This window comes from Bufo bufo, chromosome 5 (genome assembly GCF_905171765.1).
Source record: "Bufo bufo chromosome 5, aBufBuf1.1, whole genome shotgun sequence".
Lineage (NCBI taxonomy): Eukaryota > Metazoa > Chordata > Amphibia > Anura > Bufonidae > Bufo > Bufo bufo.
In genome coordinates this window covers 166,197,415-166,330,515 of record NC_053393.1, presented here as the reverse complement: position 1 = coordinate 166,330,515, position 133,101 = coordinate 166,197,415, and the positions used below count along the sequence as shown (strand labels likewise).

The 133,101-nt window shown below is 45.0% G+C and overlaps 1 protein-coding gene across 2 annotated transcripts; it reads left to right on the top strand.

Moving 5' to 3' along the window:
* The first annotated feature begins 21,136 nt into the window (after positions 1-21,136).
* On the top strand, positions 21,137-126,197 carry LPIN2 (lipin 2). Of its 2 annotated transcripts, none has more exons than XM_040434302.1 (20): positions 21,137-21,306; positions 71,824-72,024; positions 72,120-72,215; positions 82,118-82,398; positions 83,162-83,269; positions 84,318-84,441; positions 91,208-91,529; positions 94,566-94,665; positions 96,394-96,581; positions 97,051-97,144; positions 99,229-99,298; positions 101,477-101,566; positions 101,661-101,740; positions 110,546-110,684; positions 115,327-115,475; positions 117,559-117,645; positions 117,997-118,149; positions 118,453-118,567; positions 122,108-122,211; positions 123,683-126,197. In XM_040434302.1, exons 2-20 carry the CDS (start codon positions 71,833-71,835, stop codon positions 123,825-123,827), a joined length of 2,637 nt encoding a protein of 878 aa, XP_040290236.1. In that variant the 5' UTR covers positions 21,137-21,306; positions 71,824-71,832; the 3' UTR covers positions 123,828-126,197. The 2 variants fall into 2 exon arrangements, with proteins under 2 accessions (XP_040290236.1, XP_040290235.1); XM_040434301.1 differs by lacking the exon at positions 21,137-21,306 and adding an exon at positions 50,112-50,327.
* The last annotated feature ends 6,904 nt before the right edge of the window (positions 126,198-133,101 follow it).

Here is a 133,101-nt window from a genome sequence, read left to right as displayed (position 1 = left end):
TTTCCCGGAAGCGGCGATCCAGGTGGGTTACTGAGTCCATCAGGCCCCCCAAGGAGCCCGACACCCCAATGCAGGCGAGCTCATCCTTGAGCTGCTCGGACAAACCGATGCGGAACTGGTCAATCAAGGCCACCTCGTTCAAGCCCGTATCCGGGGCTACCTCACGGAATTCCATGATGTAATCCTCCACTGGACGTCTGCCCTGGCGGAGGGTGCGCAAGGTACCCCTGGTGGTTAAAGAACGCAGGGGGTCATCATAAAATCTTTGCATAGCTGCGGCAAAGGACTTCCAGGATGCCAGCACTGGGTCATCGGCTAGTAGGAGTTGGTGCGCCCAGGTCTGGGGAGGCCCTGAGAGCAAGGAAATTGCCGTGCGTACCTTGACGAAGTCCGTGGCATATGTACGTGGCTTCAGGGAAAACAACAGCTCGCAGGAGATGATGAAGGAGCGGTACTTCCTCCGATCTCCTGAAAACCGCTCAGGGAGGCTGACTGACGGCTCGCTAGAGACCACTTCCAGGGTGCGCGCCGGCGGGGGAGGCGAGGGTGGTAGCGCGGTGCGCTCTGCGATGCTCCTGTGTGGCAACCCTCTGCAGCAGGTGCTCATGACTCGCTTGCATCTCCTGGAAGGCCTGCGTCATGAGGTTAAGTTGCTGGGCCATGGCCGTCATGGGATCCACTGCTTTTGCGGGTTCCATGGTGAAGGCTGAGTTATTCTGTCAGAACCTCCCAGGGAGCCAGTAGTGGGATGCGGAACCCACTGGCAGTAAGCAGCTGACAGCCCAGAACGCGGTACAAGTTTAGGGATAATCCAAGAGGGGTAGTCAATGTCCAATCCGGGTCGAGGCAGGCAGCGAAGGTTCAAGGCGGAAGACAGTCCAGGGGTCAGTAGCAGGGAAGGATACAAAGAAACAACAGGCAATAGAAGGATCTGCAGGGAGGCTAGGTGTTCACCATAAGGTGGAATAACTCAGCAATGAACCAGAGCTCAGGCCAGGTCTTTATAGCCAGGGAAGGTAGGAACCACCCTCCCCAGGAACCAATGGCAGGCGAGGAAGGTGGAAGGTGTGTACTGGGAATCTCCCTCAGCAAGGCTCACACCTGACAGCCGGATAATGCAGGAACTCTATGCACCCGGAAATGTGCGAGCAGCCTGTGTAGTGCGCACACGCCATGCACCCACACCTTGGGCACCAGGTGTTCTACCGAGCTGAAGGGGAACCCATGCCCTGCGCCGTGCCCGTGGTCCCAGAGTAGGGGTAACACCCCCTGCTTCCTGACAGGGTGTTCACACGGCTAAGGCTATTTTCACATTAGCGTTTTCAATTCCGCTATTGAGATCCAATCCATGGGCGTAGTTTGTGCTGTTAAACAGAAAGGCGCACCATAGGGTAATACCATATAAATCAGGTAAGTATTGATTCCAGAATAATGCTTACCTTGAGAAGTTGTGCTACCTGTAGGTAAAACTCTAGATAAAGCTCATCAAGATGTATACCGGAATCCCAGATGGCGGTTGGTCCGCAGCCACGGATGGAGGTCTTCCTATCGGAGATGACTGAAGTGCCCAAGAAGATGCAAAACTTTCCAAAACACCAGATTCTCCCACAGCGCAAGAAACCAACCACGGTCCAGATAGTTGAAGGTTGAGGTCTTTATTGCAGATATATAACGCGTTTCGGGGAATCTCTCCCCTTCATCAGGTAAAACACTGCATATATACACTATCATACACCAAACATACAGTACAGACCAAAAGTTTGGACACACCTTCTCATTCAAAGAGTTTTCTTTATTTTCATGACTATGAAGGCATCAAAACTATGAATTAACACATGTGGAATTATATACATAACAAACAAGTGTGAAACAACTGAAAATATGTCATATTCTAGGTTCTTCAAAATAGCCACCTTTTGCTTTGATTACTGCTTTGCACACTCTTGGCATTCTCTTGATGAGCTTCAAGAGGTAGTCCCCTGAAATGGTCTTCCAACAGTCTTGAAGGAGTTCCCAGAGATGCTTAGCACTTGTTGGCCCTTTTGCCTTCACTCTGCGGTCCAGCTCACCCCAAACCATCTCGATTGGGTTTAGGTCCGGTGACTGTGGAGGCCAGGTCATCTGGCGCAGCACCCCATCACTCTCATTCATGGTTAAATAGCCCTTACTTTCGAAGTTTTCCCAATTTTTCGGCTGACTGACTGACCTTCATTTCTTAAAGTAATGATGGCCACTCGTTTTTCTTTACTTAGCTGCTTTTTTCTTGCCATAATACAAATTCTAACAGTCTATTCAGTAGGACTATTAGCTGTGTATCCACCTGACTTCTCCTCAACGCCACTGATGGTCCCAACCCCATTTATAAGGCAAGAAATCCCACTTATTAAACCTGACAGGGCACACCTGTGAAGTGAAAACCATTTCAGGGGACTACCTCTTGAAGCTCATCAAGAGAATGCCAAGTGTGTGCAAAGCAGTAATCAAAGCAAAAGGTGGCTACTTTGAAGAACCTAGAATATGACATATTTTCAGTTGTTTCACACTTGTTTGTTATGTATATAATTCCACGTGTTAATTTATAGTTTTGATGCCTTCAGTGTGAATCTACAATTTTCATAGTCATGAAAATAAAGAAAACTCTTTGAATGAGAAGGTGTGTCCAAACTTTTGGTCTGTACTGTATATATATATATATATATATATATATATTGTGACACAGTGAGGGGTTGTGTCTGGCAAGGCAGGTATTTTCCTCCCAGCATGTGTGGCTGGGCTGGTTCCCAGCCAGGTGTGGTCAAATACCGGACCAGAGTTTAAGTGCCGGTCCGGGTTTTGGCAGCACCTGGCTGTCCTTAAAGGGTTTCTATCACTTCGTTTCACCTATTTAGCTTTCAGACACTAGCGATCCGCTAGTGTCTGCTTTATCTAACCATCCTAATATAAGAGCTTATTGTCCTGCCGTTTAGCTAAAAAAATAACTTATATAGATATGCAAATGAGCCTCTAGGTGCTATGGGGGCGTGATTAGCACCTAGAGGCTCCGTCTACCTTAACAAACTGCCGCCGCCCAGCGCGTCCCTCCAGCCCGCCCATCTCCTCCGGAATGCGATGCTCCTCGTATTCGGCGCATGCGCAGTGAATGTCTGATCGCTTCCCTGCTCAGACATCTCCACTGCGCCTGCGCCGATGACGTCATAGTGCTCCGAGGAACAGGCGCAGTGGAGATGTCTGAGCAGGGAAGCGATCAGACATTCACTGCGCATGCGCAGAACAGAGACGCGCACGGAGAGGATCGCTTCAGCTGGAGATGGGCGGGCTGGAGGGACGCGCTGGGCGGCGGCAGTTTGTTAAGGTAGACGGAGCCTCTAGGTGCTAATCACGCCCCCATAGCACCTAGAGGCTCATTTGCATATCTATATAAGTTATTTTTTTAGCTAAACGGCAGGACAATAAGCTCTTATATTAGGATGGTTAGATAAAGCAGACACTAGCGGATCGCTAGTGTCTGAAAGCTAAATAGGTGAAACAAAGTGATAGAAACCCTTTAAATAGGCAACTGGGCTCAACAGGGATGTCTCTGTTTTTGGGATCTGAGGCTTTGTGCCGTGCTGGAGGGCTGAGAGCTGCATGCTGGGGAAACAGGCCCCCTAAAGCCTGCTGTGGACTACTGGAGGCAGAACTGCCAGCAAGGTGACTTGTGTTATATGAACTTTCCATTTTGTTTGAATTAACACCAAGACTGCAAAGTTACGTGCTGTTTTGTGCAATTGCCTCAAGTGTGAATAAACACTGACGTTTTGAGTTAAGAACTTGTATTTTGCCTCTATACTGCGCCCGCTTACTCTATCTACCAGAGCGAAAGCGGGGGTCACGTGACCAGAGTTGCAATCATGTGACCACACTAGGCACCACGTGGTGCTCTGTAACTAAGTTACACGATGCTCAGGGCTGGGCTTGTAGCAAGAATGTATGCAGAGTGGAGGGAAGGAGGAGGGGAGGCCCTGGGATCACGTGAAGTGATTCAAAATAATAGCAGTCAGACATTACTATCACTGTTTTTGGTAAAAAATGATTCCTACATGGCAAATAATTTACTAGCAGGTGTAGTAGAGTAATAGAAACCCAACAGACCTAACAGTCATGACATGCATGCTGCTGATTCTCTGTAATTAAATCACTTATTGAAAGGGGCATGTTCAAAATAATAGCAGTGTGGAGTTCAATGAGTGAGAGCATTCATTCTTTAACAAACAGGTGGCAATTATTGTCCTTATTTAAGGAAGGAAGGCAGAAAATGTTGTTCATGCTGGTTACAGTGCATTTCTCTCAGAAATTTTGCGGACAATGGGTCGTTCCAGACATGGTTCAGAAGAACAGAGTTCCTTGATTAAAAAGTTGATTGGAGAGGGGAAAACATAAAGAAGTGCAGAAAATGATAGGCTGCTCAGCGAAAATGATCGCAAATGCTTTGAAATGGCAACCAAAACCTGAAAGACTTGGAAGAAAGCGAAAAACTACCATTCGAATTGATAGAAGAATAGCGCAAATAGCAAGGACTCAGCCAACAATCAGCTCCAGGAAGATCAAAGAAGGTCTAAAGTTACCTGTGAGTACTGTTACAATTAGAAGAAGCCTATGTGAAGCCAATCTATCTGCAAGAAGCCCCTGCAAAGCCCCACTGTTGAAAAAAACACATGTGCTGAAGCGGTTACAATTTGCCAAAGAGCACATTGACTGGCCTAAAGAGACATTTTGTGGACTGATGAAAGTAAGATTGTTCTTTTTGGGTCTAGTGGCCGGAGACAGTTTGTCAGATGACCCCCAAACACTAAATTCAAGCCACAGTACACTGTGAAGACAGTGAAGCATGGTGGCGCAAGCATCATGATATGGGGGTTTTTCATACTACGGTGTTGGGCCAATTTATCTCATACCAGGGATCATGGATCAGTTTGAATACATCAGAATACTTGAAGAGGTCATGCTGCCTTATGCTGAAGAAATGCCCTTGAAATGGGTGTTCCAACAAGGCAACGACCCCAAACACACCAGTAAACGTGCAACATCTTGGTTCCAGACCAACAAAGTTGACGTTATGGAGTGGTCAGCCCAATCCCCGGATCTTAATCCAATAGAAAACTTGTGGGGTGACATCAAAAATGCCGTTTCTGAGGCAAAACCAAGAAATAGAGAAGAACTGTGAATGTAGTCCAATCATCCTGGGCTAGAATGCCTGTTCACATGTGCCAGAAGTTGGTTGACTCCATACAACACAGATGTACAGCAGTTCTCAGAAACAGTGGTTATACAACTAAATATTAGTAAAGTGATTCAAAGGAAAGCAAATTCTTCAAACATTTTTCAGTTTATATAGTGAATGTTTGAGTTTGTAAAGAAGAATACAAACACTGCTATTTTTTTGAACAGTCTAATATTCACTTTTCTTCAAATTTTTTTTAGAGGAACACAAATTTGATATATTTTTCTTCATGTTTTGATTTGGAATAGAATGTGTAGTGTTCCCAATGCATTTGTGTGTATGGAAATAAAAGCTATTAGAAGGATTTTGAGCTTTATTCACTTTTTTAACCACCTCAGCCCCCAGTGCTTAAACACCCTGAAAGACCAGGCCACTTTTTACACTTCTGACCTACACTACTTTCACCGTTTATTGCTCGGTCATGCAACTTACCACCCAAATGAATTTTACCTCCTTTTCTTCTCACTAATAGAGCTTTCATTTGGTGGTATTTCTTTGCTGCTGACATTTTTACTTTTTTTGTTATTAATCGAAATTTAACGATTTTTTTGCAAAAAAATGACATTTTTCACTTTCAGGTGTAAAATTTTGCAAAAAAAAACGACATCCATATAGAAATTTTGCTCTAAATTTATAGTTCTACATGTCTTTGATAAAAAAAAAATGTTTGGGTAAAAAAAAAATGGTTTGGGTAAAAGTTATAGCGTTTACAAACTATGGTACAAAAATGTGAATTTCCGCTTTTTGAAGCAGCTCTGACTTTCTGAGCACCTGTCATGTTTCCTGTGGTTCTACAATGCCCAGACAGTACAAACACCCCACAAATGACCCCATTTCTGAAAGTAGACACCCTAAGGTATTCACTGATGGGCATAGTGAGTTCATAGAACTTTTTATTTTTTGTCACAAGTTAGCGGAAAATGATGATTTTTTTTATTTATTTTTTTTTCTTACAAAGTCTCATATTCCACTAACTTGTGACAAAAAATAAAAAGTTCTATGAACTCACTATGCCCATCAGCGAATACCTTGGGGTCTCTTCTTTCCAAAATGGGGTCACTTGTGGGGTAGTTATACTGCCCTGGCATTCTAGGGGCCCAAATGTGTGGTAAGGAGTTTGAAATCAAATTCTGTAAAAATTGACCTGTGAAATCCGAAAGGTGCTCTTTGGAATATGGGCCCCTTTGCCCACCTAGGCTGCAAAAAAGTGTCACACATCTGGTATCTCCGTACTCAGGAGAAGGTGGGGAATGTGTTTTGGGGTGTCATTTTATATATACCCATGCTGGGTGAGAGAAATATCTTGGCAAAAGACAACTTTTCCCATTTTTTTATACAAAGTTGGCATTTGACCAAGATATTTATCTCACCCAGCATGGGTATATGTAAAAAGACACCCCAAAACACATTCCTCAACTTCTCCTGAGTACGGAGATACCAGATGTGTGACACTTTTTTGCAGCCTAGGTGGGCAAAGGGGCCCATATTCCAAAGAGCACCTTTCGGATTTCACAGGTCAATTTTTACAGAATTTGATTTCAAACTCCTTACCACACATTTGGGCCCCTAGAATGCCAGGGCAGTATAACTACCCCACAAGTGACCCCATTTTGGAAAGAAGAGACCCCAAGGTATTCGCTGATGGGCATAGTGAGTTCATGGAAGTTTTTATTTTTTGTCACAAGTTAGTGGAATATGAGACTTTGTATGAAAAAAAAAAAAAAAAAAATAATCATCATTTTCCACTAACTTGTGACAAAAAATAAAAAATTCTAGGAACTAACCATGCCCCTCACGGAATACCTTGGGGTGTCTTCTTTCCAAAATGGGGTCACTTGTGGGGTAGTTATACTGCCCTGGCATTCTAGGGGCCCAAATGTGTGGTAAGGAGTTTGAAATCAAATTCAGTAAAAAATGACCTGTGAAATCCGAAAGGTGCTCTTTGGAATGTGGGCCCCTTTGCCCACCTAGGCTGCAAAAAAGTGTCACACATCTGGTATCTCCGTACTCAGGAGAAGTTGAGGAATGTGTTTTGGGGTGTCTTTTTACATATACCCATGCTGGGTGAGATAAATATCTTGGTCAAATGCCAACTTTGTATAAAAAAATGGGAAAAGTTGTCTTTTGCCAAGATATTTCTCTCACCCAGCATGGGTATATATAAAATGACACCCCAAAACACATTCCCCACCTTCTCCTGAGTACGGAGATACCAGATGTGTGACACTTTTTTGCAGCCTAGGTGGGCAAAGGGGCCCATATTCCAAAGAGCACCTTTCGGATTTCACAGGTCAATTTTTACAGAATTTGATTTCAAACTCCTTACCACACATTTGGGCCCCTAGAATGCCAGGGCAGTATAACTACCCCACAAGTGACCCCATTTTGGAAATAAGAGACCCCAAGGTATTCGCTGATGGGCATAGTGAGTTCATGGAAGTTTTTATTTTTTGTCACAAGTTAGTGGAATATGAGACTTTGTATGAAAAAAAAAAAAAAAAAAATCATCATTTTCCACTAACTTGTGACAAAAAATAAAAAATTCTAGGAACTCGCCATGCCCCTCACGGAATACCTTGGGGTGTCTTCTTTCCAAAATGGGGTCACTTGTGGGGTAGTTATACTGCCCTGGCATTCTAGGGGCCCAAATGTGTGGTAAGGAGTTTGAAATCAAATTCTGTAAAAATTGACCTGTGAAATCCGAAAGGTGCTCTTTGGAATATGGGCCCCTTTGCCCACCTAGGCTGCAAAAAAGTGTCACACATCTGGTATCTCCGTACTCAGGAGAAGGTGGGGAATGTGTTTTGGGGTGTCATTTTATATATACCCATGCTGGGTGAGAGAAATATCTTGGCAAAAGACAACTTTTCCCATTTTTTTATACAAAGTTGGCATTTGACCAAGATATTTATCTCACCCAGCATGGGTATATGTAAAAAGACACCCCAAAACACATTCCTCAACTTCTCCTGAGTACGGAGATACCAGATGTGTGACACTTTTTTGCAGCCTAGGTGGGCAAAGGGGCCCACATTCCAAAGAGCACCTTTCGGATTTCACAGGTCATTTTTTACTGAATTTGATTTCAAACTCCTTACCACACATTTGGGCCCCTAGAATGCCAGGGCAGTATAACTACCCCACAAGTGACCCCATTTTGGAAAGAAGAGACCCCAAGGTATTCGCTGATGGGCATAGTGAGTTCATGGAAGTTTTTATTTTTTGTCACAAGTTAGTGGAATATGAGACTTTGTATGAAAAAAAAAAAAAAAAAAAAAATCATCATTTTCCACTAACTTGTGACTAAAAATTAAAAATTCTAGGAACTTGCCATGCCCCTCACGGAATACCTTGGGGTGTCTTCTTTCCAAAATGGGGTCACTTGTGGGGTAGTTATACTGCCCTGGCATTTTACAGGGGCCCTAATGTGTGGTAAGTAGGTAAATGACCTGTGAAATCCGAAAGGTGCTCTTTGGAATGTGGGCCCCTTTGCCCACCTAGGCTGCAAAAAAGTGTCACACATCTGGTATCTCCGTACTCAGGAGAAGGTAGGGAATGTGTTTTGGGGTGTCATTTTACATATACCCATGCTGGGTGAGAGAAATATCTTGGCAAAGACAACTTTTCCCATTTTTTTTATACAAAGTTTGCATTTGACCAAGATATTTATCTCACCCAGCATGGGTATATGTAAAAAGACACCCCAAAACACATTCCTCAACTTCTCCTGAGTACGGAGATACCAGATGTGTGACACTTTTTTGCAGCCTAGGTGGGCAAAGGGGCCCAAATTCCTTTTAGCAGGGCATTTTTAGACATTTGGATACCAGACTTCTTCTCACGCTTTGGGGCCCCTAAAATGCCAGGGCAGTATAAATACCCCACATGTGACCCCATTTTGGAAAGAAGACACCCCAAGGTATTCAATGAGGGGCATGGCGAGTTCATTGAAAAAAAAAAATTTTGGCACAAGTTAGCGGAAATTGATTTTTTTGATTTTGTTCTCACAAAGTCTCCCTTTCCGCTAACTTGGGACAAAAATTTCAATCTTTCATGGACTCAATATGCCCCTCAGCGAATACCTTGGGGTGTCTTCTTTCCAAAATGGTGTTATTTGTGGGGTGTTTGTACTGCCCTGGCATTTGAGGGTCTCCGCAATCATTACATGTATGCCCAGCATTAGGAGTTTCTGCTATTCTCCTTATATTGAGCATACGGGTAATGAGATTTTTTTTTTCCGTTCAGCCTCTGGGCTGAAAGAAAAAAATGAACGGCACAGATTTCTTCATTCGCATCGATCAATGTGGATGAAAAAATCTCGGCCAAAAAAAGAAAAAAGGAGGGGAAAGGCGTCTGCCAGGACATAGGAGCTCCGCCCAACATCCATACCCACTTCAGCTCGTATGCCCTGGCAAACCAGATTTCTCCATTCACATCAATCGATGTGGATGAATAAATCATTGCCGGGATTTTTTTTTTTATATATACAAAGTGTTTGCCAAAGTATATGAACACCGCCACCTCCTCAGCTCATATGCCTTGGCAAACATATCTTTTACTGCAGAGGAGAAATCTCGTCTTGCAGCGCCGCATACACCGACTTGCGTGTAATCTGACAGCAGCGCAATGCTTCTGTCCGAATGCACATCAGTGCTGCAGCTGGTCGATCGGATGGTCCACCTGGAAGGTAAAAAAAACAAAACAAAAAAGAAAAAACCAGGCCGCAAAGCAATAACTTTATTAACTTTAGAACAGAACATATTAACTTTTTTAAACTTTTTAAACTTTTTTACTTACCGGTAATTTTTTTTTTGTTTTGTTTTTTTTACCTTTATAGAACAAACCTCTCCTTCCCCATGGGACAATGTGCAAAGCGCAAATCGCCCAAAGATGTGGCGAAGTACGTTATGCACTTTATCCCAGGTGAAAGGAGAGGTTTGCAGCAGCTGTGAGAGAAAGGGCCCTAATAGCTCTGTGTGCCTGTCCTGGTGAGATGTGATCCCTATGCTAGGTGTACCTGTGTGTGGTACTTCCGGAAACACTCTCCTAAGCATAGGGCAGGGTGGTCCGGACAGTCAGGACAGAAATAGCGGGTGTCACGCCTTATTCCACTCCTGCTACAGACACGACATTTTTTTCGGGGTGGCGGTTGGGTTGAGGTACCAGCAACGACACTGGGGAAATGTCGCTCGTGTAGACGGCTAACTACACTGGTGGATGGGGCCACGGAACCTCCTGGGTAAAGGAGGTTCTCGATGATCTCTTCCTGGAATTTGAGGAAGGATCGTGTTCTCCCAGCCTTACTGTAGAGAACAAAACTATTGTAGAGCGCCAATTGAATTAAATATACAGACACCTTCTTATACCAGCGTCTGGTTCTGCGGGAAACTAAATAGGGAGCCAACATCTGGTCATTGAAGTCCACCCCTCCCATGAGCGCATTATAGTCGTGGACTGAGAGGGGCTTTTCAATGACACGGGTTGCCCTTTGAATTTGTATTGTCGTGTCTGCGTGAATGGAGGAGAGCATGTAAACGTCACGCTTGTCTCTCCATTTCACCGCGAGCAGTTCTTCGTTACACAAGGCAGCCCTCTCCCCCCTTGCAAGACGGGTGGTTACAAGCCGTTGGGGGAAGCCCACGCGACTAGTTCGCGCGGTGCCACAGGCGCAAATCCGTTCTAGAAACAAATGCCTAAAGAGGGCCACACTTGTGTAAAAATTGTCCACATAAAGATGGTACCCCTTGCCGAATAAGGGTGACACCAAGTCCCAGACTGTCTTCCCACTGCTCCCCAGGTAGTCAGGGCAACCGACCGGCTCCAGGGTCTGATCTTTTCCCTCATAGATCCGAAATTTGTGGGTATAGCCTGTGGCCCTTTCACAGAGCTTATACAATTTGACCCCATACCGGGCACGCTTGCTTGGGATGTACTGTTTGAAGCCAAGGCGCCCGGTAAAATGTATTAGGGACTCGTCTACGCAGATGTTTTGCTCAGGGGTATACAAATCTGCAAATTTCTGGTTGAAATGGTCTATGAGGGGCCGAATTTTGTGGAGCCGGTCAAAAGCTGGGTGGCCTCTGGGACGGGAGGTGGTGTTGTCGCTAAAGTGCAGGAAACGCAGGATGGCCTCAAATCGTGTCCTGGACATAGCAGCAGAGAACATGGGCATGTGATGAATTGGGTGCGTTGACCAATATGACCGCAATTCATGCTTTTTTGTCAGGCCCATGTTGAGGAGAAGGCCCAGAAAAATTTTAAGTTCGGAAACTTGGACTGGTTTCCACCGGAAAGGCTGGGCATAAAAGCTTCCCGGGTTTGCGGTTATAAATTGTGTGGCATATTGGTTGGTCTCTGCCACGACTAAGTCCAAGAGCTCCGCAGTCAAGAACAGCTCAAAAAATCCCAGGGCCGTACTGATCTGAGCCGTCTCAACCCGAACTCCAGACTGGGCGGTGAAAGGGGGAACTACTGGTGCGGCTGAAGTTGGTGACTGCCAATCAGGGTTTGCCAGCACCTCAGGGATTCTAGGGGCTCTACGGGCCTGTCTGTGCGGTGGCTGCGACGGGGTAACTAGTGCACGTGCCACCGTACCAGCTTCAACTGCCCTTCTGGTGCTCGCTACTTCACCATGTTGTACGGCAGTGCTGGTACTAGGTCCAGGAAGGGCTGCGCTGCTGGTGTATGCCTCACCACGTGATCCGGCAGCGACAGCCCCACTCTGCTGCTCTTGAAGCGGATCCTGCATAACCTGTGGTCTAGCGACACGGGGCCGGGTACGCCTGGTGCTGCCAGGGACCTCAACCTCCTCGTCCGAACTTTGGGTCAGAGAGCCACTGCTTTCTACAGGTTCATATTCTGACCCGCTAGATTCATCAGATGAGGGTTCCCACTCCTCATCCGACTGGGTCAGAATCCTGTAGGCCTCTTCAGAAGAATACCCCCTGTTTGACATTTGGACTACTAAATTTAGGGGTATTCCCTGAGACTACCCAAGAAAAAAAGCAAGCCTGTCTTACAAAGGGGAGGCTAGCGAAGTACCGGAGGCCGCTGCGGTTGATAAAAAATATCAAAACTGATTTTTTTATCGCCGCAGAGCGTGTAAAGTGAATGTGCAGTGATCAAAAAAAAAAATTTTTTTGTCACTGCGGTGGGGCGGGCGTGGGTGAACGCACGTGTGGGCGACCGATCAGGCCTGATCGGGCAAACACTGCGTTTTGGGTGGAGGGCGAACTAAAGTGACACTAATACTATTATAGATCTGACCATGATCAGTTTTGATCACTTACAGATACTATAAAAGTACAAATGCTGATTAGCGATACGCTAAACAGCGAATAAAAGTGACTGCGGTGCGGTGGGGTGGGCGCTAACTGACGCTAACTACCTAACCAAGGGGCCTAAACTATCCCTAAAACCTAACAGCCAATACTAGTGAAAAAAAAAAGTGTCAGTTTACACTGATCACTTTTTGTCTTTCACTAAGTGATTGACAGGGGGCGATCAAGGGGTTAATTTGGATGATGGGGGTGATGGATGGTGATCAGGGGCTAAGGGCAGTGTTTGGTGTGTACTCACAGTGATGTCTGCTTCTCTGCTGGATCCAACCGACGAAAAGGACCAGCAGAGAAGCAGAGAAGCCATATAACAGATCATATTTACTAATATGATCTGTTATCTGGCTTGTGATTCGATTTTTTAAAAATCAGCAACCTGCCAGCGACGATCATTGGCTGGCAGGTTGCTGATGAAATACTCCTCTAACTTTTGCCGGCCCGCGATGCGCATGCGCGGGTCGGCTGTGACCGAAATCTCGCGTCTCGCGAGATGACGCGCCGGCGCGTCCAGGAGGAATGAATCAACCACCTCCAGGACGCGTCTGTGCGTACAGCGGTCCGGAGGTGGTTAAACATACTGCTATTATTTTGAACACAACTGTACGTTGTGTGGGCTGGCTCGATGAATGCTATTGATGGCTGTGCAAAAGGGAGGGATGAGACAAATGGGGAATGTATTTTAGAAACGTGTATTGTACTGAATGAATAAAAAATTAGATGTACATCTGTGCATAAAGGGTATATATGGGGTATATATGGACTGATGTACATAAAAAGGCATAAAAATGGAGATGGAAGTAAAATATTGATGATGTAAATAAAAGTGAGGAAATGAAAGAATGGAATCACATGGATAAAAAAAGGGGGGGCTGTTGTGTACATTAAAGGGAGTCTGTCACCAGCATTTCACTTTTTTAACCCTTCCCACAGCTCCCTAGCATGCTTACAGTTAATAAAAACGTTACCTCTGGCATCAATCCTGGACTTATAGAACCCTCAAAAACGAAAATCGGCGTCGTTAGCCGGCGCAAGCGCAATAGTTACTGCGATGCCGTACAAGGAATGGGCATTGCAGTGCGCATGCGCCGGCCAAAGGAATGAGTGTGCCGGCGCGGGATATCGGCAGCATAACAAGTTAGTACAAAGGCGGTCAGAGGGAAAGGATGGGCGGGCGGGCAGAGGGTAGGAAGGGGTGGGGGGACGCAATGAGAAGGCTGAGCAAGCAGGGCACCTAAGAGAGTAACGCCGCCCTGGGCACTTGCGAGCCCTCATTTGCATATCTTATAAAGATCGTTTTTGAGGGTTCTATAAGTCCAGGATTGATGCCAGAGGTAACGTTTTTATTAACTGTAAGCATGCTAGGGAGCTGTGGGAAGGGTTAAAAAAGTGAAATGCTGGTGACAGACTCCCTTTAATAAGTTCTTCGCATAAAAGGAAACATAAAAGGAACACATTGAGATAAATAGTAGGTAAAATGGAAAAAATGGGAGAATTGTAACATAAGATAATAGTAATAATAGTGATAATGATAAAAAAACATAATAATAATTATAGTAATAATAATGATAATATATAAATAATTTTAAAAAAAAATAAGTAAAAAATGATACATATACAAATTATAAATATAAATTCTAAATGAGAGATAATATTGCACCAATTTAAATAGATTCAAGTAGATTCCCCCATACGGATACATTTTTATAGGGACTGAATCTGTGTTAGGAGGCTAGTTTTAAGGTACGTTATTGGTATCCCTTAATAATGATGTAATAATAATAATAATACCAAGGCCGTCACAGTTCTTAATAGGTTGATTTCAAACGCCTCATTTAGACCATGGGGATTCAGACAATTGAGTTTGAACATCCAGAACATTTCACGTCTCCTTAATGTCTGGATAGTATTGCGACAATTTTTCGTGGATTCGTTCGATGGGCATGATTGAAAAACCTGAAAAGAGTCCCTGATGGTGGTCTGTAGCATGTCTGGAGATGCTATGCTGTAAAAACATGATTGGTGCTTGTTTAGCATATTACGTAAAGTTTGTGTCACGGTGGGGAGTGGGGGAAACCCCCCAACGTACAATGTGGGGAAGAAGGGGTAGCAACTAGGCCTGGATGCCTGGAAAAGGGAGCTGATGACCTCCTTGTGCAACCCTCATCCTAGCCTTGACCTCCTAACCGCATGAGCGAACCCAGTTGGTAGGAGGGCTCATGCACCGGAACCTCAGACCCTAACTGGCCCTGATAATCCCTGGGATAAAGGTCTGGAAAAGGAGACGACCAGTTTATCCAAAACACGGATAAACCGGAGTCTCCAGCAGGCCTAGGTGCAAGGAAAGGCAGAAAACAGCAACTGGATAGGAAGGTAAGAGTCCACAACAATAAGCACTCACCTGCCGAGGCAACAACGATTGGAACCCGTGCCTCCATACTGGAACCCGATCACCTACCAGGACACAGCACAAAGACAACAAACACGGAGTCCAGCGATCTAGAAACTGCCTGGACCCCGGACAGGATGCATGGCGGCCCCAGACAGAGCTGCTAACTGACTGGTAGTTTCCCCTCCGGGGAACCCAGGGACACCCTACTGGAGGACACAACAGACAGGGGAAATGTCTAGCAACCATGTTGGAGTACAACACCAAACATACCAGACATGGAACACCAAACTAGACATTACAACACACCCAAAACATAAACCCACACCAAACATGTAAGGAAGGGTACAGAACGGAGGAAACAAAGGGAATATACCAAGGTGACATTGATGTCTAACTAGGTGGCCCTCAAACTGGATCGATGACATATCCAGGACAGAAGCAACTCCAGCACACACCAAGGCTGAAGGACAACTGACTCCAGCCTGGAAGCCACAGGCAATATTAACCCAGTGGCCACACCCAGCCAGATAGTTAACCCCAAAGACACCAAACAGGGGAGGAACCAGGAGAAGGGGAGAAAAGCACATACATGCTGAGACAACAACGCATTGCCGCTGGCAACCAGCATGCATGGCAAAAGTGTCATGGCGCACAACACTGAGGCCGTGACAGTTTGGATGGTCCGCCCTAAGTATTGTAACCCACATGGGCATTCCAATAGGTAAATGACATTACTTGATCCACAGTCTAGATGCTGCTTGATTGAGAAAACTTCTCAATTAAATTTACTGCTGAATGAGGTAGATATGCGAATAGAGATACAGCATAGATACTTAGGTTGAGTACACTTGTAACTTCCTGGTAGTCCAGAAGGGTATATCCTATTGGGGGTACCTGTCATTTTTTTGTGTATGAGTTTGCAGTTTACTTGGGGCTAGTAAATGTCTTAGGGTTAAGGCTCCCCTGAATGTAAGTGGGGGATGAATGGGTAACATTTTACCTATATAAGGATCTCTTTTGAGGATGTACCAATGTTTAGAAAGGATATTCCTGATATCATTGTGATTGCTACTATACGTGTGTAACAGCGTCCTCTGTGCGACGCTGTCCCCCTGCTTACCTCCGCGGTTCCGGGCACTGTGCTCATCTGTGATCGTGGTCTGTGCTTTCCTGTCTCTGCTGCAGCTTTGGGTTCTGCCTGTGTGGTTAGTATTACCTTTGAAGATTCCGCTCCACAACTTCCATTCAACCTGAACATTGCTTGAACTTGGCTTTGGTTGTGGCAGTACGCATCACTCCCTGGGCGGGGCTGAGTTGTGTCAGGTGATCTCGTTAACCTATCCTGGCTCTCTTGTAGGTACTTAGTAGCTCAGTCCTCTAGACAGACGCCTCAGTGTCAAGGTCCTAATCTTGTGCTAAAGAGCTTGCTTACCACTCGTGTTCCTGACTTCGTGCTTCATTCCTGGACTTCGTTTATCTCCTATCCCAGCCTGCTTGCATCGCCTCTCCTGTTGCCGACATTGGATTGTCTGACCTTGCTCCTGTGCCGTCTGCCTTGACCCTTTGCTCATCCTGACTACGTCTCTGCATCATCCGGTTCCTGTCTTGTTGCTCCTGGTCACGACCCTGCCTGGTTTACTACGTCTGTACTGTCGGTACCTTCATAGGCACCTCCTGGTCTGCTTAGAACAGCTGTCACTGACTGGTTTACGCTCCAGTGTAGCCCCTGGCAACTACCGACGGTCAAGCCTATCCTCACCATCTGAGGCTCTAGTGAAATCCGGGTAGTTGCTTAGTCACGCCCCTCTGGAGCATTGCTAGTCAGGGGCACAGTGGGTTCACAACAGCTGTTCCGTGATAACGTGGTAATAAAGTTTGTGCCCCACACTTTTTTTGCTTTCAAGTTGTTTTTGTTTTGCTCGATTTTCACGTATAGACAATCGTCCTGTGAAAGGGCCTTAGCTCTATTGAAGGCTGCTTCTACAATTGTGGAGGAATATCCTTTCTGAAGAAACTTTGTGCGGATGACCTCACTCTGGGAAATAAAGTCCGTGTCTGTGGAGCAGTTACGTCTTATCCTCTTGAACTGACTAAAGGGAATATTAATTTTCCACGTCTTATAGTGTGAGCTAGTGAAATCCACCTTTTTAAAAAAGGTGCGAGTCTCTATTTTGTTATTAATGATATTTAATTCAAGATCCAAGTATTCAATCCTAGAATGGTCATGTGTACCGGATAAGGTGATACCCCAGTCTGTACAGTTGATGCACTTAATGAAATTTTCGATAGAAAAGATGTCCCCATTCCATATGAATATTAGATCATCGATATAACGTCGATAGAGTAGAGTATAATGTTTTCTTTCCAAAAGGTAGAGCCATATATGAACTTATCTTCAAACAAACTTTATGAACTTACTTTCATAAAAAGTGTCATAAACGAACTTTATGACCTTACTTCCATAAAAAGTGTCAATGAAATTGCTCTTATGGTGGGTGGGTTAGAAATTGGATGGAGGTCTTAGTTCGATTAAAATGTATTTGGATTCTTCTGAGGCAAGGGGGGGGGGGAGCCTCGGGGGTATGTTTAGTTGTCGCCTTATTAGAGTTCTCCAAAATACTAAAATATCTTTTAAGAGTTAGTTTCCTAATAAAGTTATGAAGGTCAAGAAAGAGATCAAATTCTTTATTAGACGAGGGGCAGAAAGAGAGGCCTTTTGACAGGACGGAGGTTTCCTCACCAATGAGCTTATGTGTTGATAGGTTGAAGATCTTCACTTCTTCATTATCTGAGTCTCTGGATGTTATATTTTTCGCTTTGCTTTGGCCTCCTCTACATCCCCTTCTGCATTTTTTCTTTTTGCCGGTCTTTTGCCCAGTGGATGAAAATAATTGGTGATGGTTACTGTGTTGGGGCTTTTCAATATGGGGTACACTGTGGTGGGTGGGAGAATTGGAGGTAAGGATAAAAAAGAGGTCGGAGCCAGGTTAGAAAGGGAGGTGGTGTTAAACATTTTGGATTGTCTTGAATTGATGCCAATGTCATTTTATGTGTGTATTGTGGGGATTCGCTCTGGTAGGCAGGTTGGCGGATGCAGTATAGAGGCAAAGGACCAGGTTGTCAATCACTTTTCAGTGTTTATTCACACTTATAACACAACAGTCACAGTGAACGCATAGCACCCGCACTGAATCCTGACCCATTCATTTTAATGTGTCTGTGAACTAGCATTTTTTTCATGCATCAGTTCTGCGTTGTATGAGAATGGCAGCATGTTCTACAGGGAGTGCAGAATTATTAGGCAAGTTGTATTTTTGAGGATTAATTTTACTATTGAACAACAACCATGTTCTCAATGAACCCAAAAAACTCATTAATATCAAAGCTGAATATTTTTGGAAGTAGTTTTTAGTTTGTTTTTAGTTTTAGCTATTTTATGGGGATATCTGTGTGTGCAGGTGACTATTACTGTGCATAATTATTAGGCAACTTAACAAAAAACAAATATATACCCATTTCAATTATTTATTTTTACCAGTGAAACCAATATAACATCTCAACATTCACAAATATACATTTCTGACATTCAAAAACAAAACAAAAACAAATCAGTGACCAATATAGCCACCTTTCTTTGCAAGGACACTCAAAAGCCTGCCATCCATGGATTCTGTCAGTGTTTTGATCTGTTCACCATCAACATTGCGTGCAGCAGCAACCACGGCCTCCCAGACACTGTTCAGAGAGGTGTACTGTTTTTCCTCCTTGTAAATCTCACATTTGATGATGGACCACAGGTTCTCAATGGGGTCATTAGATTTTCTTCTTTTATACCCTTTCTTGCCAGCCACGCTGTGGAGTACTTGGACGCGTGTGATGGAGCATTGTCCTGCATGAAAATCATGTTTTTCTTGAAGGATGCAGACTTCTTCCTGTACCACTGCTTGAAGAAGGTGTCTTCCAGAAACTGGCAGTAGGACTGGGAGTTGAGCTTGACTCCATCCTCAACCCGAAAAGGCCCCACAAGCTCATCTTTGATGATACCAGCCCAAACCAGTACTCCACCTCCACCTTGCTGGCGTCTGAGTCGGACTGGAGCTCTCTGCCCTTTACCAATCCAGCCACGGGCCCATCCATCTGGCCCATCAAGACTCCCTCTCATTTCATCAGTCCATAAAACCTTAGAAAAATCAGTCTTGAGATATTTCTTGGCCCAGTGTTGACGTTTCAGCTTGTGTGTCTTGTTCAGTGGTGGTCGTCTTTCAGCCTTTCTTACCTTGGCCATGTCTCTGAGTATTGCACACCTTGTGCTTTTGGGCACTCCAGTGATGTTGCAGCTCTGAAATATGGCCAAACTGGTGGCAAGTGGCATCTTGGCAGCTGCACGCTTGACTTTTCTCAGTTCATGGGCAGTTATTTTTGCGCCTTGGTTTTTCCACACGCTTCTTGCGACCCTGTTGACTATTTTGAATGAAACGCTTGATTGTTCGATGATCACGCTTCAGAAGCTTTGCAATTTTAAGAGTGCTGCATCCCTCTGCAAGATATCTCACTATTTTTGACTTTTCTGAGCCTGTCAAGTCCTTCTTTTGACCCATTTTGCCAAAGGAAAGGAAGTTGCCTAATAATTATGCACACCTGATATAGGGTGTTGATGTCATTAGACCACACCCTTCTCATTACAGAGATGCACATCACCTAATATGCTTAATTGGTAGTAGGCTTTCGAGCCTATACAGCTTGGAGTAAGACAAAATGCATAAAGAGGATGATGTGGTCAAAATACTCATTTGCCTAATAATTCTGCACGCAGTGTATATTCTGCGTTTTTCACGCAGCCCTGGCCCCATAGAAGTGAAAAACGCATTGCATCTGGATGTAATGCGTTTTCACTGATGGCTGCTAGGAGATGTTGTTTGTAAACCTTCAGTTTTTTATCACACACATAAAAAAAACGCATGAAAACTGATTGCACCTACGCGTAATAAACTGAAACATTGAACGCAAATGCAGACAAAACTGACTGAACTTGCTTGCGGAATGGTGGAACATATTCTGGGAGAATCCGTATTGTTTGCGTGAAAGAGGCCTAAAACTACAAAGGGAATTTGCGGCCGAATCTGCGACTTCTTCCCCATCCATGCCATGTACGCCAGTTCCAAAAAAGGGTGTGGGCGGGGAAGGGGAGGGCCAGCCGTCTCGTCTCATTTATCATTTGTTACACCTGTTTTAGGCGTAGAAAACTATCTAAATCTACGCTAGCAAGGGAGCTGGCATGGATTTAGGCCGCCAATGGATGTGCCTAAGATATGTAGAGGTCGGCGCCGGTCTTAATAAATGACCCCAATAGTTTCTATCTGCCTCACCTAAAGGGTTGCCAACTGTTTAGGAATTTCTGGACAGTCCGTAAAAATAGGCGACTTTTTTCCAGTGTCCGTGATTATCTTGAGGCCGTTGGTACTTGAGTAGATACTTTTGGTGGTGATTATCATCATTTTACAGCTCTCAGTGAATGCTGGTAATGAGTTCTTATCGGTATATTGAGCTATAAACATGTATTACTTATCATCTTTACCATTCATTATGGTTATCCAATTTGTCCGTAGAAAATGTTGGCAGTCTGTGAGTTTGGGACAAGTTGTCCAGAAAAAAAGAAAACATCTGGTTGGCAACCCTGTTCACCTCTACTTACTGTAAGTGAAGAACAAAACCACAAACCGCATGCGTGGTTCACAACCGCTATAGGCTATCTTACAGCAGGGCTGCCACTAATAAGCTTACACACAGAGACAATGAGGACCTGGGGAGAAGGAAGCCAGCACATGGTAACAGCAGACAACCAGGCTCCATCACTTTAAGCAGTCTCTGCTAGGATGAGTACCACCACTGATAAGTGAAGCTACTGCTCACAGCAACCAATCAGCGCAAGTGTAACATTTCACAACCGACCGTAGAAAGATTTCAGCTAAACTCTGATTGGTTGCCATGGGCACCTGCTCCACTTACTACCACACAGCAGCCTCCAGCACCTGACGTGTGACGTCCCTGCTCCCCCTCGCTTCTGAGTGAGAATGCTGAGAGGGGGCGGGCTATTCCTTCACTGCTGGGAGGGGCGGGGCCCTGACGTCTTCCAGAGACTGCTCCGCCCCCTCCAGCCCTGGAGAACACAGCTTCTCCAGGTCTCCGGCATTCAGGCAGCTCCGCGGTAAGACACTGGGGGCTGGGGAGGAAGCACGGAGACCGGGCACCTTCCATTCATTCACACAGAGCGGCGGCCGGCACCGCGGAAGCCTGTTTATGCTGTACCGTCGTCTGACTAGGTGAGAGGTCACCGGCTGCTGGTACCGGCAGGGTCCTGTACGTGACATAGTGGGGGTGGTGACGGCGCCTGCTTACATGTCTGTGAGCTGTCTGCTCTGTACACTGATGGGGGCAAAGACGTGGCTGTGCTTCCTGCCAGTGAGCTGCCATGCAGGGCACAGCAGACCGGCCAAGCTGCACGCTGCCATCTGTGTCCAGCAGAGAAGTAGGAAGAGCACAGAGCAAAGTCCATCACCGCCCAATGCTGGATGTAAACCCACTTACCCTCACTGCCCTGTGCCCAATGCTGGATGTAAACCCACTTACCCTCACCCCCTTCCGCCCAATGCTGCATGTGAACCCACTTCCATCACCACCCTGTGCCCTATGCTGGATGTGAACCCACTTCCATCACCGCCCTGTGCCCAATGCTGGATGTGAACCCACTTCCCATCACCGCCCTGTGCCCAATGCTGGATGTGAACCCACTTCCCCTCACCGCCCTGTGCCCAATGCTGGATGTGAACCCACTTCCCCTCACCGCCCTGTGCCCAATGCTGGATGTGAACCCACTTCCCCTCACCGCCCTGTGCCCAATGCTGGATGTGAACCCACTTCCCCTCACCGCCCTGTGCCCAATGCTGGATGTGAACCCACTTCCCCTCACCGCCCTGTGCCCAATGCTGGATGTGAACCCACTTCCCCTCACTGCCCTGTGCCCAATGCTGGATGTGAACCCACTTCCCCTCACCGCCCTGTGCCCAATGCTGGATGTGAACCCACTTCCCCTCACCGCCCTGTGCCCAATGCTGGATGTGAACCCACTTCCCCTCACCGCCCTGTGCCCAATGCTGGATGTGAACCCACTTCCCCTCACCGCCCTGTGCCCAATGCTGGATGTGAACCCACTTCCCCTCACCGCCCTGTGCCCAATGCTGGATGTGAACCCACTTACCCTCACCGCCCTGTGCCCAATGCTGGATGTGAACCCACTTACCCTCACCCCCTTCTGCCCAATGCTGGATGTGAACCCCCCTTCCTTTGGCATTTGATAGCCTCTCCTGATGTTATTTGGGTGGCAGTTTTGGATCAGTTGCTGTACCTTGTGTTAGTCATGGCCCGGTGACATCCCGAGCATGTGACTGCTCCGTCAGTAATTATGTTGTTTGAACTGGCGGTACTGGATGTTTGGGAAATATCTCCTAGGGGTTGTAGTCCTGTGTAATTTGGCTGCTGACTTCTCCACAATCCACAGGGTTCTGTGATGGTAGCGAGGTCTAAGTTTCTGTGTGGGTCTGTGAGCCATGTAGGCCTGTCTGTATTCTGCCCATAGAGCAGCAGTCAGAACTGTGCTACCACTGAGAAGAATGTACACTTGGGGTGGACAGGCTTGTAGTATGCCAGTCTCGGGCTCCTGTGACCTGACCCTTGTAAGGTGGCAAGCAAAAAGTTGCACGTTTTTGGGTAAAAAGGACTTGTACAGAAATGTGCAACGGTTCTATTGTAGAAAGCCTAGAAGCATTGCCAAATTACCCCCGTGGTGTTAACATTTCTGACAATTTTCACAGTGTTTGCTGTCAGTGAATAAACAAGATTCTTCTCATTCATTGACACTAAACACACTTTGTAAATGGTGGGAAATTGAAACAGAAAGTAAATTGCAAAGTTGTAGAAAGGGTTTTTCCAGGAGGTAAAAATTGCTGACCTATCCTCAGGATAGGTCAATAATATCAGATGGTTGAGGGTTCAACACCTGGTGCCCCTGCTAACCAGCTGTTAGAAGGGGCAATGACACGTGGCCGTGCATTTGGCATGTAACGTCTTATCTGTCAGTTACATGGCCTTCCTACTGCTCAATGAGCTGCAATACCAGGCACAGCCACTGTACAATGGACGGCGCTGTGCTTTATATTCGCTTCATCAGTAGGACTTCTTCACTGTGGGGCGCTGAAGTGTGGCGGTGCCTGTGCAATCGCTGCTCTGAAGCTTCTGCCCCTGCTCGGCTACTTGGAGCAGTGGCGCAGGCAGGAAGTTGTCAGGTCCGGGCTAGAAGTCTGACCCTGTCATTGTAGCGGCAGGGGGGACAGCCCCCCGCATGTGACATATCGCTTCTGTCATCTCTACTTAGTATGCTATGTAAGCAGAGTGCCCGTGCCTCTTCAATCGCCTGATCGGCAGGGGGTCAAGCACCCACCAATCTGATATTGATGACCTATTCAAAGGGATTTTCTGGCAGTTCAGTATTAATCGCCTATCCTCAGGATAGATGATCAATATCTCATTGTCAGAGGTCTGACTCCCAGAACCTGTTTGAAGAGGTCGTGGTGCTCCGGGGGGCGCTGCGCCCCCTTCTAGGCCATTGATGTCACGTTTATTGGTCACTATGTGCAGCGCAATTCCATTCATGTGAATGGGGCTGCTGTACAATGTATGGCGCTGTGCTTTGTAAGGGTACTTTCACACTTGCGGCAGAGGATTCCGGCAGGCAGTTCCGTCGCAATCCGGACGCAAATGGATGGTATTTTTCAGACGGATCCGGATGCATTGAAATACCAGATCTGATCACCCCCCTGTAAGGCTCCATTCAGACGTCCGTATGTGTTTTGCGGATCCGATCCATGTATCAGTGGATCCGTAAAAATCATACGGACATCTGAATGCAGCCTGACAGGCGGGTGATCAATGACAGGGGGGTGATCAGGGAGTCTATATGGGGTGATCACCCCCCTGTAAGGCTCCATTCAGACGCCTGTATGTGTTTTGCGGGTCCGATCCATGTATCAGTGGATCCGTAAAAATCATACGGACGTCTGAATGGAGCCTTACAGGGGGGTGATCAATGACAGGGGGGTGATCAGGAAGTCTATATGGGGTGATCACCCCCGTCATTGATCACCCCCCTGTAAGGCTGCATTCAGATGTCCGTATGCGTTTTGCGGATCCGATCCATGTATCAGTGGATCCGTAAAAATCATACGGACATCTGAATGCAGCCTTACAGGGGGGTGATCAATGACAGGGGGGTGATCAGGGAGTCTATATGGGGTGATCAGGGGTTCATAAGGGGTTAATAAGTGACGGGGGGGGGGGGTGTAGTGTAGTGGTGCTTGGTGCTACTTTACTGAGCTACCTGTGTCCTCTGGTGGTCGATCCAAACAAAAGGGACCACCAGAGGACCAGGTAGCAGGTATATTAGACGCTGTTATCAAAACAGCGTCTAATATACCTGTTAGGGGTTAAAAAAATCGCATCTCCAGCCTGCCAGCGAACGATCGCCGCTGGCAGGCTGGAGATCCACTCGCTTACCTTCCGATCCTGTGTGCGCGCGTTCACAGTAAATCTCGCGTCTCGCGAGATGACGCACGGATGCGTCCAGGAGGAATGAATCAACCACCTTCCGGACGCATCCGTGCGTTAGGCGGTCGGGAGGTGGTTAAATAGGCTCATGATAGATGCTTGTACCGTTATGTTATAAAACCCGCACACGTGCCAAGCTGGATTGTACTCTAAGGCCCCTTGCAGACGAGTGTGTCCGGATGCGTTCGGTGAAAACTGCGCAATTTCGCAAACAAAGGCATTCAGTTTTGTATGCGATCACGTTAAATTTTTATCGCGCGGGTGCAATGTGATTTTTACTGCGTTTTGCCCGCGCGTGATAAAAAACTGAATGTTTACAAACAACATCTCTTAGCAGCCATCCGTGAAAATTGCATCGCATCCACACTTGCTTGCGGATGCGATGCGATTTTCACGCAACCCCATTCACTTCTATGGGATATACGGAATATAGAACATGCTGCGATTTTCACGGATTGCGAAAGTGATGAGTGAAAACCACCACTCATGTACACAGCCCCATTGAAATGAATGGGTCCGTTCGCATCACGCATTGCCCCCCTGTGGAATTCTCGCTCGTGTGAAAGGGGCCTAAGGCTTTATTCACATTTGCATTATTCTGTCTTTCATTGCTCCAGGACCTTTATTAGGTCCTTTGCAGATGAGCGTGTGCGGATTAGGTCCGATTACGGATGCGTTCAGTGAAAAATGTGCGATTTTGCAAGGAAGTTCATTCAGTTTTGTATGCGATCTCGTTCAGTTTTTATTGTGCAGGAGCAATGTGTTTTTCACGCGCATGATAAAAAAACTGTAGGTTTACAAACAACATCTCCTAGCAACCATCCGTGAAAAACGTATCGCATCCGCCCTTGCTTGCGGATGCAATGCGATTTTCCTGCAGCCCTATTCACTTCTATGGGGCCTGCGTTGTGTGAAAAACTCAGAATATAGAACATGCTGCGATTTTCATGCAACGCAGAACCGATGCGTGAATACCAACGCTCAGTGCTTGAAGTGGGCCGGAACGCGGCGGTACTCAGTACCGCCACTTCCAAAAATTGCCCTGGAGAGTACCAGCACCTCTCCGTGCGCCCAGTACGTGGGTTTCCGGTACCGGAGCGCAGGGCCGGCCTTTGGGGTGTGCGGGCTGTGCGGCCGCACAGGGCGCCATAGTAACAGGGGCGCTGGGCGGCCGACAGCTCGCAATGTAATATGCGGCAGGCGAGGCTGAACTTGTGTTCTCCCTCGGGGCGCCCCCTCCATCTAGCCCTCCCCTGTCTGACCTGATTCGTTCCTCCTCCCCTGTCTGACCTGCCTGCTGCCCCCGCCGCTGCCAATAAGAAGAGAGACGGGAGGAGGAGGGGAGGGGCTGTGGCCACTGCGCCACCAATGAAGATAACTGACCTGAATACAAAAACAGGAGGCGGGTGCTGGAATCAAATAGCCGACAGCCAACCTCTGTGACAGGGAGCTGCGATCAGCTGCAGTTGAGTTAACCCTTCAGGTGCGGTACTGGAGGGGTTAATTGTAGCTGATCGCAGCTCCCTGTCACAGAGGTCGGGTGCCGGCTATTTGATTCCAGCACCCGCCTCCTGTTTTTGTATAAGAAACGTTTGTGGCACAGTGCGCCCCCCCCCCCCAACACCCCAGTATAAGAAACGTTGGTAGGCAGTGCGCCCCCACCCCCCCCTCAGTATAAGAAACGTTTGTGGCACAGTGCGCCCCCCCCCCCCCCCCAACACCCCAGTATAAGAAACGTTGGTAGGCAGTGCGCTTTCCCCCCCAAACACCCCAGTATAAGAAACATTGGTGGCTCAGTGGGAAGTGCCAGTGAGGGTTAAAAAATAATAAAATTTTTTTAACTCACCTCCTCCAGATGATCGCGTAGCTGCCGTTCTCCTGTTTTCTTCAAGACCTGTGGTGACGTCACTGAGCTCATCACATGACCCATTACCATGGTGATGGATCATGTGATGCTAACAGTGATGTCACCACAGGTCCTTTGACAGGTCATGAAGAAAGAACAGAAGACGATCAATTGGAGGAGGTGAGTTAATTATTATTTTTATTTTTTAACCCTCATTGGCACTGCCCACTGCGCCACCAATGATTATTATATTGAGGGGGGGCCCACTGCGCCACCAATGATTATTATATTGAGGGGGGGCGCACTGCGCCACCAATGTTTATTATATTGAGGGGGGGCCCACTGCGCCACCAATGTTTATTATACTGGGGTGATGGGGGGGGCGCACTGCGCCACCAATGTTTATTATACTGGGGTGTTGGGGGGGCGCACTGCGCCACCAATGTTTATTATACTGGGGTGATGGGGGGGCGCACTGCGCCACCAATGTTTATTATACTGGGGTGTTGGGGGGGCGCACTGCGCCACCAATGTTTATTATACTGGGGTGTTCGGGGGGCGCACTGCGCCACCAATGTTTATTATATTGGGGGGGCGCACTGCGCCAATGTTTATTATATTGGGGGGGGGCGCACTGCGCCACCAATGTTTATTATACTGGGGTGTTGGGGGGGCGCACTGCGCCACCAATGTTTATTATACTGGAGTGTTGGGGGGGCGCACTGCGCCACCAATGTTTATTATACTGGAGTGTTGGGGGGGCGCACTGCGCCACCAATGTTTATTATACTGGAGTGTTGGGAGGGGCGCACTGCGCCACCAATGTTTATTATACTGGAGTGTTGGGAGGGGCGCACTGCGCCACCAATGTTTATTATACTGGAGTGTTGGGGGGGCGCACTGCGCCACCAATGTTTATTATACTGGGGTGTTGGGGGGGCGCACTGCGCCACCAATGTTTATTATACTGGGGTGTTGGGGGGGCGCACTGCGCCACCAATGTTTATTATACTGGAGTGTTGGGAGGGGCGCACTGCGCCACCAATGTTTATTATATTGGGGGGGCGCACTGCGCACAATGACGGGTTAGGGAAATTTCACAGCAGAGTGCGCATGCGCTGGGAGCCTCGCCGGCGGTTAGGGTAGGGAAAAATTATGGGCCAGTGCACAGGTGCGGTGATCGGATGGATGTTCTCAGCAGGACACCGGCCGACACTGCGCATGCGCTGGGAGCCTCACCAGCGGTTAGGGTAGGGAAAAAGCACTGACCCGTACATAATTTTTCCCTTCCCTAACCGCTGGTGAGGCTCCCGGTGCATGCGCAGTGTCGGCCGGTGTCCAGCTGAGAACATCCATCCGATCACTGCGCCTGCGCACTGGCCCATAGTTTTTCCCTACCCTAACCGCCGGCGAGACTCCTGGCGCATGCGCACTCTGCTGTGAAACTTCCCTAACCTGTCATTGTGCGCCTGCGCGGCGCTGCACACCTCCTCACGTCATGTCCGGTGCGACCGGAAGTGACGAAGGTAGGGAAATCTCACGAAGTAGGGAAGTATAACATTACACCGGCCTTTGGGGTGTGCGGGCTGGTAACTACTTGGTTGGATAGTCAGCCAGCCTATGCCATGATGCCAGCAACAAGCAGTGTTTTTTTGTTTTTTTTTGGGGTGGGGGGGGGCGCCACAAGGTTAGCTCGCACAGGGCGCCTGGACACCTAAGGCCGGCCCTGCCGGAGCGCAGCGGAGAGCTGGCAGTATCTCCTCCCTAATGTCGTTGGCTGGGCAGCTAGTGGAGGGGGGCGGGTCGTTGCAGAGTACGGCTCAGGCTGGCGCAGGCAGGGAGTTGACCTCACGTTAGGTGACGTCAACTCCTTCCCGCGCGCCTGTGTGGAGCGATCAGTGCGGCGACCAGTGACTGGTCCTCCTTGGAGTCAGGAGTCGGACGGTGCAGCAAAGAACATCGACTTTGCTTTGGAATCCAACTTCTGAAGAGTACTGGTGAGTGACAGGCACCCCCCCTCCCCCCACACACATAGTTCCTCTCTGTACCAGTGTGATGAGGGGGGGGGGGGGGGTCTGATGTGCAGGGGGGTACTGGTACAGAGAGGAACGAATGTGCGGTGGTGGGGGGGGGGGGGTACTGGTACATAGAGGAACTAATATATATGTGTCTGATGGGTGGGTCTGATGTGTAGGGGGCCCCTGCACATCAGACCCCCCCATCACACACATATATATTAGTTCCTCTATGTACCAGGACCCCCCCCCCACCACCGCACATTCGTTCCTCTCTGTACCAGTACCCCCCTGCACATCAGACCCCCCCCCCTCATCACACACATTAGTTCCTCTCTTTACCAGTACCCCCCCCCCCCACACCACCACCACACATTAGTGCCTCTCTGTACCAGTACCCCTCTGCACATCAGACCCCCCATCACACACATATATATTAGTTCCTCTATGTACCAGTACCCCCACCACCGCACATTCGTTCCTCTCTGAACCAGTACCCCCCTGCACATCAGACCCCCCCCTCATCACACACACACACACATTAATTCCTCTCTGTACCAGTACCCCCCTGGCAGGGGGGTACTGGTACAGAGAGGAATTAATGTGTGTGTGTGTGATGAGTGGGGGGGGGGGCCTGATGTGCAGGGGGGTACTGGTACAGAGAGGAACGAATGTGCGGTGGTGGGGGGGGTACTGTACTGGTACATAGAGGAACTAATATATATGTGTGTGATGGGGGGGTCTGATGTGCAGGGGGGGGAGCACCGGCGCCTAATAGAGTACCGGCACCTCTTTTGGCCCACTTAAAGCACTGCCAACGCTCATGTACACAGACCCATTTAAAAATGAATGGGTCCGGATTCTGTGCGGGCGCAATGAGTGATGCGAACGCATTGCACCCGCGCAGAATACTCGCTTGTCTACAAGGGGTTTTAGGCGAGAATAGCACAACCTGCCGTACATTTGTGGCCCCAAAAATCCTGTAACCATGTCAGTGAGGCTATCGTAGGATCCGTTCAGAAATGAATCCATCCTAGGTTTCTGCCTCTGTCATGAACAGAAGCTGTGGTACAAGTGTGAACAAAGCCTGAGACCAAGGCGTGCCAAGACACTGGTAAATGCACTCTGACCTCGTAGTGTCTTGGGTCACACATCAGATTGCACTAGGATTGGTGCAATATTTTTGGAGGTAACTTGACAGTTTGCTGTCAGGAGAAAGAAGGATTGAGCATGTAGAGTTTCAGCATGCCTGATCCTTCCCTCTCTTGGAAATAACTGTCAGAGAGGCCTAATGGCGACTTGCGGTGAAGGGCTTCTTCAGATCCCACTCACTATCCCTGCCGTGCTGTATATAGTTGCTTCTAGGGCAGAAGAGGTTGTGTGTGTGTGTGTGTGTGTATATATATTACACATCTCGGTGATTGTATTTTTCCATTGAAGGCACAGCAGCGGTCTCATGCACCTCTCTGAACGCCCTATTACATCTCCATATAAAACAGATGTAATACATGCATGCACATGGGGCCTTAGGTAGGTTTCACACAAACCCAGACCTACTTTGTATTTTTGTATTTGACAGGCAGGTCATCTGATAAATAGTGGGGTTTCAGACATCATATAGTACATATAAACCAGCCCTGCACCTCACATGGGTCCAGAGATCACATTTACTTCAGGCTGGCAGCTTAAAGGGGTTATCCAACCTCTCCAACAGCCCCCCATGTGCTGGGCCCCTCGCACTGAATCTACTTACCCCGCTCCCTGTGCTGCTCTTGGTTCTCGCACCGCTGTTGCTGCCTCTCCCTGTGCACCGATGAAAATATACGGTGTCGGTGGGGGAGCAGCCAATGGCAGACGGGGACGAGCCTCCCCAGCATTGCAGGTGACACTAGGGAAGCTCGTCCCCGCCTGCCATTGGCCTGATAGATTCCTTTTATACCAGATATGATTAAGGCCTCTTGCCCGCGCCCATGCTGTGGACCGCAAATTGCGATCCGCAATGCACGGGCACCGACCGTGGGGCAGCCGCATAGGGATCGCAGACCCATTCACTTGAATTGGGTCTGCGATCCGTCCGTTCCGCAAAAAGATAGAACTTGTTTTATCTTTTTGCGGAACGGAACACCACAGAAGCACTCCGTTCCGTGCTTCCGTTTCGCACCGCAGCTCCGGATCTGCGGACCCATTCAAGTGAATGGGTCCGCATCTGTATTGCGGAACCGCCGTATGCGGCCCGCAGCATGGGCACAGAGCCCTTACGTTTGTGTGAAAGAGGCCTAAAGGGGCCATCAATACCCGATCAGTTGGGGGGGGGGGGGCAACCCCTGCCAATCAACTGTTTGAAGAGGAGGTGGTGCTCGAGATTATACTGCGCAGTGTAATTACAAGCGCTTGTGCCATTCCAGTGAATGTAAACCAATAGCTGTAATTACACTGCACCGCCGAGACTTCCGAGAAGTTGTGGAATCTTGATGAGGAAGTAGCACTTGTACAGAGCACCACTTCCTCTTCAAACAGCTGATCGGCGGGGGTGCCAGGAGTCGGATGCCGAAAGCAGCACTGGGGTTTGCATTGGTTGCACCTGTGTCCATATCAAAGCAGAAAGTTATCACTTTTTACTCTTTTCTTTTTTTTTTTTTTTCCTGGCTCTGTGGTATGAAACAAATCTTAAGGGGATAAGTGGGATTTATAAGAATCCTGATCCCACACACTGGCGCAGAGCTGAGTATTTTCCAGGGCATTCTACTTTTTTTTCCAGCTACTTTTTGCTAACTCTCTTCTATAGCCAACATTAATGGGTACGTGGCTGGTCATTTCTGCTGCTGGGCAGTCTGTAGAAAGAAACAGAGCTATTTTATATATAGGTTTCCATGTTTTGAAGCATAGTAGGGTACGGCCGCAGGGCAACCACTGGTTGAGCGACAGCTGTAGCGGCCAGGATCGCAGAGTAGCAGTGGTCCCATAGAAATGAATGGGGTCGCAAGAAATCCAGCAGTGTTGCTTGACCAGTGGGGTTATGTACCCTAAATCCTGACAGGACTCCTAGGCACTCCTGTCAGTGCCTGACAACCTCCCGCGTATAGACACTGATGCCGGGTATTTGCTGCAGAACTCGTCCTATGTTTTGCAATGGGTGAGATTGGCAGCATTAATTGACGTGCCCCTAATTTCCTATCTATGCTCCAGGTTAGCGCCACCGTGGATTCTGCAAGGACTCTTTATGCAGCGAGTCGAGGAGCTTCAGTAAGATTTCTTTGCCGCTACTGTAAATGCTGCAGGTTTTCAGCTTCTCACCCTTGTGGGGCTGTTTCTTTGGATTCTTTTGCTCCTCAAGAGCAGCCCTCATTGACCTCATTTACAGGCACAGCGCTGTTTGCTCAGTCCAAGGATGAGATGTATAAAGAGCTTGCATACATGGGTGACCGGCTTATCCAGGTCATCAGGAATTATGAGAATCACCCTGTCTACCTCCCTGAACACACAACCTGACGTGTATAGCGCATAATTGATGTCCATAGAGGAAGGGTTTTACAAATCAATCATTTCCTAGACTGTTGCTGGCTGAAGGACCCCCTCTTATACCTGTGCAGCACCTGTAGCTATGGTCTCGGCTGACATACTGAGGACAGCAGTAGAAGACATCAGGTATGCCTTTTTCAGGTGGATCATCATGTCTTTGTTGCAGAAAGTGTCAAGCACGTAGTCTTTCTCAGAAATGGAAGGAAATGTCCCAGAAATAGGAAGTGGCGCTCATGTCTGCGGTACAGAAGGTTAAGAGGAAGTTGTGTGTTGTTTTTGTACATCATTTTGCACAGCACAGTTGTGGTCTTTTAGAATATATATATATATATATATATATATATATATATATATATCTATATATATCTATATCTATATCTCTCCTATCACGCCAATGATCTCTGATCGAAGATAGATTGTTGGGGCCTGACCAGTAAGGTAGTCAGTGCTTCAATGCTTAAAGAGCCTCTGTCAGCAAGATCAACCCTATGAAACCAGGTATACTGCCTGGTAGGGCTCATCATGCTAAGTAAAACAATACCTTTCTTTTGTCTGTGTGTTACACAGCTGCGGAGATATCTGTGGTTAGCACTGGTGCCTTGCAGCTCTGTGGTCCTGAGTTCAAAACTGACCAATGACAACATCTACATGGAGATTGTATGTTCTCCCTGTGTTTCCGTGTGTTTCCTCCAGGTTCTTCGGTTTCCTCCCACACGCCAAAGACATACTGATAGAGAACTAATGTATGTAAAGCACTGCAGAATATGTCAGTAAATAAATCTGCACATTAGGATGTTGGAGCACCAGGGGGGTGGGGTGAGTCCTTGGAGCACTTTTATAACACCAGCTGTGCTCTGCGTTTTGGGGATTTACTGTGTTGCTGAGCAACATGGCCCCTGTTAGCCTCAACATCAGTGGATGTCTTTTTGACTTCTCCTGCTTCATGGTGTGTGGTCTGGTTTCTCAGCGGGCATTAGGGGTCATGTTCACTAGTGACAGGAAGACAATAATAACCTCATATAACAGGTGATGCCTTGCAGCCATGACTGCCCTTACTGCAAACATTCTCCTCATTAACGGTGCATTGCTTTTTATTTTTTAAGTTGTCTGGAGTCTCATGATTTACAGCTAGGCATTTGTGCTGTGAGGAAAGACCTTCTGCCAAAGCTGGAGACCTCATTTCTTGTAGTAGTTTCTTACTATAGTAACAATGACTTGCTTGTTCTAGCATGAATGTTCAGTGTGTGTAGTCCAGTGTTCAGCGGCAGTGGGAAATGTAAACTGAGAAATCCCACCATACCAAGAAGGTTCCCAGACAAAAAGCCCTTTAAGTTCATTTGTCCTGCAAAATGTCACAACAGATCCTAGTAAATGAGGAAACAGTTGTGGTTTCCAGAGATCGGAACAATAGATGACATATGGTTTTCTATGTGACCATGCAGTGAAGGGCAATTCTCTATTTACTTACAACAGGGATGCTCAACCTGCGGCCCTCCAGCTGTTGTGAAACTACAACTCCCACCATGCCCTGATGTAGGCTGATAGCTGGAGGCTGTCCTGGCATGCTGGGAGTTGTAGTTTTGCAGCTGCTCTAAGGCTGCAGGTTGGGCATCCCTGACTTACATTAATACCCAAAAACTAGAACATTTTTGAAAATGATATGATGCAATATTGTAGTGGGGAGCTGTCACTAGGAAAGGCTTCCTTTATAAAGATGAACTTGGTATTTTAAAGCCACACACTGGGTGGGGGAGCAAAGTGTAACTGATTCCCCTGTCACCCAGTTAATCACAACCCACACTTCCAACCAGTAATTTTTTTAGGCTAGTTTGACACTAGTGTTATAGGTCCTCAGCAGGCTGTTCCCACAGAGAACGGCTTTCTGGAGCTCTCTGGGTTCGGCATAACCGGATGTTACCACAATGCCTGACGGCTCCATTAACTGTAATGGGATCCGACCCCTACCCAGCAAAATATGACAAGATTCAGCTGGACAAAAAAAGTTACGTGCATTCAGCCAGACAAAAAAACATTTGCTGCAGCTTTTATGCATTTTCCCTAATATTATCAGCTGCAGTGAGCAATGCTGGAGTAGATTGATAGAGAAATGTATAAAATAACTTGAATAGTTTATCTAAATAGAGATGATAGACTTTGTATGAACTTGCTAGCTAATAAAGTCATGTGATTACAGCAGCATCAGCATCCATGAGATATGTTCTGCTTGTGACAGGAGTGTACTAACAGAAGAGAATAAGAGGGAGCAGTGGATAGCGTAATGCAATCTAGCAGGTATGTAGAGATGACAGTGTCCAAGCTGCTACTCCAGTATGACTATTTTACCATGACAGACCAAAATACCAACTTCCTGTTGTGAATTAGTAAGTTTTTATTTTTCATTGGAGGTAAGCGTTAACATGAATTGTTTTTGATCCATTTCATTCAGCAAAATGCAAGTACGTGGCAAGCAATAAAGGTGTTGGAGCATGTGTTTTTCCACACTTTTTGCACCGATCTCAGTTTTGAATAGTGCGGAGGAAAACAGGCATGGCTCAACAGAGTAGTAAAATGCAGCTTTCTGTGCTCAGCATCTTATGATGCTTTTGAAGAATCATCCCATATCCCTATTATTACAGTGGCCCTAACGGCGATAAGATCAGTTGTCTTGATCTCGCCAGAGTACAGCATGTACAATCTTCAATCTTGAAGACACTCATCAGAAGAAAGCTTGTAGAAAATAAAAAAATCTTCACGGTTTGTCCTGAACATGAAGGCTTTTTGTGTACCAAGGGTTCTAGGCAGGACCAGGGAGCTGAAGGTGGGACAGTGGTGATAAATGATTGTTTAGCATGTGTGACCGGTCATTAAACCTGACTCTCCCATTTCTACTTGTCTTTTCTGGAATACAATACTAGAGCAATGTAGAAGCTCTTGTCTAGACCTGTTTGCAGCCTACATTTTCTATTATTCCTGTGTCTTTTCAGAGGGAGCGGAGTCTCATCACACTCCACTAAGTGCATCAAGTGACATGAGTGGTAATCGCTATAGTCCTTTATTACAAAACTCCCCTAGGTCACGTTGCAGTGTTCAGTTTATTCTGTGAGGAGTTGCTTCATTCTTTCTCCTGCTTGTGATAAGTTTTTCCCTGGCAGCTTTCAGGCAGGGGAGAGAGGACAGCAGTGTGAAACTGTAGGATACACAGGAGATTCTGCACACAGATAAGTCACTGTAAATCAAAGGAGTTTTATAACTCTCTAGTGTACTAGGTCACTGCACTCCTGGTCTCGTAGATAGTGCTGAAATTATATCTATACATGGAAGAGATACCGAGGGCCAAGGAGGGTGAAGCTTAATGAGGAGGGGAAGGGTCAGGAGGGATTTGATAGGTGCTTATGTAATAATGTAGTTCACAGAAAATGTGACATAAACGATAATCAAAAATCAGTGGACAACACTCCTACAGAAATGGCAATTACAATAGTAAAAACTAATGAATCAGTCCCTTCTGATGTATGAGGGGCAGCCCATTAACAGACCTCCACTGATTACACCCAAGAGCCTAAAGCAGGGGTCAGCAACCTCCGGCACTCCAGGTGTTGTGAAACTACATCTCCCATCATGCACACTTGCTTGGCTGTTCCCTGAACTCCCACAGAAATGAAAGGAGCATGCTGGGATTTGTAGTTTCACAACCGATGGAGTGCTGGAGGTTGCTGATCCCTGGCCTAAAGTATCTTCAGATATTTCCACACAGCGGTTGTGAATCTGTGTCTGCTCCATACTCCTTGTAGAAACTCGGATCAGCGTATCCGTTGTTTCATGACGTTACTGTAGCCAACCAATCAAAACACCCTGCTTTAATTGATGATCATGTTTTGGTTGGTTACAGTAACGTTATCCCACAGAGGGCATGTCAATCTCCGTTACTACAGTAAGCATGGAGCAGGTACAGATTTATGCACATCTTGGTTGGATTTGTCTTCTACTAGGGTTGGGTGATATACCGGTATCACGATATACCGCGGTATTAAAAAAATGGCGATATCGCTGTTTCCTAATTACCGCTGTATTTTGTGATGTCATCAAAGCGGTCATGTGCGCTGACCGCTTCTAAATCTGTATCCGCCCGCCCCTGCACCTTGCATAGTGCTTAGTACAAACACATTACTTCCACTGGCTCTTGGCTCCTTCTTGCTCCGCCTCCCTTAGTCAAGTCTCCAGACTCCACCCACCATCTGACATCACCGTCCGTCACCCACCCGTGTCGGTTCTATGTGGCGAACTCTGTGTGAGTACTGGGTGTCTCTGGAGAGACTTTTCCTGCGGCTGCCTCGCTCGTGTGCTCTGATGACGAAATTACAAACGTATTACTTCCCGCAGCGGGCCGCCCCGGACTCTCCCTCCTCCTTGCTCCCATATTCAAATCTCCGCCCACCGACATATGATGTCAGAATCAGAGGACACAAGCGAGGAAAAGTATATCGTAAAGTATTATTGTATGTATGGTGGCCACAAGACTTTATTATAACATCTCCTTGTGGCCCCCGCCCCCTACAGTGTAACGTCTCCTTGTGGTTCCCCCCATACAGTAGAACATCTCCTTGTGGCCCCTGCCCCCTACAGTGTAACGTCTCCTTGTGGTTCCCCCCATACAGTAGAACGTCTCCTTGTGGTTGCCCCCCATACAGTAGAACGTCTCCTTGTGGTTGCCCCGCATACAGTAGAACGTCTCCTTGTGGTTGCCCCGCATACAGTAGAACGTCTCCTTGTGGTTGCCCCCCATACAGTAGAACGTCTCCTTGTGGTTGCCCCCCATACAGTAGAACGTCTCCTTGTGGTTGCCCCCCATACAGTAGAACGTCTCCTTGTGGTTGCCCCCCATACAGTAGAACGTCTCCTTGTGGTTGCCCCCCATACAGTAGAACGTCTCCTTGTGGTTGCCCCCCATACAGTAGAACGTCTCCTTGTGGTTGCCCCCCATACAGTAGAACGTCTCCTTGTGGTTGCCCCCCATACAGTAGAACGTCTCCTTGTGGTTGCCCCCCATACAGTAGAACGTCTCCTTGTGGTTGCCCCCCATACAGTAGAACGTCTCCTTGTGGTTGCCCCCCATACAGTAGAACGTCTCCTTGTGGTTGCCCCCCATACAGTAGAACGTCTCCTTGTGGTTGCCCCCCATACAGTAGAACGTCTCCTTGTGGTTGCCCCCCATACAGTAGAACGTCTCCTTGTGGTTGCCCCCCATACAGTAGAACGTCTCCTTGTGGTTGCCCCCCATACAGTAGAACGTCTCCTTGTGGTTGCCCCCCATACAGTAGAACGTCTCCTTGTGGTTGCCCCCCATACAGTAGAACGTCTCCTTGTGGTTGCCCCCCATACAGTAGAACGTCTCCTTGTGGTTGCCCCCCATACAGTAGAACGTCTCCTTGTGGTTGCCCCCCATACAGTAGAACGTCTCCTTGTGGTTGCCCCCCATACAGTAGAACGTCTCCTTGTGGTTGCCCCCCATACAGTAGAACGTCTCCTTGTGGTTGCCCCCCATACAGTAGAACGTCTCCTTGTGGTTGCCCCCCATACAGTAGAACGTCTCCTTGTGGTTGCCCCCCATACAGTAGAACGTCTCCTTGTGGTTGCCCCCCATACAGTAGAACGTCTCCTTGTGGTTGCCCCCCATACAGTAGAACGTCTCCTTGTGGTTGCCCCCCATACAGTAGAACGTCTCCTTGTGGTTGCCCCCCATACAGTAGAACGTCTCCTTGTGGTTGCCCCCCATACAGTAGAACGTCTCCTTGTGGTTGCCCCCCATACAGTAGAACGTCTCCTTGTGGTTGCCCCCCATACAGTAGAACGTCTCCTTGTGGTTGCCCCCCATACAGTAGAACGTCTCCTTGTGGTTGCCCCCCATACAGTAGAACGTCTCCTTGTGGTTGCCCCCCATACAGTAGAACGTCTCCTTGTGGTTGCCCCCCATACAGTAGAACGTCTCCTTGTGGTTGCCCCCCATACAGTAGAACGTCTCCTTGTGGTTGCCCCCCATACAGTAGAACGTCTCCTTGTGGTTGCCCCCCATACAGTAGAACGTCTCCTTGTGGTTGCCCCCCATACAGTAGAACGTCTCCTTGTGGTTGCCCCCCATACAGTAGAACGTCTCCTTGTGGTTGCCCCCCATACAGTAGAACGTCTCCTTGTGGTTGCCCCCCATACAGTAGAACGTCTCCTTGTGGTTGCCCCCCATACAGTAGAACGTCTCCTTGTGGTTGCCCCCCATACAGTAGAACGTCTCCTTGTGGTTGCCCCCCATACAGTAGAACGTCTCCTTGTGGTTGCCCCCCATACAGTAGAACGTCTCCTTGTGGTTGCCCCCCATACAGTAGAACGTCTCCTTGTGGTTGCCCCCCATACAGTAGAACGTCTCCTTGTGGTTGCCCCCCATACAGTAGAACGTCTCCTTGTGGTTGCCCCCCATACAGTAGAACGTCTCCTTGTGGTTGCCCCCCATACAGTAGAACGTCTCCTTGTGGTTGCCCCCCATACAGTAGAACGTCTCCTTGTGGTTGCCCCCCATACAGTAGAACGTCTCCTTGTGGTTGCCCCCCATACAGTAGAACGTCTCCTTGTGGTTGCCCCCCATACAGTAGAACGTCTCCTTGTGGTTGCCCCCCATACAGTAGAACGTCTCCTTGTGGTTGCCCCCCATACAGTAGAACGTCTCCTTGTGGTTGCCCCCCATACAGTAGAACGTCTCCTTGTGGTTGCCCCCCATACAGTAGAACGTCTCCTTGTGGTTGCCCCCCATACAGTAGAACGTCTCCTTGTGGTTGCCCCCCATACAGTAGAACGTCTCCTTGTGGTTGCCCCCCATACAGTAGAACGTCTCCTTGTGGTTGCCCCCCATACAGTAGAACGTCTCCTTGTGGTTGCCCCCCATACAGTAGAACGTCTCCTTGTGGTTGCCCCCCATACAGTAGAACGTCTCCTTGTGGTTGCCCCCCATACAGTAGAACGTCTCCTTGTGGTTGCCCCCCATACAGTAGAACGTCTCCTTGTGGTTGCCCCCCATACAGTAGAACGTCTCCTTGTGGTTGCCCCCCATACAGTAGAACGTCTCCTTGTGGTTGCCCCCCATACAGTAGAACGTCTCCTTGTGGTTGCCCCCCATACAGTAGAACGTCTCCTTGTGGTTGCCCCCCATACAGTAGAACGTCTCCTTGTGGTTGCCCCCCATACAGTAGAACGTCTCCTTGTGGTTGCCCCCCATACAGTAGAACGTCTCCTTGTGGTTGCCCCCCATACAGTAGAACGTCTCCTTGTGGTTGCCCCCCATACAGTAGAACGTCTCCTTGTGGTTGCCCCCCATACAGTAGAACGTCTCCTTGTGGTTGCCCCCCATACAGTAGAACGTCTCCTTGTGGTTGCCCCCCATACAGTAGAACGTCTCCTTGTGGTTGCCCCCCATACAGTAGAACGTCTCCTTGTGGTTGCCCCCCATACAGTAGAACGTCTCCTTGTGGTTGCCCCCCATACAGTAGAACGTCTCCTTGTGTTTTTTTTTTTTTAAACGGGTATTTATAGCGATATATATCGTTATCGCGATAATTTTTTTTTATATCGTTATTGTCTGAATATTTTTGATATCGCCCAACCCTATCTTCTACTCTGTTATCATACACTGGCTATCCAAAAAAAAGTCGCCACCTGGATTTAACTAAGCAAAGCAAGTTATGAGCCTCCTATTGGATAATTACTACATGGGCGATTATCTTTCAGCTGGCAACAAGTTATTTAACCCCAACTGGTGCAATGAGTTGCTTCTCATTTCTTAAACAACCATGTCGAAAGATCTCGTGGTCGTGGAAAAGATGTTAGTCTGTTTGAGAAGGGTCACATCATTGGCATGCATCAAGAAGAGAAAACATCTAAGGAGATTGCAGAAACTACTAAAATTGGGTTAAGAACTGTCCAACGCATTATTAAAAACTGGAAGGATAGTGGGGACCCATCGTATTCGAAGAAGAAATGTGGCGGGAAAAAAATCCTGAATGATCGTGATCGGCGATCACTTAAACGTTTGGTGAAATCAAATCGAATAAAAACAGTAGAACTCAGGGCTATGTTTAATAGTGAAAGTAAGAGCATGTCCACACGCACAATGCGCAGAGAACTCAAGGGATTGGGACTGAACAGCTATAGCCGTAAGAAAACCACTAATAAGTGAGGCAAACCAGAAAAAAAAGGCTTCAATTTGCTAGGGCGCATAAAGATTGGACTCTGGAGCAATGGAAGAAGGTCATGTGGTCTGATGAGTCTAGATCTACCCTGTTTCAGAGTGATGGGCGCATCAGGGTAAGAAGAGAGGCAGATGAAATGATGCACCCATCATGCCTAATGCCTACTGTACAAGCCTGTGGGGGCAGTGCTATGATCTGGGGTTGCTGCAGTTGGTAAGGTCAAGGTTCAGCAACTGTATGTGCTCCAAGAATGAGGTCAGCTGACTACCTGAACATACTGAATGACCAGGTTATTCCATCAATGGATTTTTTCTTCCCTGATGGCACGGGCATATTCCAAGATGACAATGCCAGGATTCATCGGGCTCAAATTGTGAAAGAGTGGTTCAGGGAGATTGAGACATCATTTTCACACATGGATTGGCCACCACAGAGTCCAGACCTTAACCCCATTGAGAATCTTTGGGATGTGCTGGAGAAGGCTTTGCGCAGCAGTCAGACTCTACCATCATCAATGCAAGATATTGGTGAAAAATTTATGCAACACTGGATGGAAATAAATCTTGTGACATTGCAGAATCTTATCGAAACAATGCCACAGTGAATGCATGCCGTAATCAAAGCTAAAGGCAGTCCAACAAAATATTAATGTGTGATACATTTTTTATTTATTTTTTGTAGTGACTTTTTTTTCGGACAGGCAGTGTAGTTTCTATCAGCTTTTTTAGAGGGGGTACCGGGCTCCTGACACTACCGCTATCCTCTCCTGTGACGTTAGTGATGTTTTGTACGTGTACCAAGTTACTGCTATGATATCGGGTGGTGATGCTTTTTTCTATTTTTCCTGTGTTTGATGGTTGTCCACAAGGAATCCAACACACAGGAGAGAATAATCTTCTGTCTACACAGAAGAGCAAGCTCTGAACTAGCGGTCAGACTGGGACGTCACATCTGCACAACTGCCCATAAAAAGGGGTAAAGCAAGGAGTGTACAGGCTCCCGGCAGGGCTTGATCATATGAGGTCATTTGATTGAGAGACAGATGGTGGTGAAGAGTAGTGTTTAGGAAAGTGCTGGGAGGGAAGGGGGGGGGGGGGGGGGGGCGGTGGGATTAATTTTTACTAGGTATTCTATGTGGTCTCATGTGTTAGGATCAAGTTTTGTTGGATTTTGGTGGTCAACATTCAATAGGTTCTGAGGATCATTGGGAGGGCTCCTAGGAGCCCATACATTCTAGAGACAACTGTAATGTAAGGACTCGAAATGTAATTTACAACAGGGCATGGATGAATTGAGTGACACTGCTAGTATGTTACTAATTTAATATTATAAGTAGGTTATGAGTTTCGCCTAAACCCTTTTCTTAGAATGACAATGATTGCTAGTGTTTGGCTGTGGTTATGAATAGGGATGAGCGAACCCGAACTGTATAGTTCGGGTTCGTACCGAATTTTGGCGTGTCCGTGACACGAACCCGAACATTTTCGTAAAAGTTCGGGTTCGGTGTTCGGCGCTTTCTTGGCGCTTTTTGAAAGGCTGCAAAGCAGCCAATCAACAAGCGTCATACTACTTGGCCCAAGAGGCCATCACAGCCATGCCTACTATTGGCATGGCTGTGATTGGCCAGTGCACCATGTGACCCAGCCTCTATTTAAGCTGGAGTCACGTAGCGCCGCACGTCACTCTGCTATGATCAGTATAGGGAGAGGTTGCAGCTGCGACGTTAGGGCGAGATTAGGCAGATTAACTCCTCCAAAAGACTTCATTCTGTGATCGATCTGCAGCTGTGGATCATTGAAGTGCTATTATTGACTTGCTCACTTTTTTGAGGCTGCCCAGAGCGTTTTTAGATCACTTTTTTTCTGGGGTGATCGGCGGCCATTTTGTGACTTGTGGTGCGCCAGCACGAGCTATCACCAAGTGTATTTAACCATCGATAGTGTGGTTATTTTTTGGCCATATACTACATCTGGTGCAGGCTGAGCCTGTGTCACCCAAGTGCATTTAACCATCAACAGTCTGATTATTTTTTGGCCATATACTACATCTGGTGCAGGCTGAGCCTGTGTCACCCAAGTGCATTTAACCATCAACAGTCTGATTATTTTTTGGCCATATACTACATCTGGTGCAGGCTGAGCCTGTGTCACCCAAGTGCATTTAACCATCAACAGTGTGGTTATTTTTTGGCCATATATTACATCAGGGGCAAGTTGAGCCTGTCACCCAGCGCCTAAAAAATAGACCTGACATTTCTATTCAACCAAATCTGTACTGTTTTAGCTGGTCAAGTTATTTGTATTGACCGTAAAAGCACACTTTTTTTTCTGGGTTGAAAAAGCATTCCCAAATTTGCCATTCTCAAAATAACTAGTTTCTGGTATTTGAGGCCTACTTGAAATCTATCCCAAAAAGAAAATCTTACATTGAAGGTATTGATAGTGTCATTCAGAAAAACCTAAGACACACGCTAGCGTGCTGATAGAAGTGTGATTCTGTGATTAAACCTATACCTGTCACACAGCGCAAAAAAAAACAGGTCTCACATCTCTATTCAACCAAATCTGCACTGTTTTAGCTGGTCAAGTTATTTGTAGTGACCGTAAAAGCAGACTTTTTGTTCTGGGTTGAAAAAGCATTCCCAAATTTGCCATTCTCAAAATTGTGGTGAACGGGAACAATGAGGAAAACATCTAATAAGGGACGCGGACGTGGACATGGTCGTGGTGGTGTTAGTGGACCCTCTGGTGCTGGGAGAGGACGTGGCCGTTCTGCCACAGCCACACGTCCTAGTGAACCAACTACCTCAGGTCCCAGTAGCCAGCAGAATTTACAGCGATATTTGGTGGGGCCCAATGCCGTTCTAAGGATGGTAAGGCCTGAGCAGGTACAGGCATTAGTCAATGTGGCCGACAGTGGATCCAGCACGTTCACATTATCTCCCACCCAGTCTTCTGCAGAAAGCGCACAGATGGCGCATGAAAACCAAGCCCATCGGTCTGTCACATCACCCCCATGCATATCAGGGAAACTGTCTGAGCCTCAAGTTATGCAGCAGTCTCTTATGCTGTTTGAAGACTCTGCTGCCAGGGTTTCCCAAGGGCATCCACCTAGCCCTTCCCCAGGGGTGGAAGAGATAGAATGCGTTAGTGCATTCTATCTCTGATGATGAGGACATGGGAATACCACCTCAGCACGTCTCTGATGACGAAACACAGGTGCCAACTGCTGCGTCTTTCTGCAGTGTGCAGACTGAACAGGAGGTCAGGGATCAAGACTGGGTGGAAGACGATGCAGGGGACGATGAGGTCCTAGACCCCACATGGAATGAAGGTCATGCCACTGACTTTCACAGTTCGGAGGAAGAGGCAGTGGTGAGACCGAGCCAACAGCGTAGCAAAAGAGGGAGCAGTGGGCAAAATCAGAACACCCGCCGCCAAGAGACTCCGCCTGCTACTGACCGCCGCCATCTGGGACCGAGCACCCCAAAGGCAGCTTCAAGGAGTTCCCTGGCATGGCACTTCTTCAAACAATGTGCTGACGACAAGACCCGAGTGGTTTGCAAGCTGTGCCATCAGAGCCTGAAGCGAGGCATTAACGTTCTGAACCTTAGCACAACCTGCATGACCAGGCACCTGCATGCAAAGCATGAACTGCAGTGGAGTAAACACCTTAAAAACAAGGAAGTCACTCAGGCTCCCCCTGCTACCTCTTCTGCTGCTGCCGCCGCCTCGGCCTCTTCTGCTGCTGCCGCCGCCTCGGCCTCTTCTGCTGCTGCCGCCGCCTCGGCCTCTTCCTCCGCCTCTGGAGGAACATTGGCACCTGCCGCCCAGCAAACATGGGATGTACCACCAACACCACCACCTGCGTCACCAAGCATCTCAACCATGTCACACGGCAGCGTTCAGCTCTCCATCTCACAAACATTTGAGAGAAAGCGTAAATTCCCACCTAGCCACCCTCGATCCCTGGCCCTGAATGCCAGCATTTCTAAACTACTGGCCTATGAAATGCTGTCATTTAGGCTGGTGGACACACACAGCTTCAAACAGCTCATGTCACTTGCTGTCCCACAGTATGTTGTTCCCAGCCGCCACTACTTCTCCAAGAGAGCCGTGCCTTCCCTGCACAAACAAGTGTCCGATAAAATCAAGTGTGCACTGCGCAACGCCATCTGTGGCAAGGTCCACCTAACCACAGATACGTGGACCAGTAAGCACGGCCAGGGACGCTATATCTCCCTAACTGCACACTGGGTAAATGTAGTGGCGGCTGGGCCCCAGGCGGAGAGCTGTTTGGCGCACGTCCCGCCGCCGCCAAGGATCGCAGGGCAACATTCTTTGCCTCCTGTCTCCTCCTACTCAGCTTCCTCCTCCTCCTCCTCCTCTTCTTCCACCTGCTCATCCAGTCAGCCACACACCTTCACCACCAACTTCAGCACAGCACGGGGTAAACGTCAGCAGGCCATTCTGAAACTCATATGTTTGGGGGACAGGCCCCACACCGCACAGGAGTTGTGGCGGGGTATAGAACAACAGACCGATGAGTGGTTGCAGCCGGTGAGCCTCAAGCCCGGCCTGGTGGTGTGCGATAATGGGCGAAATCTCGTTGCAGCTCTGGGACTAGCCGGTTTGACGCACATCCCTTGCCTGGCGCATGTGCTGAATTTGGTGGTGCAGAAGTTCATTCGCAACTACCCCGACATGTCAGAGCTGCTGCATAAAGTGCGGGCCGTCTGTTCGCACTTCCGGCGTTCACACCCTGCCGCTGCTCGCCTGTCTGCGCTACAGCGTAACTTCGGCCTTCCCGCTCACCGCCTCATATGCGACGTGCCCACCAGGTGGAACTCCACCTTGCATATGCTGGACAGACAGTGCGAGCAGCAGCAGGCCATAGTGGAGTTTCAGCTGCAGCACGCACGGGTCAGTCGCACTGTGGATCAGACCCACTTCACCACCAATGACTGGGCCTCCATGCGAGACCTGTGTGCCCTGTTGCGCTGTTTCGAGTACTCCACCAACATGGCCAGTGGCGATGACGCCGTTATCAGCGTTACAATACCACTTCTATGTCTCCTTGAGAAAACGCTTAGGGCGATGATGGAAGAGGAGGTGGCCGAGGAGGAAGAGGGGTCATTATTAGCACTTTCAGGCCAGTCTCTTCGAAGTGACCCAGAGGGAGGTTTTTTGCAACACCAGAGGCCAGGTACAAATGTGGCCAGACAGGGCCCACTACTGGAGGACGAGGAGGATGAGGAGGAGGAGGAGGTGGAGGAGGATGAGGATGAAGCATGTTCACAGCGGGGTGGCACCCAAAGCAGCTCGGGCCCATCACTGGTGCGTGGCTGGGGGGAAACACAGGACGGTGACGATACGCCTCCCACAGAGGACAGCTTGTCCTTACCTCTGGGCAGCCTGGCACACATGAGCGACTACATGCTGCAGTGCCTGCGCAACGACAGCAGAGTTGCCCACATTTTAACGTGTGCGGACTACTGGGTTGCCACCCTGCTGGATCCCCGGTACAAAGACAATGTGCCCACCTTACTTCCTACACTGGAGCGTGATAGGAAGATGCGCGAGTACAAGCGCACGTTGGTAGACGCGCTACTGAGAGCATTCCCAAATGTCACAGGGGAACCAGTGGAAGCCCAAGGCGAAGGCAGAGGAGGAGCAAGAGGTCGCCAACGCGGCTTTGTCACGCCCAGCTCCTCTGAGGGCAGGGTTAGCATGGCAGAGATGTGGAAAAGTTTTGTCAACACGCCACAGCTAAGTGCACCACCACCTGATACGGAACGTGTTAGCAGGAGGCAACATTTCACTAACATGGTGGAACAGTACCTGTGCACACCCCTCCACGTACTGACTGATGGTTCGGCCCCATTCAACTTCTGGGTCTCCAAATTGTCCACGTGGCCAGAGCTAGCCTTTTATGCCTTGGAGGTGCTGGCCTGCCCGGCGGCCAGCGTTTTGTCTGAACGTGTATTCAGCACGGCAGGGGGCGTCATTACAGACAAACGCAGCTGCCTGTCTACAGCCAATGTGGACAAGCTGACGTTCATAAAAATGAACCAGGCATGGATCCCACAGGACCTGTCCATCCCTTGTGCAGATTAGATATTAACTACCTCCCCTTAACAATATATTATTCTACTCCAGGGCACTTCCTCATTCAATACTATTTTTAATTTCATTTTACCATTATATTGCGGGGCAACCCAAAGTTGAATGAACCTCTCCTCTGTCTGGGTGCCGGGGCCTAAATGTGTGACAGTGGCCTGTTCCAGTGGTGGGTGACGTGAAGCCTGATTCTCTGCTATGACATGAAGACTTATTCTGTGCTGACATGAAGACTTATTCTGTGCTGACATGAAGCCAGATTCTCTGTTACGCGACCTCTCTCCTCTGCCTGGGCCTAAATATGTGACAGTGGCCTGTTCCAGTGGTGGATGACGTGAAGCCTGATTCTCTGCTATGACATGAAGACAGATTCTGGGCTGACATAAGGCCAGATTCTTTGTTACGGGACCTCTCTCCTCTGCCTGGGTGCCTGGGCCTAAATGTGTGACAGTGGCCTGTTCCAGTGGTGGGTGACGTGAAGCCTGATTCTCTGCTATGACATGAAGACAGATTCTGCGCTGACATCAGGCCAGATTCTCTGTTACGGGACCTCTCTCCTCTGCCTGGGTGCCTGGGCCTAAATGTGTGACAGTGGCCTGTTCCAGTGGTGGGTGACGTGAAGCCTGATTCTCTGCTATGACATGAAGACTGATTCTGCGCTGACATAAAGCCAGATTCTCTGCTATGGCATGAAGAGACTGATTCTCTGCTGACATGAAGGCAGATTCTTTGTTATGGCATGAAGAGACTGATTCTCTGCTGACGTGAAGCCAGATTCTCTGCTATCGGACCTCTGTCCAATTGATATTGGTTCATTTTTTTTTTTTTTTTTTTTTTTTTTTTTTTATTTTAATTCATTTCCCTATCCACATTTGTTTGCAGGGGATTTACCTACATGTTGCTGCCTTTTGCAGCCCTCTAGCTCTTTCCTGGGCTGTTTTACAGCCTTTTTAGTGCCCAAAAGTTCGGGTCCCCATTGACTTCAATGGGGTTCGGGTTCGGGTCGAAGTTCGAATCGGGTTCAGATCCCGAACCCGAACATTTCCGGGAAGTTCGGCCGAACTTCTCGAACCCGAACATCCAGGTGTTCGCTCAACTCTAGTTATGAACAGACGTTTTAGACTTTCTTTTGCAGAGAGTAAAGGACGTTGTCACATACATGTACATATGTCCTATTGGCTGTGAGTTCTTACAACTTTTGGTTATAGCTGCAAGCTCCCACATTTCCATGGTGGTATTTCAGACTACGCAACTTATTTCCACGCGCTGCATTTCTTCTATGTGCCCTCAGGCTTTGTCTCGTCCATCTCCATTCTCAATAGATCTGTTTGGAATTCCCTGAGTTTCCTATTACTGCCCAGAAATTCCAAGTGTCTTCATTAATCTGGTTTCACAGGGGAAAACATAGCAGTCCATAAATCCTGTGGGAAATGGTGTTTTTGTGTAGGTACATGTTGATATTACACAGGAGATACCTACAGATGAGCGAACAATGCAGATCATTTTAGACTTGCAGGGATTTGCCGAAGGGTTGGAAGTAATGAGCTCAATGTCGCCTCCTATAGGAGGGCCTGCCCTCTCATAAAACTGTAGTTTTGCCAATAAATTTGTTTTTCTCCGATATGTATGTATGTATGTATGTATGAATAAAACACCAGGGATTGTCGGGGGCTGGGAGATCAGTGGTTACAAAATTCTTACGCCCGTGTGAGCCCTATGCGTCACTGACGCTGATGGAACTGAATTTATCAGTGGTCGATGGGTTGTTGGACCCAGGAATACCCAAGTGTGGAATATTAAGATGCATCTCTTCTCTACCGTAGCATAATATGAGTGTAATGTCTTGTATATAGCAGAAGTTTTTAGAAACGTGATCACCTGTGAAATGACAGAATGTCTCCCCCTTGTAAGATCTCCATCGTACGTTCCACTGGTGGTTGGTTGATGGATGTGAGATGCTGTCACTGTTTTAGTACCGTTCCTGCATGACTCCTGCATGTGCTGTGAATCAGCCGGAGTGCCCACAGTCGGGTAGCTTCCTGCTTGTGTCCTTTCACATTCATGTTTTTCTGTAGGCAAATGGCATCTTCACGTAGCACTAACTGTCCCAGAAGAGTGTCACAAGTCCTATATTACATCACTCGATGGAGGACACTGTATACGGTAGATTATACCTCAGTGTGTCTCCACGGACGAAATAGTATACAGTGTGGGCAGAGAGAAAGTAGCAGTCTCCTTAAAAGGGTTTTCTGGTTGGCTTTAACACCCTTTAAAATAATAATTTATGAAGGAAGGTGTAATTTTGTAATGTATTTCTTTTACCTTTATTGCTGCTATCTTCTCTTCTGGGCTGTGCTCACAAGACCATGTCCATGCGTTTTCCATATTATGTCCAGGGAAGGTGATAGGGGAGTGTCTATGTAACTAGCTGGGTGTTTTTAGGGGCGGTGCTGGAGCTGTGGCAAAGAAAGAAGTGCATCATGGGTTTGGTTGGATACAGCAACAGGAAGTGCTACTTACAGGGTATTGGTTTACATGGTGAAGACAGGTCTGGGGAGTCCAAATTGACACCCCATTGGCTATACCAATTCCATCTGGTTTCCATCATGCCATCTGTCATTTTCCCAGACAAAATAGTGAAGCATCTGTGATGGAAGCCCCTTATACAACTTCCAATACAGACTTGATATGAACAGTAGGTCATTTTATGTGTTAAAGTGGTTATCCCACATCCATTAAAATGGGGATGACTGGATAGTGTTTTACAAGAACCCCCCCCCCCCAAACAGCACTCTCCACTTAAGGGCTCATTCAGACGGCCGTATGCTGTCCGCAAAAATACTGAATGCTATCCGTTTTTTTGCGGATCCGCAAAAAAACGGATAGCATTCAGTATTTTTGCGGACCCATAGACTTCAATGGGGCCATGTCCTGATTTTCACGGACAAGTATAGGACATGTTTCATTTTTTTTGCGGATCCGCAAAAAAACGGATAGCTATCAGTATTTTTGCGGACAGCATACGGCCGTCTGAATGAGCCCTAAGACTCCCGCTGTACCTGTGCTGTGCCTCCTGTGAGTGTGCATGGAACTTCACTTCTGGTTTGTAGCAGATGGGAGCCGCGACGGTGGAATACCAGGACTGTTGAGCGGTGTTGTTTTTTTTTTTTTTAATACTCCCCAGCTGACTTCTCATGTTTAGTGTACTTTCCATGTCCTGATCTATATTATTATTTTTTAAATCCTGCAGTTTTCCTGCTTGCCACTAAGCCTAATAATACCTGACACTTCCTCTTCTATGGAGGTCCCTCTCAGCAGTCATAAGATTGACATTCAAGATGGGTCATGGTCACAGCTCACCTCCTCCTCTATATGTATTCAAGCAGGTTTTCAGATACAACACTGGTGTGAACTGACCCATAACGTGCCTTGTAGTGGATAACACACAAACGGCCATACTAGACAGAAGCGCAGCGACTTTATCATCTCATTGTATTAATGGGGAAACAAATAGTGCCAAGAAGTAGGAAAGAATCATTAACTTAATATGCGGCTTTCGTAGAAATGCAAGCGCACAGCATGTGCCTGAGTACAAGGCCATGCCCTGTACCTAAGAGTGCATGCTCAGGTTGTTGTCTCCACATACATGAAGGAGGTTCTGGTGTAAAGTGAAACTATTGGTCTCTCAGATGATATGCCTCAATACGAAAGCGATTTCCTTCACAAGCCACAGCTAGAGCTAAGAGGGTTGTAACAGTCTGTTTCTCACGAGCCAGGCAGACCTAAGCAAGTGTACGGGGGTAGTGAGAGGACTATATACTTATATGGTGGTATTATACCGCAGTGTAGTGTTGGATAGAATGTGCAATGTTCCAGTTAGATAGCAATCATGAATCTGAATTTACAGAAGATTCTGATTACGAAGGTGACCAAGCGGGGACCTCCGGTAGTCTGCTGGTAAGTTCTCCATATCTTGTACCTTTTAGCACTGGGTTGGGAAATCTCAATGGGCAGGTAGCCTCTGTTCCTAGAAGTTTACTATTGAGGAAGTATTGGGATAATCTCTATGGATATCATGTCCCCACTGCAGACCAAAAGCTTGGCTGGGCACATGTTCCACCTGATTTTTCTGGGTGAGTACCAGGATTAGGATCCAAGGTAATCCGCTGATCACCCAGGGATCTCATTCTGAAAAAGGGATGTGTGAGAAGACTAATGCTACGTTCACATTTTCTTTTTGCGGCTCCATTCGGGGCCCTTCTTCCCAGAATTCATTAAAAATAGTGGACAAGAAACGCCTTGCATGTAGAACTTTTTTCTCCATTAGAAAAAAGCATTCGCCCAAATGGATCCCGTTATAGTCAGTGGAGTCTGTTTGGCTCTGTTTACTTCAATTATGTGCCGAATCCAGCACTTCTGTTATTTCTGTTGGCCTGCTCCTATAACGGAGCAGAATAATGGAAATAAGAAACGCTGATATGAAAGAGGGTAAACTTTGTGAGGTGCCTACACGCATCTGAAAGGTTGGATATACTGTAGTGGTCAAAATGCCATCATACACATTTGATTTTCTCCAAATGGCATGTGCTGGTGGGGGCTACAAGGATCTGGCATGTCAAATTGCAGCATGCCTGAACCCAGAGGTCGCACTACATTTTCTTTTTCCGGAACAGTAAAAATACGCCTCTTACCATTTTTGAGGAGTATTTTTAGCCGAGGAGGAGTCCGAAAATTGCAGTTATTAAAATATATATATAATACGTAGTGCTACATAACAAGGGGTTGCTATTCATGCAGGGAAACCATTACCAGTCTCCTTTATAATGTCTTCCATGCAGAAATAGCAAATTTTGACCATTTTAACTGTATCTTTTAGAAGACTAAATTCCTACCTTTCTTGAAGCACAAAATCTGTCGGAGCAGTAGATTGTGCAAAACTCAATGGAATAAGAATTCAACAGGGACGTCTGATGGTTGTGGCATTGGGTGGGATGTGGGATGAATGCACAGGAGGCAGTTATAGGACCGTCTTATACACGATATATTGGACTCTTGCACAATATAGTGTACCGTATAGTCCTCTCTGTTATCTCTGGACACTAACGCTCCATACTTAAACCATACAGAAAATAGACCTCTCAGTGGTCCAGGGTACTTACATAGAAAAACTAATAGCCAAGAGGCTAAACAAAAGCCTGTTTCTGACCCTTATGTTAAAACAACTTTCATTTGATTGCTCTAATACCTAAACACCTAAAGGAAAAAAAAGAATTAAAAAAACCTGCTGTTTCTCTAGATGACCTTATGTTAATAGTAGTGTTAAGAGTCTCAAAGGTCTATCAAAGTAGGGCACGCTGGGACTTCTGGTGTCACATCACCTGGGCATGGTCTTTGCTCAGCAGAGGCTCCGTTCCTACCATGCTGTCCCTGGCACTTCATGAGCAGTTGGCAGTGGCGCGTGCTTCCCGTTTTTATAATAACTGAAAAGGAAGCTGATGCTGCTGTGTGTTCAGCGCGCGGTAGAAGGGGGGCGTGAAAGGAGCAGCCAATGGCACGGCAGCCCACTGATACTAGCAAATCAGCAGCCTCCTCCCTAAAAACAAAGCTCTGTACTGTACGGAGCTCTGTTATTGGAGCTTTCAGGCACCAGCGGTATTGCTGTACCGCCTGTACCGTTCACAGCACTCAGTGCGCTCCTCAATGGCCGTGATATCATTGTGCGTATTCATACACATTAGACATTTTTTAGGGAGTAAAACTGCAACCTCTGCTTGAACCTTTGTGTGTCAGTTCCCCATGGTGGATCATGATTGGACTGAGTTTGCATGTTCATATAGAAGCTGGTAAGGGAGTGGGAACTAAAACCCAGTCCTGAGCTCGTCCTGCTGACGCAACTGCTGGTTTTGTTACACTATTATCCGTATCTTTGTTGAAGAGCTGGTTTTTCATTGGAGCTGGGTCCCAATAGAAATCCTGGTTTCAGACACCATTGTGCTGTATAGTTATTTCCTACAGAAGTCCTGCAGTAAGAAATCCATGTACAGCTGAATACGGAAGTAGTCCTAGCCATTATTCTTCATAGTGGCAGGAGCAGAGATAACTAATCTGGTGTGGTGAACGATGAGTCCATCTCTCCCCCGTTGGGGTACGACCATACGGTCAGGTTTTAGAAGCCAACATCAGCAGTGGATCAGCAGTGGATCTTCTTCTTCCTTCTTCTTCTTTCTTCCAAAACTGCATCAGGAAACCTGACCGTGTGGTCACACCCTTAAGCCTCATTCACACGTCAGTGTTTCACGGATGTGTGCTGTATGTGTTCTCCACAGACAGCACACGTCCCCATTCATTTTAGGCTACATGCACATGACCGTAGTGTGTTTTTGTGGTCTGCAATTCGCGGATCCGCAAAACACGGATGGCGTCCGTGTGCGTTCCGAAATTTGCAGAACGGCACGGACAGCCTTTAATATAACTGCCTATTCTTGTCCGCAAAGTGCGGACAAGAATACGACAGGTTATATTTTTTTTGCGGACCATGGAACGGAGTAACGGATGCGGACAGCACACGGAGTGTTGTCCGCATCTTTTGCAGCCCCATTGAAGTGAATGGGTCCGCATCCGAGCCGCCAAAACTGCGGCTCGGATGCAGACCAAAACAATGGCCGTGTGCATGAGGCCTTAATGTGTGTATTTACACATCAGTGTTTTAGCACTGTCCGTGGGTCCGTGTTTTTAGCACGGATGCATGCTTTATTTTGGTCATGTTCACGGATCAATCACGTCCATTATAGTCTATGGGTCCGTGAAAACCCCGGATGCCATCCGTATTTCACCAATCATTAAGAAGAGATGCTTTGAAAATTATTTTTCAGCTGCTCAGTGTCAGTGAAACACTGATGCAACACAGACAGGAAAAAAAACGGACACACGGACCCAACACAGATCCTTCACGGATGCATCACTGACCACCTGCTCACAGATTTGAACACTGACGTGTGAAAATGAGACTTTAAAGTGGTTTTCTGAGTGAAATAAAAACTTGGGGAACAGCTGTAAATGTGATAAAATAATAAGTCATAGTCATAATTGGCAGTTTTCTTTCCTGGGGAAAAAATGGTAAGTATTGCTTCTTTTGCTGATGCCTGCATTTTTTCCATTTCATCCACCATGACGGCCCACCTTGAGAGATTGACCCTTGACCTCTGTAGGGGCAGGAACACATAGAGAGTTTAAGAACCCCCCACCCCTCCACCTCCTCAGTGCTTCCTGCCCCTACAGGGGCCAACACGTGGAGAGGATCCTCCTCAGGGAGGATTACATCGTTAGTTTTTACTTTGCAGGTTCTCCAGCTGGCCTCCCGCGGCATGGGCTAAGGCTGGCCAGCTTGGAACATCGAGGACCCTCGTCTCGGCCTATGCTGAGGCCTGTGGCCCTCCCCCATACCTCTCGTACTTCCTTCCCTCCTTAGGGAAGCAGTCGGGGGTGCCGGATTCACGGGCGCGCGGTGTGCGGTATGCGACGTTCTTCCTCTGCATGCTGTGCGCTTGTGACCGGCTGGGGGAGCAGGTACGGCGAGGAGGCAGGCCGGACGCCGCACGCATCCTCTCATAGGCTCGTGTGGCACCGGCTCTTGCCGTCACTAGAGGCGCAGCTTGATGACGTCAGACGCCGGGAAATTTGAAAAGGAAAGTAGACCGCGGTTCCCTCCAGCTCTTGCCTGCAGCACCGCGATGTCTGAGACACCTGCTCCCCGCCAGGAAGGCCCTGATCCCACTACTGCCAGTACCGTGAGTCCCCTTCTGGGGGGTATATATTTCAGTCTTTTGACATTGAAATTCTAATTGGCATATCTGGTTGTTTCCTCTCCAGGGCAGCAAGGAGTCAAAGCCAAAGTCCAAACTCCTAAAATGCTGCGCTTGTTCTAAGCGTCTCCCTGAGAACTACAAAAAAAGGTTGTGCAAATCTTGCACATCGGAAATTTGGAAAGAAGAACAACCAGATATTCTGTCTGAAATGAAATCTTTTATTGCAGACGAAATTAAGTCCTCTTTAGCCACCCTGACAACCCCCGCTAGTACTCCTATCCCCTCCAAGAAACGCAAGTTGTCCGCTATCTCCTCCTCTGAGGGCGAGGAGGTGGAAGTGGCTTCCATCTCATCCAGACAATTTCCTAATGAGGAACCCTTGTCTGACGGGGAAATTCCGGACGAGGATAAAAAATATTTCTTCTCTGCTGATGAAATGGAGGAGCTGCTGAGAGCAGTTAGATCCACAATGGGTATCGAGGATACCCCTAAACCTCGTACGGTACAAGACGAAATGTTTGGGGGCCTTAGATCTAAATCCCCTATAGTTTTTCCCATTAATGAAAATATAAAGGAGATGATAATGGAAGAATGGTCAGACCCGGAGAAGAGGTTAGGCGTTCCTAAGGAGTTCAGAAACAGGCTCTGCTTTGATCCGACTGAATGCAAACTTTACAATCAGACCCCTAAAGTGGATCTACAAGTGGCTAAGGTAGTAAAGAAGACCGCTCTACCCTTTGAAGACTCCTCACAGTTGAACGATCCTATGGATAGAAAGGCGGACGGGCTCCTAAAAAAATCCTGGGAATCAGCCATGTTTGGGGTCAAGACTAATATCGCTGCTACTTCTGTTGCTAGAGCAATGTATATATGGCTAGGGGAGTTGGACGTACACCTGAAAAATAAAACCCCAAGAGAAGAGATCAGAGACTCGCTCCCTCTTCTACGCTCCGCCACTGCATTTCTGGCCGATGCTTCTCAGCCAAGGATGCGGCTCTTTCTAATGCAGCCCGGCGGGCGTTATGGATGAAGGCCTGGTCCGGGGACAAGGCTTCCAAGGCTAAACTCTGCTCCATCCCCTTCTCAGGGGAATTTGTCTTCGGTCCCACTTTGGATAAAATCCTAGAGGGGGCAGCAGACAAGAAAAAGGGGTTCCCAGAGGAGAAAGATTCTAAAAAGAAGCCCTTTCGTCAATTCCAGCCTCAGCAGAGATCCTACAGGGGGAAAGGGAAAACTGGCCGATGGAGCTATCCCAAAGGAGGGAGAGGAAGAGGCTTCATACTCAACCCCCAAAATAGACCAAACAAACAGCAGTGACGCCAGAGTAGGGGGGCGACTGATGGGTTTTCTATCTTCCTGGAAACAGGTAACTTCAAATCCCTGGGTTCTAAATGTAATCTCTCAGGGCTACAAGATAGAATTCGCATCAGTCCCCCCAGGAAGATTCTGCATCTCACACCAGCGCAGATCAGAACTTCCAAAAATTTGGCAGGGCGTCCAAGACCTCTTGGACCTAGGGGTGATTCAAAGGGTCCCTATCCCAGAGGAAAGGAGAGGGTTTTATTCCAGCCTTTTTTTAATAAAAAAGCCAGACCAATCCTTTCGCACCATTATAAACTTAAAACCCCTAAACAAGTCCATTCTATACAGGAGGTTCAGGATGGAAACAATCCCATCCATAATTCCCCTGATCCTGAAGGGGGCGTTCATGACATCGATCGATTTAAAGGACGCCTACTACCACGTCCCCATTCATCATCTCTCTCAGAGGTATCTAAGATTTGCTATAAAGGGTCAAGACGGATCAATCCATCACTTTCAATATGTGGCCCTTCCCTTCGGTATCTCCTCGGCCCCCAGGGTCTTCACAAAAGTAGTAGTAGAGATGGTGGCCTATCTTCGTCAAGAGGGAATTACAATCATCCCATATCTCGACGACTTCCTGATTCTGGGCAAAACACAGTCCGAGAACCTCCGAGCTACGCAAAGATTCTCGGAATTCCTAAACAATCTCGGCTGGATCATAAATCTAAAGAAATCCACCCTAATCCCATCCAGGAGAATAAGGTTCCTGGGTGTGGAGCTGGACTCATCCCTGTTAAGAACCTTCCTCCCTCGGGACAAGGCCACGACTCTAGTGGAAAAGATCCGAGCATTTCAGAGGTCTCGCAGTTGCTCCATCCGGAAGGCCATGAGTCTCCTGGGAAGCCTAACAGCCTGCATCCCTTCGGTTGCCTGGTGCCAAGGCCACACAAGGGTGATCCAGAGTTGGATCCTAGGCATCTGGGACGGGAAGCAGGTAAGTCTGGACAAGACTTTCCGGATCCCGCAGGCCGTAAAAACAGACCTAGACTGGTGGAAAGAAAGAGGAAGACTGCTTGGAGGCCTACAGTGGCAGAACCATCCGGCAGTTCAGGTTATCACGGACGCAAGCCTCGGAGGCTGGGGTGCAAAGATTGGAGATCATCTTCTACAGGGCTCCTGGCCAGCCGAGATACGAGTCAAATCCTCAAACTACAGAGAGCTGTATGCAGTCCTGGAGGCGTTAGTAAGGGGAGAGAGTTTTTTAAAAGGGCAACACCTAAGAGTAATGTCCGACAACACCACAACGGTGGCCTATCTGCGACATCAAGGAGGGACAAGGTCACGGCCTTTGGGTGTGTTAGCAAGAAGAATCTTCTCCTGGGCAGAAGAGAACGTCTTATCTCTCTCCGCCATCCACCTAAAGGGCTGCGAAAATACGATAGCAGATTTCCTGAGCAGGAGGACGATAGATCCAGGAGAATGGTCTCTGAACAGGGACATCTTCCGGAAGATCTCGGAAAGATGGGGCCGTCCGGAGGTAGACTTGTTCGCCTCCAGAAAGAATGCGCAGGTGGAATGCTTCTGCTCCCTAAACCGGGAAGACAGACCCTGGGCAATCGATGCCCTATCGATACACTGGAATTGGAACCTGGCCTACGCCTTCCCCCCAATACCTCTTCTTCCCAGGGTCATCCAGAAACTCCTAGGGGAACCAACTACTCTGATCTTAATAGCCCCTTTGTGGCCGAAGAGGAGTTGGTTCTCCACTCTAAAACAGCTATCGCTGGAAGATCCATGGGAAATCCCTTTCCAGAAAGATGTTCTAGTCCAGGGCCCTCTACTTCATCCAGACCCCGGGATATTCAAACTGTCAGTCTGGATCCTGAGAGCGAGACATTAAGAAACAGGGGTCTTTCAGAAAAAGTGATATCTACCCTAAGGGCCAGTAGGAAAAATGTGACGTCTGCCATCTACCTAAAGATCTGGAAGAGATACTGTTCCTGGTTAGGAGTGGAGCGCCCAGACACCTCCTCCCCTCCCATCAATAGGATCTTGGATTTTCTACAGTGCGGCTTGGAATTGGGCCTAAGACCTAGTACCCTGAAAGTCCAGGTTTCTGCTCTCAGCTCCTTTTATGACTGCAGCCTAGCTAACCACAGATGGATCAGGAAGTTCTTTAGAGCGGTTTCAAGATTGAGACCCTCTCTGAAATCAAGGGCTCCTACTTGGGACCTTAACATAGTCCTAGAAGGCCTAACAAAACCTCCCTTCGTACCGTTATCAGAAATCTCTTTAAAACACCTTTCCCTAAAAACTGCCTTTTTAATTGCTATCACCTCAGCAAGACGTATTGGAGAGATCCAGGCCCTTTCTTGTAGGGAACCCTACCTCCAGATCACCCAAGATCACATCCGTTTAACTCTCGATCCAGGTTTTCTCCCAAAAGTAGTCTCTCCCTTCCATCGGGAACAGGAGATCTTTCTACCTTCCATCCCCAGATCTGAATCTTCAGGGTCTAGTGTTAATTTACATCTCTTAGATGTCAGGGATACAGTGATCCAGTACCTGGATTATACCAGGGATTTTAGGGTTGATGGCAATCTCCTTGTTCAGTTTTCGGGGAAAAATAAGGGAAAGAAACTAGCTAGGTCTTCCATAGCCAGATGGATCAGATCCACCATTGAACATTGTTACAGGTTCCAGAATATACCCAGTCCTGATAATGTTAAGGCCCACTCTACTAGGGCCACTGCCTCCTCTTGGGCTGAGAAAGGAGGAGTCTCGCTTGACCAGATTTGCAAGGCTGCAACCTGGTCAAGCACCAATACCTTTGTAAAACATTACCGTCTTAATCTTCCGGATTCGAATGAAACTCTTTTCGGCCGGAGGGTTTTACAGGCGTTATCCCCACCCTTTTAGTTATCTGTTATGTCTCAAGGTGGGCCGTCATGGTGGATGAAATGGAAAAACCGCAATTAGACTTACCGGTAATTCCGTTTCCTTGAATCCACCATGACGGCCCATACTATTCCCCTTCCCAAAAAAAAAAAAAAAAAAAAAAAAAAGGGGAGATATATGCTTACGAATATATCTTTTCATACTTACGTACTTTAGGATAGATAGGAGTTTAAGGGTATGGATTAATATCCTTTTACTTTTGTTCCACCTTTTCGGGTAATTGTAAAGCACTGAGGAGGTGGAGGGGTGGGGGGTTCTTAAACTCTCTATGTGTTCCTGCCCCTACAGAGGTCAAGGGTCAATCTCTCAAGGTGGGCCGTCATGGTGGATTCAAGGAAACGGAATTACCGGTAAGTCTAATTGCGGTTTTTTTGTTCTGACTCCCCCTTTAAGTCAGAAAATTGTTTTTAATCGGTCATGTTCTTCCCGTGTTTTGTGTCACGTATCCCTGGCTATTTAGTGCTCATCGTGAAACTTAAAATGTGATAACTTTTACTTTCACTCTAAAAAGTTGCTACTTTTACTTTCACATAGTCATGCAGGATCTGCTGAACATTTAGTGATAATGCCAATCTGCTGTAGTTTCTAAGCAGCCATATTAAGGTAGGAAAAACAGGCCAAATGCAGAGATCTTGTGGGAACCCCCCACTGGGACCAAGAGCTGGGACCCCCCACAGGAGTGCTGTGCAGGGCAGTTTCACCCCAAACGAGCATTGATCGACAATATACAAGTCTATTGTCCCTCGTTTTTTATGGACTGATGCAGAGTGAATGGGGGATGAATGATCGTTACTATGAATACTTCCCCCCCATATAATGTGCCAGCATAAAATAATCTTATCAGCCTGCAAACAAGCTTTTGCTTGTCTGTCTTCAGATTGGCAAACCTTTGACGTAGGCCAGTGATAGGAAAGAAATTGTCCCCTGTGGAGCCCCCCCAACATTCAAATGATCAGACATTGTCCACTTTCAGATGGCGGTGATGTGGGTGCTTTTTAGTGTCCATATTATGCCCACAACATAAGGGCCTCCTGCAGTTTAAAGGGGCTGGCCAATTTATTTTAGTAGCTGCACATGTGCTGCTAACAAGTCCCAGCATGCAGCTAGTAATGAGCATGATTCCCATGTCCTGCGTGTCGGCTCGCACTGGGAACATGGCCGCCAATGGAGGATTCTGTCTCATGAGTGGCTCCTGTATAATACATCTTTCTTCTGTGGGGGGCCTAAATTCCTCTCCCTCCAAAGGCATGCTGTGAAACCGACACTATTGCAAGTGTACAGTACATTGGCCTCTGTATATTTTTCTTTTATTAAAGGGGTTATCCTGTAACAATGTATCCCCTATTCACAGGATAACTGAAATAAATAAAATTTGGCAGCAGCAATAAATGTGATAAAATAACAAAAAGAGCTGATACTTAACACTTTTCTCCCGTGTCGCTTCTTACTGCAGTCCTTCTCACCACTGTTTATTTTTCTGGCTGCAGCAGTGACCTTCTGTGCGCACCACATCACCGCTGCAGCCAATCACTGGCCTCAGTAGTCACGTCACATACACAGATGTTGCCATTTAATGTGTGCACAGCCCATCACTGCTGCAGCCAGGAAAACAGGGTGGCGGGAAGGCCCGCAGCACGACGCAACAGGGGAGAAAAGTGTGAAAGAGGACCTGTCACCACAAAATGCAGTGCAATCTGCGAGTTATAGAGCAGGAGGAGCTGAGCAGATACAGTTTATGGAAATGGATTCAGTAAAACCTGTAATTTATACGTTTACATCTCGGCTCTTCCTGACTTCATTATTCATGCGGGAGTGTTATCAGTGATTGATGGCATTCCCTGTGCAGTGGCGGATTTACACCGCAAGATTGTCAGGTAGATGATCAAGAGCAAATGTTACTGCGAACACTCGTTCCCGATAAACATGGCCGATCGCCCGGGGAAGGAGCAAGATGCTTATTCATGAGATTAAATTATCTTTCGTGAAGCACATTAAATCATCTGTCCCTTCCTGATAATTGCCTGCTTGCTCAGCGCTTCTAAATGCTCCATGAGTGTGTATAGAGAGGTAGCTGTACAAGTTACAATCGCTCTTCTCCGCTCCTCCTGCTCTATAACATGTTGCCTGCAGGCTGCATTGCATTTTGTGGTGACAGGTCCTCCTAAGTATCACTACTTTCATTATTTTAGAACATTTACTGCTGCTGCCATGCTTTCAGTTAAAGGGGTATTCCGGTTAGATTGTTTTCCCCTGTCCCCATAAGGGGTCCTATCGCTGGGACCCTTGCTAATCACGAGAACAGGGGTCCCATAACCCCTACAGCCCCCTGAAATGAACGCAGCACCTGGTCGCACATGTGTGTGGCTGCTCCATTCATTTGTATGGGAGTTCTGGAGACAGGCAAGCTCGGTACTCGGCTATCTCCAGAATTTCCTTAGAAATGAATGGAGCAGGCGCACGCATGCCCATCCAGCTGCTCCGTTCATTTCAGGGGGGCTGCAGGAGGTGCAGGGCCCCCATTCTTTTGATCGGTGGGGGTCCCAGTGGACATGTCCTATCTTTTTGCCATATTTTGCAGATCGCGGAGCCATTCAAGTCTGTGGGTTCACACCTTAGAGCTAATACGGCCAGTGCCCTAGGAAATAGTGGTCCACAGCATGGGCACAGCGACCATACCGGTCATGTGAATGAGCTCTCGGGCCACTTTCACACAGTCAGTATTTGGTCAGTGGTTTCTGTCAGTGATTGTGAGCAAAAACCAGAAGTGGAGACTAGGCAGAGATGAGCTATAAAGGAAAGATTGACTCCGGTGTTTTAAACCTGCACCTGGTTTTGGCTCGCAAGCACTGATGTGTGAATTGGGCCTAACTATAGGGATCGGATGATGGTATGACGGCTCTATTGTTCTCTCGATAGGCCTAGATAAAGATGCCCACAGAAGAGCACCCATTAGTGTGATGCTGTAACTGAGTCGCTCATCCATTTTCATCTCTGGTCACAGTGAATGGTCTGACTGAGACTTATTTTACACTCTCGTTTTGACTTTCCGTTTGTGAGATCCATTCAGGGCTCTCACAATGGTCCAAAACGGATCAGTTTTGCCCTAATCCATTCTGAATGGAAAAGGATCCGCTCAGAATGTATCAGTTTGCCTCCGTTCAGTCACCATTCCGCTTTGGAGAGGGACACTAAAATGCTGCCTGCAGCGTTTTGGTGTCCATCTGATGAAACTGAGCCAAACGGGACGGATCCGTTTTCTATGACACAATCTGGCACAATAGAAATTGGATCTCTCCTCCATTGACTTTCAATGGTGTTCAAGACGGATCCGTCCTGGCTATGTTAAAGATAATACAAACGGATCCGTTCTGAACGGATGTAGACAGTTGTATTATCTGAACGGATCAGTCTGTGCAGATCCATGACGGATCCGCACCAAACGCGAGTGAAAAAGTAGCCTAAGCAAACAGCCTCGCTTGACTTTCTCAAAGTTCAAACAGGAGGAGGAAGTTAAAGAGCCCGGACAGGAGTTAGAGTATATGGAGTGACTTCACAAATTTTATCCAGAAAACCATCCACCTGTTTTTTGTTTGAAAAAAATATTAAAATGACATAGAATATTCACATAATTAGTATGTGATAAACTATTTTCATGATCGGGTCCTTTGAAATGCTCTTTATGAAGGCAGCAGATGCATCGACATGTGACACTGTTGTGACCATTGGGTTCATGTACATTCATTCATTGCCAACATATTTAGAGCGCCAAAATGTTTTGTCACAGCGAGCTTCCAGGGCGATGTCCTGAGGACAGTAATTATGATGACAATTCTTTGTGTTATGGAGATAATTAATGACAAGTCAGTTACTGAACTTCCTGAAATGTTTCCGCTTGGACACCTACATGAGTAATCTGTACAATGTATAATTATGTAAATTCTGCATGTGATATATAAAACGTAGCTTGTAGCAACCAAATTGGTTCCAGTTCTGTTTACTATGACATGGATCCCAATGGCTGAAGGACTTGGAATGTTCTACAAGAACGTTCTACAGGAACATTCAGGTGCATCTCAATAAATTAGAATATCATCGAAAAGTTAACTTATTTCAGTTATTCAATTCAAAGGTTGGAACTCGTATATTCCATAGACTTATTACACACAGAGTGATCTATTTTAAGCGTTTTTCTTTTAATGTTGACTATTATGGCTTACAGCTAATGAAAACCCAAAAGTCAGTATCTCAGAAATGTAGAATATTATATAAGACCAATTAAAAAAAAAAAATTTAATACAGAAATGTTGACCTACTGAAAAGTATGTAAAATATATGTACTCAATACTTGGTTGGGTATCCTTTTGCATGAATTACTGCGTCAGTGTGTTGTGGCATAGAGGTGATCAGCCTGTGGCACTGCTGAGGTGTTATGGAAGCCCAGGTTGATTTTACTAGCGGCCTTCAACTCGTCTGCATTGTAGGGTCTGGTATCTCATCTTCCTCTGTACCATACCCAATAGATTGTCTGTCTGTCTGTCTGTCTATGGCAGGGATGCCCAACCTACGGCCCTATAGCTTTTGCAAAACTACAATTCCCAGCATGCCTGCACAGCTTACAGCTATTAGGGCCTGCTAGGACTTGTAGTTTTGAAACAGCTGGAGGGCTGCAGGCTGAGCATCCCTGCTCTATGGGGTTTAGGTTAGGCAGGTTTGCAGGCCAATCAAGCACAGTGATACTGTGGTTATTAAACCAGGTATTGGTACTCTTGGAAATGTGGACACGTGCCAAATCCTGCTGGAAAATTAAATCAACATCTTCATAAACCTTGTCAGCAGAGGGAAGCATGAAGTGCTCTAAAATTTCCTGGTAGACAACTCTGCTGACTTTGGACTCAGTGGACCAACACCAACAGATGGCATGGCTCCCCAAACCGTCACTGACTGTGGAAACTTCATGTTGGACCTCCAAGCCACTTGGATGGTGTGCCTCTCCACTCTTCCTCCAGACTCTGGGACCTTGATTTCCAAATAAAGTGCAAAATTTACTTTCATCTGAAAACAGGACTTTTGACCACTGAGCAACAGTCCAGTCCTTTTTCTCCTTAGCCCAGGTAAGACATGTATGCTTATGTCAGAGGGCTGAGTGGGGTAAGAAAGGGATATGTCCGGGTTCAGCTCTGAAACCGGACAACCCCTTCAAGCTTGTTCAACATCCCATTCCACAACTATGGGTGTATAACAGCCTCCTTTCTTCTGGGAAAGCTTTCTAAAAGATTTTTCAGGAGGGTTTGTCATAATTTGTGTCCACCTAGCTAGAAGAGCATTTATGAGGTCAAGCATTGATGTGAGACACTTTTGAAATTCTCTGATCTTCATGTCAGAGGGGCTGAGTGGGGGATGAAGGGGATATGTCTGGGTTCAGCTCTTGTCGTGGACAACCCCTTTAAATGAGGGGTGTTCACATTCTTTTAGCCATATCATGTACCGTACTTTCTGTTACATAAATGGAGACTTTTCTATAGAAAGTGAATTATCAGATTGATACTGTTGTACAGTTCAGATAGGTGTGCCTTTTATGTGGAACACTCGTCTTTTCTTTTATAGTCTTCCTTATTTTTGGGATCCTCTCCTTTTGTTAACTCAAAAACCTGACCCACAAATGTCCTATAGGATTCCAGCCTCAGGGTTCACTTTTTTCATGCTGGTTCCTGCAGATGTTATGGAAGGTAAATATGTGTTATCGTTGTGATTGCTGTGTACATAGTATCCTATCCTCGTATCTGATAAAAGAATGTATGACCTTTGTGTTTATTGATGGCGAACATTGGGGCAGGTTGTGTAACAGGTTGTGGGCTGGCTCATAAAGTGCTCCTTCAGGTTACAATACTTTATCCTGGAATGACCAAACGTTGTGTGCGGAAAATATTGGAACTTGGCACCATAACTTTATGGAAAACTAGTTATTGGTTCCAAAGCCCCGAAATGTCCTCCCAAGATAAAAAAAAAAATATATAGATAAATACTTGCATATAAAAATAAGAAGTAACACCCTATGAACAAACAAAATGCACGTTCATCGGGTGAGTTCATCGTTTCTGGGCAGCAGAACGTGCTGTGTAAATGGCCATCTTCTGCCCAGCACCGTCTCCTCTTCATACAGCTGACCAGCATGTGTCGTACCCCACCAATCAGATACTGATGACCTATCCTGACGATGGGTCTTCAATATAAATTGCAGGACAAACCCTTTAAATTTCAGCTGCTTGGCAAATCCAACACTTACTTTATTTTCATTGTTCTGTTCCTATGTGCAGAACAGCGGAACAAGGATGCTGGTGTGAATGTAGCCTAAAGGGGGTAAAGCCTGCAGTCTGGATGTTTTTGTTCCCTTTGTACATAATGTATGCGTGATGGCGTTATCTCTTGCATAACTACTACAAAGCTCAGCTTTGTAGTGTTATTTTCTATAGAAATATGTATTTTCTTGGACTTTGTATATCTGGAACTACAGTTAGACCGATCGATAGTAGGTGGTAGAGTTACAAAAGGTATGCTGAAAAACATCATGAGATCATCAGATTCAACTGTCCAGCACCCCATCCCATTCACTCTCACAGCTCCTGGCAATGTGTCTAAAACCCAAGGTTTTCCCATTACAGAAGGAGTAGAATACCCAAAAAATAAATATATGCCTACTATTTATTTTTTTGACTTTTGCTTAGGCTAAGTGCACAAGACCATGGGGGTCATTTATCAAACTGGTGTAAAGTAGAACTGGCTTAGTTGCCCTTAGCAACCAATCAGATTCCACCTTTCATTTTGGACAGCTCCTTTGGAAAATGAAAGGAGGAATCAGATTTTTTTGCTATGGGCAACTCCAGTTGCCAGTTCTACTTTACACCAGCTTGATAAATGACCCTCCACCCCCACATCCCAGAACTGTATTTACATCAATCCATAAACCACATGTCTGCAAAATAGGGATACACTTCTCATGCACAATACAGTCAAGAGCAGGACATATTCTATTATTTGTGGAACAGCTACACAGATCTGCAGAAAGTACGGATATGTGTCCCTATAGAAACGAATAGGTACACGTGCTATCCTCAAATAATGCAGATATCACATGCATGGAAAATACGGTCGTGTTCATGAGACCTTATAGTCTGTGCTACTTGGGTAAATAACCTGTTTCGAGAAAATGCACCTTTAAATTAATAAACCAAAAGTTGTTTGAAACCCAGGTTATGGACAGATGTCCCAATCTATGTTGGGTTCCCTTTCCTTGTCTGTGGTCATCTGAATCTTTTGTCAGTTTTGGCGCATGTTGTACATGCAGTATGAAAGGTGGGCAGCATGTTACACAGCCGGGGCAGATGTAGATTTTTGTGAGCAAAGAATCAGTATAACTTGTCTTTTCATTGTAATTTTTACTCCTTCTGATCTTAGGAGTCATGTGGGCAGTCCTACTCGGTGCTTGATAGTATTTCCTGTGTACGGGTACATACAGAGATGATTGTGTCAGTGCATAGGACCACCCACCTGACTCCTAAACATAGAGTGAGCATTTAGTAACCCGTTGGTGACCACCAGTACACCTTTTTATGGCGATCACTAACGTGCCTTAGGCTAGGCTGCCGCCTCTTTACAACGTCCTAGTCTAAGTGCTGCGCTGTCACGGTAGGTAAGATAAGGGAAGGAAACAGAACACAGCAAAGCAAACATAACTGACTAGGCCCCAAAAGCTAGGGAACAATGGGGTCACCTCCTAGCAATCCCTAAAAGATTTTCCCTACGCTGCTATGCCCATGTGCATATCTCAATGGTAGATATCCACATGCCCACGTACCTAAAGCTGTAACACACTGGACCAAACCCTCAGCTGTAGGGAAGAGGGAAAGAGACACCCAGCTCCTTCAACAACCGGAGGAGCTAGCGTCACTCTAGGGGCCTAGTAAAAACAGACACAAAAGGAAAAAGGGAAAAGGAGTTATCTATAGATGAGTTGGAGCAGACAATCCACCAAAACTTCCAGAGCTTAAACAAGGAAGAAATATAACCCGCAAAGGCTATAGGGAGAGGGAGGAATAAATAGCCTCACTAATTACCTAAAGTACGACACCTGGGGGAGGTCTGTTCAAACTTCAAACCCACAACAAAACAAACTGTCCGATCGAGTAACTGCAGCAATTCTGACAGATCTCCTCAGAACACCCACAGGGCAGGGCGTGACATGCGCAGGTCTCCCGTGCAGCAGAGAGTAGGCACTAACAGCCCAAATCTGCAAAAGCTCGGGTCTGAGCTGTTAAACCCCTAAGATGCCGCAGTCAATAAGTCGTTGGCACCCGGCCAATTAGTTTGCGGGGTGCTGATGTTGTAGTATAGCAGCTAGTGATAAAATATTACATCATTTGATTTGCACGATAAATTACGTAATCGCCACCACAAAATGGGATAAAAACTGCACGTTGTCCAACAAAAATCAACCCCTCGCACAGTTCCATAGAAAAAAAAGTATAGGTCTTGGGATGCAGCGATGCAAAAAAAATGTTCTTTTTTGAAAAAAAAAAAGCTTTTATTGTGCAAAAGTAATACAATTTAAAAAAAATTAAAATTAAAAACTTTATGTATTTGGTATCACTGTAATGGTACTGACCCAGACAAAGTTAAGTGGACCCAAAAAACTACAACTTTTTCCTTAAAAAAACAAGCCTTCATACTGCTCAACGGCAACTTAAAAAAGTTATAGCTCTTGGAATGCGACAATGAAAAATGAAGAAAATTGCTTGGTCACCAAGGATTTCAAAATAACATTTTCCATAAAACTTTATCTCTATCTGCTCAGCTCCTCCTGCTCTATACATTGCTGCTGGCAGATCAGACACCATGTGCTTTATGTTTTAATATCTGTCACACCTTGCCCTGTGAATGTGCGGAGATCTGTCAGACTGGCTGCACATGTCTGACTCCTTTCTTTGTTTTGGTTTGGGTTTGAGCTGGATCCACCTTCCCTCAGGTGTACTGAGTTGATTGTTAGTGAGGCTATTATTCCTCCTTCTCCCAGTGGCCTGTGCGGGTTATAGTTCATTCCTGTGGGCTCTGGATGTGTTGTGGATCGTCTGCTCCAGCTCAGCTCAAGAGAAGTCCTCTCTGTTTCTTCCCTTGGTGTCTTTTATCTAGGCCTCTAGGGAGACGCTTGCTTCCTCCTGTTTGAAGAAGCTGGTCGCCTCTTCCCTTTTCCCTACTGCTCAGGGTTTTCCCAGGGTGTATAGACTTAGGCACGAGGGCATGTGCATATCCACCATTAGGGTATGCACATGTGCACAGCAGTGTATGGAAAGCCTTAGGGATTGCTAGGAGGTGACCCTTTTCTCCCTTGCTTTTGGGCCTAGTCAATTGTATTGTTTGTTTTCCCTGTGTTTGGTAATTTCCCTGCTTACCTACCTACCGTGACAATATCACAGATCAGCAACAACATAGAAACCACTGAATGTAGTTTTATCCTTTTTAAAATGAGTCCTTCATCTGATGAACCTGATTAAAGGGGTTTTCCGAGATTTTTATTTTTTACTGATGACCCTCTGGATAGGTCATCAGTATCTCATCGGTGGGGGTCCGACATCTGGGACCCCCGCCGATCAGCTGCTTTGAGAAGGCAGCAGCGCTCCAGTAGGCACCACTGACTTCTCGCAGCTTACCAAGCACAGTGCTGTACATGGTATAGCGGCTGTCCTTTGTATTTTACTCAGCTCCATTCACTTGAATTGGGCTGAGCTGCTCCTAGGCCACGTGACACATAAACGTGACGCCACATGGCCTAGGAAAAACAGAGAGAAGGCCGATGCGCTACTCCGAGCACCGGAGCCTTCTCAAACAGCTAATCTGCAGGGGTCTTGGGTGTCAGACCCCCCACCAATCAGATACTGATGACCTAACCAGAGGAGAAGTCATAAGTAGAAGGCTCCATTCAGATGTCCGTAGTGCATCCGTAATACACCCGGCCGGCACCCCCATAGAAACGCCTATTCTTGTCCACAATTGCGGACAAGAATAGGACATGCTCTATTTTCTTGCGGAGCTGCGGACCGGAAGATCGGGGCCGCGCTCCAGAAATGCGGAGCGCACATGGTGTGCTCTCCGCATCCATTCCGTCATCATAGAGAATGAATGGGTCTGCGGACCACACTTGTGGACGTGGGAATGGAGCCTTAAACTCTCATAAAACCTTGTCTTATGTACTATTTAATTATTTTAAATTCTGTAGTCTTTTCTACAGGAGAAATCCCCCCCCCATGTTGTAGCTTTTTATTTTTAAAAACATGGGGCGGCCATATTGGAGAGACTCTCTTCCTTGTTGCATTAGGCTACTTTCACATTGGCGTTTTGGCTTATCGTTTGTGAGATCCGTTCAGGGCTCTCACAAGCGGTCCAAAACGGATCAGTTTTCCTCCAATCAATGCCTTCTGAGTAGAAAAGGATCCGCTCAGAATGCATCAGTTTGCCTCCGTTCGGTCTCCATTCCGCTTTGGAGGCGGACACCGAAACGTTGCTTGCAGCGTTTTGTTGTCCGTCTGATGAAACTGAGCCAAACGGATCCGTCCTGACACACAATGTAAGTCAAAGAGGATGGATCCATTTGCTATGACACAATCTGGCACAATAGAAAACGGATCTGTCCTCCACTGACTTTCAATGGTGTTCAAGACAGATCCGTCTTGGCTATGTTAAAGATAATACTAACGGATCCGTCTTGACACACAATGTAAGTCAAAGAGGATGGATCCATTTGCTATGACACAATCTGGCACAATAGAAAACGGATCTGTCCTCCACTGACTTTCAATGGTGTTCAAGACAGATCCGTCTTGGCTATGTTAAAGATAATACTAACGGATCCGTTCTGAACAGATGCAGACGGTTGTATTATATGAACGGATCCATCTGTGCAGATCCATGACGGATCCGCACCAAACACGAATGTGAAAGTTGCCTTATCTGTATAGACGGTGCAGCAGGGTGTGTGCTTTATGGCAGCTGCAATTATAAGACTCAACCTCTGACATTTCTTTGTTAATTATTAGTTTCCTGGGAGTGATGTCATGCAAACCTGGGAATGACGGTGACAGCTCACACGGCTTTATCTATGGATTTTAGTATCTTATTTCGTTCTCCAGCCCACAATAGAACTGTCACTTATGACCCTTTGGCACAGACTGAGAGTTGGGACGGTTATCAGGGATGAACGTTCGTACATAGGCTTGTTCCCGAAAATGACCTCTTGTAAATTGATCACCCAATCAACAAGCAAACGTTTGTTAGGTGGTTTGCATGTCTCATGTGGAAAATCATTTTTTATTGGCAGCACGTTGCTCTGTAGGAGCAGGGATACACTGCCGACAAACAATGAATCTATATGGGGATGAATGATCACAGTAGTGATCATTCATCTCTATACTGAGGGGATGATTGCTGCATGTGAATGCAGCTGAACAAGCAGGCAATGATCGGGAATGAACTATGTTACTCATTGCCCTCAGCTTTATGAAAATGAGGTGACTCTGCTCATTTTCCCCCAGCTTTCACAGAAAAGCTGACATATGAGATGCAGAGAACATGGAGTGTCCTCCCGTTGTGTATGATTTAGTGAACATTGGAATTGTTCAAAATATATGTGGTTTATAACAAAAAAATGAAACCAATTACAAAAACAACCCGTTTAAATGTCATTTTCCTGTGATACAACCCGTTTAAGATCTGTGCCTCCTGGTTTTCTTTTGAGTATTCTGCTGATGGAGTTGCACATTTCTCCACTTCTTGTTTTGGTCAGGACCTGGAGCTTTAAGATAAGCAGCTAAAAAAAATTGTGGCTTCGTAGGGCCTGCACGCAGGAAATGTCTCATGGATGACCGGAGAAGCTACTCCTGAGCTACTTTTATCTGAAGGTTATGAAGTGCAGAAAATACAGTATCTGCCCCTTGAAATGGTGGACATTGTCCAATTCTCCTTCAGCCTGTATCCTCTTAGAATTAAAGGGAACCTGTCAGCTACTTCTACTGCATGTAAGCAATGTACCTCTGTCTAACATCACTTCAACTAGACGTTTCTTAGCTTTAGCTGTACTTTCAAACTCCAGAAAATACACTTTATTCGGTATGCAAATGAGGTCCAAGATGCCCAGCAGGACGTCGCCAACAGTTTCAAGAGCCCAGGACCACCTCTCCATCTCTAGCATTACCGCCACTCCACCCCTCTTAGATGTCACTATTTCCCTTCAACTCCATCCACAATGTCCGCCTGTGTCTCACTGAAAACTTGCACATGCGTATAGCGTGAATCTGCCTGCGCACTGCCTTCCCTGCAGTGGGCCTCTGACTCGCTGTAGGTATAACGTATGCACTGCTTCTCTGAGGTCTAATAAGAGGGGTAGAGTGGAAAACACAAGGGGAGGTAATAGTACAGATGAAAAGGTGGTCTTGGTCTCTTGTGAGAGGCGGGCTTGGGATCTTGGAGGTGGTGGTCCTGATCTCTTGAAACAATCTGTGACGCCTTCCTCGGCACTTGGGTTCTCATTTGCATACTGAATAAAGAGTTTGAAAGTACAGATAAAGCCATCAAAGGTATGGTTGAAATGACGACGTCAGTACAGTGCACCCGCTTTATTTTCATATAGTAGAAGTAGCCGCTATTCACACTACTCCGGGAAGGTCAGACAAGGTCCTATTTTGGACTATATCTCATACAATACAGACTTGGGGACAATTTTCTCCAGCGGTCACCAGATCAGTGTCCTACATGATGAACATACAGACATCACTCCTTATTTATGAATTTTTTTATGTCCATGTGTTGCAGCCACCATATGGACGATTATTAATACAGACATGTGAATAACCCGTAAAGGGCTTGGGCTACGATTGTCCGCTCTGCTTGTAACTGTCAGAGCTTCTAACTGAATGTATGGCTGCTGGCAGTTGAAGATTTAAACTGAGCATGTTCAACCAGCTCAGTGAGATGGCCAAAAAAAATAAGGAAAAGTATAAACAGCAGGTGGCGCTGTACAGATACATTTTATTGAATAACTTTGTGGCTATGTTAAATGTTTAGTTTCATGCAATTACAAAAGTATTCACATCCAGGTGCTTGTTTGAAAAATGTAGAATATTTTTTTTGTGTGACAACCCCTTTCAGGGTTCTACAGAAGTCCCTCTACGATTCCCGCCCAGTGCCACCTATTATCTACATACCAGTTGTAGCAGATGAGGGAAGAAGTGGGCGACCACCTGAGATCGCAGGGCTCTGGTCTTTTGCTGGGTTGTGCATCTTCACCCTTGTAAAGCAGATTATCATTGTGATCATAATCTGTTCATTTTTTTTCTTCCTAGTATCAAACTATGAACTATGTGGGACAGCTTGCCGGGCAGGTCCTGGTGACCGTTAGGGAGCTCTACAAGGGTATTAACCAGGCTACACTATCTGGGTGCATTGATGTGATCGTCGTCCGTCAGCAAGATGGCACCTTCTTGTGCTCACCTTTCCATGTCCGCTTTGGGAAGTTAGGAGTCCTGCGGTCCAAGGAGAAAGTGGTACGTTATGGAGTGAAAACCCCAGTTTGTAGAAACCAAGCAGTTTATTCACAAAGCAAACTGTTTATAAAGTGTTCATTTCTTTTCCTCCATAGATTGACATTGAAATCAATGGGGAACCTGTAGACCTGCACATGAAACTTGGTGACAATGGAGAAGCATTTTTTGTACAAGAAACTGAAGAAGAAAACGTAAGTAGCTTTTGTTGCCTGTGTCGGATTGAGCACATGATGAAGCTGGCTATGTGACGTTCACTGGTTTGGTTTTAGGCCGTAGTATGTTTTATTGCTATGTTTAAAGCCGATCTGTTATATTACATCTTCAGGTCCATTCCCCTAGAAACCAAAAGTGCAGAAAATAAAATCTTGTACCGTGCACCTCCTGCCTCTCTCTGATGGGGAGATGTCCATAGGGGTATACACAGCAGCCTATCGGTCACTGTCCTGTCCGTATGGATTCTCTGGACTAGACTGGTATATAGTACACCAATCTTAATCCGATGCTACGCTGACATAAGATGCACAAAATTCAGAGCTGAACCCGGACACACCGACATTTTCACCCTGGCAGCTCCAGATATGAGCATTTCATGCTCCGATGCTCTCCCTTGCCCTGTGCTGTATCGCGCAGGGCAAGGGCTTATTTTCCTCTGCACACTGCCAGGTACAGGCTTCCACCCAGCAGTGTATTCAGTGACTCTGATGGGCTGGCTTTAGTGCTGCCCTAGCTGTTTTACAGACTAGGACAGCACTAAAGCCCACCCATTAGTGCCAGTGACGTCATTGGGCTCACTGCTGGGCGGAGGTTTCCCCCTGGCAGTCCCCATGGAGAGCCCGGTACGTCACCGAATCTCCTGAAAATGCCTTTTCCCTGCACAATTCAGCGCAGGTGCAAAGGAGAGCTCCGGTGTTCATATCACATGGGCTGCCAGGGTGAAAATGGGGATATGTCCGGGTTCAGCTCTGAACCTGGATAACCCCTTTAAGGCTAGCCTTTGTAGCACCAATTGTGAAAACGAAGAAATGCAAGGCGGCACTGCTGGTAAATCCAGTAATGTCCGTTACACAGATGTAACAATATGCGACTCAGTCAGGTAATTGCAAATTTTCAGTGGTGCTCTGCTATCAAAGAAGTCCACAATGTAACATGCGTGTAGTAGATAGAATAACAATAGCGGCACTCACCCGATGTTGCAAAAGCTTCTTTTATTCATTCACTTCAAGTAAAAGTAGTAAGCGGGCTGGGGCGGACCATAGCGTGCATCTGCTGAGTGATCAGCTGGCGACGGCCGTTTCGCGCACTTGCGCTTCCTCTGGCCTCTGTAGTCGTGCTGCCCATGCGCTCATTTTAAAGCGTCTCTGTTGCCTCGGCAACCGGTGACGCTGAAAGGCAATCTACCTCGCAATCAAAGCGCAAGGTAGATAATGGACTATAAACATCCCTAAGGCTGGGTTCACACCTGAGCGTTTTACAGCGCGTTCCTACGCGCTGTAAAACGCTCAACAGGCAAAAACCAATGTTTCCCTATGGGCATGGTTCTCACCTGAGCGTTTTACGCGCTGTAAAACGCCCTACGCCCCAAGAAGTACAGGAGCTTCTTTGGGGCGTATTGTCGCGCGTATTGTGGCAGTTTTTTATTGGATGCCTCTGTGGTTAATCACACAAACGCGCGTTTCCAAAATACAAAAACGCCCCAAAATACGCCTCAAAAGCGCCTGTAAAAAGCGCTTATCGAATACGCTCAGGTGTGAACCCAGCCTTACACTAAATGATCTATCTGCATGTGTACATACTCGCATATTCTGTTTGTTGTATATTCTAAACATACGCTTAGGTCATTGCGTTCATTTAGTCCCAGTGGACCCATCGCTGAAGTGCGGATTATCCACTCCGCCTCCTTTTGCATAAGGAGGTGGTCTCTGTCGCCACCTAATACGGGGGCAGGGACGTGTTCCAAGGCTGCGAACTTTAAACATTTCGTATTATAATCATGCTTTATTGCGAACATGTTCGATAAGCCTAGGGCACCCTTTTCCTGACCTGACAGAATTAACATGTTCCCTGAATCTCTCATACATGGGGCGGATAGTCTTCCCTATGTAGAAAGATCCACAGGAACATAATACCAAGTAGACTACATATTTTGTCTTACATGTGGTGAATTGTTTTACTTTATGTCTAATGCCTGCGAAAAAAAGCTACTTGCCCTGTAAAGCGTGCTGACAGAAAGACCAATCCCCCCACTTAGAGCCCCCTAGTGGTATGCGTTCAGTGAGCCCAACCTACTCCTGACTAGTTTATCTTTAATAGTAGGACACTTTTTGACCGTAATGAGAGGTTTGTTACATATTAAATCCTGGAGTCCCTCCTCATTCTTGAGGATGTCCCAGTTTTTAAATATAACCTGTTTGATCGTGTCTGCTAAAGGACTGTACTTGAAAGCGAAAGTCAACCAGTCTGTGGCGTCATTTCCCAAACTGCTTTTTTTCTTCCTTTTAAGCAACTCACTTTGTGTGAATTGACCTGCTCTTTATTGCTGTATCTAGATCAGTTTCCGGATATCCCCTACGTAGGAGTCTTTCCTCTAATTCCTGGGCCTGCGACATATACCCTGCTTCTGTGCCATTTATGCGTTTTAGACGTATGAATTGTCCATACAGAACTGCATGTTTTACGCTACGTGGATGATAGCTATCATAATGGAGCAATGAATTCGTGGCTGACTGATTTCGGAACCCAGTGGTGACTATAGTGTCTTCATCTATTGTAACCAGTACATCCAGGAACTCTAATGTTTTACCTCCAAAATTTACAGTGAATTTCATATTCATCTCATTCTGATTATTTAGAAACTGGACACATTCGTCACACCTGTTTCGAGCCTTGCCAGATCATAAAGATATCATCCACGTAGCGTAAAAAACAGTTTTATATGTTGCAGATATGGATTGGAGACGGAGCAAACATAACGCTCTTCAAACACTGCCAAATACAAATTGGCGAATGTACAAGACACCGGTGTGCCCATGGCCGTACCATAGATCTGCCTGTACCAGCACCCCCCAAACATGAATACATTGTTGCCGAGTACAAAATGAAGTACTTCCTGGACAAAGGAGCAGTAGACGGCGCTCTGGTCTGTTTTGCTCAGTACCTTGATGACAGCCTGCACACCCTCCCCGTTTTCACAATTGATTATTCTTTACTAAGAGGCAGAGCAGGCCAGGTCACGGCCAGTATTGGTCAATCAAGACATGATGGCAACTGATGAAGAGCCACTCAGTCTGAACACGGGCAGAGAAGGGGCGTACGCGTTTTTTTACTGAGTGTAATTCCCGAGTCTCAGTACAGTCTTTGAGCACAAAAGCTGTGGAAATGCATGTTACTAACCTCGCTGATAAAGAGGTCCGTCTATTCTGGACGGTAAACTCATTGAAGTCATATAATATGAGCGGCAGAGTTCCTAGAGGACTCAGAATTTACAAAGAACTCCTCCAATACGAGGAAGATGAAGCATTTGCAGCAGAATGGAAAGACCTACACATGAGTTTTTCCTCCCAAGTACTAACATTGGTATTAAAACGAGAAGAACAAGAATATAACAAAATCAGGGAAGATCGAAAAAATGCAAAGAGCGAACTAGCACAAAGATTGACAGAGAACCAGTTGACCACCTTTGAAAAAAGATTAAATAAAAAATTAGTCATCACACAGTCTGAAATAAAAGAAAGAAAAAAGGACACATTTTTGTGAGACAAATGCGATTATGACAGTGGAAAAATATTCGACTGGAATAAAAGAAGGCAAAGAAGACGCCCACAGAGGAAAAGTAAAAGTGATTACTGGACCACGGACAGTGATTCCAGCATGTCTGATGACATTAATACAAATAGAAGCACAGTAGATAATATATATCCCCTTTAGACGCAGCACAAGAAGGAAAAGGAGAAAGGAGACCGGCAAGAAAATCAGCACGCAACAGAAAACAGGTGTCGTGGCGCCAATGACACCCCCTTCCACCATTATGTCAAAAGACAATCTTGTAATCAATCTGACCGCAGTTGAATTACCATCCCCCTGTATAAGTGCCCTTAACAAAGGACTCTGCTTTAGCCTAGTAGAAAGCTTTAATCCAGTAACATTCGAAATAGATCTTTTCAAAGCTATACGAAAATTACAACTGCATAAAATCTATAGCAACTCCCCTTCCATATCGGGCTCTAAGAGAGAGGGTGAGATCCCGGCCCACACTAACCTGTTGGGTTTTAAAATTGATGAGGCCTCCAATGAAATGGAAATTACCTGCCTAGAATTTTTAGCTGATACAGAAGTATGTGGTCTTCCTGCCCCATCTCTAGAAGCAGGTCGCTTTGAGGGGGGTATAAAATCTACATATTGTCCCCCCTTGCCTGCTGGGAGTAGCATCGACATCTTCCACAAACAAGTATTGAGAGAGGTAAAAGCATTAATATACCCAAAAGCGGAAAATAATATCACCAAAGAAGAGTGGTCCGCAATTAAGTGGTTAGCAAACAAAGACTATGTCGTAGTGAAACCAGCAGACAAGGGGGGCAATATAGTACTCCTCACTAAAGAGTACTACTTACAGGAAGCACATGGACAGTTGGGCGATACCTCAGTCCTCCTACCCCGGCCATCCATATACAGCTTTGTGAGTTGCTAACGCGATATATTGAGATCGATTTCTTCACGGTCCGTATCATGGATCGGCTTGTACCACCATTCCCCAAAAATACTTTGTACCCAAGATTCACAAGTCACTGACCCATTCCCCGGGCCGCCCTATCGTGGCGGGAATAGGGTCAGTGACTGAGTCACCATCTAAATACCTGGACTGGCTGTGGAGACCGCTCTTGTCATATGCTCCTACATATTTGCGTGACGCCAATTCCTTCCTGGAGGCACTGAAGCATTTCCAGTGGCAGGAGGATTTTAATTTGGTGTCCCTTGATGTGGAAAGCCTGTACACCCGTATCCCTCATGGGGAGGGTGTGCAGGCTGTCATCAAGGTACTGAGCAAAACAGACAAGAGCGCTGTCTACTGCTCCTTTGTCCAGGAAGTACTTCATTTTGTACTCGGCAACAATGTATTCATGTTTGGGGGGTGCTGGTACAGGCAGATCTATGGTACGGCCATGGGCACACCGGTGTCTTGTACATTCGCCAATTTGTATTTGGCAGTGTTTGAAGAGCGTTATGTTTGCTCCGTCTCCAATCCATATCTGCAACATATAATACTGTTTTTACGCTACGTGGATGATATCTTTATGATCTGGCAAGGCTTGAAACAGTTGTGACGAATGTGTCCAGTTTCTAAATAATCAGAATGAGATGAATATGAACAATTTATACATCTAAAATGCATAAATAGCACAGAAGCAGGGTATATGTCGCAGGCCCAGGAATTAAAGGAAAGACTCCTACGTAGGGGATATCCGGAAACTGATCTAGATACAGCAATAAAGAGCAGGTCAATTCACACAAAGTGAGTTGCTTAAAAAGAAGAAAAAAGCAGTTTGGGAAATAACGCCACAGACTGGTTGACTTTCGCTTTCAAGTACAGTCCTTTAGCAGAAACGATCAAACAGGTTATATTTAAAAACTGGGACATCCTCAAGAATGAGGAGGGACTCCAGGATTTAATATGTAACAAACCTCTCATTACGTTCAAAAGTGTCCTACTATTAAAGATAAACTAGTCAGGAGTAGGTTGGGCTCACTGAACGCATACCACTAGGGAGCTCTAAGTGGGGGGATTGGTCTTTCTGTCAGCACGCTTTACAGGGCAAGTAGCTTTTTTTTCGCAGGCATTAGACATAAAGTAAAACTAAATATGTAGTCTACTTGGTATTATCTTCCTGTGGATCTTTCTACATAGGGAAGACTATCCGCCCATGTATGAGAGATTCAGGGAACATGTTAATTCTGTCAGGTCAGGAAAAGGGGCGCCCTAGGCTTATCGAACATGTTCGCAATAAGCATGATTATAATACGAAATGTTTAAAGTTCGCAGCCTTGGAACACGTCCCTGCCCCCGTATTAGGTGGAGACAGAGACCACCTCCTTATGCAAAAGGAGGCGGAGTGGATAATCCGCACTTCAGCGATGGGTCCATTGGGACTAAATGATCGCAATGACCTAAGCGTATGTTTATAATATACAACAAACAGAATATGCGAGTATGTACACATGCAGATAGATCATTTAGTGTTAGGGATGCTTATAGTCCATTATCTACCTCGCGCTTTGATTGCGAGGTAGATTGCCTTTCAGCGTCGCCGGTTGCCGAGGCAACAGAGACTCTTTAAAATGAGCGCATGGGCAGCGAGACTACAGAGGCCAGAGGAAGCGCAAGTGCGCGAAGCGGCCGTCGCCAGCTGATCACTCAGCAGATGCACGCTATGGTCCGCCCCAGCCCGCTTACTACTTTTACTTGAAGTGAATGAATAAAAGAAGCTTTTGCAACATTGGGTGAGTGCCGGTATTGTTATTCTATCTACTACACGCATGTTACTTTGTAGCACCAATGTCGCGCGACAATTTTTGTAATGGTAGTCTAAGGTGTCGCACTGCAACATGCGACATGCTGCGACTGCGATGCAACAGTCACAAAAAATCTATTCAAGATGGATTTTTCTGCGACTGTCGCGTCGCAGTTGCAGCATGTCGCATGTTGTCGCGCGACATTGGTGCAACAAAATGTCGCGCGACAAATGTCGTCGTGTAGACCTAGCCTAAGAGGCGCACTCCTCTAAATTATTTTGCTGCATCTAAGAGCTGCCATGGTTTTTGGCATCAATAATAATAATTGTGTCGGGCCGTATAGGCCCTGCCTCCTCGTTCCTAAGCTTACTTAAAATAGTAAGCTTGGTGTAAATGAGCAAAAAGTCTCCAATTTTTGGTAAAAGTAGCCCTGTGCAAAAATGTGACTTTTTTTTTCTGTGCTAGAAAACTGGCGTAGAAGAATTGATAAACTCTCCAATAATGGCCATTGTATTTTCAGTGCTCCTAGTAGCCAAGTGGCACTTTTTTTTGTGCCCTCTTGGCTAGTAGCAGAATATATACGGCAGCATATTAAGCTTCATCGTGCTGCTGCAGTTCTCACATTCGCTTTCTCCCTAGGAGAGGACTTTCACTCATCAGCAGCTGGTTGGGGGAGAGATGGAGCTCTCATGCAGTTGCGACTCCATCAGGCTTGGGCTGCAGAGATTATGCTGCTGGTGCTCAGCAACCACTTAATATTAGCTCATGACGGACGGATTGCTGAAATCAGCGTGGCTACCGCTACTTTATGCAGCCCTTAGTATTGCACAGTGCAATAGATGTGCCAGTATCACTCATTTTTTTTATATAAAAGCTACCTGCCTGCCACTAGAGGGTGCTGTGTATGTGAATTTAACCACTTGCCTTCCGCTGATTTTTATACATTGGGTAGTAGGGTATTATGTAACCTGCTGCATAAAAGCATTAGGTTACTTTACGATTTGCTAGCTCTCCGTGGTGCTACAGATTGCTGTAAACTTACAGCTGCAGTCACAGTGAAGACCCCGGGGACCAATCAAAGTGGTTCCCGGGCATTTGATCACTGTGAAAGCCTGGTTTTAGGGTACTTTCACGCTTGCGTTGTTTGATTCCGGCAGGCAGTTCCGTTGCCTGAACTGCCTGCGTGATTAGGCAAACTGTATGCAAACGCATGTCATTTTTTTCTGACTGATCAGGCATTTTTCAGACTGATCAGGATCCTGATCAGTCAGAAAAATGCATTGAAATACCATCAGGCAAAACAGATCCTGTATTTATTTTTCTCATTTTTAAGCGCATGCGCAGACTGGAATGCCGGATCCGTCAATGCGGCAATTTTGAATGCTGGATCTGGCACTAATACATTCCTATGGAAAAAAATCCCAGATCCAGCATTCAGGCAAGTGTTCAGTTTCTTTGGCCGGAGATAAAACCGTAGCATGCTGCGGTATTATCTCCATCCTGATTAGTCAAAAAGACTGAACTGATGACATCCTGATGCATCCTGAACGGATTTCTCTCCATTCAGAATGCATGGGGATAAAACTGATCAGTTCTTTTCCGGTATAGAGCCCCTAGGACGGAACAGTGCCGGAAAAGAAAAACGCTAGTGTGAAAGTACCCTTAGGCTACTTTCACACTAGCGTTTTTGCTGGATCCGGCATGGATCAGCAAGAACGCTCCAGCTACTGATAATACAACCGGATCCGTTCAGATGGTTGTATTATCTTTGACCTAGCAAGGACGGATCAGTCATGAACTCCATTGAAAGTCAATAGGGGACGTGTCCGTTTTCTATTGTGTCAGTGAAAACGGATCTGTCCCCATTGACTTGCACCGTTTTGCTCCGCTTCCCATGACGGAAAGAATAGCGCAGCTTGCTTCGGTTTTGATCTCCGGTATGGGAACACAACCGAACGGAATACATTTTGGAGCGTTCCGTTCTGTTGAGTTCCATTTTGTCCCCATTGACAATTAATAGGGACAAAACGGAAGGGTTTTTCTCCGCTATTGAGATCCTATGGCGGATCTCAATACCGGAAAAAAGAAACCCTAATGTGAAAGTGGCCTAATGCAGGAAGGTATACTTCAACTGTTAAACCCAACAGAAGCTGTAAAATCTCTTTGCACTGAGCTCCCCCTAGTGGTGGCCGAAAGGAAATGTCATGAATTGATGTTGGGAAGCAGGATTTCGGCACCGAGCTGCGGTGAGGCCTGCTTCCATGGTACGTCACTGTCTGTAATCTTCTCTCTGAAGTGCGCATAGCTCTTTGTGTCTTGAAATAATGACGCCACACTTTTCAAGAACAAAGAGCAAGCCACCCTGAATATTTCGAGGTTTTATAATTGCATGTGAATATCCCTAGAGAAACACACTTCAATATTGCATGTAATGTATTCCTATGGGATCACATGGCAGGAGGAAGATGCGACGGATTCATTATAAGGAACCTGTCACCATGTTCTGACATAAAACCGAATGTACCATAATGCTTTATTACCCTGATAGTTCCCAGCGATCGATCCATAATCTTCTCAGGACTAACCTGTCCTATTTTATCGCCCGATAAACCTTTCCTGCCTTTTATGCTAATTAACATAAAAGAGTCATATTGTACTTGTTTGACATGAGAAGAGTCATATTTTCACGGAGTCAAGCACCTCAGCTCCACCTAAGAGATGCCCCTGTAGTTAAGATCTCGCGCATGCGCAATATTCATTTCGGACAGAGCTCCGTTGCGTAAGTATTGTGAAGCGGATATTTGAGAACATTCCAGCACGTAGGGGGAGGGGACATGCACTAAACTATCTCATTGGTCTAACAAATAAAGGGAACCTGTCACCTGGATTTGGGGTATAGAGCTGAGGACATGGGCTGCTAGATGGCCGCTAGCACATCTGCAATACCCAGTCCCCATAGCTCTGTGTGCTTTTAGTGTGTAAAAAAAACAATTTGATACATATGCAAATTAACCTGATGTGTCCTGTCCCTGAGATGAGTCCAGCGTGAAAGAGCCAAGCACCGTCCCGCATCCTCAGAATCTCCTCCTTGCTCCCCGACGTCAGAAAGCTAGAGCGCTGTAATCTTGCATATGTATCAAATCGTTTTTTTTACATAATAAAAGCACACGAAGCTATGGGAACTGGGTATTGCGGATGTGCTGGCGGCCATCTAGCAACCCATGTCCTTAGCTCTATACACAAAATCCTGGTGACAGGTTCCCTTTAAAGAAGAATGGAGGAGCCGGAGGTCCAAAGGAACAACACACCAGCTCAACCAACTCCAGCAGGAAATATCAACTGCATGGTAAGCAGTATGAGTCAGAACTAAATAGAGCCTCAGCAATGACCACAAGCTGCACCTGACAAGAGGTGTGGTCATTACCAAACAACAACACTGCAAGGAAAAAACAGAGACTGTCAGATACCCTCACGTGCCACCAGTCTCTCAGATCTTCTCACCTCTGTCATGGATCGTGACAGCACTGAGCCACAATGTGTACCTGGCCTAATCTATCATTCATTGTATCATGTCTTTTTGTGTCCTTAGGAAGAAGTCCCTGCATACTTGGCTACCTCACCAATTCCCACAGAGGCTCATTTTTTTAAGAATGTCCACATCCACGTGCCAAACTCTGCAGAAGAACTAAAGCCTTCCGCATCATCTCATGCGTTTGAGGCTGAGAACATTACAACTGGATCTGTGAAGAAGAAAAAAAGGAAGAGAAGGCGAATAAAGCATGATAAAAAGGAAGATGTTCCTGCTCCTTCAGGAGCTGAGGAAATCTTTGAGATTGAAATAAGCTCTGATGATGAAAGTCCAGCTCAGAGGTAACTTTACAGAGATGTTATTAGCGCTGTAATGTATTGACCTTGATAAACGTAGTATATATTGAGAACCCCTTATCAATTTAATGAGCGGCTGCTTTAAGGTGTTTTTGGAGCTGATTTTAAGGAACCAATATCTGCACCAAAAAACTGTGTGAACTGGTCCTTACAAGCACGGCTTCCTTGGAAACCTGCTAATTAGTTCTCCTCTAACCCATGGGGCTTCTTCAGCATCGAGCATAGCCTCTCGCAGCTGAAGAACTTTATTTGATGAGCGAATCAAGTCGTACAAATAGATTCACTTGGGTCTTCTTTTTCTTTTTTCTCAATTGTTACTGTAAATTCGAAATAATTTGGTCAAATATTTAAATTGATTTCAGCACTGTAACGTCTGGCAGTTCACCTGTTTATCCACAGGAGGGCACTCTCTCCACAATAAAGACAACTCCAGCCTATCTCCTTTCTACTTGCATCTGATCCCATTCTTTGTCTACGTTCATTTACCATTTCTGACTTTATTCTTTATTTTACCTTAGCACATTCCCAGCGGCTGCACAGTGCCACACTTCTAGTAGTGGCTGTGCTTGGTACTGCAGCTTTGTTTAATACACTTGATGATCACCTGTCCATCTAGTTTGATACTTAGTCACCGACCTAGTGGATGTCCCTACAGTTGTTTTATCCCTTTTCCACCAATTCGTGGTTCTAGTGAAAATTGGCTGCAGTGCATTGTGCTGATGCTGGAACACTTGTCTGTCTTTTGCAGGGCATCATCAAGCTCTGCATTAAAGGAGGAGGAGTACAGAGAGTCTTTCATCTGCCGTTCTTCAGATCATTACGCACTATCTGATGGAGACTGGTCTCCACAGGACAGGTATCTACCGAATACTTATCACCAGAGATTGCTAGTGCTGAATACTTGGTTCTGATGACCAAGACATGTAATAATGAAGTAAAAGAGGATATGTCTCCCCTCCTGACATGTCTGTTTTGGTAACTACTTGCATTCCCCATGTAATAGCAGTTCTGGAGCATCTTTTAATAGAACAGTTTTTCTGTCCCTCAGTTATTCCTTCTAGACACTTATTAATTCATTTGCAGCTGGTTATTAAGAGTTGAGGGTGTGTCCCCGCACAATCTCAAACTGCCGTCACTGATTGTCAGTGTTTAGGGACACCCCCATCATTGCTAACACCCATTTGGAAATTCATTAATAAACTTCTTGTAGGAATAATTGAGGTATAGAATAACAGTTTGCATGAAATAAGTTCCAGAATTGTTATTGCATAGGGAAAACATTGTTTAATAAGAGACATGTCAGGAGCGATGACAGGTCCTCCTTAAAGGGGTTGTGTCACTTCAGCAAGTGGCATTTATCATGTAGAGAAAGTTAATACAAGCCACTTACTAATGTGTTATGATTGGCCATATTGCCTCCTTTACTGGCTTGATTCAGTTTTCCATTACATTATACACTGCTTGTTTCCATGGTTACGACCACCCTGCAGTCCATCAGCAGTGGTCGTGCTTGCACACTATAGGAAAAAGTGCCGGCCTCTCTGGTAGAGGCTCTCTAGACTGGTGCTTTTTCCTGTAGCGTACAAGCACGACCACCGTTGATGGATTGCAGGGTGGTCATAACCATGGAGACGAGCAGTGTATAATGTGATGGAAAAATGAATCCAGCCAGCAAAGGAAGCAACATGGACAATCACAATACATTAGTAAGTGCCTTGTATTAACTTTACCTACATGATAAATGCCATTTGCTGAAGTGACACAACCCCTTTAAGAGTCCTTTGTATAATTGAATTAGAAAAATAGTGAATCTAAGATTTTAGAGGCTGGTAACAAAGCTCATATAGATCATGGATTGGTGTTGAGGATTGGTTCTTGATTTCTATAATTCTCTTTCCGCTCAGTGGCTATTGCCAGTCTGCAGGTCCAAAGAGCGATTCAGAGCTGGAAGTCAAACCTACGGACTCCCTGCTCAGAGTGGAGCCCCAGATGGAGTGGACATGGGGTGGGTTCCCAGAGTCGGCCAAGGTGCGTAGTCTCTTCTTAATCCATTCGCTGCATTCTTTGAGGGTATGTCCACACTGTGTGGTTATTCTGCCACAATTTACAGCACCAGCAAAGTGGATGATATTTAAACAACCTCATCAGCATGCTGCACACTATCTGCAGGGGGATTGACACGCTGAGGCTTTCCACCTTTGTGACTTATAAGGTGGAATCTGCGGCATGTCACAGGCTAATCCTCATGTAACTGATGGGGATTCTGCCGCTGCATTTTACTTCCCGTGTGGACATGCACTGAAGGGTTTTCTTAGTCACTGTTGTAATAAGATAGTAAATTGTTAAACTTCCTGATTATTCATTCTGTTGACATGGATACAGGTTTCCCAGATTTGTTTCTGACATTTCTCCCCTAGCCAGTGGTACCTGTGAAGAAATCCATACTTGCCTCTTCCCCACCTCTCCATTCTGGCTGCATGGCTCTTGGGCTGTTTTCACTGGTCTTCCAGTCCCCATCTGTCAACTTCCAAATGGACTGAGTTACATGTGCTGCTGCAGCCAATGACTGGCCTCAGAAGTGGTCAACTAAGGGCTTGGTCACATCAGCGCTATTACTTTCTGTTCTTCTGCTCCGTTATAGGTTGGAATAAATGGAAGTATCAGATTCAGCACAACTGACACAAACGGAACTTAGCAGATCCCATTAACTATAATGAGGTCTGTTCAGTTTCCATTCTGGAGAATGCATTTGTGTTTTTTTTCTCCACAAAAAAATATAAAAATCCTGCATACAGGATTTTTCTCTCCGATATTGTTGACTGTTTCTGTGACTGAGCATCCAACCCAACTCACATGTGAACATACTCAAAGTGGTGTGTGACCTACCAGTGACATGCCCCTTGGGGACATGTCACCACTGAGGCCAGTCATTGGCTGCAGCAGAGCATGTGAACATGTCCATGTGAAAGTTGTCAGACAGGGACTGGATGTCCATGGAGGCATGGAGCCAGAACTGATCGGAGGGGAGCAGGTAAGTATGGATTTCTTCACAAGTACTACTGGTTGGGGGATATAAAAAATAAAATAATAACAAACCTGGACAAACCCCTTCAAGGATACCCCGAAACATTTCTTGGCCCCACTAGTATTGTTTGGTTATAGCATTTCCAGGACGTAGCTTATGCTTTGACCATTTCATTCCCCTTCACTTTCTGACCATTGGTGCCAAATGACGTAGGTCTCATTCAGATGACTATATTCGTTTTTGTGGTCCGCAAATTGCGGATTTGCAAAACACGCATACCAGCCGCGTGCATTTTGTGGAACAACCAGCCCTATGATAGAAGATTACAATTGCTTACCGGTAATTGGTTTTTCCTCTAGCCTCCACAGCGGCACGGATTCATACGAGGATAACCCACCTCCCCTAGGGACAGGAAACAACGTGGAGATCTTTAAATAGCCCCATCCCCTTACCTGCTCTAGTAAATAACCGAGAAACTCTGAAATGGATGCAACGTAATGTTATTTATCTATTTTTCAAATAACAAAACAAGAGTTCCTATTTTTTAACACATCTAATTGATAATGTCGAAAAAAAAGTAAAAGGCGAAGACCAAGTGGCTGCCTGGCATATTTGTTCCAGAGAGACGTCCGCTGACCCTGCCCAGGAAGCTGCGACTGATCGAGTTGAATGAGGTTTTAGTCCCTTTGGAGGAATGACATTTCTGAAGTTGTAGCAAAAAAGGATTTCTGATCAATCAGTCTTGCTTGCCGCTTGTCCTTTATTTGGCCCAGCAAAATGAATGAAGAGTCTCTGTCTTCCTGAAAGTTTCTGTTGCCTTAAGGTAAGATAACACACATCTGCGATCGTCCAGATTATGAAAACGCCTGTCTTCCGGACAACCTGCTGGAGAATCGCCACCTCCAAAATACCTTTTTTCCTTAAAAATTCCGGCTTAGGTTCCAAGCTGCCAGACGTAGTTGTGCCGACCTCGGGTGTAAGACTGGACCCTGATGAAGAAGGTCTGGAAGAGGCGACAGGATCCAATAATCAAAAAAAGATCTTCTTGGCCAATATGGAGCGACTAGGATTAGTTTGGACTTTTCTTGTAACACTTTTGGCAGAATTTTGGGTATTAGGGCAAACGGGGGAAATGCGTACAGGATCTCGTTCGGCCATTAATGGGAGAGTGCATCCACAAATAAAGGGCAATCTTTGTAGGATAGGGAACAAAATGTATCCGTTTGTTCTGCCGTGTCGCAAACAGGTCTAGATGTGGTATTGACCACTTCTTTGTTATCTGAAGAAAAACCTGTCGATTTAAACTCCATTCTCCTTCTTTCAAGGTATCTCTGCTTAGAAAATCTGCGATCCTGTTGTCTTTTCCCTTTATATGGACTTCCGTAATAGACTGTATTTTCCTTCCTGCCCATTGAAAGATTTTTCTTGATACCTTTGCTAAGGATGCACTTTTTGTACCTCCTTGTTTGTTCAGCTAGGTGACTGTAGTAATGTTGTCTGATAGGATTTGTATCTCTTCCTTTTACTTCCAAATGAAGAGCTTTGAGGGCTTCCCACACTGCTGATAACTCCCTTAGATTTGAGGAGGATAGGCTTAGATGTTGACACCACGTCCCCTGTACTACAGACTGGTCTGAATGAGCCCCGTAACCGAATCTGCTGGCATCTGTTATTGTTATAGGGTCTATTTGTCGCCATGATACTCCATCGCATGGGTTTCTTTTGTCTAGCCACCATCTTAAGCAGTCTTTTACCTGCTGATTGACTCACTTTCTTTTTTAACAAGAATTTGCTTTTGACCCGAGAGTGTGCTTGTGCCCATCTTACTGCAGGGATTGAAGATGACTTAAGGCCCAGCACCTTCATTACTACCCGAATAGCCACTCTTCTCCTGCTCCAAAAATTCCTGGTTGATTTTTATTTTTATTTTTTTATCGCTTTTCTACTGGTAGGAAAGTCTTTATAAGATGTGAGTCCAACAACATGCCAAGAAAAACCTTCCTCTTTTCGGGATTTTTCTATATTTACAATCCAGCCTAGGTCTTTCAGATCCTGTTCAAGTCATTCTCCAATTTTTCTTTTGATTCTACGGCAATGAGGAAAAAATCATCCAGATAAGGGATAACAAGTATCCCTTTCTGATGTAGACTTGCTACTACCTCTGACATTATCTTTGAGAAGACTCTAGGGCCTGACGTTAGGCCAAGGGGAAGGACCAGGAATTGAAAATGGAACACCTTTTTCCCCAACTGAACCGCAAAACTTAGATATTTGTGACGACCGCTGCATATAGGGATATGATAATAGGCATCGGTCAGATCCAAGGTTGCCATATAAACGTCTTTCCCGAGAAGATTTATTGTAGATTTTATCGTTACCATTTTGAAACTCTTGTACTGGAACGGACGATTTAGACCTTTTAAATTTATAATTGCTCTGTGAGAGCCATTTGGTTTTCTTAGGGCTCTTTCACACCTGCGTTATTGTCTTCCGGCATAGAGTTCCGTCGTCGGGGCTCTATGCCGGAAGAATCCTGATCAGGATTATCCTAATGCATTCTGAATGGAGAGAAATCCGTTCAGGATGCATCAGGATGTCTTCAGTTCCGGTACGGAACGTTTGTTGGCCGGAGAAAATACCGCAGCATGCTGCGCTTTTTGCTCCGGCCAAAAATCCGGAACACTTGCCGCAAGGCCGGATCCGGAATTAATGCCCATTGGAAGGCATTGATCCGGATCCGGCCTTAAGCTAAACGTCGTTTCGGCGCATTGCCGGAGCCGACATTTAGCTTTTTCAGAGTGGTTACCATGGCTGCCGGGACGCTAAAGTCCTGACAGCCATGGTAAGTGTAGCGGGGAGCGGGGGAGCAGTGTACTTACCGTCCGTGCGGCTCCCCGAGCGCTCCAGAGTGACGTCAGGGCGCCCCAAGCGCATGGATCACGTGATCGCATGGATCACGTCATCCATGCACATGGGGCGCTCTGACGTCATTCTGGAGCGCCCCGGGAGCCGCACGGACTGTAAGTATACTGCTCCCCCGCTCCCCGCTCCTACTATGGCAACCAGGACTTTAATAGCGTCCTGGGTGCCATAGTAACACTGAAAGCATTTGGAAGACGGTTCCGTCTTCAAATGCTTTCAGTACACTTGCGTTTTTCCGGATCCGGAGTGTAATTCCGGCAAGTGGAGTACATGCCGGATCCGGACAACGCAAGTGTGAAAGAGCCCTTACTAGGAAAATTGGGGAATAAAAGCCTGTCTCTTGTTCTCCAGGTGGAACAGGAACAATGGCTATTTTTCTGAACCAGAATAATCTGTAGATTTATGAGTACTGACTGATCTTTTTTTTAGCTCCTTGGTAATGCAAAAAACATCTTGAGGAGGGGAGGAAAATTCTATTTTTAGACCTGACGATATTACATCTGATCCCCAGGGGGATCTGGAGATTTTTTCCCAGGATGAAAAATATATATTTTTTTGCCTTCCACCTACAGCACTTCTGGCGTCATTGATTGCTAGGTTTTTGAGAGGAAATTGCTGGGTTAAAGACAGAACCTCTACCCCCTACCTCTACCTGTCTGCCATCTTCCTTAAAAAAAAAAAAAAAAAATTTTTTTTATGGTCCTGCCTGCCCCTTGTGGAAGAGCTGAAATTTTGTCTTTGAATATTTTTGGGTTCTGACGGAAAACCTTTTTTTCCTATTTGTGGCTTTTTCAAGGATATCATCGAGTACGGACCCGAATACTCTGTCTCCCTCACAGGGGATACTGCACATTTTATTTTTAGAGGCTGAATTCCCTGACCATGACCTCAGCCACACCGTTCTTCTAATGGCATTAGAGAGGGCTGCAGATCTGGCCACCAATTTTACAGTATCTACAGAGGCATCTGCCAGAAAATTTTAAACATGGGTAAGGAAGCAATAATATCTTCTCTTGAGGTTCCTGCCACTAAATGCTCCTCCATCTGGTTAATCCAAATGGCCATAGACCTGGCAGTATAAGTGGCCACTACACTTGGTCTTAAAATGGCCATAGAAGCTTCCCAAGATCTTTTTAAAAGAGCTTCACTTTTTTTGTCCATGGGGTCTTTTAGAAGACCTACATCCTCAAAAAGGAGAGCAGATTTTTTTTTTTGTTTTTTTGCTACCGGAGCATCAACTTTAGGACTTTTATCCCAAAGGGTAGTATCCTCTTCGGAAAACGGATACTAACTTTTAAAAATCTTGGAGACCCCAGGCTTTTTCTCTGGGTCGGTCCATTCTTTATTAATAAGTCTGATAATATTAGAATGCAGGGGAAAAACCCTTTTCCTTATTTCCCCCAAGCCTCTAAACAAAAGGTCCTGTACGGATTTTGGTTGTTTAGAGTCTTCCAGATTTAAGGTCGCCCTTATGATTTTCAAAAGAGAATCTGTCTCTTCAATGGAGCAAAGGGGACGACCGGACTCGTCTTCAGAGAAATCAGAGTCACATCCGGAAAGTAACTCCCCTTCATCAAAATCTTCCTCCTGAAGATCTATTTCAGAAGGGGCAGACATTGCTGACATGGGAGGTGGAAGGATTTTGAGATGTGGATGCCAATTTACAGTCCACAGTGCTGCTCACTTCCTCTTTGATAATGTTTTTGATATTATCCAGAAGGGATGGAGATTCTTTTGATACAATTTTTTTCCAAACATTTCACACAGAGGGGTTTATGACTGGAAGGCGGTCCCTTTTTGCACAATTGAACTTTTTTTGGTAAGCTGAGAAGTTTCAGCTGATTTTTGTGCATCCCTCAACCGGGGGAATATAAATAAAAAAAAAATAAAAAAATTTTCAGAAGGAAGCAGAAGGAATACGTATATTCCCTCACCCGACTTGTAAAACAGAAATTTCCCAGCCATCTCCAAGTGAAACACAAGCTGAAAAATTCATATTTACCCCCCCCCAGGGGAGAAGAGCTTACCGGGCTGAGGGCTTTGGTCGGGTCTGCAGACCTCCGGACGCTGTCTGAGTCACCTGGAGTAGACCTCTTCCAAGTGCTTCTTTCTCTTTCTCTTTTTTTTTTTTTAAGCGCCCTTTGCCTAAGGGAAGTATGCCAGCTACAGCGGCTCCTGAGACCTCGAGCCCACCGAGATCTCTTCTGCGATCACATAATCTGACCGCCCTATCGCGATGACATGCACGGACGCTGCCCGGGGCTGCCACCACCGGAGGACTTATGCCAGAAAGGCCGCACCGCTAGCCCCGAGGCCCTGTTCTCCGCCCAGCACACTAAGAAGTGCTCCTTGGAAACTTCAGCTGGGCGTCCAAGAAAACTCCTGCTGGTGTGTGCCCTTTACAGGAGGATATCCACCCATCCCAGAGGGACAGGAAACAACTGGAGCAGGTAAGGGGAGGGGGCTATTTAAAGAGCTCCACATTGTTTCCTGTCCCTTGGGAAGGTGGGGTATCCCCCTATGAATCTGTGCCACTGTGGAGGTGTTTGGAAAATGCCTATTCTTGTGTGCAATTGCGGACAAGAATAGGATATGTACTATCTTTTTTTGTGGGGCCAAGGAATGGATGCGGACACAAACTTACGGTCGTCTAAATGAGCCCTTATCTTCACCAGCACTTTGGGCACATGGAGAAGTAAAAGGGTTAAAAGACAGTATCTTGCTACTTTCCACTAGAGAATGTTTGGCCATAATTCTTTGGTTAGTTTCCACATTATAGCTTGGCTAGAGTTACACAAACGTAAATATAGGCTTAAAGAATTAATGGCAAACTGGTTATCTTTCTAGGTCAGCAAAAAGGAAAGGACAGACCACCCACGGACGGCCACAATTACACCATCTGAAAACACGCACTTTAGGGTGATTAGTTCTGAGGCGCTGTCTGGGGAAACCGTGGGAGAAGCATTTATAGAGGACTCTATTTGCACTGTGCTCAGACCAGAACCACGACCTCATTCCATCAGTGTTCAGGTTGAACCCAACGAGCCGCCATCATCTGAAACCCCTCCAAGCTCCCCAAATGGGGAGGAGACTCTTTCCTTGGAGGCTGCTGATACCGTTTCTGATGTGAAACCTTCGCTAAAAACAGACTCTCCAAGCAAGAAGAAAGGTACGTGTGCCTCAAATGCCCGAGAGTCGCAGGATCCTTCCATATTACTGCTAAAGTTTTTCAACATGTGACTAGAATTTACATTGGTGGTCCCCATTCCAAATATTTCATATACCAGTAAAGAGTCCCTCATCTATTCATCAAGTTCATTGAGCACTGTATAATTCTTCAGAACTTCAGAAAATTGAGCTCTCGATGAGTGGACCCATCAGTAACATCTGATTTTCAGGAATGTTTGGTAAAAAAAGGCATGGTCTCTTAAAGGGAATGTGTCATCAGTAATTGACCAATTATTTAAATTACATTTTATGTTAAACACTTAAGACTTTTTGGTGAGTTCGTTTTTTAATTTGTCTGTCATGATCTGTATTAAAAAAATAAAATAAAATTGTGTATAATCATGCAGTTTTCACAGTGGCCACTAAGCTTAAATAAGTTTAGACTTCCTGTCTTTTGAGAGCAGCTACGTGAGCCATAGACACAATAAGTCCCCTACTTATATTGGGAAGCTTTCTAGGCATGCTTTGTGACTTGTGCCAAGGGAGTAGATAAGCTATGATATCTCCTATTGTGAATAGTGGATCCTGTGCTGTCTATATAGAGGTGTTACTTGTCATTGTAATTCTGCTTGTGGTAATAGTGATAATAGCCACTGAAAACCTACCTGTACAGTACAGGAAATCATTACGTTAGACTTAGTGGCCAATGCGAAAATTGCGGGGTTATATACATTTAAAAAAATATAAAACATAAAAAGTGATTTAAACAATAGGTAATTTTCTGATGACAGATTCTCTTTTAAAGGGTTTTCTGAGACTGACACTGATGGCCTGTTCTTATGAAAGCCATCAATGTCAGATTGGTGGGGGTTTAGCTCCAGACTCCCCCCACCACTTTGCTAGGCACAGCCCTACACATTTTGTAGTGGCTGTGACTGGTACTACTGCTAAATCCCATTCAAATAAAAGGCACTGAGTTGCAATAACAGCCACAAGCACTACAAAGTGTGTACAGCACTATGACTGTTAGGGTAAATGCACACCTTCAGGATTTACGTGCGGACAATCCGCACTGAAATCAGCAGCTGTTCGCAGGGAAATCTGTGTGGTCTATCTGTAGCCATTGCTGTGGATTTACATGCAGATTTGTTGCGTATTTTCCGCATGCAGATTTTCCTCTCCTCATAGAAGTGAATGGAGAGAATCCGGTCAGGAAAAATAAAATGAATTGACATGCTGCGGATTTATTAAATCAGTACCATAGGCAAAAATCCGCCCAAAACGCTAGTGTGAAAGTAGCCTTAGTCGTTGGCCGGCAAACATTTGAGCTGCCGAATAGGTCTCCCTACGTCCCCATAAACATGTATGCTTGTCTTGGCCAAACATGCATGTCTGTTCAGTATGGGAGAAGGGACATAATCAGTTTATCCAACAAATGGCAATTTATTTTAGTGCTCAAATAATGAATTTAAGATTCTGAACTGTTCCTTAGAGCTTGTTTAAATGGCTAAAAACACATTAGGGCATTGATTGGTGCTAACGCTAAAATATAAGTTCTAAACTGGATGTAGATGTGGCATTTATGATGCTTCAAAGAGGACCTGTCACCACGAAATGCAATGCAGTCTCCAGGCAGCAAGTTAGAGCAGGAGGAGCTGATCTGTAGGTTTGTGGGGAAAGATTCAGTGACACTTCAGTGAAATGTGTACATTTATATCTCTGCACCTTCTGATTTCATTGTTCACGGGGGAGGAGTTATCAGTGCCTGGCACCCATCTCTGTATACACACTTACACAGAGAACACTAGTAATCACTGATAACACCTCCCCTGTGTACAGCTATTAGTGACTGACAGCTATATAGGTATACATACTGGCACAGAGAATGCTATCAATCATTGATAACACCTACCCTGTGTACAACTGAAGTCAGAAAAAGCAGAGATTTAAATGTATAAAGCTTTACTGAATCTTTTCCCAAAAAAAACTATATAACAATCTGCTCGGCTCCTCCTGCTCTATACCATGCTGCGTGTGGATTGCTCTGCATCTTATGGTGACAGAGCCTCTTTAAAGCAGCCGGCCTGAATCCTAAGGGTCAGTTCACATGCAACAGATGTGATGCAGAAATGTCTGCTTCTGTCCCATTCATCTGAATGGGGTTTGTAGAAATCCATGCACATATTGGGGAAATAACCTCATTCAGATGAATGGATTTTCTGCTGCGGAAAAATATGCAACAAGTTTGCCGCCTGTGAACCTACTCTTAACATCTTCAATACATTTTAAGTCGTCCATTAAGTAAGATTCCTTCTAAGCAAATGTTCTGGTGAATCGAGCACGTTAGCATTACCGTAATTTATTCAAGAGGTTCCTCTAGGTCTGTTTGATATTAACCTTGTGATATTGGGTAATACTTTGAGCATCTTTCAGCCAGCATGTGCGCTATATTTATGGGGATGACTTGTTCTTGGTAGATTGCCAGTGATTGGGACTTTTTTCCATTTCATAATGTCTTATACTGCTGAATGACGAGCTTTTGATACATTATACTGACTTGTAAGTTCTGCTTGTCCTGAGGGCATCCGTATGATGTTGCTTCATGAACGAATAGGTTGTGGTAATGCTAAAATTGTATGAGTTACAGTGAGATTCCAGGGAGATTTCAAAGGGTATGTCCGCCTAATTCTTCAAAGCATTTAAAATACAAAATGAAACGGCGCTGAATATAATCATGAAAAATATCCTATTTTGTGTCTGCAGCCCCTATGCTGACATTTCAAAGCAGCCAAAACGTCCCAAGAAGAATAAATCAGTCACTGAGGCATACAAACAGGATCCTCTCCATCCTCTATATCAACTCCATATAGGGGGGAATGACAAGATTAACTAAATGCATTCCTATAAAAAAAAGTACTTTCCAGAGAAGAAATGTCCATTAACCACCATTTTCCGTGTTTATTCACTCATGGAAAAAAGGTCAGAGTTTGGAGAGTGGGGAAACATGGTTCTGATTAGTTCTGTTCAATCCGCACAGGTGTACGGAAGAGAAGCCAGCATCAAGGACCGGGTGATATTTATCTGGATGATTTAAATGTTTTAGAACCTCAAGTGGCTGCACTTTATTTCCCCAAAAGGTATGTGTCCACCAACATTTAGTTAAAGGGATTGTTTCATCTGGGACTTTGATGGCACATCACTAGGATAAGCAATCAAAGACAAATAGGTCCCACCTCTGAGACTCTAATCTATCTGTAAAACAGGCCCCCGAAAGTGAAAGGGAGCGCACCATGCATGTGTGGAGTGCCTTTGAGATATATATAGTGCTGGCTTGGCTATTATTGGCAGTCCCATAGAAGTGAATGGAGCAGTGGCCTCACTTATACCACATGCTCTTCATTCGGTTCTATGGGACTTAAGAAAATAGACTAGCGCACTGGCTTGGCTTTTTTCGGAACTCCCATACAAAATGAATTTCGAGCACTCACCGCATGCGTGGTGCACTGTCATTCACTTTCAGGGACCCGTTTTAGAGAGGTGTGGGTCTCTGGGGCTAGACTTGCACCCACATATTTGACTTTGATGGCATATCCTAGCGATATACCACCAATTTCTCAGGTGAGACAACCCCTTAAAGGACAAATATACCGGCCATGATCTGGCCGAAAATCATCATGACGTGTTTTTATTTACATAAAAACACGTCCCCGCCTGCCATTGGCGATGGCTGCTTGCTGTGAGGGGTATGAAGAAGCAGAAGCTGGGAGCCTTCTAATTGTCACAGAAAGTTGTGCACAGTGCCATGTAGTGTGCTGGCAGCAGACACTGCACCCTAGAAGAGCTTGCCTACTTGGCTAGCCTGAAAATAAAATAATACATAGAAGAAGCCATGCAGAAGTCTGACAGAGCCAAGGCATGCCAGGTCGATGCACAGTTGGTTTCTACATAGCTTAGTCTACTTTCACACCTGCGTTCAGGTGTCCGCTCGTGAGCTCCGTTTGAAGGGGCTCACGAGCGGTCCTGAACGCAGCCGTCCAGCCCTGATGCATTCTCAATGGAGGCGGATCCACTGAGAATGCATCCGCCTGCCAGCGCTCAGCCTCCGCTCCGCTCAGTGAGCGGACACCTGAACGCTGCTTGCGAGCGGATCCGTCCAGACTTACAATGTAAGTCAATGGGGACGGATCTGCTTGAAGATGACACCATATGGCTCAATCTTCAAGCGGATCCGTCCCCCATTGACTTTCAATGTAAAGTCTGGACGGATCCGCTCAGGCTACTTTCAGACTTAGAACATTTTCTAAGTATTAATGCAGACGGATCCGTTCTGAACGGATGCGAACGTCTGCATTATAGGAGCGGATCCGTCTGATGAAACATCAGACGGATCCGCTCCGAACGCTAGTGTGAAAGTAGCCTTACCTGTATGACACACCTCTACAGCTGCGTGTAGTAGGCTTGTGATATGCAGTTTTTTATTTTTCTGTTCTTGTAATCAAGGTAGTATTAATGATTCACCAGGTTTAGGTTGCCCTATCTGAGTAGTGACAGAGACCCTGATTCCCTGAGTCACTTACTTTTTATTTCTGACAGTACTTTTCATAAAAAAAAAAATAATGGCATTTATCCTATCACATCCTAGAGTGCAGAAAAGTTCTGTTCTGCTCTCTCTTTGGATTCATAGGTCACTGACCAGAATTTGACAAGGACCCAAGTCTACACTAATTTACCATGAATCAGGATGTGTCCTGTGTTTGCTTTTCCAAGCATCACCTATGCTTTAAATATATACAGTATAGTAAAGCAGAATGTATAGTCACTGTCGTCTTCTGCTCATTTGCGTTAATTAAAACTTTGTGTTACAGTGATTCGGACCCTAGTTCCAGGCAGTGGATGGAGTCGGAAACCCTATCAGGATCTCAGTCTCCACAGTCTGTCGGTAGTGCTGCCGCAGATAGCGGTACTGAGTGCCTCTCTGATTCCCCCATGGACTTGCCAGATGTCACACTGTCTCTTTGTGGTGGTCTGAGTGACAATGGAGAGATCTCTAAAGGTGAGCCTCATGCTGAATGGACCTCCACTAGAGGGCGCTTGTCCCTAACTGCAAACAGGAGACAGGAGTACCCGAAAAACCCACTTTTCTGAATGCAGCGTTCATTATTAAACAGCACTGAACCTCACAGGGACCAAGTGACATAGAGGAATTTGTCATCTGAACCCACGTGCAGCTGCTGGGCTAGCATGACGTGTACTGTGATAGTTATAGAATTAGATTTCCAGCTGTAATATCAGGGATTTGACTACAACCCTGTTGTATATGACAGTGCAGCTGATAGTCACAAGTTGCTGAGCTGTTTCCTCTTATAATTTCTGCACTCTGTCATTCCTTTAAAACGAGATAACGTAACAAGGATGTCCGTTCAGTCTTGTTAAGAAAGAAAACTGCAGATGTCTTTGTCGAGCTTTATAGCAAGTTTTATATTTCAAAAATTCTTAGATAGTATTGTTTTTATTTAATACAGAGAAGTTCAAGGAGCATATGATTACCTATCAGCAGTTTGCAGAGAACCCAGGAATCATTGACAATCCTAATCTTGTTGTGAGGATCTATAACAGGTAATATAATAACTCAGTGTTAGTAATTGACTTCTTATAATGTGATGCCGTTAAGACCTAGAACTTTGGCAGGCCGATGATTGAATTGTTTTCAAAAGTGACAACCATGTTGAGTCATTAATATTCTCAGAATGGTTGTCATACAGCAGGCTTTGCCAAAGGCTTTACATAGTAGGGATGGAGTTAGGTTGGGTTCACATATTCATCTAGTGGTGCAAATTTATGCTGGTATAACCTTGGCATCTTCTCGATATAATTATACATGTACAGCTGGTATAAGTTATACTTCTTGATTAGGGTTAAAAGAATCTAAATGCAGGATCCTTGGTGGGATGAGAGTAAACATAAGACATTGATGTCCTCTATCAGTAGACATGCATAATTCTTATGTGCAGGTGATATCTAGATAGTGGTGTTTTTATTATATGTCATGATAAAGGATCTGATCTTATATTAATGAATGTATCTAGGGGTGGGCGATATAGGCGATATGCGATATAAATTTGTGCCACGATATGGATTTTGAGCATATCGCCTATATCGCCGGACCGCGATATGATCGCGCTCTCTGCGCGCACCATCTTCTCCTGAGCCGGCACACTGGGCACACACAGTGGAGAAGGAGAGAGTCCCTCCCTCCCCACCACCAATGACAAGAGGAGGAGGGGAGGGACTGACAGTTAATCATTGAGTTTTCACGATCTCAGTGAGCGCGTGAAAACTCAAATCCGATGGTATATTCTAACCCCCAGGCGTTCCCATGGTGACAGGGACGCTTGCCTGGGGGTTAGAATATACAGGGCCACGCCGCTGACAGTAGAACATTTAAAAACTAATCAGTAACTTTAACTTTATTCATTGGTGATCTCTTTACTGTATACCTTACTAGGTCTTAGCTCCGATAACAGCAGGCAGTGCGGGGTGCGGCGCTCACTCACTGACGTCACGCGCCTGCTCCTCCCACTAGGCGGCGCAGGTGCGTGACGTCAGTGAGTGAGCGCCGCCCCCCGCACTGCCTGCTGTTATCGGAGCTAAGACCTAGTAAGGTATACAGTAAAGAGATCACCAATGAATAAAGTTAAAGTTACTGATTCGTTTTTAAATGTATTCCTGTGAGCGTCGGGGGGGGGGGGGATCTGTGGATGGCACCGTTTAGGGGAGGGAGGGGATCTGTGGATGGCACCGTTTAGGGGAGGGAGGGGATCTGTGGATGGCACCGTTTAGGGGAGGGAGGGGATCTGTGGATGGCACCGTTTAGGGGAGGGAGGGGATCTGTGGATGGCACCGTTTAGGGGAGGGAGGGGATCTGTGGATGGCACCGTTTAGGGGAGGGAGGGGGATCTGTGGATGGCACCGTTTAGGGGAGGGAGGGGATCTGTGGTTGGCACAGTTTAGGGGAGGGAGGGGATCGGTGGATGGCACCGTTTAGGGGAGGGGGGATCTGTGGATGGCACCGTTTAGGGGAGGGGGGGGACTGGGGATGGCACCGTTTAGGGGAGGGGGGGATCTGGGGATGGCACCGTTTAGGGGAGGGGGGGATCTGGGGATGGCACCGTTTAGGGGAGGGGGGGGGATCTGGGGATGGCACCGTTTAGGGGAGGGGGGGGGGGATCTGGGGATGGCACCGTTTAGGGGAGGGGGGGGGATCTGAGGATGGCACCGTTTAGGGGAGGGGGGGGATCTGAGGATGGCACCGTTTAGGGGAGGGGGGGGGGGATCTGGGGATGGCACCGTTTAGGGGAGGGGGGGGGGGGATCTGGGGATGGCACCGTTTAGGGGAGGGGGGGGTCTGGGGATGGCACCGTTTAGGGGAGGGGGGGGGGATCTGGGGATGGCACCGTTTAGGGGAGGGGGGGATCTAGGGTGAATATGACAAGGGTTCTACGTTCTAGCCCTTAAGGAGACTAATAGTTATTAAATAAAAAGTAAAAAAAAGTTTCAACACGCCCCCCCCAAATATAGAAAACAATATATCGCGATATATATCGCATATCGCACATGCTTAAAATTATATCGCAATATAGATTTTAGGCCTTATCGCCCACCCCTAGTATCTAATGTGAACTTACTACTTTGTTTTCCAGGTATTATAACTGGGTGTTGGCAGCTCCTATGATCCTGAGTCTACAAGTGTTCCAGAAAAGCTTGCCCAAGGTAATTCATATTTAGGGTAAGACCAGACCGTCCAGCTTCCACACATGGCCAAAACCCTGCCAACATATGATGACCCGTGGCTCCACAGTTTGACAGGTAAAACGGAGGTATTGCCTCCAAAATCATGCCACCATATGCAGGCGGTGTGTTGGCCATGTTCTTCTATTAACCTTGGCTCTATACACTACTCAGCCAGTGAATAAGATTGATTATCCGGTTACAATAGCACCTATCAAATAGTGGGATATATTAGTCACCAAGTGAACAGTCAGATATTGAAGCTGAGGCGTTGGAAGCAGGAAAAATTGAAAAAGCTTAAGGATCTGAGAGACTTTGACAAGGGGCAAATTGTGGTGGATAAGAGCATCTCCAAAACAGCAGGTTTTGTGGGTTGCTTCAGATATGCAGTGGTCAATACCTACTGAATGTGGTCCAAGGGCGGACAGTCAGCACCTTGAATGGGGAACAATGCCCTGCGGAACCGGATGATGAATGCCACACAACTCCAGGCACATTTAAGGTAGGTGAGAGGCACCCAAGTTTTACGTCAGACCATTCAAAACCGTTTACATCAGCGTGGTCTGTGTGCTAGACGACCTGCAAGGGAACCTGACCACAGGTGTCATCGTCTTGCATGAGCCAGGGAGCGTCTACACCAGACTAGGAACCAGTGGACCTCAATGCTGTTCACTGATGAAAGTCTATTCCTTCTGAGCAGAAATTATGGCCATCAACGATATTGGAGACATCAAGGAGAGAGCTATGCATCAGCCACTGTTGTCACCAGATCAGCCTTTGGTGGTGGTGGTAGTGTGGGCAGGTGTGTCTAGTCAATACAGAACTGCCCTACACTTTGTAAATGGTACAGTGACAAGCCCATACTACTTGAATAACATCATTAATCCAGTCATTGTGCCTCTGCATGAACAACACGGGCCTAATTTCATCTTCATGGACGACCATACTCCAGCTCATCGAGGTCGCATCATTAGGGACTGGGGTACCTCAAATAGAGTGGCCTGCACTTTCTCCAGACCTGAATCCCATTGTAAACCTATTTAGTCATTATGTAGAGGCTTGTAACTCGTACCCCAGAAACTCAATGACCTGAGGTCCACCCTTCAAGAAGAGTTAGATGCCATGTCTCAGCAGACAATAAGTTGTCTTGTGAACACCATGGAATGTGGCTGACAAGCTGTAATTGATGCTCAAGGCCACATGACAAGTTATTGAGACACTGACATTTTTGTGGGGATTTGCTCTGGTAGGCAGCTTAGCGGACGCAGTATAGAGGCAATCACAAAGTCTTTAATTTAAATAGTTCAGTGTTTATTCACACAAAAGGCAAAACAAAATAACAGTTCACAGTATTGGTGGATGTTCACACCATGGAAAGTCCACCGAACAAAAACGTTCACCTGGTTAGCAGTTTTTCATCAGCCATCCGCTGATTTCGGGGTGATTGCCCCTCATCAGTGCAGAGCAGAGAGTACTGGCTTGAATGGGTGAGGGGCCTGTCAGGGTTAGGGGGGTACTATCTCTCCTTAGGGATAGAGAGCCTTAATCAATGTGAGGAGACTTATAGGCCATACATGCTCCTCCGGAATTCTGGGAGGAAAGGGATGCAAATGAGCTCTTAACAAGCTCTGCCTCTAATGCCACTAATAGGCAGCTATCCTATAAGTCAATGTTCACGCTGATTAAGGTGCTCTCTCCCTAAGGAGAGATAGTACCCCCCTAACCCTGACAGGCCTCTCACCCAGTCAAGCCAGTAGTCTCTGCTCTGCACTGATTAGGGGCAATCACCCAGCTGTCTGCTAATGAGGTGCTGGCTTATTTAATATCCAAGTCATGTCTCAAGGCTTAGTTAAAGGGATGAACATTAACTTAATAGGATAGCTGCCTATTAGTGGCATTAGAGGCAGCGTTTGTTAATAGCTCATTTGCATCCCTTTCCTCCCAGAATTCCAGAGGAGCATGTATGGCCTCCCTAAGGAGAGATGGTACCCCTCTACCCCTACTATGATGATATAATATCACTGTAGCATGAACTTTTTTACGTTTTCCATAAATTTTACTTGAAAGCCAAATATTCCTAACTTTACCTAACTTATACTTAAAATATATATATCTACGGTATGAGTTTTATTTTATTTGTTTTGAATTTGTTTTTTACAGAACACAATTGAATCATGGGTGAAGGAAAAGATGCCAAAACAATCGAGGAGATGGTGGTTCTGGAGAAAGAGGGATAGCTTGGTTAAACAGGTAGTGATGGTGTTCTCACTTCTTGCAATGCATTTGTCAAAGAGATGTCTTTTTGTACCACATCCAATATTGTTTCATCATTTACCTTTTCTAGCCTAACACAACGGAAGAAAAGCTGGATACCGAATTGAACACCGAGCAAAGATCAGAAATAAACGATCCATCAAAAGTCCGGTATATATCTTACTTTCATATCAATTCTGTACACATCCATATTTGCAGATTGTTCGTTTTTTTTTCTCCCCCCTTTTTCTTGATTTCTTACGTTCAGTATTTCAAACACTCCTAGCAGAGAGTTCAGCTTCACGTTTTACACCAGGCACTGCTGACTATTGACACATAAGACTGATCTACTGAGACTACTACCCAAACCTGACTTTCTTCCAGCCTGACACCACGCTCTTTCTCATAACCTGTAGTGAGAAGCTCCACTAAAGACTTCTATTAGCATACTTGTACGCAGGGCTTAGGGTGGAATCTGCCCAAAAAATCTGTTTGTAACTCATGGATTTTGATAGACGCATTGCAGATTTTCTGCAGCAAAATACATACGGTGTGGATGTAACCTTACAGTACAGTGGATATGCTACTCTGTGCCGTTGCCTTGTCCATGTTCTGTTCAAGGAGATGAGATTGGTTGATTGATTCTTTTTTCCTATTGATGATAACCGCATGAACTCCATCACTAATGGTATTCATAATCTGCTGTCTTCCCCATAAAAGAAAGTGTTTGCATTACAAAATACCAACACTTTTCTGCTCCGCATTTCAGGCAAAAGTTACCCAAAATGGGCATTTTTCCAGTAGTCTGTGAAATGTGCTAGCACATGCTGGTTCGGAACTTCTTGTACTAATGGATGGTTTGTGCTCATAATTTCTTTACTTGGTGTCTATAATTGTAAATCCTGACTGCTGGCCATGACACACGGCAAACAGTCAGACGGTAGGCATTTCTCCATTTCCCTGTTTGGAGCGGTATATAAGTCTGTGATAGACGTAAGAGTTTAATTGGCTCCTGTGATGCATTGGCTCGCTTGCACTTCATGCCTGGCCAGATTCCATGCACCTGATAGACGGTTGTTAAAAGAATTAAACAATGGAGAACCGCTTGCACTTGATGTGTACAGCTGCTTTTTGTTACCTCTTGGCATAGTGTTTTTTTTTTTTTTTGTTTTGTTTAGTTTTTTTAAACCGTATAAGGTAAATGTGCGGTTATGACCATACATGACATAGTGTAATATGTGGAAGAAGAACCAGGGCAGGCTCAAGGTGCTATGAAGTGTAGTCTTCAGCATGGGCTGGATCATTAGATGCTTACTTTCTTTTTGGGTCATTCATCTTAGAATATAAGTGATTTGTCAATGCAGTCACCAAGGAATCCTGCCACTAGCTAATGCTCTGTTCACACTAGCGTCATGTCCGTTATAAATAAATACTGAAACATACAGTACTTTCTAGTTTACTAATCTCTTTGCTTGATGACTCTACTCCAGGGACAGACTGAGAAACTAAAAACGGGGCCAACACAAGTAGGCGGGGTCAGCAGTACCATAGTACAGCACACAGTACCACCCCAGCAGAATCAAACACCTGATGTTCCCAGTGTTAACGCTTGCAGCATGAGGCTGTTATGTACCCCATGTCATCGGCCCTTGTGGAATTTTTCCTGTAGGATCTATGGCCAGTCCGGCCCTGTTCTACTCTCTCGACTGATAATATCCCTTTCAGACCTTTTATTAACCACTTCACATCTGGGCCATTTACCCCCTTCCTGACAGAGCCTAATTTAGCAAATCTGACGTGTCAATTTATGTGGTAATAACTTTGGAACGCTTTTACTTATCCAAGCCATTCTGAGATTTTCTCGTGACACATTGTACTTCATGACAGTGGTAAATTTGAGTCAATATATTTCACCTTTATTTATAAAATAATCAAAAATTTACTAATTTGGAAAAATTAGCAATTTTAAAAATTTCAATTTCTCTGCTTTTAAAATAGAAAGTGATATCTCAGAAAATATTTATTACTTAACATTCCCCATATGTCTACTTTATGTTGGCATCATTTTGTAAATGTCATTTTATTTTTTTAGGACATTTAGAAGCAATTCCAAAAAATTTTAAGAAAATTTCCAAAGCCCACTTTTTAAGGCCTGAAGTCACTTTGTGGGGCTTACATAGTGTAAACCCCCCATAAATTACCCCATTGTAGAAACTACACCCCTCAAGTTACTCAAAACGGATTTTACAAACTTTGTTAACCCTTTAGGTGTTCCACAAGAGTTAAAATAAAATGGAGATGACATTTCTAAATTTCACTTTTTTGACAGATTTTCCATTTTTAATTATTATTTTTTCTTTAACACATCGAGTGTTAACAGCCAAACAAAACTTAATATTTATAATCCCTGATTCTGCGGTTTACAGAAACACCCCACGTGGCCGTAAACTGATGTAAGGGCACACGACAGAGCGCAGAAGAAAAGGAGCGCCGTATGGTCTTTGGAAGGCAGATTTTGCTGAACTGGTTTTTAGATGCCATGTCCCATTTGAAGCCCCCCTGATGCACCCTTACAGTAGAAACTCCCAAAAAGTGACCCCATTTTGGAAACTAGGGGATAAGGTGCCAGTTTTATTGGTACTATTTTGGGGTACATATGATTTTTAATTGCTCTATATTACGTTTTTTGTGAGGCAAGGTAACCTGTCACTGCCTGCTTTGTGAGAGATCTGAGAAGATCAGATAGACTTGCAGCACGGGAGTCTATTTGACAGATCTTTCTGTGTTTCCTTTCTCTTTGTTGTTGTGGGCAGGATTCCACCTCTCCACAGGTTCTGCTCGTTAGCTGTTTAAGAAGCTATTTAAGTTCGCCTCTTACTGCTAACTTTGCAGTTGATATTTTCCTTCTGGAGTTCTATACTGGTTGTTTGTGGATCCTCTACTTCCCGCTCGTCTCAAGCCAAGTCCTCCTGTTTTCTCCTTTGTGCGTGTGTTGCTGCTAGGTCTCGGGGAGAAGCTGGTCCCTTCACGGTGGAAGGTCTCATTCCCCTCTCCCTAAATTAGGGTTTGCTACAGTGTCTGCACGGCTTAGGTTCCAGCGTATGAGTTTGTTCACCATCAGGACTTGCTGATACTGTCAGCTGTCAGGGAGAGGCTCAGGGATTGTTAGGAGGCTTTGGGGCCCAGTCTGTTTACCTGTTTGTTTACTTGGTGTTCCTCTTATCCCCACTTGCCATGACATAACCAGAAAATGGCTGTTTTGGCACTGTTTTTTTTATTTTTTACAACATTCATCTGACAGCTTAGATCATGTGCTATTTTTATAGAGCAGGTTATCACGGACGCAATTATATCAAATATGTCTACTTTGTTTGTTTCAGTTTTACATAATAAAGCATTTTTGAAAAAAAAAAACTAGTTTTTGTGTCTCCATTTTCTTAAAGATTTTTTTTTACTTTTCTGCCGCTCGTTTTTTGCAGGAAGAGTTGATGTTTTTATTGGTACCATTTTTGGGTACATATGATTTTTTTGATCATTCATTATTACACTTTATAGGGCAAGGTGACCAAAAAACTGGTTGTTTTAGCACATTTATTTATTTTTACAGTGTTCACCTGAGAGATTAGGTCATGTGACATTTTTATAGAGCCGATCGTTATGGACGTGGCAATACCTAATATGTATACTTTTTCTTATTTATTTTCGGTTTTACATAATAGCATTTTTGAAACAAAAAAAAATATGTTTTAGTGTCTCCCTAGTCTGGAAGCCTGTCTTAGGTAGGGTCTCGTTTTTTGCGGGATGAGGTGACGGTTTTATTGGTACAATTTTGGGGGGCATACGCCTTTTTGGTCGCTTGGTGTTGCAATTTTTGTGATGCAAGGTGACAAAAAATTGCTTTTTTTGGCACCGTTTTTATTTTAATTTTTTTGACTGTTCACCTGTTGGGTTAGGTCATGTGATATTTTTATAGAGCTGGTTGTTACGGATGTGGCGATACCTAATATGTATACATTTTATTTATTTATTTCACTTGAACACAATAATAGCATATTTGAAACAAAAAAATGTTTTAATGTCTCCATGTTCTGAGAGCTATAGTTTTTATTTTTTGAGCTAATTTTTTGCGGGATGAGGTGACTGTTTTATTGGTACCATTTTGTGGGACATATGCCTTTTTGATCACTTGGAGTTGCACTTTTTGTGATTTAAGGTGCCAAAAAAGCTTTTTTTGGCATATTTTTTATTTTATGGTGTTTATCGGATGGGGTGGATCATGTGATATATTTATAGAGTTGGTTGTTACGGATGTGGCAATACCAAATTATGTCTGATTTTAAATTGATTTTTTTTTTAAATTTTTGACTTTTTTTTTAAATAACGTTATTAGGGAATAATTATATATTATTTTTTTTTAACACTTATTTTTTATTTTTTTTTATTTTACACTTAGTGTCCCCCATAACATCATAAAAGACCTCTGGAGGACATTTAACTTCACATTTTTTTTTCACTATTCATTTCTCCTGTAACTGGGACTGACATAGTAGCCCCAGTTACAGGGGAAATACACCCCCCAGAGAGGCTGTACAGCATAATACAGCGCTGTACAGCCTCAGTGCAGGGCTGATCGAGGTCTATGGAAGACCCGACAGCTCCTGAACTCTCCTCGTCGAGCGCTGTTTAACAGCGTTCTAGAAGGCAGGGACACCTGGGAACTGTCCATGCCTTCTCTCTGGGTTGCCCTGCTGTCACTGACAGCGTCCATTCAGAGATAAACATCCACCCATAGGACGTTTACATCCTATGCACATATGTGAAGTGGTTAAGCTCACATTTACCAAGACGTGGCAATACCTAATATGTATACTTTTTCTTATTTATTAACGGTTTTACATAATAGCATTTTTGAAACCCAAAAAATTTTGTTTTAGGAGGTGGTTGGAGTGTTTTTTTTTTTTGTTTTTTTGTTTTTTTTTGCCAAATGTATTGAAAAGACTATTATGGAGATTTATCATTTCCAGTGCAGCGGGAACAAGGCGTTAAGAAGTTTCAGGTGTGACTTTAAAAAAAAATTGTTGCATTTCCCCTTTTTTACCGTCCTCGACACTTTTCTAAAAGGGCGTGTAGCAGGGGCAAGGTAGCCAGTCACTGTGACAAATTTATCTTCATGTACGCCACATATACTTGTCATAAATTAGGCACCTCCTCCGGCAGAGCAGGGGATATTAAGACAGGTGCAGAAAGCGCCAGTCTTGATAAATCTCCCCCTATGTCTCTGAATAAATTTAGTACATTTTGACACATTGAGCTAGCACAAAATCAAAGACTGTTCTAAAGAACAAGCATAGATTTGCTCCCGAACTTTGTGCTATTGAAGCAGCCGTTCTTTGATCGCTTGTACTATGCTTTAGTATACATAGTATTTCAAAGCATAATAGCCTGTCATTGGTACGCTGACAGCCAGTGTATATTAGACCAGCATTCATTTATCTCTAAGAGCTTAGAATCAAAATATGATGTAAACATCAGGTCAGCGGGAAAGGAAAGCATAACCAGCCATAACAGATGTCATTGACCAAGTGTTGAGAAAAGGAATGTGCTTTATTGTATTTTGTTTTCTAACGGGGTAATATTCCATTTGCAGCCTATGCTTTTCTACTAGTCAAAAACAACAGAAAACTGATAAAATGGAGACTAAATGATGGCAATTGATAGAATATTCCTTACAAGGAGGTTCTGGTTTATATTTAAAAAATAAATAAATAAATAAACATTTCTGAAGATAGCTGTGATTTTGCAATGCATTGTTTTACCTTTAATGCTCCTATCTTCTGTTCTTGGCTGTGGTCACATGACCATGTCCATCTCTTATTTCCTGTGATGTTATGTCCATGGGCATGTCACAGCAACAACAGCGGTGGAGATAGGGTAGTGTCTATGTAACTAGCTGGGTGGGAGGAGCTATAAACTGGCTGGGCATTAGGGGCGGTGCTGGAGTTTTGGGAGAAAAGGAGAAGTGCATCATGGGTGTTAGCAAGAAATGCTACCTACAGGAGCCAAACAAACCAGAGTGATTTGTTTAAATTGCAAAAAACGGGTCAGAAGAGTCCAAACTGGGAAAAAATCATGGGGAAGATGTAGATGAGGTAAGGAACTACATAACCATAGTAATTCCAGAAAACCCCCTTTGAGGGGTTTTCTAGCACTTTTATTTTGATGTACTATCCTTTAGGATAGGCCATCAATATCTGATTGGTGGGGGGCTGACACCCTGGTCCTACACCATCAACATCAGCTGTCTTGTAGCTACGGTTTCAGAACAACACAGCTCTGACCATTTTATAGTGGACTGAGCTGGTTAAGCACTCTTTCTATTGTCGTGGATGGGAGCAGCTCTGCCATAACCAGATTCGCCCACTACACAATAGACGGAGACATCAGCACTGGAAGTATACATCTGGTGCTGCAGAACAGCTGACCGGCACCGATCATGTATTACTGTAATCAGTAAGGATAAATGTGGTGTTTAGGCCTGCGCTGCCTACTGAGATGCAGGCTTTGTTGCATTGCCTGCCTGAGCATTGTGCTTGGTTACACTTTCCATACAGCGTGCATTTCATAAAACCTAACAGAGTACATCTGTAACACATCATTATACAGGATGTAAACAACATGGAGAAGACATTCCAATCCAATGGCAGTGTTGCGTTAGTGGTGTTTTCCCTCTCACATATTTATAGTAAAAGGAGTTCTCATATCATGTAGAAAGGGTTTTCGCTGAAATATTTAAAAAGAATACAAGCTATAAAAGGAGATGGATATAAAAGAAACCGTATTCACCCTGACCAATGGCCTACTGCTCGAGCCCCTGCAGCTCTTTACTTCCTGGTCACAGCTTGACCTACAGGAAATGGTTTGGAATTCTGATCAGCCAATTGCTGTTCTCAGCAGTGACCCGCCTCAGCCAGTCCTGGCCTTTGTGCTTTTTTATTTTATTTTATTTTATTTTATAGAATAGCACAGCACACTATGTTTTGGGGTTTGCCATCAGAGCAGTGTAAACCCTTCAATTAAAAGAACTGACCAAACGAATGAAAATGGAACAGAGGTAGAGGGAGCAATTCCTTTACCTATCGTACAGCCTCGAAAGGTACTAAACCTAGAGATTAATAATGGAAGTAAATAATCTTGCCCACATCATGTCAGTCTGCAGGGTTTTCTGTATGTTCTGGAAACAAACAGTCTTAGAAATTCTGCAGAAGACACAGGTTAATGTCCTGTTCCATTTACAGCAGGGGGATGATGGATGAGGTGGGCCTTACCAAGGGCTGGAGCTTAGCTATCTTATTGTCATACTAAAAGAAGGCGAGCCTCACTCCAGCCAGTTGTCTCACAGCCAGCCAGACACAGGACAGTGAGAAGGCATCAGGACATGCTTGATCTCCTAGTACACAGGGGAGTGCGAAATTTATCATGAGGGTAATTTTTGAAGGCGGTTTTGCTTGTTTTTTTTTAGATTTGGTGCCTCTTTTAAACTTTTGTCTAAGTATTCTACCCCAATTTTTTTTTTAAGCCACCTCCCTACTGTTCTGAGTTTGCGACTATTTGAGAGAGAAACTAATTTACATAGCTATTTAGGCATACTTCCCCACCCATTTTTCAGAATTGGAGTGAGCGGTGTAAAAATGCAAAAAGTTGCAATTTTTTGCTAAGATAAGTCCATAAAGTTCTATTTTGCGACTTTTTAAAGCCAGACTTGTGACTTGAAGACTTCCTAGTTAAAGTGACCCTCCAGTTCAAGAAAAATGTAATCACATTAACTAGTGAAGGAACAAAACACTTACTTGGAGAGCATCTTTCATCGTTTTAGCAGCAGACCTGCAAATTCCCAGGCTCCTCTTTTGCAATCTTAGATGGTCGCAACGCTTCGCAGACTGCCTTATGCATGCTGTTCATTTGGTAGTCCAAGACATTTCCTGATTGGCCAGTACTGTTCACATGAGCAGTGCTCCCCAATACGAGAGTAGCAGCTGGTGTCGTCGGATACCAAATGCACAGTGTGCATCAGGCAGTCTGAAGTTGTGCGTCCCTCCTGGATGGCAGCCCAGGAATTGGCAGATCTGCAGCGAAAAAGATGTGACTTATTTATTTATTTATTTTTAACCTGTCACTTTAAAGGGATAAATGGATAGTTAAAGTGGTTGTCCCATTATAGAGACTTGTGAATAGGGGATAAGTGTCTGATCAGCGGGGATCTAACCTCTGTGACTCCTGCCAATCACGAGAACGGAGACTCAGTGTTTCCCTTGCATTCCTGCTGCTCTATTCATCTCTGTGGAACTGACCATAGATAGAGCCGAGCACTTCAAATCTGCTATCTCTGGCAGTCCCAGAGAGTTGGACAGCACAGCAGAGAGCATGCATGTCCATTGCTCCATTCCAACAGGGAGAAATGAGGTCGGACCCCCATCGACCAGACCTTTATCCCCTTTAGTTGTGAAGCATCTGAGATCACTGTTATGTATTATCCATCAAGTATTTTTATTTTATTTTTGTTACTTAATTTTTTTTCTTGACACAAAAGTTTATCTGCAACCAGGAATAATCTACAACCAGAACATCTCCACAGTTATAAACCATTTGTGGCAGTAGAACGCTTGGTTACCTCTGTTTCATTGACTTGGACTTTTTTGTAGAGTGGGTATGTTGGGTGGCGAAGTAGAAGACCAGATGGCAGAGGAAAATTTACATCCAGGCATACTTGCCCTTTAACCATGTGCTTGTGCCTTGCCTTTATGTCCCTTTCTTACTACTTTTTGCTTGCTCCTAAGGAAGTTCATAAATGTTCACTTGGGAATAGCTGTATGGATACCCATAGTTTACACTAAATGTTGCATGAAATAGTTGCATAGCCCCAAAGGCAGGGAGTTATTTGGTCACTATTCATCTATTTCCTTTCCTTACGTTCATTAGGCTGTCTTCTGAGGACAACTCGTCAAGCGATGAAGAGGAATTGAAGCAGATAATACTTGAGCCTGCTCCTGTGGAGTATCAGAGTCATCCTGGAAGCACCTCTTATCGAAAGACCTTGCGCTTGTCTTCAGACCAAATTGTATGTTGTCATTTTATTTTTCTTGTGATGTGATTTCATTTCACTGATTACTGTTTACCTTTTTTTATTCTCCGTGTCTATTTGGAAGTGCATCATTCCTTTTATGAGCACACTTTACAGTGTCATTTGGGAGGCTACACAAGCTAATATATTCAGGAATTACACTAATTGTGAGAGGTCATCTGTGTTGAGCAAATTGAGTTTCAGATCCAAGATCCAAAGTGTACGGTGATTCGTCTCTGTACAGCACTCAAATGTATGGGCTCCGGCGAGGGACGTTCGTTATTACCGAAGTTTTGCGGGACTTCGGTGAATAATTTCGGACTTCGATTTTTAAACTTGAAAACCATTTTAAAACTTTGATCCGAAGTCAGTACCAAAGCCGACTTTATATTCAAGTTTTAAAATGTTTTTTAAGTTTAAAAATCGATGGCCGAAGTTATTCACAAAAGTCTCGCAAGACTTTAGGTGAGAACAAATTTCACCTCGCTGGAGCCCATACATTTTTAATGCTGTAAGGAGACTGATGTTTGTACAGCATTAAAACAAAGTTTTGAACTAATTTGACTTCGGGAAAAATTGTCTTCCATAGACAGCAGTCTGTAGTTCTCAATAGACATCAATGGGAAACACAAGGAATTGGTATTTTATGCAGCTTTCGATCACTTCCACTACAGCATAAGGACATCTCTTCCATAATGCTGTGTATAATGTCAGTAATTTCACTTATCCTCTTTGATCTGGGGCAGGGAATACGAGCTTTTGTCACATCTCACCTAATACATATAAATAAATAAGTGACACAGTCAAAATAATAATTAGGATGTTTCCCTGTAATACACAAGACTTGGTGTTACAAGTATACCCGGGATATACTGTGTAAATGGCCATTTCATGTGTAACTGGATTTCTGATATAGATACGCTTTACAGGACATGGGCATATTCTTCATTTTTAGGTTTCAGGTGTGTGATTTAGGGAACAATGTGGGAGCAGACAGAAATGTTTTAAGCCCTTCATAAATCTGATTTGTAGTATAATATGCGCCTGGCAGACCTATGCAGAAGACCATAAAAAGTGAATTAATTCATGTCTACAGTGCAACTATGTTCATCCTTAGAAATGGATATGGTATCGCTAGATGTTCGGTTTTTTTTTACCTGAGGCCCACTGTACATCATCTATATGTATCCATCTCTAATTTATTGAAAAATCATGAAATAAGTGTCTTTTGCTCTGTGATGAGGCTTCAGAGAAGTACCTAATAACCTGAACATCTGTTCCAGTGTCTGCATTAAACATCAGATGAATTACTCATCATCTGGGCTGATGATGCACAGCGCTGTATATGACTGTCCTGTAAACCACAAACAGCTGCCAATATATCATGGGAAGAATGAGTAGATAAAGCTATCTTGTGCTAAAATGTGGCATTGGGAGACTGAAATAAATGAGAAGGGTATGTCCACAGTGACAACACTGGTCTCAGGACTATCTTGGAGATGATGGGTTGCATGAGTAAAAGTGCATTTTAGGCTGAGTTCACTTCTTTGGCAGCATAAAAACATCTCAAGCCGAGACCAATCTGTCACACAAAAGGCACCAACGCTGCCCAAGTGCCCATTAACTTATCCTGGAGTCATGGTATCTGTCAGATGTGACTGAATCTGCCATGGGGGCTTCTGATGGTGCCTCAGATGCAGATGTGAACAGTGCTTTGTGCATTAACAGTCCTTGTGGACATTTAAATCCTATATATGTCTGTACAGAGGGAGAAGACGTGGTGGCACACATTGGGGGAAATTGTCAACACCTTTGTGCCAGTTTTTTGTTTGCCAAAATTTGTGACTATCCTCACCTCTCAACACGTTTGAAACTTGGCAAGAAAGGTTGGCAAGGATTTTACTCCAGCAAAATATGATTTAAGACTAGCGTATGAGACTGCAGTCTTAAAGCATACCTTAGCTTTCAAAAAAGTTTGCATCAAGTCTGTGCTTTTTTTGTACAGTCATAATCCTGAAAGAGTAAGTCTTTTTTGAGCTTCCGTAATGTATTTTTGCATAGCTAGATGCATTTCTCTCAGAAGCTTCCTTTCGATGGAATCTACCAGCACTGTACTGCCATGACCTCTTTTCCCTTACTTCCCACAAAATTTATTTTCAGCTCCACAAGGATGAGGGAGAGATCACACTTACAGGAAGGCAAGGAGGCTCCTGTGATTTTCTGAAGCAGCGTGGAAGCAGTTCTTTTATTAAGCTGCAAATTAGGTGAAAGAGAGACCCCCTAGTGGCCATGATTTAACCTTTTTTTTTTTGTTTATTTTTTTGTGGATGCAGGCATATTTTTTAAATGAAGCGATTTAGAAATTTGCTATTTTCACCATGCTATGTGAAAGTATAGTGATTCTTTAAGAAATCTTCCCCATAGTGTTCTCTTTGCATCCTTCAGCATACACATGTTAAAGGCCCATATCCAAATCATACAAAATGCACAAAACAATGTGCATGAAAGTCAAGGGGTTTAATTTTGTGGGGTAAAACTCATTGGTTGATCAAATTTAGTGTGAAAAATAACCATGAACAAAACTAAATTTATAGCTAAAGCCGGACCAGAATGGGATTCATAGGGAAATCCCATGTGTCTCATAAAAAGTATCAGAAGAAGGATAAATACTGTGGTCTCAATTGCCCTGGTAATAGAAGAAATTTATCAGAACGTTAGCTTTTTTTTTTTTAACAGAGAATGTGATAAGTGCAGAAATAATTGCATGTAAAAATAAAAGACAAGACAAAGCAGCAAGGGCTTGGCAAGCAAACTGTTACCTTGTCCAACTGGCGTGATTTCTGCTTAGTACATACATAGTGCCGAGAAGAAAGACTGGAATATACCCTGCTAGTCTAGCCTACTCTTGGGATGACTGAGAAAATAGGAGTCTCGAGTTCTTCTAAGATTTCTTCCATTTTATCAAACCACAGCTTTCTCAGGGGAAGCTGTGCAAGCACTGATATGACTTTTTCTTAGACATTGAGAAAGAACAGTTGCGCATCCGCCAACAAGAAAGCTGATGTATCCTAAATTGCATGTTAGGAGGAGTCCGTTTACAGGATTTCACCAGGGAAATTCTTTTTTTCTCAAGTGAAAACATTTTGTACTTTTTGACTTATTGTTTTCCTGCATTTGGAGACTGAATACATACATACAGCCTCGTGTCCCAAATACTGTGACTGCAGCTGTGATGTGAGGGCATCTCCTGGGCTATCTTCTGTGTTACACTTGATCTGAAGCAGAAGTTCACCAATAAGTAAACCAAAAGTAGTGGAAGACATAGACACAAACATAATGCTTATAGTAAATGGTGATACGCCAAACATAAAGTTTCTGATTCATGTGCTCACCTATTTTCTGACTATATCCAGATTCTGGGTAGCATGTATAGCCAGCCATCTATCGTTTCCTAGCTTGGCGTCTGAAAACACTGGTCACTGACACGCGTGGTTACGTCCAACATCACGCATGACCGCGTGGTGCATAGACGCCTGCACTGCACATTAATTTCAGGTCAGCTAGTTCTCTCTACCAGGTTTCAAAGATGTCAGTGTGTAAAATATCATACAATTTATGTATCACAGGGACCACATCAAACAAAGAGACTTTTTGTCAGGCTGTGGTCACACTTGTGTTATTTACCATCAGGTTTCCGTTGCCTGAATAGTGTAATGCTGTTCCATCAAGTGAGAAAAAGAGTAACTGGTTAGGCGACTTTCACACCAGTGTTTTTGCTGGATCCGGCAGGGTTCAGCAAAAACGCTTCCGTTACTGATAATACAACCGTCTGCATCCGTTATGAACGGATCCGGTTGTATTATCTTTAACATAGCCAAGACGGATCCGTCATGAGCTTCATTTAAAGTCAATGGGGGACGGATCCGTTTTCTATTGTGGCAGAGAAAACGGATCCGTCCTCATTGACTTGCATTAGGGGTCATGCCGGATCAGTCTTGCTCCGCATCCCAGGACGGAAAGCAAAATACAGCATGTTGCGGTTTGATCTCCGATCTGGGAACGCAACTAAACTGTACGGAATGCATTTTGGTGCACTCCGTTCTGTTCAGTTTTGTCCCTATTGACAATGAATGGGGACAAAACTGAAGCGTGTTTTTTTTTATTAGGTATTGAGCCCCTATGACGGATCTCAATACCGGAAAACTAAAACGCTAGTGTGAAAGTAGCCTTAATTATGAGTAATGAGATGCAGCGCCAAACAGATCCGTCATGACTGGAAAGCTGTGACGCCAGCTATTAGACTTGTGTGTGGGCTGAAGAATTCCCAGGAGCCATGATGCCTAGAATTGGGCTCCTGGAGTGTGGTCTTACAGCCCCTACCCTGTTATACCCGTTGCATTTTCTAGACTGGCAAGTTTATGGCTACACAAGTTAGTAAACTGCCATACATAGGTCATTCTTCTCTCCATATTTTATTATTTGCACAGCACATTCATGGTGAGATATTCATAAAGTCATAATTCCTAAAGATTGAACCTTTAGTCATGGTCCATGTACAGCGTGGGGCAGGAAGCATTATGGTGGCGGAAATGTAAGAACTTTTTCACAGTACATGTAATGCTTTAATTGCTTATTTCAGGAAAAACTGAACCTCCGTGATGGTCCGAATGATATTATGTTTAGCATAACGACGCAGTATCAGGGCACGTGCCGATGTGAGGGCACCATTTATCTGTGGAACTGGAACGACAAGATCATCATTTCTGACATTGACGGGACCATAACGAAGTAAGTCTATGTGCTGTTTGTAGACGTGGGGTCTAGGCTTCTCTTCCCACACACATTATTCACTGTGGGAACGCTTTCCAGCACTAGTGCTACAGTGAGGTCATGTGGTTTGGAAGAGCAGTAAATTGTACCTTCATTCGGTTATTTGACTCTTGTGAGTAAATCTGACTGCTGCAATACATTATGTTCTCGTAAGGGTTTCTGGAAAGCTCAAGTGAAATCTGGAATTTGGATATATTTGGATGTTGAAATAAAATCATGTTCTAACACTATTATAGGGTGGTCCCCCAAATAAATAGTCATTTACTCGTGAGATTAGACATTTACATTCTGTCTTCTGTGGTATGTTAAGTGGTTTGGACAAGGGACATATGCATTAATAGGAGTATTTTCATGAGCGCTATTATGATTTATTTTACCATGTTGAAGCGACTACCCTTAGGCACATTAAGGGGGGTCGTCTACTATGCTGAAATATGTCTAAATTAGGCGTATTTTAGGCGCAGGTAGTGGCACAACGGTGGGGACGGACGGTAGGCCGGTCTCGATTACCATTTTTTACGCCTGTTTTAGGCGTAGAAAAAGGTCTAAGTGTAAGACAGCTCGGAAGCTATCTTACATTTAGAACTGGCTGAAGGTATGTAGTGGCCGGCGCCTCTTCATAACTTTGGCAGATCCACCGCCAGTTTCGTGCTTTATTAAGACTGGTTTTAATAAATGTGCCCTGTTATTTCTATATGTATATATGTCAGAGTGGTTTTTCTTCAGAGGTTGTTGTGCATGCTCTCGTAGTAGCAAGAAATAGTCATTACCTCCGTTTTTATGGCTTCAGTTGTTGGCGCAGAACCTATTTTTAGGATGTGGCTTTGGGAAATGACGGATCTGTCGAGCAGATGTGCAATTCCAGTGCTATTATTAATAGTCCGACTGGGGCTATATAGCCTTGGGCCACTTGTTGATGTATTGGCTTTTGCCATGCACTTGTGCTGGTATGTACTAATGTAAGTTAGGCCTTTTATGCGCCTCTGACATGCTTAATCATCTTTGTCTGGGCCCCTGCTAGCTCATATCTTGAGGAAGGTGTATGGTGACAGTCTGCTTGCAGTCAGATCCTCAGAGTGTATGACATCATGTTGAGGTTATGTCCCGTATTATCGTCCTACCTCCTTAGAGCTATGATGATCTAGGGCAGTGATGGTAAACCTTTTACAGACCGAATACTCAATCCGTAACCCCAAACCCACATATTTATTTAAGTGCCAACATGGCAATTTAACCTCGATACTACAGTCCAGTATAGCATATCTTCCATGTACTTTATCAGTTAACTATAATATCCTGCCTACATCCAATACGCTGCCTGTGCTGTTCATAGTGCACCCTGCGCTGATGGCAGGAAAAGTCTAAGGCATATTCGTACGCCTTAGACTTTATTCCAGGGCGTGGGTGCCCACAGAGAGGGCTCTGAGTGCCACCACTGATCTCGGGTGTACAGTACACTAAATTAGGCCTCATGGTTTGCAGACTGCAAAATACACACAGTTGTGTGCATAGTAACATAGTATATAAGGCTCTTTTTTCAGCCTTATATACTATGTTACTATGCACACAACTGTGTGTATTTTGCAGTCTGCAAACCATGGGTTGCAAAATACTGATACCAACTGTGTGTATCCCGCAATTTCCACTGGCCCCATTGTCAAAATGCCTATTCTTGTCCACGAAATGGACAAGAATAGGACATGCGAACCTGCAGATGCGGTGTGCTGTCTGCGTTTTTTGCGGCCCAGTTGAAATGCATGGGTCTGCTTCCAATCCGCAGGAAAAAAAAAGTTCATCAGATGCGACCCTGTGCAGGAGGCCCTAGGCAGTGTACTAATCGCCAAAGCTGACTTTTACTAATGTACATTATTAGACCTTTCTTAGGTACAGCAACAATTTTCTGTCTTCACAGGGGCCAGAAAATTGGGCTAACACATTCCCGAGCTGTTAAACCCAGCACAACAGGATGCAGAAATGTTTTCATATGTATACATCCTTCATGTTTTAATGCTTTCTGATTATTATTATTTTTTATTTTAAGGTCAGACGCCTTAGGCCAGATTCTTCCTCAGCTTGGGAAGGATTGGACACATCAGGGCATTGCCAAGCTCTACCACTCCATAAATGAGTATGTATCTGGCTTCCCGCACCAAACGAATTCCTTTAGTTAGAAAGCAATGAGGTCACTCTTAAGGCTCCCATGAATAGCGGGACGTGTGTCAGATGGGCTTAAAGGTTGTTTGAAATGTGGGAGAATATCCATTAACAGTCTGATAGCTGAATCCGTCAGCGGTGCCTCAAGTGATATTATTCATCAGACGTCTGAAACCGCTCTCCTCCTGATGAATCATGTAGATCAGGTCAAGAAGAAATGTCTTTATTGCCAATATCTGTACAGTTCGGAGCCTTTTTATCTTTGCATCACTTGTTTATCATGTCCTTACATTTCCTTTTTTATGTTTTAACTCTTCTATTTCAGAAATGGATACAAATTTCTGTATTGCTCCGCCCGTGCAATTGGCATGGCAGACATGACTAGGGGCTACTTGCACTGGGTAAATGACAGAGGCACTATACTTCCAAGAGGACCTTTAATGCTGTCTCCAAGCAGCCTTTTCTCTGCGTTCCACAGGTATTTATACAACCAGCACCAAAAAATGCATCTCTCATCTTCATTTTATCTACACTACCGACTACTAGTCAATGAGACGTAAAGATACAATGCTGGTTAAATGTGTGTGAATCCGTTTTTCAGTCTAAAAGACCTCTTTAAGCTTGCATAGCTGGAGACTTCTCCGTGTATATGCTAAACGTCCATCAGAAACGTGACGCGACATAGCCTTACTTCCGTCATACAATGCATCAGCTACTTTGGAGGTTGTTTAATGCTTGTTTATCAGTTACATTTCCCTGACACACTTTGCATCTGTTTTAGGGAAGTCATAGAGAAGAAACCTGAAAAGTTCAAGATAGCGTGCCTCAATGATATTAAAAACTTGTTTGGTCCACTTCAGCAACCCTTTTATGCTGCTTTCGGAAACCGTCCTAATGTAAGTACTGCTTGTTGTGAAACATTTGAGTTCTCTACGTTTCGGCTTCATCAGTTTCTGTCGTCCTGTTTCATTTCCATGAAGGTCTTTTTTATGACAGACTTCACATGGAGCCATTAAAATCAATGTTTCAGTTCACACGCCAGTTTTTTGGGGCATGCACTACTCTTGTCTGTTTTCAGTCTGAGACTCGTGCCTTCAAATTGTATGGGTTGGGGTGAAAAAACGTAATACCCTCATGTAATGACATACGGCCATCTAAATTAGTCCTTACACACCCAGTGGAGAATGTACTGACTTCATACAGATGTTGCCCTGTTTGAGTTCAACCCCCACAACCACGAGACACGAGGGGTTGTCTGGCCGATCATATTTTATGAAAAGGCTCAGAGTAGCATAACAAAACCTAAGTAAGTCATACTCCCCTCCACCGATTCCTCCCCACCTCTCCCAATCCAAATCTCACCCGGTGCCTGCTAATCTGTTTCCAGATCTCGACATTCGGAAATTGCCTGCTCAGCCAATCATTGACTGAGGCGGGTCACAGCTGTGACGTTTCCTGTCTGTCGAGATGCACCAGGACGCCAGGATCTGTCAGTTTTTGGGGGATTCTGGTCAGCAACCAAGCAATCGTGTGTTTGTGAGATAAAATCTCATGTCTGTGACCAGCTGTAGAACGCTGTATGTACGTAAAAGTGCACCAAATTTTAAGGTGGCTGTTAAATAGCTATTATACATCCATAAATCCACTTGGATAGCCTCTATAAATATGCCATGATGGTCAGTCATCAGAGTACCCCTTTAAGTGGCTGTTTCATGCCATGAGGGGGTCACTCTGTGGTTATTACTTTGTGGTCCGTTCTTACACTCGTATCCCCTTCTTATGTAGCCTACTGAAACATATAGGGTATGTCCACATGTAGCAGAGCTGCTGCCGGGTAATCTGGAACAGGAAATCTGCACCAAATCATGCAGATTTTGGTGCAGAAATGGCCTGCAGGTTTAGGCCGCATGCACAAGGCCGTTGTGCAGCCGTTCCATGCATTGGGGACCGCAATTGCGGTCCCCAATGCACAGGCAACATCCGTGCAACGGGCAGGACCTATTCAAGTTGGTGTCATATTTATATGCCGTGCGGAACAACGGAAAGAAAAAGCCACGAATGCACTCTGACTCCGTTCCACATTTCTGGAATTGCGGACCTATTCAAGTGAATGGGTCCGCATCCGTGATGCGGTGTGCACACGGCCGGCGGCCGTGGATTGCCGAACCGCCGTTTGCGGGCCGCAATACGCCCACGGCCGCCCAACAGCGGTGTGCATAAGGCCTTAAGCTGCAGTATTCATCTGCAGATTTTCATCCTGCAAATCTGGATAGAAAAGTCACAGCAATTCTGTTGTGTGTGGCTGCGCCCTTACACGTGTATTCACACTTTGTCTTAAAAGCATTGGACTTGGCTTCAGTGTGTATTTGGAGGCAATAATCTGCCACAATCTCACCAGAAATACCACCAAACCCTCAGCTAAGTCTGCATCTGTTACATGCAGATTGTGCTGCAGATTTGCCTTGGATTTCACACCTGCTACATTGGAAGTAATGAAAATCTGCAACAAAATTAGCACGCTGAGGTTGAGAGATCTGTTTTTCTGCACGGAGAATGTCTGCATGATGTGAAATCTCATCAGCTAGCCTCTTACTGGAATACCTGCTCAGTAAGGTAAATCTGCCGCAAATCCATTTGGGTTTGTTCTTTAGGCAAAAATCAAGTGCGCATTTCTCATTATAATGTTTGGGAGTTATCGAACGTTAAAAGGGAATCTGTCCTGACTAAAGGCAGCCTAAACTAGAGGCATACCCTCTTAGGGTGCTGCCACACGTTCAGTTTTCTGATGCAATTTCTGAAGCCAAAATCAGTAGTGAATTATAATAGAAGAGAAAATGAAGGAAAGATATTGCTTCCCTTTTTAAATCCACTCCTGGTTTCAGCTTCCAAAAGTGCATAAAAAAACTGACCATGTGACAGCACCCTTAGGCAGGGCTTACATCATGTATTTGTCAGAAGCTGGTGGACGGGATAGGTGGGAGCTCATGGATATCAGGACTCATCAGCACGCGCTGGAGCTGTTAGGACTTAGCAGTTAGGGAAGCTCAAAAATTATATCCACGGCACACTCTCTACAGTTGCTACAGTCTAGACAGTGTGCAGGTAAATACTGGTGTGGATGCAGCGCTCGCTTAAACAACTAATTGACGGGGGGATGGGAGTCAGACACCCACCAATCTGACTACTAACCTATCCTCAGGAGCGCTCCTCAATATCATGACATTGCACACGAACGAGTGCTGGTCGTTCTGTACATTGGGGACCGCAACTTGCGGTCCCTAATGCACGGGCACCATCCATGCGGTTGCCGCAGACAGATCCAGACCCATTCAACTTGAATGGGTCCGTGATCCGTCTGCACCGCAAAAAATTAGAACATGTACTACTTTTTCTCGGTGCGGAGGCAGAGAGAAACCCTACGGAAGCCTCCGTAGTGCTTCTGTGGGGCTCAGTGCCTCAGTTTCGCACCGCTCCTTCCAGATTGTGGACCCATTGAAGTGGATTTGTCCACATCCGTCATACTGTGTGTACACGGCCGGTGTCCGTATATTGTGGACCCGCTGTTTGCAGGCTGCAACACGGGCACGACCGCGTGCACGAGGCCTTAAAGTGACATCACATTTATCTGGGCCAGTCTGGAGCCTCATTCGTTTCCACTGGAAAGAAATGCTGAACACAGAAGACCATCCTTGAAGCCCATTCCGTATATTGTGCTAATATTTCTCATATCCAGCCATTTTAATGCGATCAATAAATGAAAGCGCTTGTTGTGAGCCAGGTACGTTGTACTTTTTCAATGTTATTTACCATAGACCTTATTAGGCCTGTCTTAGGAGGTAAGATGAAATTGCACTTAGAGCAGTTCTCACTATCCTTGTGCTCTTGCAAGCTATTATATCTTGTGTGATGTGTAAATACTGCAATACTGTAAAACACAAGTGAAATCTTTATCTACCACGCTGTCACTTATGTCATTCCTTCAGTATACAATCCGTGTATGTGTACTTGCCACCTTCCAAGTATAAATGTTATCGCCAAAGTAAAAAAAAAAGCTATAATATGGGAAACAAGAAGTAAAGTGAAGACCCAAGCATGGATTCTTTTCTCATCATCCTATCTTGAACAAAAGTGGAACAAAGCCAAAGGTTATCAAACAAAAGGGATCCCCGGGAAGTTTATGTAGTCGTCACGTTTCCCGATTACTCATTGTTTCCTGAGGCCCACACCATGGGGGCAGGAGTCCTGTCTCTGGCCAGCTCCTGTGTTGAAATGATCAGCTCCTAGAAGCTCTTGCAAATACTTTCCGTCATCACTGACTATTAACTCTTGCCGTGCCACATTCTCTGAGAAACGACGCCTAATATGGTTTCTTTTTGTGTTTTGGAATTTGAGTATTGCTTCTTCTGGTTGTAATGAATACATTCTATATCTTGCAGGATGTTTTTGCTTATGTCCAAGTTGGAGTCCAAGACTGCCGAATATTTACTGTCAATCCAAAAGGAGAATTAATACAAGAGAGGACAAAAGGAAACAAGACAACGTAAGTCTTTCTATAATGTGTATCTTTGTGGGCAGCTAATATGTTTGAGTATTGTATGTAGCACAATGTTTAAAGGGGTTGTCCCATGACACAACTTATTCCCTATCCACAGCCCCAGTGATCAGGCCCCCACTAATCACTATAACGGGGCGTCCGGGGTCTGTGTACCCCGTTTGGATGGAGTGGCATATGCACATGCATTTCCTTTGCTCTATTCAACTCTATGGGGCTGCCAGAGATAGCCGAGTACAAGCACTCATCTATCTCTGGCAGCTCCATACAGTTGAATGGAGTTCATGCATGTCTGCTGCTCCATTTAAATGGGCAACATACGCTCTTATTCTTGGGATTACCGGGGGCCTCAGTGGTCGGACCTCCGCCAATCAGATACTTATTCCCTATCCTGTGAATAGGGATAAGTTTTGGTCATGGGACAACTCCTTTGAATAGAGCCATAGCTTTGAGGCTATTTGCAGGCACTTCTGCCCTTACAATGTGCTGAAGCACAATTTTTAGGTGGTTTGGCACCCTTCCTTTTAGAATATCATAAATATGAGGGTTATCTTCATGTATCTGATATTTGTCATCTTCTTGAATACTTTCACATTTCTTAATCAACATGACCAGTTATGAATTGGATGCAGCTTCCTCTACATGTCAGTGGCTGATTGGCCTTGTGACTGCACATTCACTGCCGAGTTACAGTGAACATAGTAGGTCAAGTCTGTTATTGAACTGGAGTACACGCTCCTCCCCATAGACTTAGATATAGGTGAACTTCTCACACTTACTAAAGCTTAAAGTGCACCTGAGTTTTCAAAAAAGGTTTGCATAATAGCTTTGCTTCTCTGTACATTCATAACTGTGAAAGAATAGATCTTTTTTTTCAACTTCCCTAATGACTTTTTCAGCCTCATTATTCCCCTCTTCAGCTAGATGCATTTCACTCAGAAGCAGAAGTGAGACCCCTAGTGGCCGTGACTTTACAGCTTTTTTTTTTCAGGTGGATGCGGGCACATTTTTTTAAATGGAGTGGTTTAGAAGCTTGCTAATTACATTCACTATTAAATGAAATTATGTGAAAAGTACAGTGACTCTTTTAGGGTGTCCATAAACGGTGCAGTCCAGCTGTGGGATCTGCATGCGGATGACCGCTAACTTGGCAAATATAGGTGCAGACTGCCAACTAGCCACAGTATGCAAGTGGATGCCATGGCCGGCCCGTGCTGTTTATGGGCACCCTAATTCAAGGTTCTAGAGTCATAATTAAATTAAATTATGAGAATATGTTATAAACCAAATCTGACTAACTGAAAATCAGAAGATGGAGTAAAAACCTATATTTCTAATTATAGTTCAATGCACATCTGTCATAGTTAGCGTAACACGATGGAGTTCATCTTGCTTGTAATGTAAATAGTTTTACCATTTACGTGACCATATGTCCCCCCACACCCTTTCCTTTCTCCAGGTACACCCGACTAAGTGAGCTGGTTGAACACGTGTTTCCTCTGCTGGACAAAGAGCAGAATTGTGCTTTCTCTTGCCCAGAATTTAGCTCTTTTTGCTATTGGAGAGACCCATTGCCAGAATTTGACCTGGCAGACTTGACGTAAATCACTCATGAGCATGTCTGGAACTGTTAGTGGACGTGAAGTCATTTCGGTCGGCAGTCACTTACCTGGAGTATTACTGATGTGAGGAGCCTGCGTTCTTGTCCATTGTTTCCAATGCCTTTCTCTCACTTTGTCTTACAGTTGGTTAGTAATTTGTAGCCAGTAAAGATATTGTATCCTATCAATATATTCAGGGAAAAACGTTAAGAGAAGTGATTTTTATATTATTACAATATATTAATTCTCTGTAATTGGTTCTTGTGAAAGATGCATTGCACATTTTATCTTGTGTTCAAGCATACCTTGAAGTGTAATCGTCTTTCTGGATCATGTTGTGCCTCCTTGAAATCTTTCTCATCTCTAAAGCCATTGGGATGTAGCGTCTATTGCAGGGCAATACGCTTCAGGACCCACAAGGAAGGGAGACTTATTACGTATGCAGTGGAAGTGTTATTTCCTGGAAAACAATTGGTTCTTCAGCATCTGTGAAAAGGCTTAACCCAAATATGTAGAACTGTGCAATTATTTATTTTACCTGCATTTCAAGCCACTAAAACATACACTGTTTAAGGCATTTGTTTGCAATTTTGTTTTAGGATTATCATTTGCTTACTTAAGGCTTATGGTCCATCCAGTTTTTTTTCTTTTAATTTGTAAAAAATAAAATGTTATGCTTTAAAATAACATTTCATCTTCATGGTAACAAACGTTCCCTGTTTTACTAAATGAAGGGATGGCTGCTAGCGAGTCTTTTGCTCAGAAATTGCTTTACTAATGATATTGTCAGGCACTGAATCACTCCTTCAGATTTCCTTATATCAACCCTCCAGTTCACAGTAAAGATGTCACTGTCCATGCAGAATGCATATTTAACATACCGTGTGCTCTTTAATGTTGCTGCTGTGGTCCATCTCATTCCCAGTCTCCAATTTAAAGGGCTTCTATCACCAGTTTTGCCGGCAGATGTCTTCTGTACTGCACCTGTGTCGGTTACTCATCTGCATGGAGCAGATGCAAACTGGTAACAGAAGCCTGTTAAGGTACCGTATTTTTGGACTAGAAGACACACCTAGGATTTAGAGGAGGAAAATAAGAAAAAAAATATTTTTCATCAGATCTCAGAGCAGACCCCACCCCAAATCAGACCCTCAACCTTCATCAGCCTCATATCAGCCTACTTGCTCTGGACAGTACCTCATATCCAGGACTCACCACTTCTTCTGGGTCAGGACACCACATCTGGACCTGAAAGAAGACCAGGGGAAGAGAGTACAGCCAGCGCAGCGCTGCCCTCACCTCCCCATGCCTCCTGCATAATTACTGCTTCCATAATGGAGGAAGTCATTAGCATTCAGACTATAAGACGCACTGCCACTTTCCCTGCGTTTTGGGAGGAAAAAATTGCGTCTTATAGTCTGAAAAATATGGTATATAACATGACTTTAGCACCACTCCATCCTATGTCTTGTTCTACAGGACCCTTGCCCTGAAAGCAGGGGGGAGATGTCTCAGACTATCGAAGCACACTGTGCAAAGGATAGTATGAGAATTTGGTGGCCATTTTACACAGATTGAGTGGACTGGGGATGGGACTTACCCCAACAGCAGGTATATTAACTATACTTTCAGCATGTAAAGTGAAATCTTTACTGTGACCCGGACGGTCACTTTAACTACACAGCTGTGTAGAAGGAATACTCTGAGCCAGTAAAACTTAAGAGTTGTGCAATAGTGTTTGCAGTAACCAATGGCAATCAATCAGCTATTGCGTTTCAATTGTCTGGTGCTAGTTCGACAGTGGCCGTAAATGTCTGATCAGTTGCTGTGATTTAGTGCTCGCCTTCCAGCCATGTTGGTAAGTGATCCTCAAAGATTAGTCATCCCTTTAGCTCTCGCTGTTTTTTGTAAAAAATTATATTTGATAACCTCAATAGACCCATCCCCCATCAGCTTCCAAAGTTGTCTGTTGAAAAAAAAAAAAAAAGATATTTTTTTATAGTACTTTAAAGAAGAGTTAGAGAGATGAAGCTGCTTATTCTGCAAATCGTCGGTTGGTACCAATGTAACCTAATGCCAAATATAGGATTACAATTACATAAAGCTGTTTGGAAGGGTCTGTTTCATAATTACAGGGTACAAGCCAACATTGCCTGACTAACCTCCACTTCCCTGGTGCTGGCTGTGGATACTTGCAGAAAGTGTGCAATAACTTCTCCTTGCAGCCTGTAAGAACTCATTGTGCACATACATTTACTTTGTGAATGTCCTACCTTGACTTGAGGTATGAGTCTACTTTACGTAGTGAAATTGTGAAAAGGATTTAATTGTGGTAGGTATCCTGTTCAATTCTATCTAAATAAAGTGTTCAAATATTTTATATATTTTATCTGAGCATTATGCTTGATTTATTGTGTCAACATGTGTAAGCGTGAATTGTGTGCAAGCATGTGTGCGTGGGATAGTAACATAGTTTTGTAAGTCTGAAAAAAAGACATCTGTCCATCCAGTTTGGCCTGTTATCCTGCAAGTTGATCCAGAGAAAGGCAAAAAAAAAAAAAAGTGTGAGGAAGAAGCCAATTTTCCTAATTTTTAGAGGGAAAAAGTCCTTCTCGACTCCTAAAAAGCAATGATAATAACTTCCTGGATCTCTAGTAACTAATAATATTACAGGTTATACACTCCAGAAATACATCCAGGCCCCTCTTGAACTCTTTTAGTGTACTCACCGTCACCACCTCCTCAGGAAGGGAGTTCCATAGTCTCACTGCTCTTACCGTAAAGAATCCGCTTCTATGTTTGTGTACAAACCTTCTTATACTGACCCCTGATATATTTATACAAAATCATTAGATCTCCCCTTAGTCGTCTTTTTTTCTAAACTGAATAACCCCAATTTTGATCATCTTTCTGGGTACTGTAGTTCACTCATTCCAGTTATGAAGCCACGTATTGTCTGAGGGTGCCATTACACTGCCTGATCTTCGGGCAGTGCGAGCGCCGATGGTAGAGAACATATCTATCGGTGCTCGTTTGCACCGGCCTGATTACACAGGCTGATGCACACTGAATGTTGGAGGAACAATTGCTACTACAGTCATTCCTCCTTCATTCTGTTCTATTCATTATAGGCAGCACATCCCAGATTACATGAGTAGATGTGGTGCTGATAACCATCCATCCATCATTCATCTTGATGAAAGATGCTGATGAACAAGCGTTCGCTCGTTCATCGGCTAAATGATTATCGGGAACGAGCATTCATATTCCTGATTGTTTGGAAATTGTGCAGTGTCATAAGGCCTTAAGCTACAGATTAAGATAAGGCCGTATGCAAATGAATGTTAAATGTGTACATGAGTATTACTCAAACTACATAACGGATCCTTAGGCTAGCCATACACGTTATATAGCGGTTTGTCCGACAGCTATTCCTCCTGGCCCACCATACTCGCACATAAAAGGTTTAAGCGTACATGTGTTCTCAAAAGGGAAAAGGCAATAAGGGCTGTATCACATTAAACGATATACCAGATGATTTGACAATCGCCTGCTCTTTAGTGGAGGAGATCGCTGCTAAAATCTCCTTCATGGTATGGGGAGGAGCGATCGCTAATACCATCACTTGTCCCCATACTGACTAGTTGTTTGCTGGCAGCAGATCGTGATCAGACAGCATGATCTGCTGCCGGCAAACAATGATTTTTAAGCCTGCTCGAAAATCTGGATTGCCCCATGAACAGTGTGGAAATCCAACTGCCAAACATTCTTGCCACTGACATCTCCCAAACACATTAAGGCCTTGTCCACATTTCCGTTTTTCAGTGACGTGTGCTGTTCGCATTTTCCACGGACAGCACGGGTACCCATTGATTTAAATGTGTACATTTCAGTTTTTTTGTTTTTTTTTGAGAAGCCTCAACCAAGGCCACATGCACAACTCTATCTGTTTTGTGGTCCAGAAATCATGGAATCCACAAAGTATGAATGCGGACACGTCTTCAGTGGGTTCGTGGACTGTATTTTGCAGCATTTTCTATGATGGTCCGTGTGCTTTCCTAATCCATATGTCCATTCTGCATTGAAGTCAATGGGTCCGCAAAAAAATGTGTATGCAACATGGACGGTATCCGTATTTTGCGGACTGCAAAATACATACGGTCATTTGCATGAATTCTAAATGAAATTTTCTTTAGTTTCCACTCTTTTCAGAAGCCTTGCTTTCTTTATTCATAGAAATCTGGATTTCTAACTACAGTCCTAGTTTTCTGTTCTTCATGATCTAAGTAATCCCAAACACATAGTGATGTTGAGCTCGGGGCTATGGGTTGGCAAGCTTATTGTTCTGAGAAACCGCGTAATTTATTTTCTAACTAATGCATCTTGACAGCTACACATCCTTTCAGACCTACAGCATTGCCTGTGTTCCCCCCCCCCCCCCACACACACACACTTTATGCAGAATGTGATGTAAATTGGACCTTTTTTAGTAGCCTACCAGGTATTGTCTGAATAATATTTGATGATGCACGGTACTTGTGTCAGAGGCTTGTGTCTAATTTCTGTTTATGGGCCTTTTGTCCAAAAATTAAAGATTAACCACTTAAAGGGAACCTGCCACCAGTTTTATGGTGTCCTAACTAAGGGCAACATAAATAAGTGACTGATTCTCTTAGCAGAATGCTGGGTCACTTTCTTTAATTGACCCAGTCAATCTGCCAACATCTTGTATTGAAAAGCTCCAGCTCATAATGATGAGTCCTGAATATTTATGAGCTCCTGACTAAACCCGCCTACCTGCTGCTGATTGACAGTTACTTTCCATATGAATCAGCAGCAGGTGGGCAGGGGAGTGGCTATAGCTCTGAATTAAAAATACGTTGGACTCACTTACATCACGCTGGACTCAAATCAGCTCATTAGCATGCAGCATCTTTGTGTATATTATGATGTAACCATCTGTCACACCAGTAAGTGAATACATCTAAGGTACTTTTTAGTAGTTAATGATTGTATATAATTAGTTAGATTATAATCAAATATCCACATGACAGGTTCCCTTTAAGCCACAGCACCATACTGTTACATCACTGCAAGTAGGTAGTTAAGACTCAGCAATGTAATTGTATGGCGCTGTGGTGTAGGCTCAAGAGTTGTGCCTGCACTATCACTTGTGGTTGCCAGCTGTATTATACAACTGGCACTCTACCCTCACAGCTGGGATCGGAGATGACACTAGTCCTGGCAGTTTACGCCTTAGATGCCACAGTCAATGCTGACCACAGCTTCTAAGCAGTTAAGAGAAAGGGGCTCTCTTTGTTACCCCATCAACCCCCCACAATGCGATCTCCGGTTGCCGAGGGTTTCTAAGGCACCAAAGGGCCCAACAGTGGTCCCCAGGCCTGCCATGTACGGATGCCATGTACTGATATAATACACTGCAATAATTCTGTATTGAAGTGTATTATGTCAGCCATCAGAGGATTGCATGTTCAAGCCCCCTTGTGGGGCATAGAAAAAAAGTGTTGAAAATGTAAAAAACAAACAAACATATATTTCATGTTTATATACACTCACCTAAAGAATTATTAGGAACACCATACTAATACGGTGTTGGACCCCCTTTTGCCTTCAGAACTGCCTTAATTCTACGTGCCATTGATTCAACAAGGTGCTGATAGCATTCTTTCGAAATGTTGGCCCATATTGATAGGATAGCAACTTGCAGTTGATGGAGATTTGAGGGATGCACATCCAGGGCACGAATCTCCCGTTCCACCACATCCCAAAGATGCTCTATTGGGTTGAGATCTGGTGACTGTGGGGGCCATTTTAGTACAGTGAACTCATTGTCATGTTCAAGAAACCAATTTGAAATGATTCGAGCTTTGTGACATGGTGCATTATCCTGCTGGAAGTAGCCATCAGAGGATGGATACATGTTCTCATTCTGTTTACGCCAAATTCGGACTCTACCATTTGAATGTCTCAACAGAAATCGAGACTCATCAGACCAGGCAACATTTTTCCAGTCTTCAACAGTCCAATTTTGGTGAACTCGTGCAAATTGTAGCCTCTTTTTCCTATTTATATGAGTGGTACCCAGTGGGGTCTTCTGCTGTTGTAGCCCATCCGCCTCAAGGTTGTGCGTGTTGTTGCTTCACAAATGCTTTGCTGCATACCTCGGTTGTAACGAGTGGTTATTTCAGTCAACGTTGCTCTTCTATCAGCTTGAATCAGTCGGCCCATTCTCCTCTGACCTCTAGCATCCACAAGGCATTTTTGCCCACAGGACTGCCGCATACTGGATGTTTTTCCCTTTTCACACCATTCTTTGTAAACCCTAGAAATGGTTGTGCGTGAAAATCCGAGTAACTGAGCAGATTGTGAAATACTCAGACCGGCCCGTCTGTCACCAACAACCATGCCACTCTCAAAATTGCTTAAATCACCTTTCTTTCCCATTCTGACATTCAGTTTGGAGTTCAGGAGATTGTCTTGACCAGGATCACACCCCTAAATGCATTGAAGCAACTGCCATGTGATTGGTTGACTAGGTAATTGCATTAATGAGAAATAGAACAGGTGTTCCTAATAATTCTTTAGGTGAGTGTATAATTAAATGTCTGCCTGTTCTTTATGCACTGCCAAACGACTGGACCAATCTGCACAAAATTTGGCATATAGCTAAATGAGGTGCCGGGTTTCACTCTATAGCTTGCAGGTCCTTATTTAATTTCCTAACTGACATACACACGGTTGCATGACCCCCTATTGGCCAATAGAAACTCACAGGTACTTCTGGCTTTGCCTCACTGACATACACACAGATTTACACCAGGTTTCCATGACAGTACACCCATTTTTCTACACGGTTACACCCATGGTGGATGTCACTTATTGGGGTACTGTGCATGTCACTATTATGGGAGTCACTGTGGATATCTTTTGACCACACACAAACAAACAAAATAGACAATATAGACCCGTGCCAAGGCGGGTAATTCTGCTAGTTTAGGTATAAATATAAAAAAGTTATACATAGTTGGTATCACTGCATATGTAATGACATGCAATAAGATGATCATAATTTTTCTCAGATACAGCGAACAGGGTAAGAAATGTAAATGTTACTTGTAAGTCCCAGAAAATGCAATAAAATGTAGAAAAATAGTCATGTATACATCAAAATAACAACAATGAAAACAACTCATCCCAGGAGGCAAATCAGTCCATGATTTGCAGACATAATACATATGAGTATAGGTATCACGTTAGTAATTTCATATATAAACAATCAAACAATGGTGATACCAGGAATCAATACATAGACCATGATCATATTAACAATACATGTTGGTAAGTACTAAAACAAAAGTTCATAATACATAGAGCACACCAGTTTAAATAACAGTGCAAGCACAAGGGGACTGAATAGAGACAAAAAAAAACAGAACAATAGGGAACAAGAGTTGCATCCATAAACTGGGACAACTAGGGGGAACACTAGTTGCAAATGCTGTGGCAGGAAAGAAGTAGGACTAATGTCAAAAATATAGAGAAGACATGAATTGTAAATCTTACCTAGGTTGTGACCAGGAGCAGGAATAGCCGGCGCCATCTTAAATAGCGGAAGAAGGAAGGCAATTGGCCAGCATCAGCAGGGGGCGGGTGTAGCAGGCGCACTGATAAAGAAAACAGGGTACATGGATGGGGCTCAAATGCAGCCATGCGCATTGGATCGAGAAAATGAAGATGCGCCGGCACAGTGCAGAGGGAAACTGAATACAGCCGCGGGCAAGCGCATTAAACCGGAAGAGAGTGGGGTTTAAGTACAGCAGGCGCACTTAGCCGGGGGGCAGCCATTTTGGTTAGGGGCAATGTTGCCAGGATAGAAAACTGCTGAATGACTAATTAGGGGACCTAAGAGACAGTATTATATATGGGTATGACCATTTTTTTATCAGTGCGCCTGCTGTACCCGCCGCCTGCTACGCTGGCCAATTGCCTTCTTTCTTCCGCTATTTAAGATGGCGCTGGTTATTCCTGCTCCTGGTCACAACCTAGGTAAGATTTACAATTCATGTCTTCTCTATATTTTTGACATTAGTCCTACTTCTTTCCTGCCACAGCATTTGCTACTAGTGTCCCCCCTAGTTGTCTCAGTTTGTGGATGCAACTCTTGTTCACTATTGTTCTTTGTTTTTTGTCTCTATTCAGCCCCCTTGTGCTTGCACAGTTATTTAAACTGGTGTGCTCTATGTATTATGAACTTTTGTTTTAGTACTTACCATCATGTATTGTTAATATGATCATGGTATATGTATTGATTTCTGGTATCACCCAGCAGGAAGGCTATTCCATGCATCCACTACTCTCTCAGTAAAGTAATACTTCCTTATATTACTTTTAAACCTTTGCCCCTCTAATTTAAAACTGTGTCCTCTTGTGGTAGTTTTTCTTCTTTTAAATATGCTCTCTTCCTTTACCGAGTTGATTCCCTTTATGTATTTAAAAGTTTCTATCATATCCCCTCTGTCTCTTCTTTCTTCCAAGCTATACATATTAAGGTCCTTTAACCTTTCCTGGTAAGTTTTATCCTGCAATCCATGTACTAGTTTAGTAGCTCTTCTCTGAACTCTCTCTAGAGTATCTATATCCTTCTGGAGATATGGCCTCCAGTACTGCGCACAATACTCCAAGTGAGGTCTCACCAGTGTTCTGTACAGCGGCATAAGCACTTCACTCTTTCTACTGCTTATACCTCTCCCTATACATCCAAGCATTCTGCTGGCATTTCGTGCTGCTCTATTACATTGTGTTCCCATCTTTAAGTCTTCTGAAATAATTACTCCTAAATCCCTTTCCTCAGATACTGAGGTCAGGACTGTGTCAAATATTCTATATTCTGCCCTTGGGTTTTTACGCCCCAGGTGCATTATCTTGCACTTATCCACATTAAATTTCAGTTTCCAGAGTTCTGACCATTCTTCTAGTTTTCCTAAATCCTTTTCCATTTGGCGTTTCCCTCCAGGAACATCAACCCTGTTACCTATCTTTGTGTCATCAGCAAAAAGACAAACCTTACCAGCGAGGCCTTTTGCAATATCACTTATGAAGATATTAAACAAAATCGGTCCCAGTACAGATCCCTGTGGAACCTTACTGGTAACATGACCTTGTTTTCAATGTTCTCCATTGACTACCACCCTCTGTTGTCTGTCACTCAGCCACTGCCTAATCCACTCAACAATATGGGAGTCCATGCTCAATGACT

What these genes read in the sequence shown, in the direction of transcription:
- LPIN2 (XM_040434301.1), top strand. Translation starts at nt 50,238, where the DNA reads ATGTTCCAGTTAGATAGCAATCATGAATCTGAATTTACAGAAGATTCT. An exon ending in TCCAGAAAAGCTTGCCCAAG is followed by an intron (nt 99,299 to 101,476) that starts GTAATTCATATT and finishes TGTTTTTTACAG; the next exon opens with AACACAATTGAATCATGGGT. An exon ending in AACGATCCATCAAAAGTCCG is followed by an intron (nt 101,741 to 110,545) that starts GTATATATCTTA and finishes TACGTTCATTAG; the next exon opens with GCTGTCTTCTGAGGACAACT.